At 49.0% G+C, this 141,196-nt stretch overlaps 5 protein-coding genes across 7 annotated transcripts in view; 2 read left to right on the plus strand and 3 right to left on the minus strand.

Annotated features, from left to right (window-relative positions):
* The first annotated feature begins 5,571 nt into the window (after nt 1-5,571).
* PARS2 (prolyl-tRNA synthetase 2, mitochondrial) lies at nt 5,572-21,076 on the plus strand. 2 transcript variants are annotated; one of them, XM_039239032.1, is made up of 2 exons: nt 5,572-5,653; nt 15,952-21,076. In XM_039239032.1, the coding sequence occupies exon 2, from the start codon at nt 16,145-16,147 to the stop codon at nt 17,570-17,572; it is 1,428 nt and encodes a 475-aa protein (XP_039094963.1). In that variant the 5' UTR covers nt 5,572-5,653; nt 15,952-16,144; the 3' UTR covers nt 17,573-21,076. The 2 variants fall into 2 exon arrangements, with proteins under 2 accessions (XP_039094963.1, XP_039094971.1); XM_039239040.1 differs by having other exon boundaries at nt 5,579-5,653; nt 16,117-21,076.
* A 4,082-nt stretch (nt 21,077-25,158) lies between these two features.
* Nucleotides 25,159-49,911, minus strand: TTC4 (tetratricopeptide repeat domain 4). The gene is made up of 11 exons (XM_039238733.1): nt 49,737-49,911; nt 49,021-49,138; nt 48,106-48,267; nt 42,900-42,977; nt 41,327-41,451; nt 32,638-32,724; nt 30,696-30,913; nt 29,810-29,891; nt 28,560-28,642; nt 26,098-26,243; nt 25,159-26,063 (listed from the first exon to the last, which is right to left on the minus strand). The coding sequence occupies exons 1-10, from the start codon at nt 49,863-49,865 to the stop codon at nt 26,138-26,140; spliced, it is 1,188 nt and encodes a 395-aa protein (XP_039094664.1). The 5' UTR covers nt 49,866-49,911; the 3' UTR covers nt 25,159-26,063; nt 26,098-26,137.
* A 4,507-nt stretch (nt 49,912-54,418) lies between these two features.
* MROH7 (maestro heat like repeat family member 7) lies at nt 54,419-114,795 on the minus strand. Of its 2 annotated transcripts, XM_039239208.1 has the most exons (24): nt 114,628-114,795; nt 105,362-105,396; nt 103,301-104,573; nt 90,171-90,253; nt 86,767-86,850; nt 85,761-85,840; nt 85,355-85,484; nt 83,346-83,441; nt 82,755-82,859; nt 82,409-82,544; nt 79,875-79,987; nt 79,362-79,538; nt 78,804-78,958; nt 76,654-76,792; nt 73,045-73,235; nt 69,062-69,199; nt 67,879-67,993; nt 63,672-63,812; nt 62,163-62,342; nt 61,434-61,589; nt 60,816-60,938; nt 57,356-57,458; nt 55,236-55,298; nt 54,419-54,738 (listed from the first exon to the last, which is right to left on the minus strand). In XM_039239208.1, the coding sequence occupies exons 3-24, from the start codon at nt 104,496-104,498 to the stop codon at nt 54,485-54,487; spliced, it is 3,960 nt and encodes a 1,319-aa protein (XP_039095139.1). In that variant the 5' UTR covers nt 104,499-104,573; nt 105,362-105,396; nt 114,628-114,795; the 3' UTR covers nt 54,419-54,484. The 2 variants fall into 2 exon arrangements, with proteins under 2 accessions (XP_039095139.1, XP_039095145.1); XM_039239214.1 differs by lacking the exon at nt 82,755-82,859.
* An 8,044-nt stretch (nt 114,796-122,839) lies between these two features.
* FAM151A (family with sequence similarity 151 member A) lies at nt 122,840-135,133 on the plus strand. Its single transcript, XM_039238943.1, has 8 exons — nt 122,840-122,966; nt 123,929-124,079; nt 129,378-129,526; nt 130,535-130,694; nt 132,002-132,226; nt 132,954-133,093; nt 133,861-134,004; nt 134,460-135,133. Exons 1-8 carry the CDS (start codon nt 122,840-122,842, stop codon nt 135,131-135,133), a joined length of 1,770 nt encoding a protein of 589 aa, XP_039094874.1.
* Nucleotides 131,233-141,196, minus strand: part of ACOT11 (acyl-CoA thioesterase 11) — a 76,843-nt gene continuing 66,879 nt past the window's right edge. Inside the window, exons 13-18 of the mRNA XM_039238112.1 lie at nt 140,410-140,476; nt 139,984-140,067; nt 139,193-139,326; nt 137,054-137,185; nt 136,269-136,395; nt 131,233-135,453 (exon numbers count right to left, since the gene is read on the minus strand). Of these exons, the coding sequence (XP_039094043.1) occupies nt 135,298-135,453; nt 136,269-136,395; nt 137,054-137,185; nt 139,193-139,326; nt 139,984-140,067; nt 140,410-140,476 (700 nt within the window). The 3' untranslated portion in view covers nt 131,233-135,297. The remainder of the gene's footprint in view (nt 135,454-136,268; nt 136,396-137,053; nt 137,186-139,192; nt 139,327-139,983; nt 140,068-140,409; nt 140,477-141,196) is intronic.

The raw sequence follows: 141,196 nt of genomic DNA on the forward strand, positions 1-141,196 counted from the left end.
TGTTACAACAGAGTTGAATGGTTGTGACAGAGACCATATGGCCTGCAAAGCATAAAATATTTACCGTCTGGGCCTTTCCCGAAGAAGTTTGGTGTCCACTGGTCTAGGCAAATAAAAAAACTAGGTAAGATATTTACTGTGTTAAATGGTGATAAATGCTATGAAGAAAAAAGCAGGGAGAGAGAGTATCAGGAGTGATGGGGGAAGGGGTGGGGATTGCACTGAAAATTCAGGGTGTCAGGAAGTCCTGGCTGTGAGCGTGACATTGGAGCAAAGCCCTGGAGGAGGTGAAGGAGTGAGCCACGTGGACGTGGCAGAGAAAGAGCTGCAGGGCTGGAGGACTGGCAGACGTGAGGCCCACACTGAGGGATTAACGATAGTTAATCCTGAATTGAGTACCATGTACCAGACACCCTTCCAGTGCTTTGCATACATAATCTCATTTAATTACCTGAAAGCCATCATCTCATTACACAGTTAATCTTACAAAAGAATGGTCTGAATATATTTCTATTGCTCGTATTCATACAGTACTTTCAGTTTGCTAAGTTGTTTTGCAATGTTGTCTGCTTGCTCTAACACAGCATTTTGAAGAGGTTACTGACCCCAGGGTCTTACAGCCAAAGACCAGAAAGGTCGAGTCTTTTGCCCCAGGTCACATAGCCGGCAAGTGTGGGAGCTAGAAAGCAAACCCAGGTCTGTTCGGATCCGGACGCCGCCTCCTTCCCTCTAAACCATCAGCTTCGGAAGGCACACGCTCTACCTCATCCCACTCACCCTTAACCCAAACAGTGCACCAGAGAGATTCGGCAAAGGCCTGTTGAAAGGAACCCAATTCCCTCATCCTCCCAGATGACAGTGACCGGATATACTGCTGAAATCATGCCCACGCTTGCAGCCGCGCCCGGTGCGCTACAGAGCCCATCCGAAGCAGGTGCTCGGAAATGACTTAACTGGTTGCCAGAGGAACTATTGCTGCGATTTTGTTTTGTTGCATCTTTAACAAGGCGTTCCTAGGAATTGAGGGAACTATTTAGAAAGACATTGATTTGGCAAATACGTATTGAGATTGACTATGTGCAGAAAAGAGCAAAACCTTTTTACATCGTGAACAGATTTCCCGCGGCAAGGCTGGAAACGAACAGGATGTGTGCCCTTCCCCTCCAGGAGTCCACAGTCTAGCCTGGGCGGAGAGATGGAGTTTTTGTAGGGGCTGCTGACCTACTGTGTGCCAGCCATCGCGTCAGCCACTTTCATCATCAATAAGAATAATAATAGCAAGCGCGACGGAACCCTGAGTCTCTACCAGGTGCTATGCTGAGCCCTGTACATCTTCATTGCAGCTCCACAGGAAAGATGTCACTGCTATTTTAAGGCTGCAGTGACATGGGAGGCTCAGGAAGGTAGCGTATCCCCTAAGGGCACGTGGTAAGTGGCCAAGAAAGTGAGGATTTGCACTCAGGTCTGTTTGTCCCACTGCACGTGGCACACTCAGCTGTCACCTCAAGAGAGGACAGGCGAGCTGAGAGACGCAGACACAATTTTGAGGGGTTTCAAGAGAGGGAGAGTCCTTGCCATTGGGGACTTGAAGGCAGAGTTCCTAACAGCATGCCCTTGACCCAGGCCCTGAAGAGTGAGCCTCCAGACAGAGGGGACCAGGCCAACCAGAAATGGTCTGTTTGGGTGATCACTCCCACAAATTTGGTTATGGGTCAAGATGCATTTGATAGGAATGCGTTGCCACTGGGGCCCCTGAGCAGCTCAGGTGGTTGAACGTCTGATTCTTGGTTTCAGCTCAGGTCATGATCTCACTGTTTTTGAGTTCAAGCCCATTTCCCATAGGCCGGGTCCTCACGCTGGCCAGCGTCTTCAGCAAAGGAAACAACCGTCTTCCTGGAGTGACAATCATACTTGTTTTTAAATTATAACAAATACATGCCATAGAGTGGAACATAAAATGCCCAGGGACTTTCTCAGAGGAGGAGTCGTCGGCACTGAGCCTCAAATAGGTGTATGTGTGTTGGGCCAAAGAATATCACTCTTCAGGAAAAAAATTCCACCAGCCTCAAAGATGACCAGAAACTCGCAACCTGTTGCAGCAGGCGCTGGTACACTGGCACCCACTGCCTTTTTGGTTGTGCTCTGTGGTGCCTGGGGGTTCTCTGGGCTCCTGCCAGACTATTTCAGCACTCTTCCTCACAGCCAGCGGTCACTTGCTTGCCCTCTGACTACGATATCTTTCCATCCTCACCCTGTCAGCTTGGGAAACGCCTAATTATCCTTCAAGATCTATTTTTGTGTCTCCTCTTCCAAGAAGCCCTCCCTGATCCCACTTCTGTCTCCTTGCAGTACAGGTCTTGAGCTCCCCTCCTCACAACTTCTGACTACAGGATGCGAGGACCAACACTTTGAGAGGCAGCCTCTTCCAGAGATTATGAGCAACTTGAGGTCAGGGAGCCTACTAGGAACTCTGACTTCACTTGTTTATTCAACACATACTTAGAGCCCCTCTGTACCAGGGCCATGGGCTCTGGATGAAGGAATGACTCAGTGTGTCCTTGGAAGAACTCCAACCTTAGGGAAAGACAAACCATTCATTCATTCATTCATATATTAAAACAACAGACAAAAAGAAAACACTTTGCCAATCCCCAACTTGGGCAGGCTCTCTGGTTAAGGATGAGGATGCAGCGGCACCTGGGTGGCTCAGTTGGTTAACCATCCAACTTTGGCTCAGGTTGTGATCTGGTGGTTCATGAGTTCAAGCCCCGTGTTGGGCTCTGTGCTGACACCTCAGAGCCTGGAGCCTGCTTTGGATTCTGTGTCTCCCCCTCTCTCTCTCCTCAAAAATAAATAAACTTTAAAAAAAAATAAAGGATACGAAAAGAGTATGTCTGACCACTGGCCAGTAGAAACAGACTTCTAAGTGTGTCCTCAGGTCTGTGGGGGCACCAAGGCAGGCGTGGGGTATGGAGTCCTTTAGCTCTCCTTTTGTTTTGTTTTTTAAAAAAAAATGTTTATAGTTTATTTTTGAGACAGAGAGAGACAGAAAATGAGTGGGGGAGGGGCAGAGAGAGAGGGACACACAGAATCTGAAACAAGTTCCAAGCTCTGAGCTGCCAACACAGAACCTGATGCAGGGCTCGAACCTGCAAACCGTGAGATCATGACCTGAGCCGAAGTCGGACACTTAACCGATTGAGCCACCCAGATGCCCCTCCTTTTGTTTTTGATGACAATGAATGAATGAATTTTTTTCTGTGAGTTCTTCTTTTCTGTTTTAGGGAACTTGTAGGGTTCTAATCATGAATGAATTCTGTAAATCAAGACACCTAGCAAATAGCTGATCAAATGATGGATTGAAATGTCACACTGGAAGTTGCCGTGGCGATAGGGCTAGATTCTGGGTCTCCACCACTCCTGGGCTTTCTCAGTGGGGAGCACATCTACTCTGTCCATGGCTGGCTCCAGGCTGCAGAGGCTCCTGCAAACCCACAGTAAAATGCAGCAGTTCTCCACTTGCCTCCCAAGGGGGTCGTGAGCATTAATTAGTTACCATTGGTAAAGTGCTCTGAAGATGTGGGGGTGTATAAACATGGCAAGTCATTAGGCCTCTCCACACCACCATGCTCTACAGCCTGGGAGCTGCTAATTGAGAAATAATTAACACCTCAGGGTGCAGGGGACGGATGCCTGGCTTTTCCAGGATTGGAAGAGATGTAATAACGTGCATGGGAGCAGGGAGAAATGTAAGGTTCCTGTGGATGCCGATACCGAAGGTGATTCATCTCCTGCTCCCAGAAAGGAGGCGTGGGGAATATTGCCTCAGTAAAACCTTTAGGACTGCACTCCTTGGGGAAAGCCTGGATTATAGCGCTGGGCTGGAGAGGCCCAGTGACATTCTTAGAGCACAGGAGCTCAGGTCCAGCCCGCCTCTGCCTGGTCTCTTGGCTGGGCGGCAGATGTCAGTCGGGGGATCCACCCAAGCTTTATTTTCCTCCACTGTAGGACCAAGGAGATGACATGCATTGACATCACCTCCTGCCACCCAATGGCCCAACAGACTGTCCAGTGCCTTTCCTCTAGACCAGCAGATCTAGCCCAGGCTGTACATTAGGAACATCTGGAGGGCTACTGATGCTCAGGCCCACCCCAGATTGATACCCGGCATTACAGGGTTGAGGGGCTGGGGCACATGGTGAGTCCAGTGCAGTGCAGGTGAGAACCACTGCTTTGACCTGTGTGTCAAGCACTATATTAGGAACAGAGAGAGAGAGAGATGGAAACCCTATGGCACTCCATGATTCCCTCACACCACCTCATCATTTCCTGCTTCCCTGCCCAAATGTCCTGCTGGTCTCTCGGCCCGGTCATTCCCACCACCATTCTTGTCCTGGTAAACCCCACTCATTCTTCAGGCTCAGCTCAAAGCTCACCTCCTCAATGAAGCCCTCCTTCCCTGCAGTCCCACAGGACTTTCTTCAGCCCCTGGTAAACCACTGATCATACGATGTTGTTCCTGGCAGCTGGGGGCTGAGAGCTTCTTGCATTGGGTCTGGTACATTTTAGGCACTCAGTAAGCTATAGCTGTTATTAGTTAGCTGGAGTTCCATAACATACAGACCCCTCCTCAGGATATGTCACTTATTCCCCATGTCTAGAACATTCTTCCCCCAGATAGCTCTAAGACCTTCAGGTCTTTGCCAAAATGTCATTTTCTAGATGAGGGTTTTCTTGATCATTCTATTTTAAAGTGCAACCACTCTTCCTCCAACGCATTCCCTTTTCATAGTTAATTATTCTTTTCTCTATGGGTGGATACAGGGGAATCCAGTCTTTATTTAAAACTTTGGTATTTTGTTCACCATGGATTTTTTTTGGCATTTATTTTTTTAATTAATTGCATAAAAACACTACTTTGGTTACTGAGTTCCTGCTCCCCTTCTAAATTTCACTGTCTTGACTCATTGACTCTTTTCACTGGAATGCAAGCTACACTGAGTGCCGGGAAATTTGTTTTGTTCGCTATTCCCCGTTTCTACCTACCCAGGTACATGGTAGTTTCTCAAAAAAAATATTTTGTGAATGAAAGTTTGATTTAGTGTCTTAAAGACTGTCTTGGGCTTTGTAATAAAGGTGGGGTTTTTTCTGTTCAAAAATTTTAAATGTATTTAAATTGAGAGCCTGTAAAATCCCACAGTAGAGCCCTAACGGCAAGTCCCACTGTTGCCATGGTTACAATTTCGCTAGCCTTTCAGAGTGGGGCGGCCCCTGACAGAGGGAGGGAATGCCATGCTCTAATCCCAGGGTTTTATCATAGAGTTACACCGCCCTAAATCCTAGAGGGCACTTCCGGGACAGTAATTTACTCAGCTGCCCAAACCAATCTATGATTGTGGAGGAGAGCCGGGTTCTTTCTCCTTGGCTAAACTTCCGGGAAACCTCCACGTGCTTCTGGGGAGGGTGGGGGGGGGGGTTGGGAAAGTTCCCGTGAGAGCGGCTTTGTGATTGGCAAGAAGGGCAGGAGGCGGGGCTTGGGCCGGACATGCCCCTGGCGCAGGCGCGTTGGGCCGGCGTGGCGGTAGGGCCCGCTGTGTCGGCTGGGACCTCAGTTGGTTCTAGGCGGTTCTGGTCTCGGCTGGGACTTCCGTTGGTGAGTGTGGGTGACAGCGAGGGATGGGGTTGGGCGGGGACGGGCTGGAGAGAGGGCTCGGTCTCGGTTCTAGGACCTTGGTGGCCGCGCTTCCACGTGCATCCCGTCCTTGGTTTGGGGCGGGGTCGCCATCACCTGAACTCCTGGATAATGTGTTTCCTCTGTTGTAAAATGAGGGCAGGACTTCCACCCTTGTTTGCCTCCGGTCTTGTGAGTGCCGTGATGTTCCTAGAAGTGCCAGCTCTGGAGAGACCCTCTGGGATCACCTGGCGGCCCAGCCAACCTTCCCATTTTACGTATGGGGTAACTGAGGCCCGGAGAGTGAAGTCGTTTGACCAGGGTCACCCAGCCAGTGAAGGGCGAGCCAGTTCGCAGACTAGGTCTGGGGTTCCATTGCTGTCTTATGCAGCAAGGTGCGAGACGGAAACTGGAAGTTGGAGGCGGGAACCTAGGCTTCAGGGGCGGAGGGGCGGGGCGCGGGGGGGCTGCACTCATCGGCTTTGTCGCTTGTCAGTTCGCCTCACATCTCTGACTTACTTCTTCTGTGAGTTGGGTATAACGATAATAACGGCAAAACTCTCATATACCAGGCACTGTTGGAAGCACTTTATGCACAGCTTTCCTCATTGGATTGAAGGGCCGTTGTGAGTTAACCTTAAACGAGGCCTGTGCTCTAAGGACTAAGCTGCGGCTCTAAAGATTTGTTGAATGACTGAAGGACTCAGAGGCTCTTTGCTAGAGTCTGAGGGACAGAACACATTAATTATGTACTGCTTCAGAGTTATTGTCGTAATCTTGAACGTTTGAAATAATAATTATTCTCTCGCCTGTGTAAGCTGAGGAGTCTGAGGACAAGCACGCAACGGGGGTGAGGGCAGAGGGTGTAAGGCTCTTATTTAAACTATCCAGATAATTGCCTTATTGCATGCCTTCACTTAGCTTTTCATTTACTAATATATTTGATTAGCAGACATTATTAATACTAGCCCAAATATTCGTTATGATGCTAGGTCCTGAAGTCTGACAATGTAGAAAACGCCTTGAACTCCTCTTTTAATGGAGGAATGGGACCTTAAATATTGCTCACTCTCGTGCCTGGCATGCAGCAGTTTCTCAGAAATCGTTTTGAAAATTATTCCGGTAAACTGTAAAGAGTTGTGTGCAGTGGGAGCACAGGGAGGGAAGTGGTCATCTCTGTTTGGAGGGGTTGGGGAAGCTTCTTGCAATAAGTGAACCTTGAATGATGGAGTTGCTGGGGTGAAGCTGGCCTCTTCCAGAAATGATGACCAGTTTGGGGCATGTTAGGGAAGTGGTATGATAAAAAGCCGGAAGAGGTGTGCTGGGACCAAAATATGAAGAGGCCTTATAAGGAAGTACCATTCCTAGAAAATGGTGATGAGGAGCCACTAATGAGTTTATAAACAGGAGTGTGATGGGATCAATTACGTTGTTAGCTATAATATAGGGACCAGACAGACAGGGGTCAAGGGCCGTTCAGTTCAGTCATTGGTGGACATTTATTGAGTATCCAGTATGTCCAGGCATCGTGCTGGATGCTACAGATACAACTTGGAATAAGATAGACTTGGTTGCCGCCCACATGGAGTTTATCATGCTTTTCCCAGTGTGGTCCCTGGTCTAACAGCATCAGCATCACCTGGAAACGTGTTGGAACTGCAGTCTCTCTGCCTACACACCAGGTCTACTGAATCAGAAAGTCTGGGGCTGAGGCCCAGGTCAGTGTTTCAACAAGCCCTCCAGGTGATTCTGATGCTCACCTTAAGTTTCACAACCACCTGGCTCCTGCAATGGACCAAGGGGTTTTGAGAGGCAGGTCAGAGACAGACTCATCTGCTTTAGGAGGAGTTAAGGTGAAGGAGTGCCTGGTGTGGGCCACTGGCCTGTGGTTCACCAGATGTGAACCATGTGTACTTGCCTCCAGAGCCCACACTTGTCCACTCAGTCACATTAGGGCCCTGTGGCAGTGCCTGCCAGCCTGTCTCAGGCCACAGGAGATGTAGGAGATGATAACATTTGTACTGTGCACCGGGGAAGTGGATGGGGCTGCTTGAGGTGGCAGGAGACCAGCTGGAGGACTTGAGGCACTAGGACCTGGAAAGAGCCACCCAGGGCTTCCAGGCTCCCAGAGCCCAGGGGAGTCAGCACCCCGATGTCAGCATGCTGCAGGGCAGCTCTGCTTCATGGGAGATGCCGAAAGGTAGAGGCGCTCCCTGGATTTGGCAACTGAAATCAAGAACCTTGAAAGAGTTCCTGTGTGTTGACCCAGTAATTCTGTTCCTGAGAATCTCTCCCAAATGTACAACAAACAAAAGCCTTCTGTTCATTGTAGATTGTATTTATTTATTTTTTAAAATTTATTTTTTAATTTACATCCAAGTTAGCATATAGTGCGACGGTGATTTCGGGAGCAGATTCCTTAATGCCTCTTACCCATCTAGCCCATCCCCCCACCCACAGCCCCTCCAGCAACCCTCTGTTTGTTCTCCATATTTAAGAGTTCCATGTTTTGTCCCCCTCCCTGTTTTTTATATTATTTTTCCTTCCCTTATGTTCATCTGTTTTGTATCTTAAAGTTCTCATGAGTGAAGTCAGATGATATTTGTCTTTCTTTAATTTCGCTCAGCATAATACCCTCTAGTTCCATCCACATAGTTGCAAATGGCAAGATTTCATTCTTTTTGACTGCTGAGTAGTACTTCATTGTATATATATATACCACATCTTCTTTATCCGTTGATGGACATTTGGGTCCTTTCTATACTTTGGCTATTGCTGATATTGCTGCTATAAACATTGGGGTGCGTATGCCCCTTCAAAACAGCATACCTGTATCCCTTGGGTAAATACCTTGTAGTGCAATTGCTGAGTCATAGGGTAGTTCTATTTTTAGTTTTTTGAGGAATCTCCCACTCTGTTTTCCAGAGTGGCTGCAACAGATTGCATTCCCACCAGCAGTGCAAAAGAGCTTCTCTTTTTTCTGCATCCTCGCCAACATCTGTTGTAGCCTGAGTTGTTAATGTTAGCCATTCTGACAGGTGTGAGGTGGTATCTCATTGTGGTTTTGATTTGTATTTCCCTGATGATGAGTGATGTTGAGCATTTTTTCATGTGTCATTTGGCCATCTGGGTGTCTTTTTTGGAAAAGTGTTCATGTCTTTTGCCCATTTCTTCACTAGATTAAATCTGTTTTTTGGGTGTTGGGTTTGATAAGTTCTTTGTAGATTTTAGATACTAACCCGTTGTCTGATATGTCGTTCGCAAATATCTTTTCCCATTCCGTCGGTTGCCTTTTAGTTTTGCTGATTGTTTTCTTGGCTGCACAGAAGCTTTTAATTTTGATGAGGTCTCAATAGTTCGTTTTTGCTTTGGTTTCCCTTGCCTGTGGAAATGTTGAGTAAGAAGTTGCTGCAGCCGAGGTCAGAGAGGTTTTTGCCTGCTTTCTCCTCAAGGATTTTGATGACTTCCTGTCTTACATTTAGGTCTTTCATCCATTTTGTGTTTATTTTTGTGTATGGTGTAAGAAAGCGGTCCAGCTTCATTTTTCTGCATGTCACTGTCCAGTTTTCCCAGAACCACTTGCTGAAGAGACTGTTTTTATTCCATTGGATATTCTTTCCTGCTTTTGTCAAAGATTAGTTGGCCATACTTTTGTGGGTCCATTTCTGGGTTCTCTATTCTTTTCAATTGATCTGACTGTTTTTGTGCCAGTACCATATTGTTTTGATTATTACAGCTTTACAATACAGCTTGAAGTCCCGGATTGTGATGCCTCCTGCTTTGGTTTTCTTTTTCAATATTCCTTTGGCTATTTGGGGTCTTTTCTGGTTCCATACAAATTTTAGGATTGTTCTAGCACTGTGAAGAATGCTGGTGTTATTTTGATAGGGATTGCATTGAATATGTAGATTGCTTGATTGCTTTGGGTAGTATTGACATTTTTCCTTTTTTTTTTTTTTTTTTTTTTGCATCTTCAGTTTCTTTCATAAGCTTTTTTATAGTTTTTGGTGTATAGATTTTTTCACTTCTGGTTAGGTTTATTCCTAGGTATTTTATGGCTTTTGGTGCAAAGTAAACGGAATCGATTCCTTCTCTTTCTGTTGCTTCATTGTTGGTGTATAGGAATGCAACCGACTTCTGTGCATTGACTTTATATCCTGCAACTTTGCTGAGTTCATGGATCATTTCTAGCAGTTTTTTGGTGGAATCTTTTGGGTTTTCTATATAGAGTATCATGTCATCTGCGAAGAGTGAAATTTGACATCTTTCTGACTGATTTGGATGACTTTTATTTCTTTGTGTTGTCTGATTGCTGAGGCTAAGACTTCTAATACTATGTTGAGTAACAGTGGTGAGAGTGGACATCCCTGTCTTGTTCCTGACTGTAGGGGGAAAACTCTCAGTTTTTCCCCATTGAGGATGATATTAGTGTTGGGTCTTTCATATATGGCTCTTAATGATTTCGAGGTATGATCCTTCTATCCTTATTTTCTTGAGTGTTTTTATCAAGAAAGGTTGCTGTAAAAAAAAAAAAAAGAAAAGAAAAAAAGAAAGGTTGCTGTATTTTGTCAAATGCTTTCTCTGCATCTATTGAGACGATCATGCGGTTCTTGTCCTTTCTTTTACTGATGTGATGGATCACATTGATTGTTTTGCAGATATTGAACCAGCCCTGTATCCTAGGTATAAATCCCACTTGGTCATGGTGAATACTTTTTTTAATGTAGTGTTGGATCTGGTTTCCTAATATCTTGTTGAGGATTTTTGCATGCATGTTCATCAGGGAAATTGGTCTATAGTTCTCCTTTTTTGTGGGGTCTTTGGTTTTGGAATGAAGGTACTGCTAGCTTCATAGGAAGAGTTTGGAAGCTTTCCTTCCATTTCTGTTTTTTGGAACAGCTTCAAGAGAATAGGTGTTAACTCTTCCTTAAATGTTTGGTAGAATTCCCCTGGAAAGCTATCCAGCCCTGGACTTTTGTTTTTTGGGAGATTTTTGATTACTAACTCAATTTCTTTACTGGTTATGGTGTGTTCAAAATTTCTATTTCTTCCTGTTTCAGTTTTGATAGTTTATATGTTTCTAGGAATTTGTTCATTTCTTCCAGATTGCCCATTTTATTTGGCATATAATTGCTCATAATATTCTCTCATTATTGTTTTTTTCCTGCTGTGTTGGTTGTGATCTCTCTTCTTTCATTCTTGATTTATTTGGGTCCTTTCCTTTTTCTTTTTGATCAGACTGACTAGTGGTTTATCAATTTCATTAATTGTTTCAGAGAACCAGCTTCTGGTTTCATTGATCTGTTCCACTGTTTTGTTGGTTTAGATAGCATTGATTTCTGCTCTAATCTTTATTATTTCCTGTCTTCTGCTGGTGTGGGGTTTTATTTGCCATTATTTTTCCAGCTCTTTGAGGTGTAAGATTAGGTTGTGTATCTGAGACTTTTCTTCCTTCTTTAGGAAGGCCTGGATTGCTATATACTTCCCTCCTATGACCGCCTCTGCTGCATTCCAGAGGTTTAGGGCTGTGGTGTTATCATTTTTGTTGGCTTCCATGTACTTTTTAATTTCCTCTTTAATTTCTTGATTAGCCCATTCATTCTTTAGTAGGATGTTCTTTAGTCTCCAAGTATTTGTTACCTTTCCAAATTTTTTCTTGTGGTTGATTTCGAGTTTCATAGTGATGTGGTCTGAAAATGTGCACAGTATGATCTTGATCTTTTTGTACTTGTTTAGGGCTGGTTTGTGTCCCAGTATGTGATCTATTCTGGGGTATGTTCCATGTGCACTGGGGAAGACTGTATATTCCTCTGCTTTAGGATGAAGTGTTGTGAATTTATCTGTTAAGTCCATCTGGTCTAGTGTGTCATTCAAAGCCATCGTCATCTTGTTGATTTTCTGTTTAGATGATCTGTCCATTGATGTAAGTGGGGTGTTGAAGTCCCCTAATATTATGGTGGTATTATTATTAATTAGTTTCTTTATGTTTAGGATTAATTGCTTTATATATATATATTTATATATATATGTATTTATATATTTATTATATATATAGGGTGCTGCCACATTTGGAGCATAAATGTTTATAATTGTTAGGTCTTCTGGTGGATAAACCCCTTAATTATGATAGAATGCCCTTCTTCATCTCTTGTTACAGGCTTTATTTTAAAGTCTAGAGGGGCGCCCGGGTGGCTTAGTCCGTTAAGCGTCCGACTTTCGCTCAGGTCATGGATCTCGCGGTTTGTGGGTTCAAGCCCCGCATCGGGCTCTGTGCTGACTGCCAGCTCAGAGCCTGGAGCCTGTTTCAGAGTCTGTGACTCTCTCTCTCTCTGACCCTCCCCTCCTCACGCTGTCTGTCTGTCTGTCTGTCTCTCTCTCTCTCTTTCTCTCTGCTAGAAATAAATAAAACATTAAAAAAATTAAAAAAAAATAAAGTCTAGAATGTCTGGTATAAGTATGGCTACTCCAGCTTTCTTTTGTCAACCATTAGCATGATAGATGGTCTCCATCCCCTTACTTTCAACCTGAAGATGTCTTTAGGTCTAAAGTGGGTCTCTTGCAAACAGAATATAGATGGATCTTGTTTTCTTATCCATTCTGTTACCCTGTGTCTTTTGATTGGACCATTTAGTCCGTTGATGTTTAGAGGGAGCACTGAAAGATATGAATATATTGCCATTATGTTTCTTGCAGAGTTAGAGTTTCTGGTGGGGTGTTCTCTGGTCCTTTATAGTCTTTGTTGCTTTTGGTCTCCCCCCGCCCCTCGTCTTTTCTCCCCTCAGAGAGTCTCCCTTAAAATTTCTTGCAGGGCTGGGTTAGTAGTCATGAACTCCTTTAATTTTTGTTTGTCTGGGAAACTTTTTTTTTTTTTTAACTTTTTTAACATTTTATTTATTTCTGAGAGAGACAGCATGAGCAGGGGAGGGCCAGAGAGAGAGGGAGACACAGATTCTGAAACAGGCTCCAGGCTCTGAGCTAGCTGTCAACACAGAGCCTGACATGGGGCTTGAACCTACGAACCGTGAGATCATGACCTGAACTGAAGTTGGCTGCCCAACCGACTGAGACACCCAGGCACCCCTGTCTGGGAAACTTTTTTTTTTTTTTTTTTAATATTTTTTTATTTATTTCTAGGAGAGAGAGAGAGAGAGAGACAGCGTGAGCAGGGGAGGGCCAGAGAGAGAGGGAGACACAGACTCTGAAATAGGCNTTTTAATATTTTTTTATTTATTTCTAGGAGAGAGAGAGAGAGAGAGACAGCGTGAGCAGGGGAGGGTCAGAGAGGGAGTCACAGACTGAAACAGGCTCCAGGCTCTGAGCTGGCAGTCAGCACAGAGCCTGATGCGGGGCTCCAACCCACGAACCGCGAGATCATGACCTAAGCGAAAGTCAGACGCTTAACCGACTAAGCCACCCAGGTGCCCCTGGGAAACTTTTAATCTGTCCTATTTTGAATGACAGCTTTGCTGGATAAAGAATTCTTGGCTGCATATTTTTTTGATTCAGCACATTGACTATATCCTGCCACCCCTTTCTGGCCTGCCAATTTTCTCTGGATAGGTCTGCTACAAACCTGATCTGTCTTCCCTTGTAGGTTAAGGACTTTTTTTCCCTTTCTGCTTTCATAATTCTTTCCTTTTGTGAATTTGACTATGATATGCCTTGTTGATGGTCGCTTTTTGTTGAATCTAATGTGAGTTGTCTGTGCTTCCTGGATATTTATGTCTGTGTCTTTTCCCAGGTTAGGAAAGTTTTCTGGTATGATTTGCTCTGCTTGCTTAACCCTTGTCCTCCTTTCCTCTCTCTCCATCTCCTGGGACCCCTATGATTCTGATGTTTTTCCTTTTTAATGAGTTACTGATTTCTCTAATTCTTAAATCGTCCTTTTTTGCCTTAGTCTCCCTCTTTTATTCTGCTCCATAAGTTTGTCCTCTGTATCGCTGATTGACTGCTCTGCTTCATCCATCCTTGCCGCTGTGCTATCTGTTGGAGATTGCAGCTTAGGTATAGCATTTTTTTATTTCACCCTAACTAGGTTTTTGCTTCTTTTTGTCTCCACAGAAGGGGATTTGAATCTGTTTCCAACCCCAGCTAATATTCTTATTATTGTGATTCTAAATTCTGGTTCAGACATCTTCCTTGTGTCTATGTTAAGTTCCTGGCTGTTGTTTTTTCCTGCTTTCTTTTGGGGTGAATTCCTTCAGTTTGTCATTTTGAAAGAAGAAAAGGAATTAATAAGGTAAAAAATTAAAATTAAAAAATTAAAAACAACACACACACACACACACACACACACGCAAATCAAATAAATGGTGCTAGATCCGAGGTGTGTTTTGGTCTGGGTGTTGAAGGGAGCTTGATAGATTAGAGGAAAAAAGGGGGTGGGGGAAGGAAAACATTTGAAAATTTGAAAAAGTGAATACAATAAATAGAATAAAATGAAATGACATAAATAAAATAGAATTTGAAATATTTACAAAAAAATAAAAATGTATTAGAAAAAAATTAAAACTGTTTTTAACAAAAATTGAAAATAATAAATTTTTTCTCTTTCTGCTGAGTTCTCTGGTTCAGGTTGTGCAGATTGTTGTGTTAATACTCAAATCAATTTTCTAGATATGCAGGATAGTTTAGTTTTGATCTGGCTGTATTTCATGGATTCAGATCACAAAAAAACTTCCATGCTGTTCTGCCATCTTGGCTCCTCCCCCATTGTAGAGTGTATATAAGAGAGAAGATGACCGCTACCTGGTAGCAAGAGAATCGTTTCTGATCTACTCAGTGGAATGTTATACTGCCATCAGGAATGTGAGTATTTTGTAAAATCATAGAGGAACACGTGTGCTCATTCAGTACACAGTGTCTGGTAAAACCCTGGTCCCTGCTGAATGGCAAGCCAGTTAGATTTGGTCCTTGGCTGCACAGAGCTGAGCGCCTGTGAGGAAGACAGCAGTCACTCTGAGAGCAATTGGTGATCAGTAGGGCTGCTGTGAGAGATGCTGGCCTTAGGGACATGGGAATGGGACACAGAAGGCATCCTAGAGGACAGGATGATGGCCCCGAGGCTGGAAGAATGAGTAGATGCTGGTAAGTGAAGGGCACAGTGTGTTTAAGAATGAGTGTGGTGCGGCTGGAACTCTCGGAGAGGGTAATTGGGGAAGCTAAGCCCCAGGGGGCTGGCAGTCAGCTCACAGGTGTGCCTAGAAGGTCAGAAGCTTAGACCTGATTCTGAGGGCAGCAGGAAGTCGTTGGAGGGCTTTCAGAAAAAAGGACTGTTACTGTATGTGCTGGGACATGTTCCTGAGCTGCAGCGCGGAGCATGGGTTGGAGGAAGGCGGAGATTGAAGCAGAGGGGCCCAGTGCAGAGGCTGCTGCGGTAGTCCAGGGGAGAGATGGTGGTGGCCTGGGTGGAAGCTGGGGAGGTGGGGAGAGGGGCAGATGGAACAGCAAGTGAAGAGGAAGGAATGACAACGCCAAGAGGGTTCGTGCATGTGGGCCCCGAGGGAACAGAGTGGATGAACCCAGGTTTCTGGTTTCAGCAAAGGGTGGCTTTTGGGCCATTGTGAGTGATAGGCTGCACTGGAGGGGGAGCGGGTTTGGGGTTGAGGGGGAGATGCTGAGTTCCTTCTGGGGTGCTGGGTTTAGAGTACTCATACGGCTCATTCTCCAGGACACTATTGGATAGGGAGGTCTGAAGTGTGAGAGAGAGAGAGACAGATGGAGCGCAGGTGTTGACTCAGAGTCATGAGCTTGAGGCCTGACCAGGGAGTGCTATGGGATGTGGGGAGAGGCACAAGACACCTAAGGCAGGAGCCGGGTGGGGACGTGGGCAAAAGAACGGGACTGGCAAAAGGGACGAAGGCTTGTCAGCAGCAGAGGTCTCCAGACTGAGGGATTAGACTCGATTTCCTTTTTTTTTGGTTTCTGTTTTTTTTCCCCTAGTTCATATAATAACAATAGCAAACATTGATTGCATTCATAGAATGTGCTAGATACTGTTCTAATAACTTTTTATAACTCTTCTAAATTTCCACAAGAAATCTACAAGATAGGTCTTACTGCATTACCGTTTTGCAGATGAAGTAACTGAGCACAGAGGGGTTAAGTCACGTGTCCCAAGCTACACAGGGTGCAGTCAGCAAGCAGCCTGCCTGGAGTCTAGGATCTGATTCCAGGGCTGTGCACTCCCCACGCAGCAGTGTCTCTCCACAGTACACTGTTAGGTTTTTTATAAATGGGGAAATACTGTTTGTTTGTTTGTTTGTTTTTTTAAATCGCAGTAGAGGTAAGAGAAGAAGGACTTGAACCTGCTAGAAAATTAGAGGGGAAAGGGTCTGCATCTGCAAAAGCAGCGGCTGTCTTACAAGTTTGCTGGACTGAGCTGGCCGCATCGTGGCATCGGCACACAGTTAACGCCTATTTCCGCATGGCTCGTTTTTCTCCAGGCACAAGTGCTTCCCTGTGCCGGGCATCATGGAAGGGCTGCTGTCGAGATGCAGAGCACTGCCCGCCCTGGCCACCTGCAGCCACCAGCTCTCTGGGTACATTCCTCACAGCTTTTACCACTGTGACCCAGAGAGAGGGAAGCGCTTGGTGCTGTCACGCATGTTCCAGCCCCAGAACCTTCGGGAAGACCAGGTGCTGTCTCCCGAGGGCAGATCTGGCGACCTGACCTGTAAGAGCCAGCGACTGATGCTGCAGGTGGGCCTGATCCACCCGGCAAGCCCTGGCTGTTACCACCTCCTGCCTTATACGGTGCGTGCCATGGAGAAGCTCGAGCGGCTGATAGACCAGGAGATGCAGGCCATCGGGGGGCAGAAGCTCGACATGCCCAGCCTCAGCCCAGCAGAGCCCTGGCGCGCCACCAAGCGGTGGGACTTGATGGGTAAGGAGCTGCTGCGACTGCGAGACAGACACGGCAAGGACTACTGCTTAGGACCAACTCACGAGGAAGCCGTCACAGCCCTGGTTGCCTCCCAGAAGACCCTGTCCTACAAGCAGCTTCCGTTCCTGCTGTACCAGGTGACGAGGAAGTTTCGGGACGAGCCCAGGCCCCGCTTTGGTCTTCTCCGCGGCCGGGAGTTTTACATGAAGGACATGTACACTTTTGACTCCTCTGCAGAGGCTGCGCTGCGGACCTACGACCTGGTGTGCGGGGCCTACGGCAGCCTGTTCCGCAGGCTGGGGCTGCAGTGCGTCAGGGTCCAGGCGGACGTGGGCAGCATCGGGGGCACCGCGTCTCATGAGTTCCAGCTCCCGGCCGACGTCGGGGAGGACATGTTTGCCGTCTGCCCCGGCTGCGGTTTCTCGGCCAACGTGGAGACTCTACGCTCGTCGCAGACCAGCTGCCCTGCTTGCCGGGGCCCACTGACCGAAAGCAGAGGCATCGAGGTGGGGCATACGTTTTACCTGGGCACCAAGTACTCCTCTGTTTTTGGTGCCCAGTTTACCAACGCCCACGGCAAACCATGCCTGGCTGAGATGGGCTGCTACGGCCTGGGTGTGACACGGATATTGGCTGCCGCCATTGAGGTGATGTCCACGGACGACTGCGTGCGCTGGCCTGGCCTCCTGGCGCCTTACCACGTGTGCCTCATCCCCCCAAAGAAGGGCAGTAAGGAGGCGGCGGCCGCGGAGCTTGCGGGTGGCCTGTATGACCTCCTCACAGAGGCAGTGCCACAGCTCCGCGGGGAGGTCCTGCTCGATGACAGGACCCATCTGACCATTGGGAACAGACTGAAAGATGCCAACAAGTTTGGGTACCCCTTTGTGGTCATCGCTGGCAAGAGGGCCCTGGAGGACCCTGCCCATTTTGAGGTCCACTGCCAGAACACCGGTGAGGTGGTCTTCCTCACCAGAGAAGGAGTCACAGAATTTCTGAGCCAAGTGCAGGTCGTCTGAACCCCCCTGACCACCCACCCCTACGTCCCCATCCTGCAGCCTTGGTGTTCGTTCTGATGCTGCCTTTTCCCACACTCCGTCCCCGGCGGCCTCTCCAGATACAGGGCAGCTTATGGAAGGGGGAAGCATGTTAGGGTAACCGACTTTTTATCCAGGCCTTTGTTCCTACTTTTCGTATTCGAAGGCGGTGATTCCATTCTCTGGGCTGGCAGTGCTGCCCCAAGGCATTCCTCTTACATTCCTTTGTGGAGGCTTTTGTGTTAGGAGGCAGAGGGGCAAGAAGGAGCCGCTGGGCTTGGCCCTCAGGCGAGTCACTTCCCTTCTCTGCCGGGTCCCATGTGGAGGATGCGAGCGGCTGGTTGCTGAGGCCTTCCTGGCTCTGGCAGTCTGACCCCGGTGCCTCTTGCTGCATTTAGTTTGGAGAGCGGGCCTACCAGCCCTCCTCCACTTGGACACATCCCCTCCCTTGCTGGGGGCCTCAGTTTCCCCATCTGTGACATGAGAAAATGGAACTATATCTGTAAAATTCATAAGCTGTCAGTGGGTGGTTCCATAAGAGGTTCATGACAGGCAAATCTGGGTCCTCTGCTCCCCTAGAGTCTAAGCTATACGGAAAGTTGATAGAATTAGCTAATGGCCCAAAACCACCTCCAGAGACCTGGCTCTATTGGGCTGGCTTAGCATGGAGATGGTGTTCAATTGATTGAATAAAGTAGGGCCACCAGGCTGAGCCTTGCATGGTTATTTGGAACAGTGGTAATGCCGCCATTTTAACTGCAGCGGCTTCCTACCTGACACTTTTTCCGTTTTTTCCCTATTATTTCTACAGTCCACTCACAAACAGACAAACACATAAAACCCACCTTCGGAGGCTGGGAATATGTTTTAAACCATTTCTCCCCCCAAATGTAGGGGTAGCAGGCTTCAGGCACCACAGTGAGCTTGTCTTGGGTCGAGGTGGATCCTAGTGCATATTAAGATCTCTGCCTGTAATCTTTGGAAAACTGGGAGCAGGCTTGAGCCACCACGGCAGTGCCACCTGGTTTCACTTCTCTTGTTCGTCACATTATGGTCTCCACACGTCCAAAGCTAACAAGATTCTGTCACATTCAAACTCAGGGCCACCACTTCCGGAAGTGTTGTGCCCTCTGCCTCCCGTATACTCTCCCATTCAGCACTGATGACATTGGTTCTTGTTTGTTCATTGTTCTGTGCACTCCCTCTCGTGGTTGATGGTCAGATCCCCAGGGTCATGGTCCTGGGCTGATTGCCAGTGTATCTCACTTCTTGTCTTGGCCAGTTGTCCCACCTGCCACACAGATCCCCCAGCAGCGTGTTCCCGCTGCCACTCGTCACTGCTCAAGTAACCCACTCCCCAGCACACACCATCAGGTTTCCTAAGTACTGTTCACGTCCAGCCCTGATGGCCCCTAGGCCAGGAGATGTGCATTCTGAGAGCAAACTTAGAAAGGCTAGATTAGAAGTCAGGGGATTCTACTCTTGGCTGCACTCTGGAACTGCCTGGGTCCCACCCAGAGGTTCTGGGTAGGGTCTGGGTTACGTTTTAAAGCTCCACAGATCATTCTGATGCATGCAGTCGGTTCAGAGCTCCCAGTGTACTTAAGGGCAGCCACCAGCTCTGAGCCACTTTGTAGCTGAGCATTTCTTAGAGTCATTTCCTTTGTACATTGTCAGCCCGATGTGAGCTCTCTGCTTTTAATGGTCTGGTTATTTATTTGCTAAGGGCCTGCCGTGCACCACTGTGCTGTGAGGCACTTGTATGTACCATTTTCACAACAAAAACTGTGCAGGGTAGACGCTGTTCTCCTTTAACAGATGACGAACCTGAAGTTTCGTCTCAGCAGCTTGCTCAGGGATGCACAACTGTTAAGGGTCAGAGCTAGAATTTGAGTATTGACTAAAGCCTATGCCCTCCCTGCTGTAACTGCATGGCCTCTGCATAGATAAAAGTGATTTCAGTAGATAAAACTGAATTGTTTATTTTTTTCTAATCAAGTTAGCCCAAAATGAGAAATTAGCATTTGTGAATTGGTGTTTAATTTTTTTAAAAGTTAACTCTTACTGAGGTATAGTTGATACACAATGTTTCGTTAGTTTTAAGTGTATGGCATAGTGACTCAGTAACTCTAGGTGCCCAACACAAGTGTTGCCATGCCTGTCAGCAAGCAACGCTGTGACAGCACCACCGACTGTTCCCCGTGCTGCACCTTTCATCCCCGGGTCTTACTCTGTAACTAGATGCCTGTGCCTCCCACTCCCCTTTTTTAAATTTTAAATTTGTTCTCCGTAGGCTGGCCTATGGAAGGCTAGCCTAATGTAAGCACTTTTGAAAACCAGAGTCCAGGAAGAGAGAAATCAGTTAACTTAAATTCTTCATAAATGTTGAAATCACAGAATAATTTGAGGACAATACAGAATCATGGAAGTTTAGAACGGGAGGACTTGGAGCCCCCCCGTCCACCCCTCATTTCACCGATGGGAAGCAGGCCCCAGCTGGGAATTAACCTGCCACACACCGTCTGACAGCAGAACACCCGCCTGCAGGCCAAGTGCCGTGGCCCCTAAATCGTGCTACCTCCAGTCAATCTTGTTGCATCAAGAGCGGTCTGGCTGGATCAGCCCGAGCTCTAGAAGCCTTGTAGGTGGGAAACAGGTACCGTCCTCTCTTTTCCAAGGGAGATGAATACAAGGAGAACAGTGATTTGCTCAAGGGCAAGCAGGACTGACACCTAGGCGTCTTGATTACTAAGCCAGCGTGTCTTCTGAGAAGCCAGGGACGGTAGGGTATGGGGGAGAGATCAGAACGCTGAAGAGACATAATCCTAGCCTACCACTTACCAGGGATGTGACCTTAAGACAAATTACTTGACCTTCATGCCTCTCAGCTTCTTCATCAAAGATGTGCTCATGTCCATGCCCCAGCCCCCCAGGGTGGTCCACGGTTGGCTGAGCTTACTTACGGGAAATGCTTAGTCCTGTGCTCTCAGCAAATGCTCCCATCACCCCAGACAGCTGAAGAAATGCCACCATTGGGAGCTCACGTTGTGCTCGCGTTAACTTGTCTCAAGACCTGGATCTTGTTTTCTTGATGTGATGCTTTACAACCTTCCTGGGGAGTGCCACGGGCAGGAATTAAGTGACGCCTGTGGTATGAGTCCATCTCCTTAGAGAAAAGACACATATTCTCAAACTGTGTACCTTACTCTCTCCTTTCCGAACTTGTCAGTGTTACTTCTTGCCACAGACTGATGAAATGGAGTTGCTGGCAAAGCAGCAGGCACAGGCGCATTGTCATTGCTCTCACTCCTTGGGGAGATCTAGAAGCAACTGGCTGGGAAATATTTAGCAGAATTAACCCTTGGGGACAAAAGCTGGTGTGTAACAAAACCATTGTGTAAAGCAAGCTTAGAATGTAAATCAAGGGCTCCATTAATACTCTGTGCTTTCACGGAAGAAACACCTGCTGGGCTATCAATAAAGGCACTTTGCAGAAATCTGTTGAAATTGTCATTTCTTTAACTACTTGAGTGCCAAGGAACTTCATGGAGTTCCCATCATCCCTTTCTACACCAAGATGCCAGAATCCTTTTCAGAATGGACTGTTATACATCCAAGGGCATATAAGGCTTTGTTTGAAAGTTGGGAAAAGTTTTATAATGTGGAAAATGGGAAACTTTTTTTGAAGTTTTTGCAAACTTAGGGTATACTTGAAAAAAATCAATTGTGACTTACATCATAGTAACCCACGCTAGGGACTGTGGAGTCAGCCCGCCGAGGCCACTTGATAGCAGCTGTATGACCATGTGCAAGGTGCTTCCTGTGCTTCCACAGTAAAACAGGGCCCACAGTGCCCAGCTCACCGCAGGTGCTGGCTACGTGGCAGCTGCCATTATACTGGGCCAGTTAGCCCTCTGCATGTAGTAGGCGGGTGGACGGTGTGTGTGGGCCAACAGAGTGGGGTTGCACCTTTAGGGTCCCCTTGATTGGGCACCGCTTTGGTGCCAGGATGGTGCCCACTCCTATTAAGCCAGCAGCTCTGAAGGGTGAGCAGCTTCCATAGTTAAAGCCTGATTGCCCTTGGCTAAATAAAACTCTAGGACTAGGAGAGGGAGGAGGGCACCTCTCTTGTTAATGGTCACTGAGGACACTGTTTGCCAGGGAAGAACTTGCTGCCGGACTCAAGCACTGACAGGAGCCCTCCTGGCGGGGTGTCGGGTGCTGTGGGGAGTCAGCTGTGGGCTCTGGTAGTCTGGCTACACAGACTGGACTCCTTCGCCCAGGCGGACAGGTTGGGGACTTTGCATAACAGTGAATGCCAAGACTTTGCGACAACATTGGAGCGAGCAGCAAGGGCTGCTGGGTCTAATGGCAACTCCTGGAAGGCAGAAGCCCAGTCTTATTGCTGCTGATACACCCTGGAGGGCTTAGGGGAGTCCTGAATTCAAGTTCTGGCTCTGCTTTCCGCCAGCTGGTTAATGCTGGGCAAGCTCCCTCTCTGTGCCAGTTTTGTAGTAAAATGGTTCTGTAAACTACTTGCCTCCTGGAGGTGCCAGGAGTGAGCCTGTCCCCAGGAAGCACCCTAGAACACTGTGGCATGTCCTAAGTGCTCAGTGGAGGGCCAATGTTAGTGAGCCAGGCTGTCTGCGCACTCCCCCTGGAGGATGCAAGGATTGCTCGAGGGGCCCTTCCAACTCACACTCCCCATCCTTCCCTGTCCCTCCCACAACCTCATGGCCCATACCTGTCTTGTGCGATGGCTTCCACCCCTCATCTGTTTAGAATTTATCACCCCTTCCTCTGCGCCATCAGTCAGTAATTATTTGTTGTGTACCTGCTATGTGCTGTGCTAGGTGCTGGCAGTACCAAAATGCATGGTTCAGGGCCCCGAACTCAGTTTACAAAGCAGTGGAAGGAACTACCCAGTAAGCAGGCAATTACAACGCAGTGTGTGACAAGTGTGGTAATGATACAGGAGCCGTGGGACATATGGGGGAGGAGGGGCAGGAGGGCTTCCTGGAGGAGGCAGCCAGACCTGATTAAAGATTAGAAAGGAAAGGGTGGAACAGTTGGGGGTGGAGGCAAGGGTGTAATGGAGAGTAAGAATTCTCTAGGCAGAGGGAGCAGAATGTGCAAAGGTCCAAAGCTAAGAGCATGGCACGATTAGAGAAGAAAAAAGTGTCGTACGTTAAGCACTTAGTTTGAGGCAGGCTTTGTTCATGTGCATCACATAGATTAATTCATATAATCCTCACAGCACCTGCATGAGGTAGGTGCTGTTACGCTGTTTGTGTTGGTGCCTGAGGCCATCCGCTAGGGAGTTGCAGGGCTGGAATTGAAGGCAGGCAGCCTGGGTCCAGAGGTGATACTTAAGCCACTGGCACCCTCCTGCCCCATAGCTGAACTGTGTCCAGGATGGTTGGGCTAAGGCAGCTGGAGAGAGGAAGCCACAGAGGTGGTTGGGGTCCAGACCCCGAAGGGCACTGAGTGCCATACCAAGAGTGTTGATGAGGGAATGGGGAGCCGTTGAGGGCTCTGAGCAGGGGGAGGACTTGTCTGTGTGGCTGTATTTCTCTTCCTTGGAGCAGTTTCTAGTCCAGGGTTAGATTTATGACATCTACTCAACAGGGTGACCTTGAGGGCAGAGGCTGCCTGATGCACTTGGACCTTGATGTCCTGTCCCTGGTTGGTGCCAGTTATGTTCAAAGTTTGTAAACAGAATAAAAGGAACAAGGAAGAAGAGCAGGTGGGCTCTGGAGAGATGCTTGGGTTCAAATTCTGGCTCTGATACCCAATAGTAGTGAGACTATGTGCCCCTACTGTCTTTATATCATTTATGAAATTGGGACCTGAGAGCGTGGCTGCCATAAGGAAGTGAAAGGAGGTTTGCACAGCGCCACAACGTTGTTGACAGCCACCATGATTTCTCCCCGCTCCCTGCCTGCCCTTGCGTCCCGGCTGTTTCAGGGGTGGTTCTCCAGCTGCCAACCCCGATTTACAGAGGTAACCACACAGATGTCTGGTGGTCCCACCTGTGTCCCTGGCCCTGGGAAGGCTACACTCTGGTCCTGTGAGGCAGAGGTGCCCCTGGGTGTTGGGAAAGGCTCTGCCTCAAATCAGGGATGTGAAGAATGCTGATACCGTGGCCTTGCCCCTCCTTCCCTTTGGGCCTCAATGTCCTCATCTGTAAAATAAGGTGGCCCCATGGTTGAGTCTTTGAGGGAGCTCTGACTGGGTTCTGGTGGAGTCCCAGGTAGGGGCAAGCAGCTGGGGAGGCAGAGAGTGTGAGGGCCAGCCCACATGCCCCATGGGCCCCACCCGCCATGGGGAGGGGGGCAGGGGCACGTGCCAGGCCAATGGGACCCCTGCTCCTAACCCTAGCCAAGCTCTAGTCGTAGCTGCCTCAGTCCGCTCCTAAGTTTGTGCTCTCTCCACTCCCTGGAGACCAAAGACGATGGCAGAGGTCAGAAGGGGCAGAGCCCATGGGCTGGGAAGGCCAGAAGGCTTCTTGCAGGGAGTGAGGCGGCTGCACGGGCTTGAGCCTGGAAACGCTGATGCTTCTGTATGTATAGATGGGGCTTTGGAACAGGACTCTGGTTTATTATATTATGTCTTTCACTCGTTTAAACATTTATCCATCCAGTTGACACACGCGGGGCTCTCAGTGTGTCACACTCACTGTGTCAGGCCTGGGCACTAAGACAAATCCCCATCTGGCCTCTGCCCATTAAGAGCGTGTCTTCTGGAGGCTTTAGTGCAGTGCTTCTCAGACTCGGCATTACTGACAGTTGGGCCAGCTAACGTTTTGTTGCGGGGGCTGGCCTGTGCACTGTACACTGCTTCAGCAGCTGCCCACCAAGTTGTGACAACCAAAAATGTCTCAAGACATTGGCAGGTGCCCCCAGGGTGCAGGTCACCCCTGTTGATAATCACTGGCCACAGAGGTGCCACAGATAAGGCTGGGGGTGGGGGTGGCGCACTGACTCACTTTACAGGTGGAGGCTCCAAGCAGTCCCACCCCCCCGCCCAGGCACAGCAAGCCAGCAGCCACCAGGATCCCAATGGCCGCCTGTCTGCCATGCTAAGTCGCTTTCCTCCCCTTTCTGCTTCTCCCGCTCACTCTAGCTGGATGGAGGGGCGGGGCCTAAAGGGAAGGCAGCCAGAAGCTGGCTGAGAACCGGGCCTACCAGGAGCCTAAAGAAAGGACTGGGTGGTGGGGATGACGGTCACAGAACTTTGTTTCTCAGGGGTGTCCAGGAGGGAGTGGGGTAAGCAGTCTGTTTTACAGATGAGTGAGGTCGCGTGCCGGGGCCTGCTGCTCCACAGAATGCTGCAGTGCCCGCTAGGGTTGCTATTGTCAGGCCTCTGACCCGGTGCTGAGTTCTTAGAGGGCCAGGTGGCAGGACAGAGGATGGCCTCAGTATGGCCTAAGGCAGGCCTTGGTGGAGGCTGGACTTCTCCCCGGGCGCAAGCAGGGACCAGCACTTGAGAGGAGAGCTGCATGGTTCTTTGTAAGTATTCCACAGCAAACTGCCCTTCAGAGACGAAGTACACAGCACAAGTCGATCTTGAGGACAGCAGCCATTTCTGTTTAATGATGTATTATTTAGCTTTGCTACAGGAACAAGCTCAGTGCTTAACTACTACAATGACATCTATTTCTCCATGTTACAGTCAACAGGCCAGCTGCTTCTGCTCCGCGTCTTGCCATTCTGGCTCCCAGGCTGATGGAAGAGCCCCTCTCTGGGAAGTATGTTCGTGGCAGAAGGAAGAGCGCATGAACTTACCAACCTTCTGTCCAGACACGTCCACCCACGTCCCTTTACACCCCCTGGTGGGTGGAGTAGGTACTGCAAGACACCACATGGCTGCAGGTGAGGCCCCATACTACCCTCTAGGAAGGAGGCAAATAGCAGCAGACATACATACGAACTAGGACAATGACTCCACTGCAAAGATTTTTAAAAGGCACAAAATCCTAAAATGTGAACACTGGGGAGGGACAAGTCTGTCACAATTTTCCCTACCATACAGATCAGGAAAAGTGGTCAATTTTGGGTTTTGTTTTTTAGTGGGGTCGGAGGGTCCCCACCTATACTTCTTTACAGGTACAGAAACAGGAGCTGACTTTTCTGAGCCCATCTCACTTGCAAGGGTCTCCTATCCCTATAGGGCAAGCCTCTCTACAGAGGTTCTCGTTCTCTGAGGCCACTACCACCACAGAAGTCCAAACCCTAGCACTGGGTCCTGAGCCTGTGTCCACATGTCAGTCTTCCTCAGGTCAGTTGTTGTGGGAAGTCAGGGATGGAGGCTGATGGTAACACAGCTCACAGGGACTCCAAGGATGTCATGACCATGCTATAGTTTTTGTATCAATGGAGGGGAGTGGTGACCAGCTGGAACTTGGCACTGACCAGACACGATGTACTTCAGGGAAGTCAGCAGCTCTTCCCCCACCATGATGCAAGGAAGGACCGTCCCCAGGGTGGCACAAATAAGGTGTTGGGTTCAGATGAGTGAGGGACGAGATCCAGGGGCCCAGCTCGGTCACCACTTTATCTCATGCAGCTTTTTCCCCCGGAGATAATTCTTACAAAAACTAGAGGCTCCTACACACAGCAAAAATGCTGGTATCAGGGCTTTTACAAAGTACCTGCAGTGAACACAACAGAAGAGGGAGGTTAATTGAACTGCAATCTTAATCATCCATGCACCTTCCCACCAACATTCAAGGTGAACCTCTGGATGTGAGTCAACATTAAAATGCAAGTTTAGCACATTTATTTGGCTGTTTACATATTTGGCAAATTAGCATGACTCGCTCCCTCTTACAACCTAGCCAGAACCTTTGGGCTGGTCCTCTAGCACCATGTGTGCATGGCTAAACACAAAACTGTAAGAACAAACATTCATTCACTCAATGATGCATGCCCAGGGTCAGCTGGGCTCTGTGCTGAAAACAAGGGGGTGCCTGCGTGGCTCAGTTGAGCATCTGACTCTTGATTTTGGCTGAGGTCTTGATCTCACACTTCGTGGGATCGAGCCCTGCATCAGGTTCTGCACTAACAGCACAGAGCCTGCTTGGGATTTTCTCTCTGCCTCAAAATAAACATTTAAAACAAACAAAACCATCCCTGCTCTCAAGTCCTGAGGAGAGACAGAGAGATAATTAACGACAGCAAGACAATCCCAGAAGCATTTGTGAGGTATGATGTTAGCCCAAAGGGCATGATTCCCCCCACCCCCCATAGGAAAGGGGACTCAGGAAAAGCTTCCTGGAAGATGCTATGTGCATGTGGACTCTAATGTAGAAAAGGGGTAGTTGTGATGGGGGAGCAAGCGTCAGGAGGTGCGGGTCACCTGAGCACTTGCCATTGCTGGAGCATGAAACATGCAGAGTGGGGCAGGTTAGAGAGTCAGGCAAGGTCTCGGCCTCCCAGACTGACGGGTGTTAGCATTACTCAATGTGCTTCATCTGGACAGAGGGATCTACATAGGTCTGAAATTGCCTGAAACCTATCCTGGGTAGCCCTTGCATATCTCGATCATCTAGAAAGTAAACATTTCCAAGAGCATTTATATTTTTGAGATTGGCTTTCCTCCACAAATCTGCTTTATTTAGATTTCTCCCCCATTTTTTTGGAGATGGGGAGAGAGCAAACCTCAGGCCTTTAAAGAATTGTGGTAATGGGGCACCTGGGTGGCTCAGTCAGTTAAGTATCCGACTCTCTATCTCAGCTCAGGTCTTCGTCTCAGGGTTGTGAGTTCAAGCCCTGCACTGTGCTCCATTTTAAGTGTGAAACCCACTTTAAAAAATTTGTGGTAATACTTTGCTAATAATGGAAAATAAGAATAGCTAAAAATTTATCTATGAACTAGAAGAGAGATTTAACACCCCCCCCCCCCCCCCCCCCCCCCCCCCCCGCCGTGTCCCTGCCAAAAAAAAAAAACCCACACTTGCCAAGAGAAGGCCTATCATTATCTGAAGAAATCTTCACCTCCTGCCTGCCAAGCAGAAGCATCCGGAACAGCTGGATCCCCACCTAATCTCTTTGCAGTCCTCCCTTACCTCATGCCTCACCATCAAAGAGGACACGTAATCTGTATACTACTTTGTAAATTTTCCCTCAACATCCTCTGTGGCTCCATACACCACTATCACAACAAAGTACGCTCCGGAAGGGGCCACTCGGGGCCTTCACGCATGGCCCTACCTCCACTCTCTAGCCTCTTTCTCGGCACACCCAGCCACCTCACGTCCAACAGCGCAGGCTGCTTTCGCCTAAATGCAAGACATTTGCTTTGCTTGGAGCTCTGGGAAGAACAGTCCAAGAGTCAACTCTTAAATCTGCCTGGGGGATTCTAGCACAGTCCAGGGACACCCCAAAGCTGAACAAACAGAAGCCAAATCCACCTGGCTGCCACAGCTACTCAAAAGATGCACTTCGAACAAGACTGCTCTTTACAGAAGCACTTTGACTCCTACTCTCTCACGGGCTCTCAAATACCTGAGAAAAACGCAGGCCAGAATTATTACTCCCAGTCTAAAGACAAGGAGACCTCCCCAGAGAGGAAGTATGTGCTTACAGTCCCACAGCCAGTCAGTGATGGTGTCGTGGCTTCAAGCAGCAACATCCTTTCCGTACAGAGCACCAGGGGACGCAGGCACAGTCACGACAGAAGCGCTGGCACTGCTGCTCCCAGGTACAAAAGCCGGGCAGCGGGCCCCTTCTCAGACCGGCCCCACAGGCTCTTCCCAGTCTGGGGGCGTCCCGGCTGCAGGGTAGGGAGCGCTATCTGGCCAATGACCTGGGCTGGTCCCTGTGGCTGCCGTCTCAATTTTGTGTCCAGGGTGGCAGGGAAGGGAGGACAAGGCAACTAGTCGGCAGCGGAACGCAAAGCTGGCTGTACCCCTGGGGCGCTGCCCGGGCACCTCCCCCCACCTCCCAGCCTCATGAAGGCAGCTCACCTGGGGTGCTGCAGCACCTGCAGCAGGGTGCTCTCGGGCGGCACCCGGTACAGTTCTGTCCCACCGTCATCCTCGAAGTAGATCTGCAAGAATAAAGGAGCAGGAATCAGACACAAAGGGCCTCAGCAGCACTACACAAGCTGAGGCCAAGTCCGGTGAAGAGCTAAAGACATAACTGTTCTGAGTGACCCCTCATAGAGCTGTGCGACGTGGGATGTGGCGCACGCAGTCTTCCCCTGTGGCTTCACTTTCCAAAGACAGGACCAGGGCTCAGAGAAGAGAAATAACTCCCCAACAACACTCAGCTGGTAAACAAATAAGTCAAGATTCAAGCCCAGGCCTGTGAGCCTTCGCTTCCCTAGCAGTTCAGTCCTAGACCTCTTAGATGTGGGGGAAGAAAGGCACAGTGGCCCAGCAGAAGAGCCCTAGGAGGATGAGAAGGCTGTCCATATGGGATGGCGCTGTGCAGGTGTCAAAGCCCACACAGGGTAAGGAAGATGTCTGCACAGGAGAGGGGCTGGTAGGGAGTGAGGGGTGTCAGAGCCAGGCCAGTGGAGGGCAGCCTTGCTGGGAATGGGCCAGCCTAACCCGGGTGCGAAGGGCTTCCTTACAGGACGGCTGTCCAAGACGAGGTGTCAGAGCCCATGTGGGGTGAGAAGGGTGTCCTTGTGTGGGGACTGCTGAGATGGGGTGTCATAACTAGTGTATCAAAGCTAACGTCCTGATACTGATGGTTGGTGGGGATTATGAAGGAAAACATCCTTGTTTGTAGGGTAATGATCCTGAAGTGTTCAGGGACAATGGGGCATCCATTGGCATCTTACTCTCAAATAGAAGACAAAGTCTTTGCACTGTAAGCTGTGAGTAAAAAAATAAATAAAAAGGTCCCAACAGTGGAATGTTATTCACCCTGAAATATGAAGAAATGATGCTAATGAAATGAGCCAGACACAAAAAGAAGAGTCTATGGTTCCACTAACAGAAGGTGCCTAGAGCAGGCACAGCTGCCAGGGGCTGGAGGGCGGGGAAATACACTGTGTGGTGGGTCCAGGGTCTGCAGTTTGGGGGGACGAGGGGGAGACAGATGGTGGGTGATGGTTGCACAACCACGTAAATGCACTTACTACTCGGGAAGTAGGTGCTGGTTCAAATAATGATTTTTATGTTCTGTATAATTTGACATAATTTTTTAAAAAACATTAAAGCCTCCCCCCAAATCCCATATAGGAACAAAGTAAAACATCTCTTACCTGTATATTAGCAGGGCAGTATTTTTCCTCTAAGTCCCAAGAGGGTATTTCACCAAACATCACCATCAGATGATCAATAAACCTAAGGATATAACATAATCTATTTTCCTACATCACAGTTCCTGGACACCCATTCATAGAGATATCATAGATGTATAAAACATGAAATACAGGCCTAAGCCATTCTGAGCCAAAGCCATCTGGTTTAAGCCAGAATGTGTATGTATATCACTTGTCCTATTTTTTTTTAAGTTTATTCATTCATTTTTGAGAAAGAATGAGGGAGGGAAAGAGGGAGAGAGAGAATCCCAAGCAAACTTCATGCTGTCAGCACAGAGGCTGACTTGGGGCTCGAACCCACAAACCAACTGTGAGATTATGACCTGAGCCAAAATCAAGAGTTGGCCACTGAACCAATTGAGCCACCCAAGCAAGCCCTCACTTGTCTTCTTATATGACATCATAATATTCTTTAAACTCGAGCTTCACAACATACCTTACATTTAGCCACATTCTAAGCATTAACCCTATGAAATCACATAGAAACTGCTACTTCTATTCTCTCTAATAAATACTTCGGTTACTATGCATATCCTGCCTACCATGACTTCCTGTCTCCCCTGAGATATGCCTGGCAAACCACACTGTGGTGCTCTACTTCTTAGCCCAGTCAGGACGACAGTGAGACCTGGGTCTGTCACTACAAACTAGCTCTAGTTAGTGAAGGGAGAAATCAGCTCCAGGACAGAGAGATTATTTCAAACCAGACTGTTAACCCTCTCAATTATACTCGGACCTTCTCAACCAACAGCGTCCTCAGCCGAGGCGGCAGGAGAGCATGCAAGCACGGACAGAGGGAGCTGGTTCCCTCTGGGCAAGTACGTACCTGGTGTCCTCGTGAAAAGCAGCGATGAAGTCCGACTGGGTGTGCTCTGGGTACAGAAAGAGCACAGGCCAGCTTAACCTGCCCCGCGCGTCTACACTCAGCCTGGCTCCATAGCGGTTCTCCGAGCTGATCCGATCCAGAAAAAGCTCACCTAGATCTTCTAAGTCTGAATCTTCATCCTCACTGGTAGCTTCAGAGACTAGCTTGATGTTCCTAGCCTGGATGAAAAACACACACACACACATCTTATCGTGTGGAAGGATGCAAGCCCATTTCAGTAACAGCTTCATTACCCCTGAGGCCTGGCACGGCAGGGAGAACTCCCCCTTCACCATGTGCTGGACCCCGTGTCACAGAGACAAGCTAGATGTGGTGCCTGCCCTCAAGCCCCTACTCATGGTCTAGTGGGCACAGAGCTATGGAAATGAGTACGGTATGAGGTAAGAAGTGGAGCTGCAGAACTGCAGACCATCAATAAGTAATTCAGCCTGGGCTGGAGATGACAGGAATGCTGGGGGCTGAGCAATGACTGTGAAAGGCAGAGAAGTTGGGGGGGGGGGGCGGGGGTGTGTGGAACAGAAGGTCATTCCACACCAAGGAACAGCATATCCGAAGGCACAGAAAAGATCAAGAGTGGGAATATACAAAAATGGTAAGTGTGTTGGTTTAGCTAGGACATGGAATAGTAAAAATAATGCACACTGACTTAATCTTGACTGTCTCATGGAAGTAAAGATAAATCAAAGTTCTGATTGTGTCTCGATGTATGTGTGTGGAGGCTAGCACACACAGGGACACTTACATGCAATCAAAGTTACTTTTAGTATCTCCTAAATCAGGGGTTGGCAAACTTTTCTTGAAGGATCAGACAGAAATATTTTAGGCTTTGTGAGCCAAATGGTCTCTGTTGAAATTAACTACTCAACTCTGCCACCGTAGTGTGAAAACAGCCATATGTGACACATAAACAAATAGGCAGGGATGTGATCCACTGGTTGTAAATCTACTGGTTTTAGACCATTGGTAAAATGCCATTCTGTGTATACAACTGTTAAAGCAGTTCTTATGTATGCTGAAGCTTAAGATGCAGGGTCAGACCAAACACAATCAGGGCTGTATGCAAATGTCTGGGCACTGCAACAGTCTCCATTTTGTTTTAGAATGTGACCAAATCTCTCACTATGCATGTTAACTGGAGAATCTGGAGTATTCCATTCTGTTAACAGGTGTTAACAGATTGCTTGCCGTGAGTAGGGACTAGTGGAGTGCATCTTAGCATGAGGTTCTCAAAATCAGTAAGTAACTTCAGTGGCGCATAACGTAACTCAACAACAAATGGAACTAAGAGCCTGCTCCACAGTTTCATGGTGGAGGTCCTCTCGTCCTCTCCCTTGTGAAGACCAAGCACGCCAAACCTCTACAGGTGACTTGCTAGGTATCCAGGTAAAAACAAGATTTGGCTCAGACTACATCCATTTAAAATGCAGGGAAGAAAAGGACAAGGTCAAATCTGCTTTTGTTACAAAGGAGCAACATCCTAAAAGTTCCCACTTTCTCAGGATGCAGTGGCTGAGAGCAAGGACCGGCTCTGAGACACATGAGCCGTGTGAGGTTTCTTTACCTCTCTGAGACCACATCATCATCATCCAGTAAAACAGGAGAGGGAAGATGTATCTCAGAAGGCTACTGTGAAGATTAAGTACTGCTTAACCCATAGCAACTATTCAGTGTAGGTTACCTGAGATCAACACATGTACACAGGCAGGAGAGCTGACTGAACTCGGGGGATGTGACTCCAGAGCCCCTTCACCACACTGCTTCACCAAAGCAGAAAGAAAATGAACAAATTCATTCAGGTAAAGCATCCCAAGAAAAGTTCCCAATAAGCTTGAGGATTAAGGGATTTAGCAAGACCGTATGTGCCTGAGGTTTGAGAACTCACCTTGATGGCCTGGAATAAAATCTTATTCTGATTCTGCTCCTTCTTTTCTTTCAGCTTTGCTTTCCTTATATTCCTCTGTTCAATTCTCTGAAAATGAAATTCAGATCCATCAACTTAGGGAACTTGCTTCCTCTTCCATTACCCCAGCCTGCTTCTTAGTTGTGATCTTTGGTATCTATCCAACCCAGACTCCTGTGTCAAGCAAGACCAGTGGCCTGATTCAGGTCAATAAACATTTTAAAAGCACACATCTGGGGTGCCTGGGTGGCTCAGTTAAGCGTCTGACTCCTTGATTTCAGCTCAGGTCGTATCACAGTTCATGAGTTCAAGCCCCACACTGGGCTCTGCACTATCAGGTTCTTAACCTTTGCTTAAGGTTCTCTCTCCCTCTCTGAATTAATTAAACAAACACACATACAAACTTGAAAAGCACACGTCTGGGTGCCAGGACTGGTGGTAACAAATTTTAACATCTATAGTGACTATACCCAAGGAGCTCGCAGTCTACTGAGGGCGACAAACAGGTGAAATGTCTGTTACGTGTTACCCAGGTGGTGTGCATCCAGAAACCCACCAGGGTATGCTATGAAACACAGACTGATCTATAGTGACCAATACCTCTTGATCATTCCTTCTCCAATCCAATCTACCAAGAGAGCTGCACAACTCCTTTCTGCCATTAGGAAGTGCAGTTACACTATTCAGAGTATCCCACCCACAGACACCATGAAAACCCATGTCTAGTCCAGTGCCTTCACACAACTGAGCTACACCCAATCACAACGTCTGGTCCACATTAGAGAATGATTAAGGATGATGTCGACTCTGTCCCCTGTTGATTTTACTCTGATTTACAGGATACAATGAAGTGTTGTGGCTTCCTGGTGTCTCAAATGAAGTTTGGGGTCTTGGCAGCCACATAAAGTAGAATAACCACCAGGTCAAAGGAGCCCCAACCTGTGGAGTCTGCTGTCCTTTAAAAACAAACAAGCAAACAAACAATCCTGGCACCTGGGTGGCTCAGTTGGTTAAGCATCCGACTTTGGATTCACAGGCTGTGAGTCCAAGCCCTGCATCGAGCTCTCCACTGTCAGCATAGGGCCTGCTTCAGATCCTCTGTCCCCCCTCTCTCTGCCCCCCCCCACTTACACACATGCTCGATCGCTGTCTCAAAAATAAACATTAAAAAAAAAATCAGCTTTGTGAGGTATACTTTAGAGATTTTAAGCGTATACTTAAGTAAATTTTGACAAGCTATACCTTTAGTATCCAACACTTCAATCAAAATGGGACATTTCTATCCCCTAGAAGGTTTCCTTGTGCGCCTTTGCAGTCAGTCTCTATCCCATCCCGTCACTGATGGGTTTGTTTTTATTACCAGATAATATTCCATTATAGGAGTATCACACTTCGCTACCTATTTCCTATTGTTGGACACAAGAGCTGTTTTTGAATTACTACGAATAAACCAGGCTGTGACCATTCTTATACAATCTTTTTATGAACATGTTTTCAGTGCTCTTAGGTAAACACCTAGGAGTGAAACTGCGGGGTCACATGATAGGTGTACGAAACTGCCAAAGTAAGGGTACCATTTTATATCCCACTGGCAGTGTATCAGGGTTTCAGTGCCTCTGCCTCCTCACCAACATTTGGTACTGTCAGTCTTGTGAGATGGGATCTCGCTGAGGTTTACTTTGCCTTCTCCAGATGCCTAATGACCCTGTGCAAAGTTTCGCATGCTTACTGTAAATCTTCTGGGAAGGGTCTGTTCGTTTCTTTTGCCACATTTAAAAATTTTTCATATTGAATATATTTCTTTTGTAGTCTGGATACAAATGCTTTGTTAGATGTATGCATTACAAACATTTTCTCCAATTCCATGGCTTGCCTTTTAACCTCCTTAATGACGTCTGTTTTTAGTTTTGATGAAGTCCTATTTACCAATAATTTTGCCTTTTACGGTTTATATTTTTTCATTTTTAAAAAATTGAGATAAAATTCACATGGCATATTAACCATTTTAAAGTACATAATTTATTGGCATTTAATACATTCACTGTACCGTGTAACCATCACCTCCATCTAGTTTCAAGGCTTTTCAATACCCTATAAGGAACCCACAAGCCTGTTAAGCAGTCACTCTGCGCTTTCCCTGTCCCCAACCCCTGGCAATCACTAATCTGCTGTCTCTATAGATTTACCTATCTTGGATATCTGATACATGTGGAATTATACAACATATGATCTTTTATATCTGGCTTCTTCACTTAACATAGTGTTTCTGAGGGTCTCTTTTATGGCTGAATAACATTCCACTTCATGAACGTAACCATATTTTATTTCTATCAGTTGATGGACATTTAGATTGTTTCTACTTTTTGGCCATTATGAATAGCATTGCTATGAACACTCATGTACAAGTATTTATTTTAATACTTGTTTCATATTCTTTGGGTATATACCTAGGAATGCAAATGCTGGTTCATATGTTAATTTTGTGGTTAATTTTTTTTTTTTTGTGGTTAATTTTCTGAGGAACTGTCAAGCTGTTTCCATAATGGCTGTCATTTTACATTCTCATCAGCAAAATATGAAGGTTTCAGTTTCTCCTCATCCTTCTCAACATTTATTTTCCTTTGAAAAAAATCCTAACCAGGGGCATCCGGGTGGCTCAGTGGGTTAACTGACTTCAGCCCAGGTCATGATCTTGTGGTTCGTGAATTCTCTCCCCCCAACCCCAACTTGTGCTCTGTCTCAAAATTAATTAAAAAAATGATAACCATCCTAGTGTGAAATAGAATCTCATTGTGGTTTTGATTTATATTTGCCTAATGACTAACAATGTCAAACATCTTTCATATGATTTTTTGGCCAGTATGTACCCTCTTTGGAGAAATGTCTACTCAGATCTTTTGCCCATTTAAAAAACTGGGCTGTCTTTTAATTATTGAGATGTTAAGAGCTCTTTATATATTCCATATATAAGTCCCTTAACAGGAAGTGCCTGGGTGACTCAGCTGGTTAAGGATCCAACTCTTCATTTCAGCTCAGGTCATGATCTCATGGTTCATGAGTTTGAGCCCAAATCGGGCTCTGGACTGACAGTGTGGAGCCTGCTTGGGATATTCTCTCTCTCCCGCCCACCTCTCTCAGCCCTTCCCCAGTTTTCTCTCTCAAAAATACAATAAATAGAACTTTATAAAAAGTTCCTTAACAGCTACATGATTTACAAATACTCTCCCATTCTGTGGTTTGTCTTTTCACTTTCTCAATGGTAGCCTTTGAAGCACAATAGTTTTTATCTTTGATGAAGTCCAGTTTATCTATTTTGTTGTTGTTGCTGTTTCTTGTGCTTTTTGTGTCACATCTAAGAAACCATTACCTAATCTAAGGTCATGAAGATTAATGCCGACATTTAAGAGTCTTATAGCTTTGGGGCACCTGGGTGGCTCAGTTGGTTAAGTGTCCGACTCCTGATTTCAGCTAGGTGGTGATGTCTCAGTTCATGAGACTGACCCCCACATCAGGCTCAGCGCTGACAGCTCCAAGCCTTGGGATTCTCTCCCATTCCCTCTCTCTGTCCCTCCCCCATACCCTCTCTCTCTCTCAAAAAACAAACAAACAAACAAAGAAAAAAAGGAGTTTCATAGCTCTGTTCTTCCGTTTAAGCCTTCATCTATGTTACATATGGAATGAGGTAGGGGTCCAACTTCATGCTTTGCATGTGGATATCCAGTTGTCCCAGCACTGTTTACTGAAAAGACTACTGAATAGTTTAGGTACCCTTGTTGAACATTAACTGTCCAGGAATGTGAGGGTTTATTTCTGAGCTCTCAATTCTGTTACACCTATAGGTCTATTCTTCTGCCAGTACCACAATATCTTGATTACTAAAGCTTTGTGGTAGAACTTGAAATTGGGAAGTGTCAGTGCTCTAACTTTATTTTTCTTAAGATTGTTTTGGGTATTCTGGGTGCCTTGAATTTACATGAGTATCAGACTCAGTCTGTCAATATTCTGCAAAGCAGCCAATTGGAAATCTGATATATACTGAGTTGAATCTATACACCAATTTGGGGAGCATTGTCATCTTAGCAATATTAAGATATGATTGAAGGGCACCTGCGTGGCTCAGTCGGTTAAGTGTCTTGACTTCTGCTCAGGTCATGATTTCACAGTTCATGAATTCGAACCCCATGTTGGGCTCTGTGCTGACAGCTCAGAGCCTGGAGCCTGCTTGGGATTCTGTGTCTCCCTCTCTCTCTGCCCTTCCCCCTCTCACACTCCCTCTCAAAAATAAACAAAAAAGCTCTGATTCATAAATGTCTTCCCATTTTCTTCGATTTAATTTCTTTTAACAAAATTTTATATTTTTAAATTATAAGTTTTATGCTACTTTTGTTAAACTTATCCCTAAATATTTTATTCTTTTTGATCCTATTGTAGATGGAATTGTTTTCTTAATTTCATATTTGGAATGTTCACCAACAGCTTGCTAAACCAATTTATTAGTTCTAATAGTTTTTTTTAGTGGATTCCTTAGGATTTTTTATACACAAGATTGTGTCATTTGTAGAGAATTTTCCTTCTCTCCTTTTCTGAAGGATAGGTTTGTTGGATATAGAATTCTTAGTTGAAAGTCTTTCTTTTTTAACTTAAATTTTTTATTTATTTCTGAGAGTCAGTGAGAGAACGAGAGCGAGCGAGCTAGCGTGAGCAGGGGAGGGTCAGAGAAAGGGAGTCACAGAATCTGCAGACAGGCTCCAGGCTCTGAGCTAGCTGTCAGCACAGAGCCCAACGCGGGGCTCAAACCCACGAACCGCGAGATCATGACCTGAGCCAAAGTTGGACGGTTAACCGACTGAGCCACCCAGGCGCCCCAGCTGACAGTCTTTCTTTCAGCACTTTGAAGGACAACCCATGACCCTTTGGCTCCCATGGCTTCTGATGAGAAGTCAGCTGTTACTTTTATTGAGGATCTCTTATAAATGAAGAATCACTTCTCTCTTGATGCTTTTAACATTCTTGTGTTTGACTTTCAATAGTCTGATTATGATATGTCCAGGTACAGAATTCTTCAAGTAAGTCCTACTTGGAGTTTGTTAAGCTTCTTGGAAGGGTGGATTACTGGTTTTTATCAAATCTGGGAAGTTTTGGCTTTATCTCTTCAAGTACTCTTTTGTCCCTTTTTCTTCCTGGTGTCCTGGGACTCCCATGTCTCTGATGATACACTTGATGGCATCCAACAGGTCTCTCAGTCTCTCTTCATGTTTCCTTATTCTTCTTTCTGTCCCTCATGCCAGGAAATCACAACTGACCTGTCTTCACAGTTCTGCTGTTGAGCCCTTTGGTGCCCTTTTCATTTCAGTTATACATTTCAACTACAGAATTTCTATGTGATTCTTTTTTTTCAATTTATTGATAGTCTCTATTTGGTAGGACATTGTTCTCTCTTTTTTTTAAGTTCTTTAGTTCTAGAACATACTGGAAAGAGCTGGTTTAAAGTCTTTGTAAGTCTCATGTCTGGGCTTCCGCAGGGACATTTTCTGTTGCTATTATTTTTCCTGTGTATGGGTCATACTTTCTTATTTCTTTGCATGTCTTGTAATTTTGTACTGAAAACCAGACATTTAAAATAATACAATATGGCACCTCTGGAAACTGGATTCTCCTCTCTTTCCTCTCCAATTTTTGATATTGCTGCTTCTATTGTTTAATTACTTTCCTGAACTAATTCTATAAAGTGTGTATTCTGTTTTATGTGACATAAAAGTCCCTAAATAGTTAGTTCAGTGGTCAGCTAATGATCAGACAGATTTCCCTAAATGCATGAAGCCAAAAAGTCTCCCGCTCTTTGCTGGGGGGCTCCCTGTGCATATTGTGGCACACCTTCCACACTTGCCCACCATTTACAATTCACCTTAGCCTTCCCTTACAGCTTCCACAGAGCCTCCAAGTCAGCCAGCAGTAAGAGCTTAGGGCCTTCTTAGATCTTTCCTGAGCACGTGCATAGCCCTGGACACACATGTGACCTTGCAGATCTCCAGGAATATGCTGGAGCTTTTTAAAGCCCCTGCAAAATCTCATTCCCCAGCTTTTCCTTTTAAGTATTCTGGTAAGCCTACTGTTTGCCCTGTTATCCACTATCTCGGGCAGCTGCAGTCTCAAATAATTGCTTCTAGTTGTTTCTGACACCCCTTCTTTCCACCCAGCTCTCCCAGAAGCTTTTCATACTGGGATAGCTCTAAGACGAATCAAATAAAATCAGCCTGGTGAGTGGCATCTTCTTGGAAACCACCCAGATGGTCAAACAATGGCAGTTCTTTGGGCACGGGGCTTTGAAAGGGCTCTGATCCATCTGCCCCCTCTGGTGGCTACCAGGCTGCTTTTTCACCATGATACTTCCAAGGCTACTATGGTACTAGGGAGGGGGAGATAGGAAGAGGGCAAATAAAAATGTCACAAAGCTTGCCCTGCTTAGAGAGGTTCAGACATTTTTCCCGAATAAACACTCCCTGATTGCTGCAAGCCTTTGGCTCATTTCAGAGTTCTGAAAAAAGTTGACCATTTTGCCAGTTTTCCATAGACTTTATGAAGTACAGAATTTTAGCAGGTCTTTATTTGGCCATTTTTGCTGATGTCACTTCTCTTTGCCAATTTATCTACCTTTTCTATCAATTACTGACAGAGAGTGTGCTGACATCTACACCTATTTGTAGATTTATCTCCTTCATCAGTTTTTTTGCTTCATGCATCTTGAAGTTCTCTTCTTACTCTACATGCATGTTTAGAATTGTTAAATCTTCTTCATATGCTTTTATCATTTAAAAACTGCCATGCTTTATTTCCAGTAATAAATACCAGATGCTACTGATGGCTGTTTTCTCTGATTTTAATATTGCCATATGAGGTCTGTTGCTTACACACTCACCAAGCACACAGGAATCCAGAATGGGTTTATACTCAGATATAGAATAATCCTGATACTCAGGAAGCAATGCCAGCTATACCCAGTATTGGGCCTTTGGAGCCCTGAAATCTTTCTTTAACTGTGCCTGTGCTACTGAAGCTACAGCTTTTGTTTCAGTCCACTATGGGATTTTAGCTTGGCTATGGCCTTACATGGTAGCCTGCGAGACATTCTCTCAGTTACCTAGACTTAGAATTCTGTCACTGAGCCAAATAAGTCAACAGATCTCTACTTTTTCTATCATTTTATATGACCAGAATGACCTCTAAAACGTACGCCTTTGTAGGGCCAGCTGAAGGCTCCCATAGCACTGAGAACTCCCCTTCCACAGTATAAGCATGAAGACAGACCCAGAACCACCATCAGGAGACCCGAAGTCCAGTTCTGACTTTGTATTACTAGACACGTGAGGCAGTAATGCACAGGGACTAAGCACGGGACTCTAGAGCCAGACTGCCTGACTTGGACACCCAGCTTCACCACAGCTAGGTGGCTTCCCGACCTCTCCGTGCTTTAACTGCCTATTCCTGAAAGGTGAATCAGAATAGTTCCTACCTTGTAGGGTTGTTGTGTGGTTTAAATGAATTCATGTAAGTAAAATATTTAAATAGCACCTGAAGGATAACAGAAAATGGTATCTAAATGCTGGACGTTGTTTAGCTGTCCTTTCCCCTCCTCTCTTTCAGGAGCTTTACACAGTGTACACACTACATTATGGAAGTTTTGTGCCACTTCTTACTTACTCAAGTCATAATAGCTACACATTTATCAACTCCTTGTTATAAGTCAAGAAATCTGCTCACACACACATAATCTCATTCAATCCTCATAAAAACCATATATTATGTCCACAATTTTCAAAGCAGGGATTGAGTTTCAGAATATTAAGAACCTGCCCATAGTTATGCTTTCTCTTGTCTGGAATGTTCTCCACTCCCCACTTCCACCCTCCAGTCGAGTACACTCTAAGTCTTCAAGAGATTAGACAGAGGCATCACCTCTTTCAGCCAATCTTCTCTGCCATCCCCATCTCTGCCCTGCTCTCATCCAGGGCAGAGTTAGACACACAACTATATATACTATATATTCTTGCTTGCCTCTGTCACATAACTGTAAACACATTTTAACTATAAACAAAAAAACTTACCTTGTTTATTTGTGTCCTCCAGAGTTCCAAAGATAGGAAACAGCTCTGGGTTTTTTTTAATGTTTATTTATGACAGGGAGAGTGCAAGCAGAGGAGGGGCAGAGAGAGGGAGACACACAATCCAAAGCAGGCTCCAGGCTCTGAGCTGTCAGCACAGAGCCCAATGTGGGGCTCAAACTCACAAACCACGAGACCTTGACATGAGCCAAAGTCAGAGGCCCAATTGACTGAGGCACCCAGGCACCCCTGGGTTTTGTTTTTAAAGAAGAAAAAGTTGGAGAGCCTGCACGGCTCAGTCAGTTAAGCATCCAACTCTTGATTTCGGCTCAGATCATGACGTTAAAGTTTGAGAGTTCAAGCCCCATGTTGGGCTCTACACTGACAACAAGGAGGCTACTTGGGATTCTCTCCCTACATCTCCCCTGCTCCTGCACACTCACATGCACACACACTCGCTCTCAAAAAAATAAACATTAAAAAAAAAAGTTTACAATGACCCAAAAGACGCAATCTGGGAAATACTAAATAATTAATGCAAAGTAACAAATGCCACTGATTCTGCCACCTACCTTCAGCTTGTCTGCTTTAGCCCTCATTTCCAGAAGCTTCTTCTCTTTGGAGTCTATCTGCAGCCCTTCATCACACCAGTTCACAGCCTCAGCAAAGTTTCTCAGTTCCAGATGGCATAAGGCACCTGTAGAACCCAGAACCCTTAATACAGGTGGACAATATGCACAGAAAGCGGCCTCCCTGAATGAGAACCCCCACCTCCACCAGCCAGCATTCTGAAGGGAAAACGTGATTAAAGCCCCTTGTACTGCATTCTCCAGACAAGGGAGAATATTTTTTGTATCTTAGATCAGAAAGCTCTCTAAGGCCCCTTCAGCTCAAAACTCCGATAAGCCCCTCTGGTATGGAGGGCTTTTAAAGCAGAGAATGCTACAGCTTAATGGCAGAGAGCACAGACTCTGGAAGCAGACAGATCTGGGCTAGGAATCTGGCTCCGTCATTTACCAACTAGACCCTGGACGAGTACTGAGCACCTCCAAGCTTTAGGTTCCTCATCTGCAAATCAGAATAAAGCCCATGTCAGATGGTGTTTTAAATGGAGACAGAAAGCAGAATGGACATCAGCCATTCATCAAAGCGGGGGCCAAGACCAAAGACACTGGTCTCTCCTAAAACGGTTCCCAGAGACGGCTGCCTCTCCTCTCACCATGTTTGTTGTTCTCCAGTTTGCCCCCTTAGACTTTCCACAGCATTTCAGTATAGCAGAACTGAAGGGCTTACATGTCCACAGAATCCAATCTCACCTCCCAGAGCTAAGTACACTGATACTCAGAGTGGGTGTCCTGCCAGTGTCACATGCTGAGGTAAAACTGACTTCAGTCGAGGATGAGACTCCAGTCTGTAGCCAGTTCCACAGGACCAGAGTGAATTTACTTGCCAATCTTTGAACGGTACCGTCTTCCCCTACAGCTGAGGAACACGGAGCTGCCTACCAACCCCTAACTATGCGTATCTAAAGGGGCATAACTCTGATAAAGCATTTGGCTTAGGATAAAGCAGTTGGTCCATGGGGGATACAGGGAAGATTAATACGTGATGAATAAATTAAAGTTTACAAAGCACCTTTGAGCTTCTCAAAGAAAACGTAAAATATAAAAGTAATTCAAGCACTATTATTACGTAGAAAGGTCAGACCACAAAAGAAAATACAGTCTGGGAACATCTCAGCATCAGAGTTATCAGCAAAGATCCAATAACTTATCTTTTAATTAACATGGCATTTGAAGTTCTTGCCTTTCAATCAGCTAATTTGGAAAAAAAAAAAAAATAGAATGTGGCTTCTGGAACTGCTTTATTTTAAATAATTTTATTATTAGTTTAAAATTAGGAGTTTCAATTTCTCTACAAATTCTTAAACCATAAAGGGTTATATTATTCTCTGGAAAATTCTTTTTAAAATGGCATGTTTTTATTGATAAGAACCAGGAACTTAATATAGAGACTGCAAAAATAAGGTGACTTCATTAGTGTATTAGCCCCTTAATGTTCAAAACTTAAAATGCCTCAACTCTTGGGGCAGTGAGTGCCAACTTTTCCATAATGACAATCATACTGTAAGTCTACAATACTTACCTCTTACTATTGCTTTGAGGTGGCAGGGTTTTAGCTTCCTGGCAGCTGTCACATCATTGAGAGCAGAACGAAAATTGCCTAATAGGGACCAATGAGTAAAAGAGAAAACAAGATTGATTTCAGGATTATTTGCAAAAATTTGTGTGTAGACACACAGATATTCTTGTATAATCCTGGAGGAATATAAATAAGAGCAATAGTTTTTAGGAAAAAATATAGTTGAGTTCATCAAGAATCTTAACAATATTTGTAACACCGGAAGCCCACAGAACAACTAATGGCTAGCAAGCCCATGAAAAGATGCTCAACATCACCAATGACTGAAGAAATTAAAATTAACATGGAACTGGTAAAAATTAAAGACAGGTAATATCCAGTATCAGTGAAGACACAGAAAAAGGGCACTCAGGTAAGCGTAAATTAGAGAGCAAATCAGCATGTACTCTGTGTGAATACTCTGACCCAACAACATTCTTCTAGGAATTTATCCTTAAAAATTCTTTGGCAGGGGCAGCTGGGTGGCTCAGTCAGTCAAGCATGCATCCAACTCTTGATTTTAGCTCAGGTCATGATCTCACAGTTTGAGGGATCAAGCCCCACAACGAGGTCTGCACTGAAGGCACAGAGCCTGCTTGAGATTCTGTCTCTGCCCCTCCCCTCCCTCTCAAAAATGAAAACACTTAAATAAATATTTGGACAAATGTGCAAGGATAAATGTAAAAGCATGTTAACTGCAGTATTACTTTTGATTGTGAAGTGCTGGGGATACCCTAAATATCCTGACTGTAGTAATGATTAAATAAACTATGGTTATGCCCACAATTATATGGTCAACTAATCTCTGACAAAGCAGGAAAGAGTATCCAATGGAAAAAAGACAAATCTCTTCAACAAATGGTGTTGGGAAAACAGGACAGCAACATGCAGAATGAAACTGGACCACTTTCTTACGCTGTACACAAAAATCAACTCGAAATGAATGAAAGACCTGAATATGAGACAGGAAACCATCAAAATCCTAGAGGAGAGAACAAGCAACAAGCTCTTTGACCCTTAGCTGGGGCAACTTCTGACTAGATAGGTCTCAAAAGCAAACATGAACTATTGGGACCTCATCAAGATAAAAAGCTTCTGCACAGCAAAAGAAACAGTCAACAAGACTAGAAGGCAGCCTATAGAGTAGGAGAAGATATCTTCAAATGACATATCAGATAAAGGGTTAGTATCCAAAATTCTATAAAGAACTTATCAAACTCAGCACCCAAGAAACAAAAAATACACTTAAAAAATGGGCAGAAGACATGAATAGACATTTTTTCTAAAAACATCCAGATGGTTAACAGACACATGAAAAGATGCTCAACATCACACATCATCAGGGAAACACAAATCAAAACCACCAGTCATCTCTCTCAGAATGGCTAACATTAACAACACAGGAAACAATGGATGTTGAAGATGCAGAGAAAGGGAACCCTCTTGCACTGCTGGTGAGAATGCCAACTGGTGCAGCCACTCTGGAAAACAGTATGGAGGTTCCTCAAAAAGTTAAAAATAGAACTACCCTATGACCTAGCAGTTGCACTACTAGCTATTTATCCAAAGAATACAGAAATACAGATTCGAAGGGAAACATGCACCCCCATGTTTATAAGAGCATTATCAATAACAGCCAAACTATGGAAAGAGCCCAACTGTCCAACGACTAATGGATAAAGACAGACAGACAGACACACACACACACACACACACACACACACAGGAATATTACTCAGCCGTCAAAAAGAATGAAATGTTGCCATTTGCAACAATGTGGATGGAGCTAGAATGTATTATGTTAAAGGAATTAAGTCTGGCAGACAAAGACAAATCCCTGATTTCATTCACACGTGGAATTTAAGAAACGGAACAGATGAACATAGGGGAAGGGGGAAAAAAAGAGAGGGAAACAAACCATGACAGACTCTTAACTATAAAGAACTGAGGGTTCCTGGAGGGAAAGTGGGTGGGGGGATGGGCTAAAGGGTGATGGGCATTAACAAGGGCACTGTTTAAAAGGGCTTCAAAGGGGGGGAAATGATAGGAAAAATCTGTTGTAAAATGGTTGACAGGACTAATAAAAAAACGCCTGTCCTTGATTAATGAGGAATGCGGAAATAACTGGCTATAAGTTACTCCCTCTGCTAATGCTCTGGGCTCAGACCTCTGAAGAATGATCTCCTCTGAGCCCACCGGTATAAAATAAACCTCCTGCCTTCCAAGATCTCCAAAGTGCCACTTGGTTCTTCCGCCGGTGATTCAGACCAGATTCTGGAACATTTGGTTACAGAACTGAGGGGTACTAGAGGGAAGATGGGTGGGGGATGGGCTAAAGGGTGACGGGCATTAAGAAGGGCACTTGTGTTAAGCACTGGATGTTACACGTAAGTGATGAATCAATAAATCCTACTCCTGAAACCAATATTACATTATATCTTAACTAACTAGAATTCAAATAAAAATTCGGGAAACAAACTATGGTTATTCCATACTATTACATGGTCTGCAGCCATTAAAAAAGAGTAAGATAGATCTGCATGTGACAGGCATGGTAGGATGCCTATGCTACATAGTTTTAACTGGTTGTTCTATGTGTATAATGTCAATGTGTAAAATACCAATATAATTTTGTAAAACAAACCAATCTAAACATACAGATGTGGACACACACATATACATTTGTAAATATATATTTAAAAAAAAAAAAAGGCCTGCAGTCATACACACTGGTTATCCAAACTAGAAGGGCATGAAGTAGATCCTCACTTTCTAGTTTATACTGTAAATATCACTGAACAGTTTGGTATTCACCTATATTTTCACTTCTAAAAATTCTAGCACAGGGGTCGGCAACAGTTTTCTGACCCTCTTCTGAAGGGCCATATAGTAAATACTTTAGGCTGCATATGATCTGTTACACATTCATCTTTGCTGGTTTTATAATTCTTTAAAATCTAAAAAACATTTTTAGCTTATAGGAGACCAAGGATCCAGCTGTGGCCTGGGAGCCAGTCAGCCAGATCCTGGTTCAGTCTTAAGATGAATCAGGATTAGTGGAAAACTTTACCACTGTGCTCATTACTGCATTATTTTAAAACACCTAAAAGCAGCTGCATATTCAATAATAGCAGAACAGTAAAGCCAATAGTGCAAACCCTGGAGTGTCCAAATCATGCAAGTTCATGTAGCTATTAAAACAGTATTCACAATTTTAATCACAGATAAACTTGTTTTTTATAAAATTAAGTGAAAAGAACGGAATGTTGGAATAACAGCATGATATTAACAATGGAAGAAAATATATATGTAAGAGATCCAAAGACTTCTGGTTAAAGGTAGTAGACTGAACCTTCAGATAAGGTAGATAAGGATTTAGCTCAACCTCCACTACTCCCCCCCTCCCCCCCAAAGTGCTATAAACCCACAGAGACGAGAAGAGTAAGAACACAGAACACATTTTTAAAGCTGGAAAACAGAGGGACAGGGCTAAATGACTAATCGGGCCTAAGAAAACGGAATTCTGAGCCAGCAAAAGGGAAGGCCCAAAGCTAGCTAGCAAGCTGTACTGCAGAACCTAAAAGTGCTCAGGACTCAGGAACTGGCAGCACCAGGTACTTCTGGAAGTGTGGGTAAAGGGGTCTTCCATTCAGTGCACTGCGAATCAAAGCCAACTCTGCATACTAACCCTAGCACTGGGCACCCTTACACAATCCATTCTACTACATTTACTGCATTTTACTACAGTTTCTTACTCTGCAGACTGGGGATAAAGAGGTTAACCTCACCGACCTTACAGAGCTGCTGTGAGGTCAAGAGGGATGACAAATGTGAAAGTGCTCTGTGAGCTGTACCAGTGAGGGACCATTTAAGGAACAGCAGGGATTATTATGCCTCTGCTCCTGTGGCATCACACACACGGTTTTCTTGCAAGGTGCCTCTTCTGGTCTTACTGGCCCTACGCATGACGGTCTTTTAAGTTCCCCCAAAGAAAGGACCTATGTAGTTTGTTGCTCACAGTGCAATGCATAGCACACAGTAGATGCTTTATATGTATTTACTGGCTGAATACGGGAATGAGGGAAATGCCTTCAGGGAAAGGCCAGGTGTTACCCATCTCTGCAACGCCAGTGCCTAGCACAGAACAAGAACTCAAGTTAGTCTGCTGACGGAAGAAAATGTATTCCTCCAGAAGTCAGAAGAATGGGTTTCCAGTCCTAGTTCTGGCACTAACCAGAGGGTCCCTCTGAGTCTATTTAAAATGAGGGGTTGGTTGGCCCAAATCATCTCTCAAGTTCTATACCACTTTTACTATGTAGGGCTGTACAATGAAATGCGCTACAGGAAGATAGCAGCTGGAGCAGCCTGTGGTAGGGAGGGACTGCTTAAGTGGGGACAGGTCCCGGCACACTCAGCCCAGCTGGACCGCAAGGCTTGTGTGCTACCAGCCCCTCAGAAATGCCCGAGACCCCCAGGGCCTCTTCCAGCCCTGTGGTAAGAAACAGGTCTAACATGACCAAGACTGGCCACCAGCAATAATGTTACCGAACAACCAGTGTTTCCCAAAGTCACGTCCACACCACAGTCTTGCACGGTAATAAGTGTTACCTGAAAAGGAGCTTATAAAGCCTAAGAATCCCAGTGTGGGGTTCTTTGCCGCGGGTCATTCCGGCATCATGGGCACACTAACGTGCACCACAGGTCTCCAACAAAGCGGCAGCACGCTCCACATCTCCTTGCCTAAAGAATATCTTTCACATCAAAGGTCCCACAGTCTTTGAAAAATTCTCCCTTTAATATACTTCTCTCACTTAAAAATCTCTATTGCTTGAATCCTTCTAGCATCCTTAAGGATAGGATAAAAGGCCAGAAACAAAAACATACTGTTTTCTGAGAAGCATTTGGGCTAAAAAAAAAAAAAATCTCAGATCATACCAACTGCTTTATGAACATAGCTCACCTGTTTGGTTCAGAGAGTAAGAATTATACAATCTATCTGGTTTCCCTCTTCACCAAGTCTACCTGGAAGAGGCAAGTTCAGTTAGAGTAAACTAGCCTAGCTTCCTGGGATGAGCAGCTCTTCTTCTGACACTCTCAAACTCCACACTAACCAGCAAAATCGTTTTCGCCGTAAAGTTAATTCTCTAGAAAGCACTAAATAATAAATTACCTAGATAGAACTGTGCTGCTGCCCGGTTGGTATAAAGAACAACATTCAAATCAGGGTCTGTGCACTTCTTCTTTAATCCTTCAGAGTACGAAATCACGGCTTTTTTATACTCTTTTTCTTTAAAGTAATCGTTGCCCTCATTCTTGTAGGTCTTGGCCTGTTCTGCAAAGAAGAGAATAAATAATCACTGTTTCCTGTTTTTTTTAAAGGCTCACTAAAAACAGATCCTAAATCATACCATAACATAACATATGATCAACCAAATAGAAGAAACCAACAGAGAAAGAAAACTCATAAACTAAGGCTATTGAACTAGGTATCAACATGGAGAAACAAATCATGAATACTTAACGCTATAATGAATTCCAAATTTCTTACAAGGCAGACTGTCAGGTACTTACAAAAAAAAGTATGCGTATCCGACGTCTTGAAGAAAGGAACTTCTAAAAAGTTACTTTAAATTATACTTGTGTTTTTGCTTACGTTTTATTCCCACGAAAGCAAATTCCCCTCCCCACCCTAGTAAGAGCCTACAAAATTGTAAAGAATCAGTTCAAATTTCCAATCCATTGTGAGCCCACTCCTACCTCCCCCTCCTCAGTGTTCCAGCAGCACCTACTACACAGCTACGTGTTGGCCCTTACCAGATACACCTAGGACAATCTGGCCATCCACGGGAGCATAACCCTTGAGGGCTGTCTTACTCATCCCTGTACTCCCCGACATGCCTAGCATTTAGTATGTCTCAAAAACCAAAAAAAAGTATAAAAAAAAGAACACAAAAAAGCATATGTGGAATAGTGACACCTTTGAGCAGGTTAACTACTTGTTATCAACCAGAACCTTTCTGACTCACTCTTTACCTCAATCCAATGGAGACACAAAACAAATATTAACTAGACTCATGTCAGATACCTTCTGGAGATCGCTCTTCATCAAAAATAATTGACTGGAGGCAAGCCAAGTCAGGATTTTCGTTGGGATCAATTTCGGAGGGCGCTTTCTTCATAAATAAGGGGACCTTTTCAAATTCCTGGAGATTAAGACAAGAATGGACCACAGGAATAAGATTTTCCACCGGATAGATCCAATTCCATGTCTCTACATCGGAGTTTTCCTCCTCATCATGATTTGCAAATCAGGATTAGCTCGCTCTCCCCCTATTCAGGCCTGTTTCCCATCTGTAACATGAGAGTGCAGGGTACCAATCTCTAAGGATTCTTTCGGCTCTCAAGCTTTAACAAGGGCCGAGGTAATCACCACTAATTGAGCGCTCTTGCGTCGCGTCCCTCCCCCCCTACCCCGCCCTCACCACCGTATTCGTCTACGCCGCAATCCTCCGAGACTGTGGCTACAGTTAAGGAAATTTTACAAATGAGGCCACGGGCTCGGAGAAATTAAGCAACTGAGTCAGTAAGTGGTGGGGTCACAGCTCGTACTCCTAAATGTACTCGCAGCTTAAGACGGCGCCCAAAACCCCGAGGCCGAGTTTCTAACACTCCCGAGGAGAAGCCACCTGTCCGCGGGCAGCGCCGGGGCCCCGGGGTGAGGCAGGAGCCTCCGCGCCCGGGAGCCCCAGGCGTCAGGACGACAACCCCCTCCCCCCACGTGCGGGGCCCCGGGCCGCCTACCTCCTCCCACTGATCCTCGTGGAAGCCGCCACTGTAAGACTGGTTCTGGAACTTGTCCAGGAACTCGTCCATGGCATCGTCAGCGTCCGCGTCGATGTCCGCGTCGGCGTCCAGCTCCCACTGCTCCATGGCGACTCTTCCACCCTCGCGCCACAGTCGCAGCTGCTAAAAAACCGCGGCAACTTCCGGCACTGCGGGTGCTCTTCCCTCAGTCCTCCGGGCCGCGCCTACCGGCGCGCCTCGGGTTCCGTCCTACCTGGGTTCCGGCCCGACCCGGGCTCCACCCCTCCACGACCAGCACCACCCCCGCCCGGCCCTCCCCTCAGCGGGCCTCAGCCCCGCCCCTCAGTGTTTGGGGTGGCGGATAAACCCAACGCCCCGCAGTGCTCCCTTATCACTTCTTTAGCTCGTTTGTCCAGCCAGTTAACACGTGTTCCCTAAGCTCCTTGTGTGTTCAGGCCTATTGCGGTCGCTGGGTATACAGTGGTGGGCAAAGCAGATAAAACCCCTGCTCTCCAGGCGTTGAGAGGGTAGTGAGGAGAGACAGCCGGTGAACGTAATTTATAAGAGGTTGTCAGGTGCTAGCAAGAGCTATCAGGGGAAAGTTCCAAACTGGGTGTACAGGCATCAAGCAAAGGAGGAGGCCTGGAGTGGCCAGGGCCTGTTGGGGGGTGGGGGCGCGGGGACAGCCCTCTCCATGGCGGGGACTGGCAGAGCCCAGCCCCAGCGAGTGGAGCTGGCGGGGAGGGGGTCCTGGAGCAGAATGAGAAGTAGGGTGAGTAAGTGAGGTGGGAGGGATGATGAGTAGTGATTCTGGCGACTTGGGTCTTCCTCAGCGTGCAGTGGAACCTTTTTTTTTTTAATTTTTAAAAAAATTTTGAGACAGAGAGAGACAGAATGAGCAAGGGAGGGTCAGAGAGAGAGGGAGATACAGAATCTGAAGACAGGCTCCACGTTCTGAGCTGTCAGCACATAGCCTGACGTAGGGCTCGAACCCACAAACTGTGAGATCATGGCCTGAGCCGAAGTTGGACGCTTAACCGACTGAGCCACCCAGGCGCCCCAGCGTTCAGTGGAACCTTATGGAGGGTTTTGAGAAAAGGGGCTATGTGATCAGACGTGCCTGTTCCTGAGGCGAACCACCTCCCCACTCACGCGATCTGGCATGGAAACAGGATCTCCAGGCGAGGCGTGCCTTCCTGCTGCCGCAGGGTTACCCAGCAGATGGCCAGCGCCGCCCTGCGGTGGCTGCTGCAGCCTCGGGAAGCCCACAGCCTGGAGATGGACAGGCAGCAGACCAAAAACCGGGGTCAGTCACAAGTCTGCACAGTGGAGGCCCGGAAGAGTGGGTGTTTCCTCGGGGGTTCGGCAAGGTTTCACAGAGGAGGCAATGCGGAGCTGAGCAGAGCAGAGATGAGGAGACAGACGAGCTCTGGAAGGGGGTTGAGCATCTTAGACAGCGGGAGCCCCTGGGCAGAGAGGCAGGGCGGTGTGTAAGAGCCTGGCCTGCCGGGCACCGCAAGAATCAGGGGGAAAGGCCAGCAAGGCGGATGGGGGCCGGAGGGCAGTCCGGCCTTTAACTTGCAGAGGATAATGAGCCAGCGATAGACCTGAGGACAGATTTGTCTTGGGGAGGCCTGGGTTGATGAAGGTGAAGGATTGATGGGAGGAGGCTGGGTTCAGAGCTGAGGTGCTGGTGAGAGACCAGGGAAGAGAAGGCATGGGAGGCGTGGCTGTGGGACGGGCAGGCTTGGGCGTGATCTGCTACGGGTGGGAGAGAGAGCAGGGCTCGGGCAGGCACGGAGGGCTGTGGCCCCCGGGGCCAGGCCTGCGGCTTTCCCCTTCCAGCTGCCCGCCAGTGCCCAGCAGAACACTTGGTCCAAGTGCCTCCTCCCCGCCAACTCGGCACCTCCTTTCCCCCCTTCATCCTCCAGCGGGCTCCCTAATGGGCCCCCTTCTGATTCTCCTCCTCACTATCTTTTCTCTTCTAGGGTACAGAACCTGCGGATCCTTTGGCTTCCCTTTTTATTTGATTCCTATAAAACTCTGTGAGGCAAGAATCCATTTTAAAGGTGATGTTGGGGGAGGCTCAGAAAAGGAAGTGATTGCCGAGCGCTCTCTGACTTGAGACTACTTGGGGGGCGCTGGCCAGTCACTGAGCTCGTCAGCCTCTGTTGTGCTGAGAAGCCACCCAGACCGGAATGTGGCAGCTGTCATTTGCCAAGGCCAGCCCAGACCTGGGTTCCAGCAATGTCTTTGGGTGGAAAGGGCTCAGACATGGGAGTTGGGAGACCTTCGAGACCCACACTTCTTTTCTCTTGTGTGACCTTGGACAAGCCCCACTCACCTTGGAGTCCTGTCGTCTGTAGAGTGAGGGCAGTGAAGCCAGCCTGACCTTCGCCATAACTCCACATGGCTACCGCAACACTCCAAGGAGGCCATGCTTGTGAACATTCTTGGCAATGGAAGACGTGATGCACAAGGACCACCCCCATTTCCCACTCTCTCTTAGCCCCAGAATCCTGATGGCCTTGGCCTACCATTTATTGGCAGAGGATTGTGTGGTCAACTTCCTGGGTTCCTCATCCCAGCAGGAGCTTACATGTACTCTACACTCTCGCCCTGGGGAATCTCACCTCAGCCCTGTCTGCGAGGAATCCCCAACGCACTTCCATCCCAGGTCCTTATGCCAAGGTCGCCACTGTGCAGCCAGCCACCTGGAAGACGTCCCTACTATCACGACACCAAGCCTCTCAAGCTCACCACCTCCAGCCTCAACTCCTCTCTCCACGAAGGTGCCTCTGATCCTAACGGGTCAACCAGTGCGGGGGACACCACTGACCCAGTCATCCGCCCAGAAAGGCAGGCACCACCCTCAGCGCCTTGCTCTCCCTCCCCCTCCTCCATTCTGTCAACCACCAGGTTTTGAAAACTCCCCTCCCTCTCTCTCCCCGGGGTCCAGTCTTCTTTCTCCGTCCTGCCCTGCTGTTCAGGCTTCCATTCCTCCCCCCCAACCCGGAGCCTCCAGCAGAGTCTCCCTGCCCATGCTCCTGGTCACCACCCCTCTTTCCTTCCGCCACAGCGTGAGCTTTCTTCCCCTCCCTTTTATCATTCATTCCCTTTTAGGCCCAGAGCCTTCCTCCTTACTCCCTCCCACTGGCCTGTGTTTTAATGTGTATTTTCAGCTTGTAAGTATTCTTGCAAACTGTGGCTTCTTTTGTGCATACATTTTTAATGTACTCTTTCCCTCAGCACTAGGTTTGAGGTCCCATCCAAGGTGCTACAGGTACCCCCACTGCCTGTGAAGTGCTACGTGGGACTCCCCGGCGCCCATTCACCCACGAGGATGGGTACCCAGCCCTCCTCCTCTCCCAGGCACCACAAATAACGCGCTGCAATGGACCTCATAACAGCTCTTTTTATGGATCTCTGGGGAGAGCTCCAAGATGTGTGCCCATGCGTGGAACTGCCGGGTCATGGCATGCCTGAACTCCGTATGAATGAATCATGACGGATTCGTGTCCCAGACGTCTGCTCCCATCCCCCCTCCCACCAGCAATGCCTGCGGGGTTCCTGTATCCTCCAGAGGAAGGAGCTTTCTAAAGCCGACATCTGCCCACATCTCTCCCCTGCTTAACACCGCACCATGCCTTCCCGCTGCTCCCTTAACCCAGCCTCCAAGGCCATGGTGAGCTGGCCCTGGCCCTGATCTACACACACACACACACACACACACATGCATGCACACACACTCTAGGATCCACTGAAGCTGCGTATCAGCAGTTGGTCCTCAGTCCCATGTGCCCTGCTCTCCTCCATTCATGCCCACCACGTATCCTCATTCCAAACCCCCTAGTGGGGGGTCTTGCCCCTGACACCCCTACTCCCAGCTGGCCTAGGTACATCCTCTGGGCTTCACAAGCTCCCATGAGCTCCTTCATCACAGCACCGCCCTGGTGGGCACGGATGTCTTTACATGTCTCTGATACTTCCATTAGACCAAAGTTTCTCAACCCCAGCACTTTTAACCATTTGGGATGGATAATTCTTCACTGGGGGCTGTGCTGTGCTTAGCAGCATCTTTGGGCTCTACCCACTAGATGACAACAGTATCCCCTTCCACAAGTTGTAACAATCAAAAGTGCCTCCAGATATTGTGAAATAGTCCCTGCATGTCAAAAATCACCCTGTTGAGAACCACTGCATCAGACTATGAGTTACCAGGGTTGGGGACTGGGCTTTGCTCTCCTTCAACACCCAGAACAGGCCTGGCCCAGGTTAGGTGCTCAGTAAATGTTAGACAAATGATAGACAACCGACCTCTGGGCAATGACCTGAGGGTGGGACTCAGAGGTCAGGGTTCCAGGAAGTGCATGAGGTCATGGGGTAGGGGCGTCTGTCCCTTTCCTTCCCCTAAAGCCACCCCAATCATCTTTTATGGTTCTTCTAACCACTCTATGGGAGAGGGGACACTGAGGCACAAAGTGGACTTTTTCTGTGGCCTTGAGGAAGGCACTTCACCTCGGCTTCTCCACCTATAAAGTGTGGACGAAGTAGCCCTTGTGCATCTGTAAATGTTGCCTGAGTCCACAACGAAGGCCACACTCATCTCACAGATGTGCCGCATGGAGCAATGGCTGCCCCGGGGCGTGGGGCGTCTCTCGTGAGGAAACAGTCAGGGGGAGAGGTAAGCCATGTGGCGTTTATCATGAGCATGGCCGTGGCCGCCCCTGGGGAGGGCTGGGGGCTCAGGCACATCGCTGCTTCAAGTTCATCTTCCAGGAGCCCAGGGCCTGCATGATCCAGGAGCGGCGCTGGTGGGAAGTGGGCAGGTTCTCACAGCTAGGGCTCCAGCGGTGCGTGGTGGCTGGGTCGCACACCCATGAGTCCCCGTGTGGCAGCGGCCAGGAGTTCCGCCAGCAGCTGGCCAGGATGTGGTCCTGGGCCTGGGCCGCGTAGATGCATACTGATGCTTCTGGGTCGTGTCTCAGGTTTTCCAGAGCTGGGTCGTGGGGAGGGAAAGGCCGCTCATTAAGGCCAGGGCCCCCCGCAAAGGTCCCACAGCAGATCCTCCCTTCTCACTGCCGTGTCTTGGCGCAGGCATTCTGTTTGGCATCCCTTCATCTCCTCTTCCTCCCAGCCCTTCAAACTGTTTCTGCCTTTTGAAGCCTAAGTTAAAACCTCATCAATTTCTCCAGTTACAAAACTAATCTGCCCCCATGAAGAGTCCGGACCACTTGCTCTGTACTAAATACTTTGGGGCTTGTTTTCTAGCCTGGGTTCCTAGATTGTAACCTCCCCTAGGGTGGGGCTGTGCGTTCTGTGTCTCGGTGACCCAGGGTACTTAACATTGCTCACCAGGGATGAAGACTAGCACAGCTGGACTGAGCCAATGCCCCCTGCGTTGGGACCTATCCCTTCTGTTTTCTGTCACCCACTGCGAGCCCACTCATCCTCTCATTGGCCCCTGAGATCTCAAAGACGCAGGGCAGGACTTACCCTCTTTAACTTCATTCAGCTGGTCTTCTGTCATTATGCTCTCCATGCAGGGGACCAGCGACCCTTGAGTGTAAGCCGAGAGGTGAGTGCATCCACCTCCCGACTCCGACCCCTGCCCCCAGACCAGACCTCCTGAGAGAAGCTCTCCCACCCTCCTTGAGACCCACGAATGAGGACATAAAGAGACTTCACTTTGACCCTGGGACAGATTCCCCAAGTGGAGTCCTAGGAGACATGGTGGGCCCAGAGGACAGAGATGGCACCAGGACAGGGACAGGATCTGGGCCAGAGCTGACTCTGACAGTGCGGCCCTCAGTGGCCCCTGCCCGGGCTGGCCCTTAGTGTCCTCGTCTGAGACTCGGGGAGGATGCTGCCTCAGCTGGCCCCTTTCCCGGGGAGTTTGAGCAGCAATAGTGGTAAGACACTGAGCGCCTTGCACACCTTTCCGGCAGGTGTTCGGTGGGGCCCTGGAGGGAATGAGACTCCGCTCCTCGGCCACGTGGGTCAGGCCTCCCCCGCTCCCAGCCTGCACGCCTGGGTCCCAGAGTGCCTGCAGGTCCTTGACTGGGTCAGGCCGTACCTCTCACCTCTCCTTAGGCCCATCCCGCGTCTCTCTGCCTGGCTCATTCCTATTCATCGTTGAATGTTCAGCTCAACATGGTTACTTCTCCAGGAAACCTTCCTGACCCCGCGCCCAGGTTTGGTTAGGTGTCTCTCTGGGTTTCCAGAGCATCTGAGTTTCTCTCATCTGTATATACTCGGATGTATTTTGTGACTTATATCTCCTGCCAGACCAGGGGTCTCAAGCTTAGACCCACTCGGGGTGGGGAAGTGGGAAGGGCAGTCTCTGAGGATCTTAAATCACACGTGCCATTGTACGCACACGTGCGTTTTTCTAGGGGAAAGTGTTCATAGCTTGTTTCAGGGTTTCACAAACCCACAGGAGGTTAGGAACGCCTGCATCAGGCCAGAGATTGCCTGTGGCAGACGCGGCCTTGACTCCACTTTGGTTCCCCGGCACAGAGAACACCCCCAAGGCTGTTGAACACCATCACTATTAGATGTGGCTAATTCAAAGCAAGATTTAGGGATGTGGGCATCTAGGAAATAATGGTGCTCTGGGTGAGAAGCCTCTTCTGGGCAGGCCCCCACATTCTGAGGGATGCCCCCAGTCCCGGGCATTGCTCCTTTGTCCCTGCGCGGGTCAGGTTCACGGCACAACCCCGACCCCTGCCATCCACATCACTTCCAGAAGGTTCTCTGTTTCTCTAGACTAAGCAGGTGCCTGATGCAGAGTGGAGCATCAAGCAACATTTGCTAAATGAGCCAGTGAATGGGTGCATGGGCGACTGACTAATGCAAACCACAAGTGAATTGGGGGAAAGAACTAAAAGAAATGTTGCAAAGTGAGGGCTGGGAACATCATCCTCTCCAAGCTCCTGTGCACCTGGTGAAGGCGTGTGTGGATATTTGAGGGAGAGGAGGGGAGTTGCTGGGAGGAGACATTTCCACCTGCCATCGGAAGGGTCTGGGGTGGGGTGGGGATTCCAAATGAGGTGAATCTAGTTGTTTTGGGGAAATGTGGAGTGAGCTGATGTTGAGGGAGCACCTTGAGTAGCCAGTCTTCACATTATTAAAAAGTATTCTCATCTAATCTGTAAAACCGGAGCTAACCCCCATTTTGTGGGCGAGGAAACCGAGGCTCAGTGGGCATAGAGGACTCAGCTGGGGTCACCCAGAAAGGGGATCATGGAGCTGAGATTCTACTTCACACTTTCTATGGCCCAGCTTGGCCCCTCTCACCACAGTCAATGGTAGGCTCCTGCTGGGCCTGGGGGACGGAGGGGGGAAAGAGCAGTTCCACTGTGCAGTTGCCAAGGTTGTGAACTGCACAAGGACTCCAGGCTGGATCCACCCTGTGGCCCACTTTCCAAGCAGGGATCTAAAGGAAGGAAGACCTTTCTAATTTGCACCACGACTGTCTGCTGGCCAAGCCTCGCACACAAAGGGAGGCATTTCCCAGGTGCCCGGAGGGCCGGCAGCCTCCTTCCAAGGGGGGCGGGGAAGCAAAATACAGGGCAGGCAGAGCCCCAGGTGCAAATCTAGTTCTACCAGGTTACCTATGAACATGACTGAGGCCTTCCGGAGGGAGGCCCGGGAATTCTTGGCATACTCCAGGCTCTGGCTGAGGAACGTGGGGGCGCTGTCTCGGTGGGTCGTCACCTGGGACAAAGAGAAAGCCCAAGAGTGCTGGGGTCTCAGAGGCACTAATTACCCATCCACCCCTCCCAAAGCTAGGGATGGTGACCCTGCCGGGCAGCCAAGCCCTGGCCCCTTGCCTCCTAAACTTCTCTGCCACCATCCTGGCCTCTGCCTGAGACCCCCAGAGGCCAGGCTGCATCTGTTCTCAGCAGATTGCGACAATCGTTTCCATGGTCTTCCTGCCTTGGGTGTATCCTCTTCTAATTCACCCCCTGCTACAGCTCAAAGGAAAGTTCTAAAGATCAAAGTCAGTCTAGTGAGAATGGACACGGCGTGCAAGGGAGACGATAGATAAAGAGATAGGTTTGTTCAGGGTGAAGGATTCAAGTTACAGAGCAGTGAGGAATAAATTGGAGAGTTGAATTGTACAAATAAAATGTGATCATAAGAAAAAAAATAAATAAATAAATTGGAGAGTTGGGAAGGTCTTAGAGCCAGACAGGAATAAGCCATACCTATGCATTAGAAAATAGGAAGCCAACATCTATTCTTGATAGAGCAATGACAAAGCAACGTTTTGGGCAAAATAATCTGACAGTGGTGTTCAGGATGAGTTCGATCAAGTAGAAACTAGGGGGCAAGCATCTTGCTAAGAGGCTATTGAGAGATGAAGAAAAATCTAATATGATTACTCTCCTATTGACAATCTGCTCTGGGCCTGGCATCAAAGCCTTCACAATCATGCCCCTCAGCCTCAGTTTCCACCACTGCCCCCACCTGCTGTGTGCACTGTGCTTCAGTGCCAGAATGTGGCCTCACTATCCCCAGATCTGTGCCTGGTCCTAGCAAGTGCTCCTGATTGGAATGCCCTTCCCTCTCCTCTTCATCTGATGAATCTTTCTCATCTCTTGAAGCTCATCGCAGAAGCCACTTCCTCCCTGAAGCCTTTCACGACCCTCAGACAGAGCTGCTCTCGCCACTTGTCATGTGTCTGGGACCTATGACAGTGTGCAATGATTACTCATATCTACGTCCCCCACTGGGTCCAGATTTCCCTCAAGAGAAGGGGCCAGCTCTCTCGGCTCAGAGACCTCAGCACCCTGGACAAAGGTTGGTGTGGCCTAGATCCCAGGAAGTGTTGGATGAATGAATGAATGAATGAATGAATGAATGAAAGGGTTACTGGTCCTTTCTTAAAGCTAAGGCTAGAAGTTGACCTTCACATCAGCAAACCTGTTGATGCTGTAAGAGCAAAAACAGAATCTCGAGGTACCCGGGTGACTCAGTTTGCTGAGCATCTGCCTCTTGATTTCAGCTTGGGTCATGATCCCAGGGTTGTGGGATGGAGCCCTGCTTTCAGGCTCTGTGCTAGGCATGGAGCCTGCTAAAGATTCTCTCTGTCCCTCTCTGTCTCTGCCCTTCCCCTCCCAAATTAGATACATAAGTAAATCTACAAACAAAACAAAACAGAATCCAGAGGGGTCTAACACAGAGGTCACAAGCTGGCCGCCATAAGCCACAAGTCGCTGGCAGAGCAGTGGCCAGCACAGCGCTTTAAATGAGCCAATTGATTGCTAACTAATGTCTTATAAAAATCTGGGTTTCTAGCTTTTCTAGTGAAACTGGAGGACCTGGCAAGAAGCCAGAGCACCCACTGGTGCTTTGAACAGCTCCCGGGCCCTCCAGGTTGCCGCCAGCCCCCACCGCTCCTGCTCACGATCATTCTCTGCCCGGGCACTGGTCGCGGTAGGTATCTGAACTAGCGCCCTGGCCAGACACCTCCTCCAGACCTCCTTCTTCCTCTGGTAAGTGATGGTAATAATAGTAGACACTGCATCGCAGAGGCTTTGAGCAGGATCAATAATGGTGGTGCCCAGCCCTTGTCGTAGTCCCAGGAGCAGTCTGTTACTCCGCATGGTTTCTCTAGATTGGCATGGAGGGTGCTGGCCTGCCCTGCCCAGACTGGTGTGAAGGATCTATTGCCCCAGCACTGCCTCCACTGAAGGGAACTGCTGGCCCAAGGTCATGTCCCTTCCCAGGGTGGCTGGCATCTGGTAACAAATGGGCACAGGGGTGTAAAACCCTGGCCCCTGGCCCCAGCTTGGGGAATCTCCCTGCAGTGTTGGCTGAGATCTCCCCCAAAGCTACACTCCAGCTTGACCCCTCCTCCTGCCCCCGCCCTCCCTTCCGCAGGAGTTGATCCCAAGGGCGCACCCGAATAAACCTCCCGCGTGCTAATCTCTGTCTCAGAGTCTGAGTCCTGGGGAGCCTGGCCTGTGACAAGGGGGGAGGTAGATGGGACCAGATGGCAAAGCTTCCCAAATGTTGTGCAGCAGGACAGGGCTGCATCCCGCAGGGCGCGTGTACCGCGTGTTCCTGGCCTGCTCCTACCTCAGGACGCCCTCAGCTGTTACCTAGAAAGGGGGTTCTGTGGTTAAATAAGTTTGGGAAGGGGTGCCTGGCAGGCTCAGTCAGTAGAGCATCTGACTCTTGATCTCAGGGTTGTGAGTTCAAGCTCCATGTGGGGCATGGAACCTACTTAAAATAAATAACTAAATATCTCAGGGAAACCATGGCTCCCACCACCATGAAAAACCTCAGCACAGAACATTCCAGAGCCTTTAATAACCTGATGGCATGGCAGCCCTCCAAGAGGAAGAGGAAGAGCAAGTGGAAGAGGCAGTGGTTCCCCCAACTTATTCACCTTAGAACCTCTTTTCTCCCCTCGGCGGTGTTTCTTGTCGGAATGGGTGTCACAGAGAATACACCCTGGCAATTGCTGATGCAGAAAAGGGAGCCAATGAAGCTCTTGAAGCAGGGGTATAATACAGACAGACTCATGTTTGAACCAGACTGCTCTGGGGGCCCAAGTAGGGATGGGATCGGGAGAGAAAAGATTCAAGACCGAAAGAGCCAGGCGACGGCTGGACCCACAGCCCAGCTGGGAGACATCCATGTCTTGAACTAAGGGCAAGGACAGTGGGGGTGGGGAGGGAAAAAAATGGCGATATTTAGGATATTAAAGGTCGATCCACTGTGGAAGGCAACAGACATGGAGTCGAGGATAATTCTAGGTTTCTACTCTGGGGATCGAGAGGGACAGAGCAGAACTGAAGTGGGAAGCAGGCCATGAGCTCAGGAGAGGCATGCTGAGCTTGAAGTGTCTGTGGTTCACCAGGGAGGTGTCTAGTAAGCCACCGGGGAGGGGCGCTAGAAGTGAGAAGCCAGAAATGCAGATGCACGTTCAGAAGCCAAAACGTGTGGGCCGTGGTGGAACTGGGAGTCAGGATGCTGGTGCGAAAAGAAGGGAGAGAAGAGGAAAGAATTGCCCCCTCCAGCATGCTCGTCTGAAAACCACGTAGCCTTGAAAGCACTCACAAGGTACTTGCAGATTTTGGCCACCGTCTGCTGCTGGCTGTCCCAGGACTTCCGGCTATATGCTCTCTTTGGCAATTCCCACGCCATGAAGCAAGAACAGTGGAACAGGGTCTTCACACATTTCTGGGGACCAAGAGGAAGACAATGCCAGCGCTGGGGGAATTCTAGGACAGCCAGAACATAGCTCAGAAAAAGTTTTGTGAAACGGACTTTTGGAAAATCAAATCCTATTTGAAACGCATGGTGCACGAGGTGCCTGGGTGGCTCAGCCATTTAAGCATCCAACTTTGGCTCAGGTCACGATCTCACGGTGTGTGGGTTCGAGCCCCGCATCTGTGTTGACCGCTCAGAGCCTAGAGCCCGGCTTGGATTTTGTGTCTCCCTCTCTCTCTTCCCCTCCCTCATTTATGCTCTCTCTCTTAAAAATAAACAAACTTTAAAGTGGTTTTTAAATAAATAAAAGAACGTAGAAAAACACTTTGAAATGCACAGTGCGGTGGTTCGTTTTGAGGACGAATTCTACCATGGTGCCTTTGGGAAATGGGCTGGTCCATGACAGACGGTTAGTGATTCTGGCTTGGTTTCCGGCCACAGGGCCCTGTGCCTACGCACACTCACCTGGCTCACCTTGGCGTTGCCCTCTTGCATGGTCAGCAGCAGGGGCACCAAGGTGCTGATCAGCTGCTCCTCTATGGCTGGGGTGTGGGGCGACCGCAGCCTCTGGACCACCTTGCCGTACAGGTTGATGCAGGAGGAACGCACCTCCTCTCGAAACTGGGGCAGATCCGGAGGCTCAGGCTGGCTCCCTCCTCCAAGAGGCTCCCTGGGCCTCAGCCCCACGTGAAGGCATCGGCCTTCCTTCCCCTCACTCTAGGGGGCGCTCCAGGCACAAGAGGCCCGCAGACGGAAGAAAAGCGGAGGCCACCTGGGGGGTGCTGATCCGGGTCCAGCACCCCCTCACTGGAGCTTAGGTCCAGAGTTCTGCCCTCTCTCCCCAGCCAGGGCCCCCCACTAACCTAAAGGGTGCCTTAGTGCCAAGTGGAAAAACGTCCCCTTCTGCGGGAACCAATCAAAAAATGTGTCCCCTCTAGGTGGGCCAGTTGCAACCAGGCAAATGTCTGGGGGGACTTGATTACAAAAGCGCTCTGTCCGTGAGAACCCATTAGAGAAGCGACTTTCTCCGTGCAAACCACTTACAATCAGCGGGCCAGCTGGAACGAGGCGCCCCGCCCCCTGGGCTGACTCCGCTCGGCCCTGCCCCAGCGGGCCACTGGCAGCTGTTACAGCCCCCAGAGTGGTAGAGAGCCCCCCAGCCCTCTCCCCCTCCGCCCCCGGGGGACCCCTTACATCACTGAAGTGCGGGAGCAGGACCTGCAGCGTCTCCACGTAGACAGAGCTGTCGGCCAGCTTCCGGCCCCGCCTCTTGAAGATGGTCTTGAGGCTGTGGACGGCCTCCACCACCAGCAGCCCGTCCATGCTCCTCAGGCCCTTCACCATCGAGGGCAGGAGGGCCTGGACCTTGGCAGTCTGTGGGGAGGACCACCTCGGATGGGGGCTCCTACCTGGGCTGACAGGTGAGAGCCCCAGCCTCTGAGCCACTGAGATAAACTTGGTGGAGCAAGTAACCCCTCCAGGTTTTTGGTTATGCCATGCTGCCTGCCTGGAATGCCCTCCCTCAAACTCTCACTATCCCCAAAGTCTTCTGCATCCTCGCTGACTCCTTCCTGGATACCTCAGGCCCTTTGATGTCACCGCCTTGTTGGCACTGCATTGTTAGTTAGCTTTTTTTTTTCTTTTTTAATATTTTTATTTATTTCTAGGAGAGAGAGAGAGAGAGAGAGAGAGACAGCATGAACAGGGGAGGGTCAGAGAGAGAGGGAGTCACAGACTGAAACAGGCTCCAGGCTCTGAGCTGGCAGTCAGCACAAGGCCGACGCAGGGCCCGAACCCACGAACCGCGAGATCATGACCTAAGCAAAAGTCGGACGCTTACCCGACTAAGCCACCCAGGCGCCCCTAGTTAGCTTTGAGTCTACATTCTGTCCCCTCAGTCTTCTAGACCATGAGCTGTAACAGGGCCGGGTAGAGGAAAACAAAGCACTTTTTAAAATGCCAAGATGGGGGCGCCTGGGTGGCTCAGTCGGCTGAGCATCTGACTTCTGGTCATGATCTCCTGGTTGGTGAGTTTGAGCCCCGCATGGGGCTCTGTGTTGACAGCTCAGAGCCTGGAGCCTGCTTTGGATTCTGTGTCTCCCTCTCTCTCTGCCCCTCCCACGCTCATGTGTGCACACTGTCTCTCTCCCCCAAAATAAATAAACATTTTATAAAAACGCTAAGATGCACCAACAATCTGGGACTCAGTTTCCTAATTTGTAAAATAGGAATAATTACTGCCAGCCCCAATCCCTCCTATACACAGGGCCTTCAGGGTCATTGAAAAATCTGGATTAGAAACTACTTCCGGGGCCCCTGGGTGGCTCAGTTGGTTAAGCATCCGACTCTTGAGTTCAGCTCTGGTCATGATCTCTAAGTTCAAGAAATCGAGCCCTCCATCAGGCTCTGTGCTGACAGTGAGGAACCTGCTCAGGGTTCTGTCTCTCCCTCTCGCTCTGCCCCCCACCTACTCATATGCCCTTGCTCTCAAAAATTAATAAACATTTTTTTAAAAAAGAAACTATTTCAAAAAGAATGAAGTGTACAGGGAATTTTTAAAAGCTATCGATCCACTTTACAGATGGGGCAACTGAGGCAGGGACATAAATGGGTTCCAGCATCCAAGCGTCCGTGATGGCCAAACTCCATTCTTCCTTGAGCTTGGGGCCTGGCTGGCCGAGCTCTCCCCTGACCCCTGCTCACCTTCTCAGTCCTGTGGGCCAGGATGATCAGGCCTCGGATGGACAGCACCTTCATGATCGGGTCCTGGTGGTTCAGGCCTTCAGCCATCCGCCCCAGAGAGTACTCCTCGGGGATCCGCCGCACTTGCTCCATCTGGAGGAGCTGCGGGAGTGACGGTGGTTACTCCCTGGGCCAAGGGGCAGGGCAGCCCCCCGTCTCCCCACGCACTGGAGTACACACTGGATGACCAGGGGTGGAGCGTGGGACGTGAACAATTGCTATCTGGTCAGCGCCGTCCAAAGCAAGCTACATGTGTCAGTTTAAATTTTCTAGGAGCCACATTAAAAAGGCGAAGAAGAAAGTGACGATGTTAATTTTAGTAATATATCTTATTCGACCCAATATATCCAAAGTATTATCATTTTGACATGTAATCAATATAAAAATTATTGATATATTTTAGTCTCTAAAATTTTTTTGGAACCAGGTCAGAAACATGGTATGAATTTTAAACTTACAATGCGTTTCGATTCAGACAGACACATTTCAGGGGCTGCCTCAGCCCCACGTGGCTGGTGGCTATCGTATTAGACAGTGCCAGTCTAGTTAGTACCAGCCAATGGCTCCTGTCCCCACCCAGCTGTCAGTGTTGGTGACGCTAAACTCTGTCCTCTCTGCCTGGCTTCCCTCTGCCCACTGTCCTCAGTGAGTCCCCCTGCTCAGGATTTTAACTGCTCTCCTTAGGCATAGAACACTCCAGGCACCATCTCTAGCCTGCGGCGCTATCCAGAGCTTCTGACTTGGAAAACCAACAGTTTGCCAGACCTCAGCATCCAGTGTCCATCAACACCTCATGGCCAGGCTGAACACGTCACTCTCCGGCTAAGAGCTGCCATGCCCCCCGCTGACTTTCACCAGCGGGCCCTGCTTGTTCTGGGGTCTCATTCACGCCATGCCCATCCTATAGCTCACACTCTCACCACCAACCAGCTAAGCTAGCTAAGCTGCCCATTGCCTGTGGAATGGCCCAGGCTGTTTGGTCCTTTCTGGGCTGGCAGGATGCCTTCTGCGAGCGTACCCACTTCCGCTCCAGCCCTTACTCACCTTGCACGTCTCCACCTAAAACTTGGCTAGCCCTTGAATCCATGTTTGACAATGTGCTCAGGTCGCGTCTGGGTAGATTGCCCCCTTCTCTGGGCCCCTGAACAGGGAAACCCTAGTGCCCGTGTCTATGTATGCATCTGTCTCCTGCACCCCTCTGCCCTCTGGGGCTTCCTTGAGAACACAGACTGAGAGCTTCTCCTTGGGTCCCTGTTACCTAGCACAAGCTCTGGGGTAGAGTATGTGCATAAGGAGCACTTGCAGTGCATGAGTTCATGTCCAACATGAAGTTCAGTTCTTCTCCTCCTTAGAACTACCCTTCCTCCTATGTTCCCATTGCTGCCTTTAGCACCCCCCCCCCATTCTCCATTCCTAAGCCGGGCATCGCCCTCATCTCCTTCCTCTCTCCACCACCCTCCCACCTACAGCAGTTCAGTCTTCAGTTCCTGCCTGGTCATCCTCAAGAACACTTCTCCCATCCGTTCCCTGGCCTTACCTACTGAGACTATTGAGACCCTGTGTCTGGATGATGAGAAGAGAGAGCTGGGGACAGAGGCGGGGCAGTGGACCAGAGCGGGAGGAGGCGAGAACGGAGGGGCTCCACCCACCACCCGGCCTCCACCCATCCATGCAACTGATGCTCAGGCCTGCTCTGTACCAGGCTCAGGGCTACACACTAGAGACGCAGAGGAGAGTATTGATGATGATGATGATGATGATGATAGCAGCAATATAGCTGACTCCTAGGTGCAAGCACTATTCTCAGAGCTTCACGTGAACTCATTTAATCCCCAGCAAAATCCTATGAGGTGGGCAACTTATTATCCCCATACTATAAGTGAGGAAACTGAGGCACAGGCGGGTCCTGGGACTTGCCAAGGTCACAGAGCTCCTCTGAGTTCACCTGCCATTGGGAGAAGCAAGCACACACATAGACAGTCACAGCATAGGTGGCTGGGGAAGCTGGGGAGGGACACATGAGCTACGTCAAGGTGCCACAGTGCACATGGTGGGCATGGCTCTGGCCAAGAGCAGCCACCTCTTCTGGGGAGGAGAAGGCCTGGGCTGAGGACATTGCCCCGGAGAGGAGGGCTGCTGCTCAGTGCTCCAGGGGAATGTTAAGGAAAGGGTAAGCCTAGCACCCCTGACCTTGTGGTGGACATGGGAGCATCCCCTGAGGTCTGGCAGGGTGTGACCCCCACCACATCCCCCAAGAACCACAAGTGGCAGCCACGAACAGACTTAGAGACGAGTGGCTGGCCAGAAAGGAGGAGCCAGTCGGACAAATCTCATCGGAATCCTCCGGACTCTTTGAGCTGTGTGACCTTGAAGCACGCACCCACCTCACCTAAATGTGAGCCCCCAGGTCCTTATTTGCGGTGCTGCTGTGCAGGTCTTTGGGCGACGCGTGAAAGAGGTCAGCACAGCACTGGGAACACCTCGGTCCTCCAGAAACAGCACCTGACCTTTCCCTCACCGGCTGCATGAGGGAAATTTGACTAGAACCCGGCAGAGCTGGGGCTCAACCGTAGGACTCCTGGCCGTAAGACCCAGGCTTGTTCTGTCGGTGCCTAGAGGGCCAGGCCAAGTGTTCATTTGTCCACCTGGCAAACTTCACTCACCCGTCAAAGCCCAGCTCAGATGGCACCTCCTCCAGGAAGCCTTCCTTAACTTTTCAAGCAGAAAGTGGACCTCCTGCCTCTGAACCCCACTGTACAGATCCTGATGATAGCACAGGCCCCAGCATGACAACCAGCAGGTCACAAGAGGCGGGAAGAGTGGCAGTAAGAGAGTGGACCTTTTACAAGTATCTGTCGACAGATGAGTGGACAAAGGGTATGTACATATAAGGGGGTATTATTCAGCCTTAAAAAAGAATGAGATTCTGAGCCGTGTTAACAACATGGATGAACCTCGAAGACATAAGTTTGAGTGAAATAAACCAGACACAGAGGACAAGTATTATATGATTCCACTTATGTGAAACGTACAATGGCAAGTGCATAGCACAAAGCAGGATGCTGGTTGCCAGGAGCCGGGGAGACAGAATGAGGGGGGGGTCATGTTTAATGAACATAGTTTCAGTTTGGGACAGAAGCTGCACTTGGGAAGGGTGATGACAGTTCTGCGGAAGGTGCTGAGGGCTGCACAAGAATGTGACTGCACCTAATGCCCTGGTATGTACATTAAACACGGCTAAAAGGGTAACTTTTATGTATATTTTATCACAATTTTTTTAAACTAAAGAGAAGAATGAAGGAAGGGAGGGAGAGAGCGGGTTTGTGTTTGGGTCTGAATCCTGGATCTGCCACTCACGAGCTGTGTGGCCTTGGAAAATTTACTTAAATCTGTGCCTCAGTTTCCCCCTCTAAAATGGGGGATGAAAATCCTGCACCAGAGGATTGTCATGAGGATTAAATATATGTGTAAAACACTAAGAACATGCCTGGAAGATATTAAGTGCTCAATAAATGTTAACTATTAAAAAAAGAAAGAAAGAAAACCATCTATCCTTTAATTAATTAATGTCAGCTATAATTGTTGGTGGGTGTCCTCTTCTGGGTCTGACCCTAACCAACCTGCTGATTCATCTCCCCCTAGTGCCCGCCACACATTCAATTCAGCTTAGATGTCACTTCCTCCAGGAAGTCCTCCCTGATCCTCCCCCCTACCACCACCTCAAGTCTCCTTTCTCCCACCACAGCCTAGATGGCCCCCATCATAGCACGGGTCACTCCATGGCACGCCATGTTATAATTACGGTGACCTCTGGCTTCCCTACCGTGCTGAAAAATCCTTGAGGGCTAGGCAGAGTCAATTTCATATTTGTACCTCCAACCTCATGGCTCTAGTCCGGTGCTGGGCACATGGCACTGCCCAGCAAAGGTTGGGGGTTGCCCGGGCATGAGGGGGGTCTGGGGAGAGTAGAATGGGGTGAAGGGGTGGAAAGAAGAGGACCAGAGGGAAACCCTATGAGGTCTTCGTATTCTAGAGCAATCATGCTCATGAAACTCCCGGTTGTTAAGTACTGTTTGCACAGGAGAGAAATGACTGGTGATGTGAATGGAGCTCTGTGCCCCCAGAGGCCGGGGAGGAGCCTCGCCTCGTGCCCACTGCCCCTAGGTACCTCCACGAAGAAGGCGGTGGCAGTGATCTTGTGCTTCTCGTCGCCTCGCTCCAGGAGCGGGATGAGCAGGTAGAGGATGCGGCAGAGCTCCTGGCAGGAGTAATGCACCATGGCCCTGGGGGTGAGGGGGGGCGAGCAGTCCCCTGAGGCTCTCCAGCCCGGGAGGCCTGCTGGGGGGGGGGGGTGTCTGGCCCTGACACTCCAAACCCTGGGCAAGTCAGGATTCCACCCCCCACAACACACAGGATCTCAGAGGCCACCTAGTTTAACTGCTTTGTTTTACAGAGGGGGAAACCAAGGCCCAGAGTGGGAAAGCTTGCCCAAGGCCACAGAGCACACAGCCCTTTGCACGATGCCTACAGCACAGGAGGTGCTCCATAAATGCAACTGTATCCCAAGAGCCCCGGGGACCGCACCATCCTGGGCTCTCAGGGTGCAGGCTTAAAGAACAGACCTTTGTTGTAGCAGCCACATGACTGAAATCGAGGGGCCCCTTCCCAGCCCCAGGAGAGGCTGTGCATGGTTGCCAGGGAAGATCCCTGGGCTGGGCCAGGAGATCATCTCCCAGCATTGCCACCCCCTAGCTGTGTGACCTTTGATGCATAACTGTCCCTCTGCACCGTGGCATCCCGCTGTGCAAAGTGTGCACTGATAATCCCTGCCCACTGGTCAGCATAATGATAGTGCCAGCTAACCTGTGTTGCATTCTTGCCGTATACCAGGGGCTGTTCAGAGTACTTTACTTAACCCTCATCCTGGACCCTGTAGATGGGTCCTATTACTTCCACACTGCTGATGGGCAAACTGAGACACGGAGAGGGGAAGGAACTTGCCCTGGGACACACAGCGGGGAGGGAGGGAGCTGGGATTCAGACGCAGGCAGACTGACTCCAGGGCCCCGCTCTGAACCACTGGCCATCCCACCAGTTCTGTATGAGTGTGGGCACCGAAGTCCCGAGGCCGTGAAAAGCGCACTAAGTGCTCCGCAACTGCCGGGCGCTGGCACGGCCGCAGATGGCCTCCGCGGAGGCTGCGCAATTTTCCCTGTGTGCACTAGGCTCAGAATCAGGTGAGGGACCGAGGGCAGGGACTCGCCCAGACAGGGATGCGAAGCCACGTGTGTGCAAAGATGCTGGGGTCTCTGCCTCCCTGCACCCCCTGCCCCAGGCAGCCCCGGACTCACCTTGCCAGCAGGGACACTCCGCGGTGGTGGTTCTCAGCCTGTCCCATGAGCTCCCAGCCACCCTGGTCCTCAAGGAAGGTGGCTTCGTACGAGCAGCCCACCCTCAGCAGCAGGGTTTTTACCACTTTGACCACCCAGCTGCCAAGACAAGGGGGCTGAGATCTCCCACACCCGCCCCCGCCCCCACAGGCTGGGCCTCCCGCCCTCTGCCTCTCCCACCATCAGCTCCCATCTGGCCAGACCCGCTTCTCCCAGTCATGCCGACTGATGGCAGTCATTGGTGTGTACCCACAAGGAGAGGCTTTTTAAACATTATTATTAGCTCTGAGAAAGAGAGTAAACAGAAGCAAAATTCCCTTCCTTTCAGAAATGCTGCTTTATCTTCCCTTTTCTCCTGAGCCTCTTCCCTGGAGGGAGAGGTGGGGGCCGGGCCCCCCCAGCTGCCCCCAGGGTCCTGCCTCACCCATCCCCTCCCCTTCGCGCCCATGACCCGGCAGCGGCCTGCAGGACAGTCCTCTGCTCACCCGTCCAGTCGCTGTGCCGCCAAGGCCTTCACCAGCTCAGGGCACGTAAGGAGTCGTTCCCCAACCTGGATGCGCTGGAGAGGCCCCCCACCCCCGGACACAGTGCCACCTCATTGCCCGTCGGGCCTCTCTACTCTTCCACCGTTTCCTCCATCAGGCTCCACATTTTAACAAAAAATGGCGCCACCCTCTTCCTTCCTCCCCACTCCGCTCCAGGAGCCCCAAAAAAGGTCTGTAACAAGGTGGAGGCGACTCTGCTAAGAGGAAGTCCGTGGATGGTGGCGCGGCCCCTTTGTCTCCCCCAAACGCCCACTCTACAATCTTCACCTCCCTAGAAGGTTCTCAGCTTCTCCCAGCAAAGCGGAGCAAGAGTGGCCCTGACCCTGCAGTGGGGCGGGGGAGCCAACCACCGACACGGAGCTGCGACAAAGTGCGGGGCTGCCGCAGGGCGCCACGTGGACTTCACCAGCGGACACGCCTCCTCCAGCTCAGGGAGGCCACACTCTGTCACTGGACAGGCAGTTGAGAGCTCCTCCACCATGTGCTCTTCTTCCCCCTCCTCCAGCGCCTCCCCTACTTTCCTGTGATTTTGTCTGGCCCGGAGCCCACGGGCTTTCTGAGTGGGGGGGTGCCAGCCTCACGAGTACAGGGGAGTCAGGATCGGTACCCCACCCTGGCAGGTGGTGTCACGCTGCGATGCATTCCTATTTGTCCTTATGACACACCTGCGGGGCAGGAATACTTGCCCCAGACTGTCAAGAGGTTGAAGTAGTTTGCCCACCGTACAAAGCCCAAGTGATGGAACCAGCACTCAAATCCAGGATGCTCTAACTTCAAGCCCAGCAACTCAACCGCTCTCCCTGGTCCCTCAACGTGTACCTCTCATTACACACGACAGAAACCAAAAAGGAAAGACTGATGGGGGGCTCAGTAAGGGTCAGCATCCAACTCTTGACTTCCACTCAGGTCATGATCTCACAGTTCATGAGATGGAGCCCTGTGTCGGGCTTGGCACTGACAGCATGGAGTCTGCTTGGGATTCTTTCTCTCCCTCTCTCTCTCTCTGCTACCCCTCAACCCTTCTCAAAATAAATAGATAAACATTAGGGAGCCTGGGTGGCTCAGTCTGTTAAGCATCTAACTTCAGCTCACATCATGAGCTCATAGTTCGTGAGTGCAAGCCCTGCTTTCAGGTAAGCCCCACTTCTCTTTCTCTCTCTCTCTTCCTCTTTCTCTCTCTCTCTCTGCCCCTCATTCACTTGCATCCTTTCTAGCTCTCAAAAAAAAATTTTTTTTTTAATTTCTGGGAGAGAGAGAGAGAGAGACAGCATGAGCAGGGGAGGGTCAGAGAGAGAGGGAGTGACAGACTCTGAAACAGGCTCCAGGCTCTGAGCTGGCAGTCAGCACAGAGCCCGACGCGGGGCTCGAACCCACGAACTGCGAGATCATGACCTAAGCGAAAGTCGGGCGCTTAACCGACTAAGCCACCCGGCGCCCCTCAAAAAAAATTTTTTTATAAATATAAAAAAAAGTGATAAACTCAACTACACACAAATGTAAACCTTCAGAATGGCAAACAACCAAGAAATAGTTGCAGGTCAAGTGACAAACTGAATACAAGTGACAAGGACTTAGTGTCCTTAGTATATAAAATGCTCTTACAAGAAAAATCCCCGGCAGTCCTATATAAAATTGTGTGAACACCACTCACAGAAGAGGAGACACAATGGCATTTCTCCCTCAACCTCATTCACAATAAGAGGAATGCAAATGAAAATCACAGCCCTTCCTCCAACTTTCAGATAGGCAGAGATAAAAACACCTGTTCCATTGTGCCAGCAAAGGCGTGGGAGACCGTCACTCTCCCACACTAGTGGACCTAGTGCGTTCTGCGGGGGGCCGTTTGGCAAACTGGGGGCCGCAGGGGGTGCTCCCATCTCCCCCTTCATCACTCACTGCCCGAGGACACTTTCCACCGGGTAGCCCTGTTCCAGCTCGAGATTTACAGGCAGAGACCCTTGGACAAGCCCATTCTGCCTGCAGGAATTCGTCCTATGTGTATAGTCACAAGTGTGCCTGAAGATGTGCACCCTAGCTCACCACAGCACTGTGTGTTAAGTGCAAAGGGCTGCAACGTACCTAAGTCAAGAGGATCCTGGTTGAATTATGGTACATTGAAATTGCACTCACAGGGATATTATGCAGCGGTTAAAAATAATGAGGCTCTAGGGGCGCCTGGGTGGCTCAGTCGGTTAAGCATCCGACTTTGGCTCAGGTCATGATCTCACAGCTCGTGGGATCGAGCCCCGCATCGGGCTCTGTGCTGACAGCCAGCTCAGAGCCTGGAGCCTGTTTCAGATTCTGTGTCTCCCTCTCTTTCTGACCCTCCCCTGCTCATGCTCTCTCTCTCTCCCTCTCTCAGAAATAAATAAAACACTAAAAAAAAAAAAAATGAGGCTCTAGATGTATGGTCGCCAAGATATAGAAGATACTCAAAGCAACAATGTCTAACTGTAAAGTATGCTACTGTTGGTATAAAAATAGAAATGTAAATGTGTGCTTATGAAAGGACCTGGTTTTCCTGGGAAGGGTCACTGGGTAAGGAGAGGAAAGGAGACTCACTTTCAATGTCTTTTGAGATTTTTACCCATGGGCATATATTACCTATACCGGTTAATAATTAAAAATAAGATGGTGGGGGTTCCTGAGGGGCTCAGTCGGTTAAGCATCTGACATCGGCTCCGTTCATGATCTTTTGGATCATGAGTTCAAGCCCCGCATCGGGCTCTCTGCTGTCAGCCCAGAGCCTGCTTGGGATCCTCTGTCCCCATTTCTCTCTGCCCCTCCCCTACTTGCACGTGGGCTTGCTCTATCAAAAATAAATAAACATTTTTAAAAGTACTAGATTGGGGCGCCTGGGTGGCTCAGTTGGTTAAGCGTCGACTTCAGCTCAGGTCATGATCTTATGGTTCATGGGTTCGAGCCCCGCGTCGGGCTCCGTGCTGAAAGCCAGCTCAGAGCCTGGAGCCTGTTTCAGATTCTGTATCTCCCTCTCTCTCTGACCCTCCCCTGCTCATGTTGTCTCTCTCTCCCTCTCTCAGAAACAAATAAAACATAAAAAAATAAATTAAAAAAGTACTAGATTAAAAAACAAAAAATAAAATGGTGGGCCATGGATACAAATCTAACACAGATAATATCTCTAGAGGGCGGGGAGGAAAAATGAAATCGTGAGCTCCCTGGGGTAAGGCCGATTCCTTGCTATCGTCCAGCACCAGGCAGAGCCTGACACACACGTCCCAGCAGGTGCTCCCAATAGTTGTTTGATAAATCGCTGGCGCCCATAAACGTGTGCTTCTGTTTTCTCTTTTAGTCCCAAAGCTAATTCCTATTGAGTGATTGCCCTGACGGTTCTCAAAAGGGCCCCAGCTGGGTGGCTCTCCCCGCCGTGGGACATACCGCACGGGTACGAAGACCGACGGCTGGACGTCCTTCTTGGCGTCCTTGCGCAAAGCCATGTGGTCAGGCAGGTTGAGGCCGATGTGGTAGTGGACTTGAATGAGCAGCGCCAGGAGCAGCTGGGGGTAGATGCGCCTCACGCGGCCCACGCAGCTGTTGACTGACAGGAGCTCGCACAGCCCGCTGGCTGCCTGGGGGTGGAGAGGAGGCTGGCTGCAGGCTCCTGGTAGGCGCCCCGGCCGCTTCTCTAGCAAGTTGGGGCTGGATCTCTGCTCTTCTCTGGCTCAAACTTGGAGAGCCCAGGGGCACCTGGGGGACTCAGTCAGTTAGGCTTCCGACTCTTGGTTTTGGCTCAGGTCATGATCTCACAGGTCGTGATCTCACAGTTCATGAGTTCTAGCCCCACATCGGGCTCTGCGCCGACAGTGTGGAGCCTGCTTGGGATTCTCTCTCTCCCTTTCTCTGCCCCTCCCCTGCTTGCTCTGTCTCTCTCTCAAAAAATAAGTTAGAAAAAAAATTTTTTTTTAATTGGGAGAGCCCAGCTCTCTATACCCACTACCGCATCCCAACTCCTGGCTCTCTGGGTGAGCTCTACGCTAGAACAATAGCCTGCCTCCTTGATGTTGACACAGCCCTGGAAGAATCAGGTAGAGGGATCCTCTCCCACCTTCATCAGGTGGAGTCTTTGTTTTAATGTTTATTTATTTTTGAGAGAGAGACAGACAGAGCATGAGCGGGGACGGGCAGAGAGAGAAGGTGACACACAATCCGAAGCAGGCTCCAGGCTCTGAGCTGTCAGCACAGAGCCCAACGCGGGGCTCAAACCCACAAACCGTGAGATCATGACCTGAGCGGAAGTCAGACGCTTAACTGACTGAGCCGCCCAGGCGCCCCTGTCAGGTGGAGTCTTAATCCTATTGTGCAGGTGAGGAGACAAACTCAGAGGGGAGAAGGCACTTACCCATGGTTACCCAGCAGCCCTTGGGAGCAGAGCTGGGACTGAAAACCAGGCTTTCAGACACCAGCTACAGCATGACCTGCCCCTTCCCCCTTCACAACACAGGCACAGAGACCGTGATGGGGCACCAATTGCCCTTCACTTTGGGCCATTAAACCAGGCCACTCTCACTGGCTCCCCTGGTGCCCAGCAACCAAGAGAAATAAATCCCAGCCTTGAGTGGGAGCCAGGGAAGCCCAGTCCTGGACTCTGTCACTCCATCCCTACTGACCAAGCCCTGGCCCCTTCCATCCACGACTCCCCACACCAGCCCTTCAAGGTCCCGGAAACTTGGCTTTGTTGGTATTTGGCCCACGATGCTCCCTGGGACCTGACAGGCGCTCACCTTCCAACTTCTCCACCTGCCATCCAGTCTGCTCCTGGCCTGGGCTCACCTCCCACTAAGCCCGCTAAGGCCTCTCTAACTGGCAGGAGACCAGTGCAGGGGTGAGGGGAGGTGGCAGGCTGGGGCCACACGATTGGCTGGCTCATTGTGGTCCCACCACTCCCTGGCCCTCTTTGGGCCTGAGGTTCACTCATCTGTGTGAAGATGAAGAAGTGAGGTCTCTGGTCCTCTTCCCGCCAGCCTCACAGGTGGTAGAGAGTGAATGAGGGGACAGGTGGGAAAGAAGACTTCTTTACGAAGACGTGGCCACGATCCGTGCCCCCATGCAGCCGGCCCAAGGGAAGAGCATTGGACTGTGAAGCGACAGAGCCCGTGGCGTGTCCCCAGGGAAATAAGTGACACAAGGAAGGCTGGGTGAAGACCATGAATGGCAGTTATCTGTACTTCACAGCTTAGGAAGCCCTTTCACACACACTATTTCACTCTTCTGAACAGGTAAGATAGACAAGGCAGGAGCTATCACTGCCCACTTTACAGATCTAAATACCAAGGCTAGAGAGGGTCATATAGTGAGGCAGCGGCAGAGCTAAGACAAGCCTCTTGGACCCAAACCCTTTCCATTTTTCAGTAGACTAAAGATCATGATTATCTCCAAAAACGTGGTCAGCAGCATGAGGAAAAGTCTCTATGACAGGCTATAGGGCTCTGCTCTGGGCTCGATCTTGCTCAAATTGTTTACCAGCACCATAAGATAAAAATTAGTCCTGACTGCATCTATGCTCAAACTGTGCTTGAACAAAAGGCACAGATGAGCGACTCAGGATTATGCTAACACACAATGATTGAGAGAGGAGAGGATGAATGACCAAACCAGGGACGGAATGGGTGTGTTTCTGCCTTATTCAGAGAACTCAGTGCTGGGGGAGAGAGGTGAAGAGACACAGGATTCAGAGGTAGGAGATCTGGATCTGAGCCCTGGCCCCACCACCCACTAGCTCTGTGACCTTGGCTAAGACCTGGGATGTAACTGGGCAAAAGTGTCCTCCTCTATTAAGGGTTAATGCCACCCACTCCTCCACCCAACCGTGTCTTTGCCTCTCTCCACCAGCATGTCTTGTTCTCTGCTGAATCCCCAAAATTTATGAGCATACCTGGCACATAGTAGGTGCTCAATTAATGTTGCTGAATAGCTAAATCAGTTCAACAAATCTTTTAAGTGTCTACTATGCACCAGTATACGTTAGACATTAGGGATATCACGGTGAGCAAAACAGATTCAGGCATTGAATTCATGCATCTCACATATTACTCAAATGACCCCACACACTATTGTCAAATCACAACAAGGGTAAACTCTCCCAAGATAAAGTATGTGAAGCAAAGTATAACATGCACAGATTTGATCATGTCAGGGAGATAAGAGAGGGCTTCCCTGAGGAGGTGATGCTAGAGTCTAGAGCTGGGGGATGAGTAGAAGTTAGGTTAGTGGAAAGAAGTTCAGGAGAGAGACAGCATGTGCAAAGGCCCTGTGACAGAGCTAGCATAGTGTGTATGAACTTCTGACATAGAACAAGGTTGGACTTGAGTAAGAGGGACCACAGAGTGCGGTAAGGCTGGCAAAGGGTGCAGGGCCTCAAGCACAGGTAGGAACACTGTGTTATTTTAAAGGGCAATGGGAAGCCGTTGAGGGGATGGAGAAGAGCAGGTGTGCATTTTCAAAGATTTTTTTGGCTGCAGTACAGATTGGAGGAGCTGGAGTGGAAGCAGGGAAATGAGCAGGGGTATTATCCGGCTGGCTAGGACCAAGGTGCCCGTGGTGGAGGCCGAGAGACATCTATCCTTTCACCCAGGCACCTCCCTGCCGTCACATTGCCCTCTGTGTTCCCAGGGCCGAGCTCTGAGCCTGGCAGCCACCTTCCCGGCCACCGCAGGGAGCAGACGTTATCATTTCCACTTACAGATGCAGAGACTGAGCCTCGGAGTGGTGAAGTGACTTGTGCAGGTCACAAACACTAACTCAGCAAAGCCGGAGCTCAGACTCAGGTCTGCATGTCCCGGATCACTGGGTTTCTTCCTCCCTGTCAGCAGCAGCATGGGGCCGTCCAGCGGGCCACAGACAAGAGCCTGGAGATGGGCTTGCCCGAGCCGCACAACTAGTTCCTGACCGAGGGGGGCCCTAGAAGCTGGGTGTGCTGAGCTGGGCAGGAGGGGAGAAGGGAAGAGCCCGGGACCTGGCAGTCATGGGGTGGGCGAGGTGCGCCCTCACCGCTAGCGGCACGATGGAGGCCCGGCCCTTCTTGGTGAAGGGCTTCTCCTTCAGGCTGGTCAGGAGCAGATCCAGCAGGTCTCGGACATCACAGCTGGGCTTGCGCAGTATCAGCTGCCTCCACATCTCCGCACCGTTGCTGGGGGTCAGGGGTTGGGAGATGGTCAGTGGGGGTCAGTGCCAGCACCCAGCCTCCCAGCAGTTTGGGGAAGAAGAGAAGACGCCTTCAAAATGGCATCTATGGGTGCACCAGTGAGGAATGGTCCAGAAAACACTCTCTAAGAGGCAGAGGGTCTAACAATTATTGCAAACCCTATTTCCCATATTGTGTCAGGTGCTTTATACACAATTTATTCAGCAAATGTGGAGTATCTGCTGTACGCCAGGCACTAAGCAAACCTCTGGGCCTATAGACGTGAACAGGATATTCCAGACGTTCAAGGTCACTGAATTCTCAAACAACCTTCAAGGTGGGTTGTTATTCTCCTTTTACGGAGGGGAATTGAGGCTCAGAGAGGTGAAATCACCAGCCCAAGACTACACAGCTAATGAGCTGCAGAGTCAAGAAGTGAACAGCCTTCAAAACCTGGGATCATTCCTCTTTGCCAGGGGGCCCCTTAGGGCCTGGACCTTGCACGTGTGTCACAGAATCTCAAGAAGTGCCGACTCCTGGCCATTAAAAGCCAGTACTCCCTGCAGAAGAGAGCATCTGGGCCAGCGGGCACCGGCCTGTGGGCGCTCCTATCGTGGGGTGCTGAAAGCACTGACCGGCCAGTGCAGTAACGGGTTAACAGAACCCTTTTCCCCTTCCACATGAGCATTTGAACCTTCCGTTAACTTTCCAGCTCTGTTCCCCTGGAAACGCGATAAAGATAGTATGTCAACTATGTTGCTAGGCAACATTGCTTATAGTAAAAATGACCCAACTGGTAAATTGCATCTGGGCTGGGAGGAACTGTAAATTAACTAAGAACCGATGAGGACGCTGTAGCATTGAGCTTCCCAGGGTGCGGTGACTCTTGGGACTGGGCTCGCCCTGGGGGGACCCGGCTCTTAAGCCCAGAGTGAAGACTAGAGAGAGAAATGTGAGGCCCCAGGGCACACGACGCAAGGAGGCCCTCTCTCTCGGGCTCCTGCAAGTGCAGGTGTGGCGCCGGAGAGCCAGGCTGCCCTGAATTTTGTCCCAATGCTGTCCGGCCTGCTGCAAGGACTCTTGGGAAGAGGAGCCCCTGACACTGCTCTGTACTATATCCTGAGCGACTCCGATGTCAGGCATGGCCCCACCGGTCATAGGAGTCTGAAGGTTTAGTGATTCCAAGAATCTGGAGGTGGGGGGTGGCCAAAAAGGGTTCAATTCTTCCAGGTGGGAGGAGGGGGCTGTGTCACCTTGGCCCTTACCTTCCCAACTGATCCCCTGGCCTCTGTGAGTGGCACCAACTGACCCTACTAGATACACCTCATCACACAGCCCTGCACAAGTCTGCCTCTGCGCTCAAACAAGCATCTTAAGGTGCAGGCCACACAACGTGCTGCCTTGCTTTGTTCACTCAAATGTGTGGGAGTGTTTCCTGGACTGGGAACATGTGGAGTTTGTCCCTGGCCACAGTCTCCTCTGCCCATCAGGCCACCTGCACTGTCCAGCCAGGGCAGGCACTTAGTTCAGCTGGCTGCATTGCTTGTCACAACCAGCCCTCCGGGGTGGGAATTCTGCAGGGAGTACTTCCCGCTTTCACATCTGGGGGAAAACTGAAGCCCAGAGTGGGCAAGTAAACCCCCCTAGACCACACAGCAGCTGGAGGCAGAGTCAGGACCCATACTCGAGCCTCCTTTCTACAGCACCCCGAGAGCACTGGGCTTGGAATGGGTCAAATCTGAGTTTAGGTCCTCAGCTTGTTGCTTGCTCAGTGGGTGCCGAGGATGAGAAACTTTCCCTTAGCTTGCTTATCTGTAGAATGGGGTTGTTGTACTAAGGAAAGAGGTGTAAGCATCCTGAGCCGAATGGTTGTCAGAAGTGCCACAGATCTTATGGAAAAGGGACGAGCTGGGAGGGTGAGGGCCTTCTCTGGGCAGAAGGACAGGTTCCCCGCCCAGAACGGGGCTGCTCCAACCCTCTGGGCTGTGGTGGCGGGAAGCCCTCGGTTGGTCAGTACCTGTCCAGCGGGAGGGGACACGTGAGCAGGGCCACAACCACCTCGGTCATGAAGGAGCTGGCCAGGAGGGAGACAGGCAGCAGGGCCACCTCGCGGGCCCGTGGCTCCTGGATGTGGTTCAGCTGCATGTAGATGCCCTGCATGATTTCTGGGATCTGGGGCACAGCCGGGGGCAGCCGTGAGCAGGCGGGTGGCCAGTTGGAGAAGCCCCAAGGCAGGAGTGGGTAGAGCAGGGAGACCGGAGGAGGAAGGAAGTCGAGGTGACAGGGGAGAGTGGCAGGGGAGAGGGAGAGAGAGAGATGGGGAGAGAGGAGGGAAGAGCACACCTCCTCCTTCCCTGGGAGACAGCCCTCCCCACCCCCACCAGATCAGTGAGTGAGTTCTTCCTCATCTGCAAGGGGAGGCACCTAGAACTCACCACCACCACCACCCCTCCCCTGCCCCGGTGCCTTGGGGTTCCAGCACCCCCCATCCTGCCACTGCCAGATGGCCGGTCCCAAGGGATGAGCGGGCCTGCGGGGTCTCCCTGCCCAGCCCCTGCCCGCAGGGGGGCCTTACCACCTCCAGCACCCGGTGGTGGTACCACTCCAGCACCGAGCTGAGCGTGACCTCCGAGGCCAGCTGCATCATCTCCCCCGAGTCCTTCCCCCGGGCTTCGGAGCTGCCTTTCAAGCCCTCCAGGGCTGCGAGCAGCAGGTCCTTCACCTGCTGGGGTCCCAGGAAGTCTCCAAACTCCTGAAACAGGCACAGAGATACTGACACCCATGGACAGGCCCCTAGCGAGGCACACAGAAGTCAGCAGGCAGGCCACGCATACTTCGCTCGTCTGTGGGTGCCCATCCCTTTGGGGAGGAGCTACCAAAGCAGGGGCGACGTGGCCCCTGCCCCCAGACCAGGGTAGCATGCTTCTGGGCACAGACCAGAGGGGTAGGGGCACTCAGGGTGGGCCCAGGTGGTTGGGGAAGGCCTCCTTAAAGGGGACTTGAGCCTGGAAAGCGGGAAGGTGGGGAGAAGGCACTGGGGCGGGCTGATCCCAGGAGGGCCCGGGGCTGATGGGCAGCAGGCAGTCACCGCAATCACACGCAGAATATTCTGGCATGGGCTGACAGGGTTGTAGGGCCCCAGGAATCGCTTGTTGCTCTCATACAGCTCCTTCTTATTGGTCTCTTCCTTATCTCTGGCTCCTGCAAGAAGAAGGCCTTCTCAGTGAGGCCCCACCACACTATTTTTTTAAAACATTTTATTAAACATAGACGTAAGAAGTACACAAATCACAGGTAATCAGCTTGGTTCATTTTTTTTTTTTTTTAAACCAAGAGTTGGATGCTTTTTTTTTTTTTTTAATGTTTTATTTATTTCTAGGAGAGAGAGACAGCATGAGCAGGGGAGGGTCAGAGAGAGAGGGAGTCACAGACTGAAACAGGCTCCAGGCTCTGAGGTGGCAGTCAGCACAGAGCCCGACGCAGGGCCCGAACCCACGAACTGTGAGATCATGACCTAAGCGAAAGTCGGACACTTAACCGACTAAGCCACCCAGGCGCCCCCAGCTTGGTACATTTTTATGTAGTGAATACATCCATGTAAGCCGGCACCCAGGTCAAGAATCAGATTGTGATCAGCATCCTAGAAGCACCTCTCTGCTCCCCTTTCGGTCCCCTGTCCCCTCCCCTAGCCAGGGTGACCACTATCCTGACTCCTAAACCCAGAGGTTAGATGTCTCGCTGTTGGATCTGATGCTGTATGTTCTCCTTTGTGTCTGGCTTTCACCAACATCATGTGGGTGAGATTCATCCACGCCGGTGCAGGTAGCATTTGCTCCTTGGTTCGTGGTGCTGTGTCATTTTCCGTGGTGTGAAGACGCTGCCATTTCTTTCTCTCTCCTACTTCTGGCGGACATTAGGGTTGCTTCCAGCTTTAGTGCTACCATGAACATTCTGGTATGTCTAGTCTGTGTCTTTTGGGGAATGCATGCACACGTGTGTTAGGCATACAGCTAGGGGTGGATTTGCTGGGTCCTAGGGTGGATCTGGATTCAGCTTCTGGGGGTGCTGACGAATGGTGTCCCAGCAGGGACCAAACACGTGCCCACAGGCAGCGCATGAGAGGCCCCGTGGCTCCACGTTCCCCTGTGGGCTGTGTGTCTCATGTTTGCTGCCCTGATGGGCGTGGAGTGGTACCCCTTCTAAACTGCGGACCTCCGACCCTGCTGTTCCCACTCTCCCTTTTCTGCTTTTTTCCCTTTAGCGCCCATCACTGTCTGACTTCACGCATTGCTTATTTATTTCATCCATTGTTTCCTGACAACAAGAAGGTATGTGCAGCAGGGAGAATCATTTATCCTCACTGCTGTTTTCAGTGTCTAGAATAGACCCCGCATGTGGTGTCTTCATATCTTTTGTTGAAGGAAATGTATTTCAGACTCATCTCCTAAGGCCTTACCATGGCCGGGCCTCAGTCCTACTTGGATTCCCCCAGGGTATGCAAGACATGGACAGTAGAAAGGGCCATCAAGGCAGAAAGATTACATGGACCAAATGTGTGGGTTGTCTGTAAAGGGAAGAAGCTTGACACCTGGAATCAGACAGACCTAGGTTCAAAGCCAAGCTTTGCTGCTTGCTACACTCAGTGGGCTTGGACAAACCACTTCACCCTTGAGAATCTAACAGTGTGGGTCTGGGGTCATCAGAGGAAATACAAGATACCCAGTTAAATGTGATTTCAGACTGCCCGGTCACTCTCCCTCCAGAGCCAGGAAAGTTGAAACAACATGCCAAAGTCCCTTGGCCAAGGTTGGGACTGCAGAGAAAGGGAGGAGGCAGGTAACAGCTGAGACTGCACGCCCCTAGGTTCGAGGCCAGCTGGGTACCTGTGTCAGCCCATTTCACATCACCAGCTCCCTAAAGCTGGACCCAGCGTTGTTCTCCCACCTACAGGTCTTAGCTACTCCGGACGCTAACGAGAGACCTGTCCTTTGTTCATTCATTCAATAAAAGACTCACCAAGCACCCACCCTGTGCCCAGTCCCAGGGCTGGATGTTTGGAATGCAGTGGTGAATTATGACACAGCCTTGCCTGCTTTCAGCACATTAGGGCTATCACACCCGTGGGTGCATGGTGCCATCATAGGGACGTGTGAATGAGAGTCACAAATTGCACTTGGGCGCCTGGGTGGCCCAGTCGGTTGAGTGCCAGACTCTTGATTTCAGCTCAGGTCATGATTCCAGAGTTTTGGGATGGAGCCCCGCATTGGGTTCTGGACGGAGAGTGGAGCCTCCTTAAGATTCTCTTTACTCCTTCTACCCCTCCCCCACTCATTTTCTCTCTCTCAAAAAATTTTTTAATAAAAATAATTGTTAAAAATTACACTGGAAGGGTGAGGAGGGGCTCAGATAGAAGGACTGCTTAAATCAAAATACGTTTGTTGGTAGCCTTTCTCCTCTGGTTCTGTGGGGACTGAGCCTTCATACCAGCTTCTGCAGACACCATCGGACCCTGTGTTGGTCTCCTCCATGCTCTACCAGTGCCTTGCTGCCAGGTCTCCCATAGATTCCCAGGCTGAGCACTTGCTCAGAAGCCTTGCCCCAGAGGCACGCCAAAGAGCTTACGTTTTTGGAGCTCCAGGATGGTGTAGAGGATGACGATGCCTTCCAGAGCTTTCCGGCCAATCTCCTCATCAGGATCTCCGATGCGAAGGATGAGCCTCCCCAGCAGAAGCCCCAGAGCCGGGAACCCCGAGGACATCTGTGTGTGTTATAACTTTAGAAACTGAGTCTTGTAGGTTCAATAATACTATACAGTAGATAGTGAACAGAGCTGGATGGTCTGGCCCTGAGAGCAGAGTCCTCTGAAGATGATAAGGGTCACCTGGGAATCTCTGGATGGATGCATCAGCTCCCTTAGGGCCAGGGAGATTCTCCCTATAAGGGTCCTCCCCTCCCAGGGGCCACTCACAAAGAAAGGCAGGGTCAGAAGCGTGTGGTTCAACACAGAGACATTGCTGTTCACAGCCCGTGCTCGCTCATGGGCCTTCCCGGAGTTCATCCAGGGCCCCAGGGGCTGTGAGGACAAGGGTGAGACTCAGAGCTACAGGCTGGAGGCCAGCCTCTGCTGCCTTGGTGGGCAGGTCAGCCTTCACCGCTCAGCAGGAAGCTTCCAGGAAGAGGCACAAAGGGAACTGTCCACTGCCCTCCTCCTCCTGGAGCGTAGGGAGACACGGGGCCCAGAAGCTGAGGACGAGACTGGAAGACCAGAGGGAGGACGAAGGCCAGTGGGGAGAGAGGTGAATGGTGGAGAGTCACGAGAGCAGAGAGACACAGGGATGAGGGTGGAGAAGGCAAAGCTTTAGGGGCAGCTAGAACATGAACACGGGGATAGGGAGAGAGTGACGGAGAAGGAGTTTGGAGAAGGGCCGGTACGAGGGACAGGGAGGCAGAACACTGGCCCAAGATGACACCCAGACCTCAAACCACTCCTTCTGGGCACAGCCCCTCCCCCCACCGCCTCCTTTCCCCTCGGTCCTCTCTCTCCTCCATGCCTTCACACCTCCAGGATGCTCTTCAGCCCAGCAGGAGTGGGGTCCTCCACAAAGAGGGCGTTGAGCAGAGTCTGCAGGGCATCCAGGGTCTGTCGGTAGAGTGTCTGTGGACAGGAAGAGCACAGAGCCACTAGGGGGCTCCTGGAGCAGACCCCGGCCCGTGGCAACCCCCCCATGGGTGAGGGGAGGAGGGGCATTTGGACCCATGAGAGCTGCTTTCCCGCCTGCGCCTGCGAGACTAACGTGAGGTGCGATATCAGAAGAATGGCTCCCCCCTGCATGGGTTACAGTTTCCTTATCAACAGAGTGGTAATTATTATCGAGTACTCCTACCTTGAAGGAGGAGGAAGAGGAGTCCCAACAATTACCGAGAATCTACCAGGGGCCAAGTCAGTGCCCTGCGATTTGAACAACCATATCACTTTGTCCTCAAAGTGGTTTTCTCATTTTACAAATGAGGAAACTCTTGTCCAAGGTCACACACCAAGGCGGTTTCAAGTTGTGAGGAACAATTGAGAGGCTGGGCAGGAAAATAGCGCTAGAACTCTAAGAGCCACATAACCGGGAGGGCCAGGCTTACTCTTCTTATGGTGTCTGGGAAGTGCTCTGATTCTTTCTTTACGTGCTACTCCTAGACCCAAATAGATTTTCCAAGCTGCCCCTTCAGGGAGCCATCTCTCCCCAGGTTCCTCTTCCCTTGGCCACACCACAGTCCCAGGATCATCTCAGGAAGGTGCAGGCATCACACATACACAAGGCAGAGCAGTGGATTTGAGCCCCTCTGGAAAGACCCTCTGTCCCCTGCCTCCTTTCCTTCTGCCAGCTCCTCACATCTGTCTCCCAGGTTGCCACTGTCCAGGCTTCCCCAGTCTGTGCACACCAGGGTTACACCACAACCACCAGGCCAGCCTCACTTGCCAACTACCTCCTCCTTCCCTCCCATCTGCAGCCCATCACTGTGCAGCACTGACCTCTGCTGTCTGGGCCTGGTACTGCAAGAGGGCTGCCCACTCTCTTCCCAGGCAGCAGGGATTCCCCACCTTTCCTTTGGGTCTTTTCTCAGTGCACCACCTCCCAGGACCCAGAGCCCTCATGCTGCCAGGATGGCTTGGTCCCCACCACTCTCTAGCCTCGCCTCCCAGCACTCTAGCCTCGACCTCTGTGGCTCTGGCCACACTGCCTCCTAGTCAACCTTGCAGTCACCATGTTCTTGCTGTCCTCAGGCCACCGCACAGGCTGTTCCCTCTGCCTGGCATGCCCTTCCTTCTGCCATCTCCCACAGCTAACCTGCTCTTCTTTAACCTCTCAGCTACAACACCATGACCGCTGACCCCCACGTAGGCCGGGACACCCCATTCCAGGCTCTTTATGGCAGCGATACGCCTTGCCTGTCACATTTACCACTGCCACTAGTTTGCTTTTATGCACATGCTTCTTTGACAATGACCATCTCCCCCCTGGCCTCCCTCCACTGCCTCCCCTGCCCCGTGGTGGTACTTCGGGCGTGGGCATCGTTGATATTTGCTGAATGAAAGGATGAATGGATGTGCCTCCCTCTGGGCTGAAACTCCTCCCCACTGAGCCCCACCCACTGACCGTACCGCCTACACCTTACCCACTCCTCCTGAAACAATCCTGCTGTGGTTGGAAGATGCTCACACGAGCCCCCTCGAGGTTCTACTTCTCTAGTTCTCACCCCCGCTCGCCTGGTCCTCAGTCCTCCTCGCAATCGTGGCCACCTCCTCTGGCCATGGCAACACAGACTCACTTAGGGCAGGGCCCAGAAGGGGACAGAGGACTCCCGAGGCACGATCCCTTATTCCCAAGATTATTTATTCACCAAATAGTTACGAAGTGCCTGCGCAGGCCAGGAGAGGAGAGGTACCCTGCCCAAGGTCAGGCAGCTTCAGTAGGAGTAGAAGATTCCCATCTACCTTCTGGAATGCCCTTTGTCTCCCCCACTGGGAGTTCAGAAATGCACCCCACTCTAAGGACACTGACAGCCCTGAGGACTCACCTGTATGGCCTCCGCCTTGGCCTCGTCTTTCTCCTGCATGGCCTGCACAGAGGGCAGTGAGAATACACTCTTCACGCATGTGTTCACCAGCTCTGACCTTTCTCGCACACCCAGAACGGGCTGGGTGTGACTGGGGGAGACAGAAAGCCAAGGCATGGAGTGAGGGAGGGGGCCCTGGGCTGGAGGCAGGAAGCTAAGGCTGCAGGGCTGGAGGAGGGGGCCTGGCTGGGGGCTTGGGCCTGGCCTCAGCAAGGTGAGGTGGGGAGGAGGGAAGTGGGTGGGACTCAAGGAGGCAGGAAGGAAAGTCCCAGGAGTGGGTGGGGCACCAAGAACAGGCCCCAGAAGAGACAGATTGAGCCCAGAGGAGTGGGGGAGGCCTGGAGGTCAGGGAGGGGGCTGTGGACACCTCAGCTGGGTCAGCGTCTCCATGGCTTGCCAGCGGACGGTGCTCGAGAGGGAATCCAGTGGCTCCTCCTGGATCTGCCGCTGGACAGGAGACCACAGAGGGGCCAGTGAAGGGCGAGGCCGCCGCAGACCCCCAGGACCAAGGCCGCTGCTCCTCCCAGGGCTCAGGACGCAGGAGCCCCTCAGCCTGGACAGAACTCCCCCCCACACACCATGCAGGGCCTCCAGTGGGGAGAGCCGGCTCACTGCTCCAACCCTGTCCTGAGCTGTCAGTTCAAGGCTACCAAAAACACCCCTCACCCTAACCAGCTGCATCTCACACGTGGCGCTCACCAAGAACTGCTTTGGCTGCCTCAAGGTGAGGAGGCGTATTTAAGCCACTGACTGGCTCAAAGCAAAAATTACCATGACAGGCTCCTACAGGGGGTCGACTGGAATTCCTTTAAAAATGTCCTAATTACTTCTCACTTTGGATCTAGCATCTACAGACAGTAGGTGCTCAATTAATGTTAGCTAAATGAAGTTATCAAGGGCAAGGATTTGATGCAAGGGACCCTAAGCTAAATATAATTTTGGGGACTTTGGTGGCGTAAACCATTCTGGTGGATAACCGAAAAGGGACTGTATTTAGCAAGATAAGAAAACACTTGGGAGTTTCCCACCAGGAGGAATTTCTGGGGAAGGAATGTATTAGATAATAATAACTGCTCCAGGGGCCCGAGGCTCTCCAGTGAACCAACCACTGGCTGTGTCCTCCCCACAAGCAAGCCAGTGAGGCAGGCATTAGCACAGGTATTATTGAGGTGAGAAGAGCCAGGGCTCAGAGAAGGGAAATGGCCTGTCAAGCTCCTTAGGGTGGTGGAGGGCAGTTAGAGGCAGACTGAGGCTCAAGGCCAAGTGTCCTGCCTCCTCCACTGTCCTCGCACCTCAAGCCATATCTCATCAATGGGTGGATGGGGACACCTCCTCCCCACCCAGCTCTGCAGACCCGCACGAGGTTCCCACACCATCATCTTCTTCATCATGGTCTTCTTCTCCGTGTCCACTTGCAGCGCCTCCTGGCTCTTCTGTAGGGTGATGACATTCTCCACCTCGGAGGCAGCACGGGGCAAAGCCACAGGGTGAGAGGCACACCGGTCCCACCCTCAGGGACCGCCAGTGCACTCCCACCAGCCACCGCCACCCTGTCCCCAGCTGCCAGCCCCCAAGCATGGGCTCCAGAGAAATGAGAAACAATGGGGACACTCGCAGTGGGGTGCAGATTTGAGGAGACCATGATAGCGAGGAGTAGGGGGTTGGATAATCCCTGAAGGGCAGCATTTAGAGGAGGACCAGAATACAGGCACCGCAAAACACCCCTCCTCCCTCCAGTCAACTGAGGGAGAAGAGGCAGGAGTTGATGGAACAGACGAGGTGCACACAACTTTGGCTGAAATCCTACAACTATTAAACCCTTCTAAGGGCTTTTTAGTATCCACTCTTTTTTAAAAATGTTTATTATTTTTGAAAGAGAAAGAGAGAGAGAGAGAGAGACAGAGCATGGGTGGGGGAGGGGGATAGAGAGGGAGACACAGAATCTGAAGCAGGCTCCAGGCTCTGACCTGTCAGCACAGAGCCTGATGTGGGATTTGAACTCACAAACCGTGAGATCATGACCTGAGCCAAAGTCTGATGCTTACCTGACTGAGCCACCCAGGCACCTCCTTTAGTATCCGCTCTTAAGGGCACGTCCTAGTAAGAGCAAGCCATTCTGCTACCCGAGAGAGGGAATAGCTTTACCAGTGTCCAATTAATCTGTTAGTTCTTATCTCTTCAGGTAGAAGAAGAAAAAACCCATGAAGTTGATAAAATACCTTCAAGTAGTGAAGAAAGCAAAACAAAGGAATGTGATGGATGGTGGGTGAAAAATGCCACAAGTTCTTCCCACTGCAATCAAGAGGACAGACAGCCCTTGAATCTGGACTCATCTTACCGCGTGCTTAGACCAATAGACTGCCATGGCAGTGAGGACGTGCCAGTTCCTGGCCTAGCACTTAAGGGAACTGGCAGACTTGTCCTTCCGGAAGCCAGCCGCCATGCTACAAGCAAGCCCGGCTAGATGTGGAATGATGACACTGTGTGGAGAGAGAGCCTGGAAGATGAGGGTCACCTTGGATGCTCTGGCCCCCGCTCCCAAGTGACCTGTCTGCACCACACAGAGCAGAAGTCTCACCTCGCTGAGCCCAGACAAGCTCAGGATTGTCATACAAGCCAGCAATTCCACTTCTGGTATTTGGCTGAAGAAATCAAAACACTAACTCTAAAAGATGTGCCACCACTGTGTTCATTGTATTTACAACAGCCAAGATACGGAAGCAGCCTGAGTGTCCATCAATAGATGAATGGATAAAGGAGATGTGTGAGATTTATACACACCAGCAGCAGAATATTACTCAACCACCAAAAAGAATGAGATCTTGCCATTTGCAACAACATGGATGGACCTAGGGGCCATTATGCTAAGTGAAATAAGTCAGAGAAAGACAGATACTGTACGATTTCACTTAGATGTGTAATCTAAAAGACAAAACAAATGAACCAATGAAAGAGAACAGTAACAGATTCATAGATACGGAAAACATTCTGATGGCCACCAGAGGGGAGGGAGCTGGAGGGATGGCCAGATAAGAGAAGGAGATTAAAGAGCACAAACTTCCCATTATAAAATAATTAAGACACAGCATAGGCAATATAGCTAATGATATGTAACAACGTTGTATGTAGCTAGGTTTATCATGATGATTACTTGATAATGTAATGTATTTAAGTGTTGAATCACTAGGTTGTACACCTGAAATTAATAGAATATTGTATTCACATATAATATTGTATAATATATACTGTATAATATTCACTAATAATATTGTATAGACTTCAATTTAAAAATAAATATTAAATTTTTAAAAATTTCAGAATCGTGAGCAATTGGGCCCCTTGATCTTCATTCCCCCAGCAGAGTGAACTTTTAAACCATTAAGTTTTGGGGTGGCTTGCTTAATAACAACAGATAATTGTAACTGTCAAAGTGATGATAGAGAGATAGCTAATAGACTGAATGGTCATGGAAGATTTCTCAGAAGAGTTGATATTTAGGCTGAGCCCTGAACGACAAGAAAGAGGTAACCATGTGAAGAACTAGGCGAAGGTCTGCCTGTCTCCCCAAACTAGAATGTTACTTCCCTGTAGTATCTCTAGCGCCTGAAACAATGCCTTACACATAGTAGGGACTCAAGAAAATTTGTTGAATGACTGCAATAATAAGCCCTATTGGTTGCAGGCACCGTGCTCAGTGCTGTGCATTCGTTTCAACTTTATTATGCCCATTTTGGGGCGCCTGCATGGCTCAATCAGTTAAGCGTCCTATTTCAGCTCTGATCATGATCTCACTGTTCATGTGTTTGAGCCCTGCATCAGGCTCTGTGCTGATAGCTTAGAGCCTGGAGCCTGTTTCAGATTCTGTGTCTTCCTCTCTCTCTGACCCTTCACCCCCCTCCCCTATGCACACTCTCTCTCTCTCTCTCTCTCTCTCTCTCTCAAAAAAAAAAAATTATTATAGCCATTTTGTAGATTAGAAGAAACTTCCTGGCAGCAGAAACAAGTGCAAACTTCCTGGGGCAGGATAGACTGTGGCAAGTATGAGAAAGAGAGAAGGGCCAGTGTGATAAGGTAGACAACTGGAAGAATGCCATGGGATGAAGACTGTTGCTCCAAAATGCAAGACCTCTTAGTCCTGTCCCCCTCTCTCCATCCCCTACCACATGCCCCACCCCCCCCCCAACACCCTGCCCCAGGGACTGGGCTTGCCTCTGAAGCAGCCTGAGGGCAGGGCCTCCCTCTTCCACGGCCTGGCCTGGGTGGATCCCCCACCTCCAGGCTCTGTCTGCCAGCCAGTCTCCCCTACACTGCATGTGATGACACTCATGTCCGCCAGCCTGGCTGGTGTGACCCCACTGGCGCTCACCAAGTCCTGTAGATGCTGGCTTTCTCTGGCCTCCCAAGGCCCAGACCTGGGTTGGGAATGTGTCCTGAAAATGGCTGTTTCCAGCCTTTCTTCCCCTTTGAGACCCCCTCTCACAATTGGTTCCGTTGTTCAAAAAGCATTTATTGAGCACCTATGATGTGCTAGGCACTGTTCTAGATGCTGGGGCTAGAGCTGTGACTGAGACAGACAAACACCCCTGTTTTATGGAGGATACATTCCAGTGTGCTAGGCTAACAAAAAATAAGAACTAGTAAAGCACATTGTACATCAGATGGCAATGAGTTCCATGGAGAAAAGAAGAGCCAGGCAGAGAAATACGGGCTGCTGGGGCTAGGGAGTGAGGGAGGGGTATCCCAGGAAAGTCATCTGGGGGGTGGGCGGGAAGCATACCAGAGCCATCTTGGTGTCATCGTCTCTCTTCCCTTCCATGTCCACCAGACATGAGGCCACTTCATCGAAGGCTCCTGAATGTCCTAGTTTCAATGAGGAGATAAGAGGGGGGGGTAAGGATATGGTGTAGCTCTGGTACCAGAGTCCTGTCCCCCCTCCCACACTGGGCCCCTCCAATCTTTATTCCCCCAGCAGCCAGACTGAGGTCCCTTCCCTGAACGCCTTCAGTGGCACCCCATTCCACTGAGCGTAAAGCTGCCATGCTTGTCAATGCCTCCAAGACCTTCCAGGTCAGTGTCCGCTGCTGCCTCCCCAGCCCCTCTCCTGCCGCTCTCCTCTTGCTCGCCGTGCTCTGGCCATACTGTCCTCCTTCCAGACCAGGGCGACCTTCCCCATCAGGGCCTCTGCCCAAGTAGTCACTCTACTACCACACCCCACGCGGTACCACTTGGCCACCACAACCCACTGCCCAGCTAGGGCTCTTCAAATCTCTGCTTGCCTGGCACTCTTCAGAGAGGCCTCCCAACCTTCAGGGTAAAGGAGGGCTCACTAAGATCCTCTTGTGTGTCATCCTATGCTCTTCTTTCAGCTGTTACCACTATGTGGAATTAAACTCTGATTTGTTATAGTAGATACCTGTTTTGTCAGACCTAGATTTCCTCATCTTTATTCTGGTGAAAGAGGCCCTTCGCCCCCATGTCTACCCCTTCCCATCACTAGGTGAAGATGAATTATGCGAGCCCACCCATCATCCCCTCTTCAAACAGGGGTGCACCTGGAACCCAAGCTTGGCCAGTAAAAGCATCCCATGCCCCCAGCCATGGTGATTGGCCAAGGGATGGGCTCTTAGCTGAACAGGACCATTAGAGACCTTTATTTAAGAACACTGAGGGGAGGGGCATCTGGATGGCTTAGTCAGTTAAGCGTCCGACTTTCGCTTAGGTCATGATCTCGCGGTACGTGGGTTCGGGCCCCGCGTCGGGCTCTGTGCTGACTGCCGGCTCAGAGCCTGGAGCCTGTTTCAGTCTGTGACTCCCTCTCTCTCTGACCCTCCCCTGCTCACTCTGTCTCTCTCTCCTAGAAATAAATAGAACATTAAAAAAAAAAAAAAGAACACTGAGGGGAACCCAAAAGAGAATGGTCTCTCTCTTTTTGAGGGCCTTTAAGTGCGTGGAACGTCGTTCAGGGCCACCTTGGCCACTAGAGGCTTCTGGAGGATGGAGCCAATAAGGAGAAGCAGAGTCACCAATAGTAGTGAACACATCTTGCTCAAAGATCTTGTCTTCTAGGTACCATTTTCCACGGGAAAGAACAAGGCTCCTTGGATAAATGGCTGAGTCTGGGACTTGGGCAGGAAAGTACAGAACAAACCCTGCCCCAGAAGAATGGGTATTGAATGGAAAAGATCACAAAGGAAGGTTCTGGGCTGCAAAAAAAAAAAAAAGATCTGTGTCTTGATCTGTGTGATAGTTACCAAGATGCATACAGATGTAACAATTCATCAAGCTGTACACTTTTAGAAGTGTGTGCTGGAAAATAAGGAAGAGAGCTCTAAGAATGATGGAGGCATGTCAGAGAGACACAAAAGCTTGCTTAAATAGGATCCCATTGACCAAAGTGGGGACAAGAGGAGTATCACAGTTCATAATGGTAGCAACAGATTATAGTTCACTGAAAAACCTAAGAAACCATGAGTCTATACTGATATAAGCAAGTACATGAATAAATGGAAAGTTTGATGAAGGATGGAATAGTTACATAGTTTTGAAGTCCCTCTACACATAACATTTATTATAAAAAGGTGGTAGTGTCACTAGCATCTCCTGGACAGAGACCAGGGATATATCTTACAACACATAGAGCAGACCCCCCACACCAACATCCACACAACAGAGAATCCTCTAACACAAAATGTTAATAACAGCAGAGTTGAGAAACCCTGCCCAAGAAGAATGGGTATTGAATGGAAAAGATCACAAAGGAAGGTTCTGGGCTGCAGAAAAAAAAGATCTGTGTCTTGGATCTGTGTGATAGTTACCAAGATGCATACAGATGTAACAATGCATCAAGCTGTACACTTTTAGAAGTACACTTTACATATTTTACTGATACATATAATATATCTTGGAAAAGTTTTTTTTAATGTTTATTTATTTTTGAGAGAAAGACAGAGTGTGAGGGAGGGAGGGGCAGAGAGAGAGGGAGACACGGAATCTGAGGCAGGCTCCAGGCCCTGAGCTGTCAGCACAGAGCCTGACATGGGGCTCGAACTCATGAACTGTGAGATCATGACCTGGTCTGATGCCCGACACTTAATTGCCTGAGCCACCCAAGTGCCCCATCTTGGAAAAATCTTTAAAAGGCTAATACAATTTGAAAATATGTTGTCTTTAAAATGCAAATGAACATGGGGCGCCTGGGTGGCTTAGTTGGTTAAGCATCTGACTTTCACTTAGGTCATGATCTCGCGGTTTGTGGGTTCGAGCCCCGCGTCGGGCTCTGTGCTGACTGCCGGCTCAGAGCCTGGAGCCTGTTTCAGTCTGTGACTCCCTCTCTCTCTGACCCTCCTCTGCTCATGCTGTCTCTCTCTCTCTCTCCTAGAAATAAATAAAACATTAAAAAAAAATTTTTTTTTATTTAAAAAAAATAAAATAAAATGCAAATGAACAAAATGTTCCTATTATAAAGCAAAGATTGACCCTAAATGGCCAAAACAATCTTGGAAACAAAGTTACTGGACTCATACTTTCCGATTTCAAAACTTACTACAAAGCTCTAGTAACCCAGACAGTGTGGTGTGGGCATAAGGACAGACATACAGACCAATGGAATAAAATAGAGATCCCAGAAATAAACCCTCATATATGTGGTCAATTGATTTTTGACAAAGGTGCCAAGAACTTTTGATGGGGTAAGGAACCTTTCAACAGACTAAGCTTAAAAGCATTTAAAACTACAAAACTTTTTGAAGAAGGCCTAGGAGGAAACCTTTATGACACCGGATATGGCAATAATTTCATAACTATGACACCAAAAGAACAGACAATAAAAGAAAAAGTAAACAAATTGGACTTCGTCAAAATTTAAAGTTTTTGTGCATCAAAGGGCACTACCAAGAAAGTGAAAAGGCATCGCACAGAATGGGAGAGAATATTTGCAAATGACATATCTGATAAGGAAGTAATAGCCACAAAATATATAAGAACTTCTAAAACTCAACAACAAAACACAACCAAATTTGAAAATGGGCAAAGGATTTGAATTGATGTTTTTCTCAAGAAGATATACAAATGGCCAATAAGCATGTGAAAAATGCTCAAAATCAGTAGTCATTAGGGAAATGCAAACCAAAATCATGATGAGATACCACTTTAGAGCCTTTAGGATGCCTATTATAAAAATGTTTCTAAAATATAACAAGTGTTGGCAAGGGGAGTGCAGAAATCGGAACCCTTGTACATCGTTGGTGGAAATGCAAAATAGTACAGCTGCTTTGGGAAATAGTTTAGCAGTTCCTCAAAAAGCTAAACATAGAACTATCATGTGATCCAGCAATTCCACTGCTAGGTATATATCTAAAGGAACTGAAAATAATGATTTAGGGGCACCTGGGTGGCTCAGTCGGTTGAGCATCCGACCTTGGCTCAGGTCATGATCTCACGGTTCATGGGTTCAAGCCCCATGTGAGCTCTGTGTTGACAGCTCAGAGCCTGGAGCCTGCTTCAGATTCGGTATCTCCCTCTCTCTCTGATCCTCTCCTGCTCATGCTGTATCTCTCTCTCTCTCTCTCTCTCTCTCTCTCAGAAGTAAATAAAACATTAAAAAAAATTTTTAAAGAATGATTCAAACATATTTGCACGCTGGTGTTTCTAACAGCCTTAGTCACAATAGTCAAGATGTGGAAACACCCAAGTGCCCATCCCTGGGTAAACATGGACAAATAAATGTAATACACATTTGAAATAGTATTCAACCATAAAAGGAAATGAAGTACTGATACATGCTACAGCATGGATGAACATTATGATAAGTGAAATACACCAGACACCAAAGGACAGATATTATATGATTCCACTTCCATGATATATCTAGAGTTGACAAATTCACAGAGAAAGAAAATAGATTAGAGTTCACTGGAGCCTAGGGAGAAAGGCAAGGGGGCTGTTGCTTTATAGTACGAGCTTCTGTTTGGAGTAACAAAAAGTTGTGGAACTAGATAGTGGTAGTTGTTGTACAATACTGTGAATGTGACTAATGCTGCCGAATTATACACTTAAACACAGAGTTACCATATGACCTAGCAATCCTACTTCTCGGTGTATACCAAAAGGAAATGAAAACATAGCCATATAAAAATTTATACATGAATGTTCAGAGCAGTATTATTCAAAACAGCCCAAAAGCAGAAACAACCCAAATAGCCATCAACTGATGAATAGATAAACAAAAGGTGGTATATATCCATACAGTGAAATATTATTCAGTCATAATGAGGAATGAAGTACTACTGATCCATGCTACAATATGAATGGGCTTTGAGGCCATTGGGCTTAGTGGGAGAAGCCAATAACAAAGGACTACACATTGTATGATTCCATTTATATGAAGTGTCCAAAATAGGCAAATCTACAGAGACAGAAAGTAGATTGGTGGTTCACTAGGGCTGGGGGTCATGGGTTGGGAATGACATCTAAGGGGCCTAGGGTTCCTTTGTGGGGTGATGAAAATGTTCTAAAATTGGTTGTGGTCATGGCTGCATAACACCATGTGTATTTTAAACCACTAAGTTGTATACTTTAAGTAGACACATTTTATGGTTATGTACATTATATCTCAATGAAGCTGGTTAAAGAAAAAAACAACCTGGGTAAATTTCCTCTGTATCATCAGCATCATCAATATTCAAAATAGGAATTACATTAGAAAATAAGATATGATGAAGGGAGTTAAGATAGCGGAGAAGGATTTTCCTCGTCTCTCAAACACAGCTATATTGAAGTCAGATCACTTGGAACACCCAGGAAATTGATCTGCAGAGTGGCAGAAGGATCTCCACAGTTGGAGGGAGACAGCTTGGCAGGATGGAGGTGCATGTATGTGAGTTGGGAGAGATATAAAGGTATAGGCATGGAGGGGAGGGAACCCTTTCTGCAGAGAGACAAAAGGGAAAAAAAAGAAAGAGGGGCTGTGAAAGTGCAGCATCGAGGTAGCACAAGAGGAAAACCTCTCTGTAACATGGACTGGGGAAATTGAAATATGGAGAATGCCATTTTTTGTTTGTTTTTGCAAACAGCCTTAGGAGCTGAAACTCAGAGGTTCAGAAGTGCAGGACTTTCTCTGAAGCAAAGCTGGGAGCCACAGTGCATGCCCCCGGGGAGGAGGGAGCGGGCCCTGGAGCACATAGCGTGGTGTAGGAATCGCAGGGGCACACTGGGAGAGAACAGTCCCTTCCTAGAGTACTTTGGGAACAGAGTTCATTGCCTCCGCACAGATTTAAAAAAACTCTGCAGGTGCCACCCAAAGGCCTTTATCAGAAGGGCGGGGTGGCTCTACTCTGGAACAAAGAGGAGGAGCTGCGCGGTGCAGGGCCCTTTAAGACTTGGGGTTTTGAATCTCAGCTGAGCGCCTGAGAAGTGGGGGAGAACCATGAAGCAGAGGCAAGCCATCTGCCCCAGTGAGGGCAGCCTGAGCAGCATGGTTCAGGCAGGAGAGATTAGGGTGTTACCATTTCCCCCTCAACACCCACATGGTGGGACTCCAGAAAGCAGCATGGGGGCCCCCAGTGGAGGCAGACCTGCTTGCACCAAACCCTGCCCTTCTGTGCCTGGTAAGTGTTTATCTACTGGAGCCAGACTCACTAACTCAAGGCAGCAAGAGTTTACTCCAGACCAGCACAGCCATGGGACCCAGGCACCAACAGACAACTGTTCTGTTTTCTTTTCTTCTTTTCTTTCTTCCCTCTTCATTTTTTCTTTGGGAATTAGACTCATAGTTTCTGATTTGTTTTTGGTCAAATTATAAATATATAATTTCTTTTGACCAGACATTTTTATTCTACTCTTTTTCCACCTATTCTCTTTGTTTCCACCTATTATTCTCCTGTCTCTTTCTCCATATTTAGCCTTATAGCTCTTTTAATTCTCTTTTTGGTTTTCTTTTCTCCCCTTTCGTTTTTCTCTTTTTTATGGAATCAGCCTCCCACCCCTTTCCTTTTTTCCCCCAGGGTTACTTCAATGAACAAATCAAAGCACACCTTGTTGAAGGTCAAAACACTGCAACTACATGCAAGGAGGGGCTCTGCTGAGGACTGACCAGTGGGGTAGAGCAGCCAAAATGCAACAAAAGAGTGCATGCAACATATACCAAAAACACTTTCTGAAGCACCAGGCCCTGGACAGTGTATGAACCCATTTGAATATAGTAGTATTCACAGGTGCAGAACACATAACAAGCTTTTTAAAACATGCAAAAGACAGAAACTTAGCCAAAATGACAAAACTGAGGAATTCTCCCCAAAAGAAAGTCAAGAAGGAATCACAGCCAGAAAATTGCTGAAAAAATAAACAAATAATATATCTGAAGAAGAATTTAGAGTAACAGTCAAAAAACTAATAGATGGGCTTGAATAAAGCATAGAAGACACCAGAGAAACCTTTGCTGCAAAGATCAAACACCTAAGATCTAGTCAGAATGAATTTTAAAATGCTATAACTGAGATGCAAAATAAACTAGATACAGTGACAGTGAGGATGGAAGAAGCAGAGGAGAAAATAGGTGAAATAGAAGATAAAAATTATAGAAAATAATGAAGCTGAAAAAAGAGGGAAAGGAAACTACCAGATCACAAGGGGAGAATTAGACAACTAAGTGATTCCCTGAAATGAAACAATATCCCTATCAGAGGAGTCCTAGAAGAAGAAGAGTGAGAGAAAGGGGCGGAAGGTTTATTTGAACAAATTATAGCTAAGAACTTCCCTACTCTGGGGAAGGAAACAGCATCCAGGTCCAAGAGGCACAGAGAACTCCCTTCAAAATCAACAAAAAAAACAAGTCAACACCACAACATATCATAGTGATACTGGCAAAATACAAAGACAAAGAGAGAATTCTGAAAGCAGCTAGGGACAAATTGGCCTTAACCTACAAGAGTAGACAGATAAGGTTAGTAGCAAACCTGTCCACTGAAATTTGGCTGGCCAGAGAGAGTGGCAGGAAATATCCAATGTGCCGAATGGAAAAAATATGCAGCCAAGAATTTTTTATCCAGCAAAGCTATCATTCAGAATAGAAGGAGAAATACTTTCCCAGACAAACAAAAACTAAAGGAGTTCATGACCACTAAACCAGCCCTGCAGGTGATCCTAAGGGGTACTCTGAGTGGAAAGCAGCAAAGACTACAAAGGACCAGAAACATCACCACAAATATGAAATCTACACATAACACAATAGCACTAAATTCATATCTTTCAATAATCACTCTGAATGTAAATGGACTAAATGCCCCAACCAAAGACATAGGGTATCAGAACAGATAAACATATATCTATATATCTATATAGATATATAGATATATATATGTTACATATACATATATACGTTACATATATACCTAATGTATACATATATATATATATATGTTACCTACAAGAGACTCATTTTAGACCTGAGGACACCTGCAGATTGAAAGTAAGGGGATGGAGAACAATCTATCATGCTAATGGATGTCAAAAGAAAGCAGGAGTAGCCATACTTACATCAGACAAACTAGATTTTAAGACAAAGACTATAACAAGAGATGAAGAGGGGCATTATATCATAATTAAGAGGTCTATCCATCAAGAAGAGCTAACAATTGTAAATATTTATGCCCCCAACATGAAACACTCAAATATATAAATCAATTAATCACAAACATAAGCAAACCTATTGATAATAATACCATAATTGTAGGAGACTTTAATACTCCACTTACAGCAATTGACAGATCATCTAGGCAGAAAATCAATAAGGAAACAATGGCTCTGAACGACACATTGGACCAGATGGACTTAACATATATTCTGAACATTTCATCCTAACGCAACAGAATACATCTCTGCTGTCCGCACAGAGCCTGCTTCAAATCCTCTGTCTGCCCCACCCACTCAAAAATAAATAAACATTCTAAAGCAGCAGAATATACATTCTTCTTCAGTGCACATGAACAGTCTTCAAAATGGATCACATAATGGGTCAGAAAACAGCTCCAACAGGTACAAAAAGCTTGAGGTCATACCATGCAGATTTTCAGATCACAACACTATGAAACTTGAAATCAATCACAAGAAAAACTTTGGAAAGCCTCCCAATACATGGAGGCTAAAGAACACTGTACTAAAGAATGAATGGATTAACCAAGAAATTAAAGAAGAAATTTAAAAAATACATGGAAGCAAATGAAAACACAATAGTCCAAACCCTTTGGGATGTAGCAAAGGTAGTCCTAAGAGGAAAACACATTGCAATTCAGGCCTCTCTCAAGAATCAAGGAAGGTCCCAAACCTCACACATAAAGGAGTTAGAAAAGGAACAGCAAATAAAGCCCAAAACCTGCAGAAGAAGAGAAATAATAAAGATTCGAGCAGAAATTGGGGTGCCTAGGTGGTTCAGTTGGTTAAGCATCTGACTTCAGCTCAGGTTGTGATCTCACAGCTTGTGAGTTCAAGCCCTGCATCAGGCTCTGTGCTGACAGCTCAGAGCCAGGAGTCCGCTTCAGATTCTGTGTCTCCCTCTCTCTCCGCCACCCTCCCCCCAACCCCCGCTCATGTTCTGCCTGCCTGTCTGTCTGTCTCTCAAAAATAAACATTAAAAAAATTTAAATAGCAAAAAAAAGATTAGAGCAGAAATAAGTGATATAGAATCCAAAACAAAACAAAACCAAAAAACCCAGAACAGAACAGACTAATGAAACTAAGAGAGCTGTTTTTTTGAAAGAATAAACAAAATTGATAAACCCATAGCCAGACTTCTCAAAAAGGAAAGAGGACTCAAATAGATAAAATAATGAATGAAAGAGGAGAGATCACAACCAACACCACAATACAAACAATTATATGAGAATACTATGAAAAATTATATGCCAACAAACTGGACAATCTGGAAGAAATGGACACATTTCTAGACACTCACATACTACCAAAACTCAAATGGGGAGAAATGGAACTTTTGAACACAGCCATAACCAGCAAAAAAAAAAAAAAAAAAAAAAAAAAAAAAAAAAAAAAAAAAAAAAAAAAAAAAAAAAAAAAAANAAAAAAAAAAAAAAAAAAAAAAAAAAAAAAAAAAAAAAAAAAAAAAAAAAAAAAAAAAAAAAAAAAAAAAAAAAAAAAAAAAAAAAAAAATTGAGTCAGTTATCAAAAATCTCCCAACAAATAAGAGTCCAGGGCTAGATGGCTTCCCAGGGGAATTCTACCAGACATTTAAAGTATAGTTAATATCTATTCCTCTCAAACTGTTCCAAAAAATAGAAATGGAAGGAAAGCTTCCAAACTCATTATATGAAGCCAGCATTACCTTGATTCTAAAATCAAAGACTCCACTAAAAAGAATTACAGGCCAATATCCCTGATGAACATGGATGCAAAATTTTTCAACAAGATACTAGCATATTAAATTCAACAGTACATTAAAAAAAATTATTCACCATAATCAAGTGGGATTCATTCCTGGGCTGCAGGGCTGGTTCAATATTCGCAAATCAGTCAATGTGATACATCACATTAACAGAAGGATAAGAACCATATGATCCTGTCAATGGATGCAGAAAAAGCATTTGACAAAATACAGCATTCTTTCTTAATAAAAATCCTCAAGAAAATAGAGATAGAAGGAATATACCTTAACATCATAAAAGTCATATATGAAAGACCCACAGCTAATACCATCCTCAATGGGGAAAACTGAGAGCTTTCCTTCTGAGATCAGGAATACAACAGAGATGTCCACTCTCACCAATGCTGTTTAACAGTGTTGGAAGTCTTAGCCTCAGCAATTAGACAACAAAATGAAAAAAAGGCAACCAAAATGGCAAAGAAGTCAAACTTTCACTCTTCGCAGATGATATGATACTCGACATGGAAAACTCAAAGACTCCACAAAAACAAACAAACAAACAAAAAACCCTGGTGGGGCTGATACATGAATTCAGCAAAGTTGCAGGATATAAAATCAGTTGCATTTCTATACACCAATAATGAAGCAACGGAAAGAGATATCAAGGAATCGGTCCTGTTTACAAGTGCGCCAAAAACCATAAAACACCTAGGAATAAACCTAACCAAAGAGGTTAAGCATCTGAAAACGATACATGCTGAAAACAATACAAAGCTTATGAGAGAAATTGAAGAAGACACAAAGAAATGGAAAAACATTCCATGCACATGGATAGAAAGAACAAATATTGTTAAAATATTGATACTACCCAAAGCAAACTACATATTTAATGTAATCCCTATCAAAATAACACCAGCATTCTTCATAGAGCTAGAACAAACAATTCTAAAATTTGTATGGAACCACAAAAGACTCCAAATAGCTAAAGGAATGTTGAAAAAGAAAACCAAAGCTGATGGCATCACAATTTGGGACTTCAAGCTGTATTACAAAGCTGTAATCATCAAGACAGTATGGTCCTGGCACAAAAACAGACACATAGATCTATGGAATAGAATAGAGAACCCAAAAATGGACCCACAAATACATGGCCAACTAATTTTCAACAAAGCAGGAAAGAGTATCCAATGGAAAAAAGACAGTCTCTTTAACAAATGGTGCAGGGAGAACTGGACAGCAGTATGCAGAAGAATGAATCTGGACCACTTTCTCACACCATACACAAAAATAAACTCAAAATGAATGAAAGACCTACATGTGAGACAAGACACCATCAAAATTCTACAGGAGAAAATAGGCAGCAACCTCTTTGGCCTCAGCCACAGCAACTTCTTAACTTGAGAAGTCTCCAGAGGCAGGGAAATAAAAGCAAAAATAAACTCTTGGGACCTCATCAAGATATGCTTCTGCACAGCAAAGGAATCAATCAACAAAACTGACAGACAATTGACACAGAGTGGGAGAAGATATTTGCAAATTACATATTGGATAAAGGGTTAGTATCTAAAATCTATAAAGAACTTAAATTTGGGGAGTCTGGGTAGCTCAGTTGGTTAAGTGTCTGACTCTTGGTTTTGGCTCAGGTCGTGACCTCGTGGTTTGTGAGTTTGAGCCCCACATCAGGCTCTGTGCTGACAGTGCAGAGCTTGCTTGAGATTCTCTCTCTTCTTTTCTCTCTGCCCCTCCCCCACTCATGTTGTCTCTGTCTCTCTCAAAATAAGTACAGAAAAAATGAACTTACCAAACTCAACACCCAAAGAACAAATAATCCAGTGAAGAAATGAGCAGAAGGCAAGAACAGACACTTTTCCAAAGAAGACATCCAGATGGCAAACAGACAAATGAAAAAGATGTTCAACATCACTCATCATCAGGAAAATATAAATCAAAACGACAATGAAATACCACCTCGCACTGGTCAGAATGGCTAAAATTAACAACACAGGAAACAACAGTGAGGATGTGGAGAAAGGCGAATCCTCTTGCACTGTTGGTGGGGATGCTAACTGGTGCAGCCACTCTGGAAAACAGTGTGCAGTTTCCTCAAAAATAAATAAATAAATAAATAAATAAATAAATAAATAAATAAAAATAGAGCTACCCTACAATCTAGCAATTGCACTACAAGGAATTTATACAAAGGATACAAAAATGCTGATTGGAAGGGTCACAGGCACCCCAATGTTTATAGCAGTGCTGTCAACAATAGCCAAATTACGGAAAGAGCCCAAATGTCCAACCATTGATGAATGGATTAAGAAGATGTGGTATCTGTAGGGGCGCCTGGGTGGTTCAGTTGGTTAAGCGCCCAACTTGAGTTCAGGTCATGATCTTGAGGTTCATGGGTTCGAGCCCCACATCAGGCTCTGTGCTGATAGCTCAGAGCCTGGAGCCTGCTTCAGATTCTGTGTCTCCCTCTCTCTCTGACCCTCCCCCACTCACACTCTGTCTCTCTTTCTCAAAAACAAGTAAACATTAATAGCCTTCAGGGAAGAGTGTGGATGCTATTGTCCTCAGAATAATTTTGAGAAGAACTTCAAAGAGGAATTCTCCCCCTACCAGATACATATTGTATCTTTATAAATATGTACTTACAAAGCTGTGGTATTTTTTAAAAAGTCGCAATATGGAATTGGTTCATGAACAAACAAAAATATTTGGAGATATAAATAAGTGGAAAAAGATCTTTACAACATTAAATTTTGATAAGGGATTAATTTCTAGAACTCCTGCATATCACACATGAGGCACAGGCTCCAGACAGGATTTCAAGGCTTTGCTCAAGTTGGAACATCACTCAACAGAGGTGAGCTGAGCCTAGAGCCTGCCTGCTCCACTGGTCAAACTTTTCGTTTTTTAATGTTATTTATTTTTGAAAGAGAGAGAGAGACAGCATGCAACCAGGGGAGGGGCAAAGTGGGAGGGAGACAGAGAATCTGAAGAAGGCTCCAGGCTTTGAGCTGTCAGCACAGAACCCAATGCAGGCCTCGAACTCACAAACCATGAAATCATGACCTGAGTTGAGGTCGGACCTTCAGCCAACTGAGCCATCCAGGCACCCCTCCACTGGTCAGACTTAGTAACCTGAGAAGCCAGGTCTGAAATTTAACTAGAAAGAAAAAGGCATACATTTCAAAAGAAATGTATGGTTAGTTATTTGACACATGGTTTGGACATAATAAAAATATCATGACATGGAGATATTACAGTTAAGGAAATAGACGCTCAGAGAAAGTAGTTTGTCCCAAGTCGCACAGCTAGCAAAGGCTGAGTACTGGATCCCTCGTGTGTAATTAATACAGTGCATGTTGTCCATTGTATGCTGTTCCCTGCCTCTCTCCTCTCCTCCCCCCAGTTCCCTGCCCTACAAGTCTGAATACAAAATTCTTCCAGGAGGGGCACCTGGGTGGCTGAGTCGGTTAAGCACAATTCTTCCAGGGAAGTGGCCTCTCTGGGGCCCTCCACCTTGCCATACTCACCCTCCAGGATGCTTTGGAAGGCTGTGGTGTTCCCCAGCGGGAACTGGCCCGTCTCAGTGTCAGCCATCTCGCTCCAGCTCCCCAGGTTCTTCTCCAAGGGTGCGGCATGGATGCTGTTGTCCTCAAAATAGTCCTGCTGGCTGCTCAGTGTCAGCGTAGAGGTGTCACTGAAAATGAGGCTGGAGCCCAGGCTGAGAGTCTCATTGGAGCCCAGGATCAGGGTCATACATGAAGGCGGAGAAAGGGTGGAGTTGGGTCCACGGATGCTGGAATGCAGGCTGAGACTGTCGCTGGAGCCAGGCATCAGGGTCAAGCATGAGGCTTGCGTGATGGTCATGTTCAGGTCAGACCTGGGGTTGCCGTGCGAAGGCACATTGATGATTCCCTTGGAACTTGTGTTCCAGGCTGTACCAAAGGCTCCTTTTGAGGCAGACCCAGAGATGTTATGTGAAACCACAGTGAAGGTCTCATTGGCGTCCGGGATCAGGATCCCACAGGAACCTGGAGCCACGTTCAGGTCCAGCTTGGAGGTGTCTCTTGAGCCCATGCTGTGTAGCTGGTTGGAGTCAGAGCCCAGAGAAGAATTTGAGGCTGGAATAAGGAGAGCTTTGGAGCCTGACCTGGAGACGCAGCGGCCCACCTCCAGGGCTTCTCTTGAACAGGGCCTTAGAAATGGGTTTGCTTCAGTCCCGGAAGGGTTGGAGTTGCTCTGACCCAAATTAAAACTCTTGCTTGAGAGAGAGTTGAAAGCCTTCTCAGAATTGAGCCCAGAGTTCCCTGAGTGCAGGCCCTGGGCCTCAGTAGAGCTGGGGCTCAGAGCAAGGTTTGAGGCTGGACCAAGGGCCTCTTGTGAGTCAAGTCTTGAGATGTGATTTGAATTCAGGCCCAGGGCTTCATCAGAGTGGGAAGTGGTGATCTGGAGGGAGACTAGGGGCACCATCTGGCTGTCCCCAGGCCTGAGGGTGTTACCAGACACCAGGCCAGGGGCCTCCTCTGAGACAGGACTCAGAGTTGAATTAAGGTCTGGAACAAGAGCTGAGCCAGGATCCAAGGGTGGGTTCAAAAGAGGAACAAGGCCCATGTCTGTGTGGGGCCCACAGGTAGTGCTGGAGCCTGAATCTGGAGCCTCAGCTAGGCTGAGACTGGACGTCTTCAAGCTTTCACAGAGGACCAGACCGGCCCCTGGACTCAGAGCCATGCCTAGTTTGAAGGTCTCTCAATGCCACTGCCCTCTTCTCTCTAAAGGCCAACTGTCGAGCTCCCTGCAGTGCTCCTGAGAGGCAGAAAAGCAAATTCAGCCAGGCTTCACCTTTTAAGCCATGCTTGAAATCTTCTTATGGCTCCCCCGTCCTTAGGATGAAGGCCCTTGTGTGACTTCCCAGGTCCTTCATGACCACGCCCACTCCACCTTTACAGTCCCAGTCCTGTCTACACAGCTCTCCTCCTCGTGCTCTCAGTGCCAGCCGTATCCTCTGGGTTTCTCTGACTGCACCCTGCTCCCTCTCAGCTATCGGCCCTTAACAAATACAGTTCCCTTGGCTTGGAACCTCGTCCCACTAGCCTTTGCCAAGCACACTCCTCCCAGCAAAATATTCATTCTACTTTATTCCAATGACCCATTTAGTGCTCTAGCCTCTGCTAGAGGCGGCAAGAACTGTGCTTCTCTTAGTCCCTGGGACGTCCCCAGTATCTAGCACAGGCCAGGTACACAGCAAGAGTCCACAAATACTAGACAAATAAGGCCTCACCCCGCAAAGGTAGGAAAGGGGAAGGAGGAGCCTCCTTACGGGTGACCCTACTTCCAGCCTAAATTTCTAGAACTACTCTGCAAATGGCTGTGACACTAGATTCTCACAGTGGTCCTGGTGGAGCTGCCCACTGCCTTTGACAGTTTGCCTGTTTTGGGTGAGGCAGGCCACATGGAGAAGCTGGGGCAATCCTCAAAACCAAGCCCGCCTCACCCCAGCAATCTGCCTGCCGGGTGAGCCCCCCGGTGCCCCTGCCCAACCCCACTTCCACACTTGGGCTCCTCTCCCTGTGGGACACACTGGGACGGCTCACCTGCATTCATGGTGTTCTTACGCAGAAGTGGATCCCTGGGAGGAGACACAGAAGACTGAATCAGGTGAAATATGTTTTCTCAATGCTTTCTGAGAAAAGTCTACGGGCCAGGCACACCTGCTAACCAAATCCCACTACACACACACACACACGCACACAGAGTCCTGGAAGTTAGATATTAAGGTTCCATTATATACTTAAGGAAGTGGAGGTCAAGGAGAGGAAGGTCACCAATCCTACCGACCCTCAGGGAAGCCAAGACCATAGCTTTATGCCACCCATCTACCCAACTCCTCTACGGCTTTCCATCGTCCTCAGGACAGCCTCTCCAATCCTCAGCAGGACCTAAAAGGCCCTTCTGTGTCCTCCCCTTTCACTTTTCTTGCCCCCCAAACTCCCTTCCCCATTCCACTCCACTACCCTTCGACTCTTCTGTGTTTCTCCAAAAAGCCAGGCTCCCAGGTTAGGTCTGGGACTTCCAAAGGTTGGGCATACCTTTCTCCAGGCTTCTTCCCCTGGCCAGTACCTATGTTTTCTCCCTTCACATTTCAGCCTAAGAGCCTTCCATATCCCCCAGACATGTAAGGTCCACCTGTAAGTTCCCATGGTATCTGCTCCACTTCACGCAGGTTTCCACACTAGGCAGCAAGATCTCTAAGCGTCTAACACAGCGCCTGGCACATAGTCACTGTTCAATGAATATGTTTGTTACTTCATCTCTTTATTTCTTCTTTACTCACTTATTTATTCTTTCACTTGCTCATTTTTTCACCCACTTATTTCTTATTCATTCATACACTAACTCATCATTTACTCACTCTACACATTTTGCTGTTCATCTTTATAGCTTGGCTTTGGAAAGACCAGAGATTTGGAGTCATAAAGTTTTGGGTTCAAATCCCACTTCATCTTCTTCTAGTCGGGGTGAACTTGGGCAAGAGACATCCCCGCCCCCCACCCCTCATCCTGCCATTGTCTAACATGGGAAGCATAAAGCCTGCCACCCTCAGTGGCTGCAGTTTCAGTGCCTGGCACAGAACATATGGACTACCTAAGGTCTTCTCTAAATGATGGCTACCCTTCTGTTACTCTTTGCCAGGCACTGTGGGCAGAGAGGAGTCAGGTGCTCAGAGCCCAGTGGGAGCTGCCTTCATTCCAAGCAAGCAGTTCATGTCCAGCTTTGCATCCTGCCTCAAAAGCAGGAAGTGTTCACTTACCATCAGCACCAGAGGGGATTTTACCTTGAAGCTAATGAAATTTAAAACTTCAGAGGTCCTTGCTTGCAGAGTCTCTTTCTAAGGGTCCTGCACTTAATTCCATGTTCACACTTTTCTCTTCTTTTACTTAAAGAAGAGCCTTACAAAATCTTCCCTTCACCACCCCTCCCACCTGCGTGCATGCTTGTGTGTGTGTGTGTGTGTGTGTGCATACACACACATACCATAGTTAATTAAAGAGGCATTTTCAATCTGGAAAAATATGCATCAAGTGTAGCCTATGAGGCTGAGAGTAGGATTTTGGAAGGCCTAAGTGGTTTGGGTTGTGGAAAAGAGTAACCTCTACCCCCCTGGCACAGGAGATATACAATATACAAATACCAGGTCACTGGGCAGAAAGCTACCAGTCTCAACCCTGGCTGACCATCCCTCTTCCATGAGAAAAGAACAGATCCCTCCCACTTTCTCCTGTGTCCTCATCTTTTTCCTTCATCCTGCAACAGACAGGTGAGTCTTCAGAGCTGCCTGCCAGTGACTGGGGCAAGCCCATGCCTCACCCTCCACCAAAGGGATGTTGTGCATTCAGAAGAGTGGGGTTTTTGTGGGGCTTGGGTGGGACATAGGGCAACCAAAGGAGCTCACTACTGACTCAACAGCCATAGGCTACCTATTGGCCTTTGCTTCCAAGCCCTGGGGTCCCAAGTAGGGAGGGCAGAAGACAGCCATAAAACAACTAGTGAATCCTGTCTAAGACAGAGAGAATCATTGGCTGATTCCCATCCTTTCTTATTGAACACTTCTAGAACTTGAAGGGTGGTTGGAACCCTCAGCAGGTATAACTACCAGTGGCTCTTCCAGTTCCTCACTGAGAACATGTTTATTAGATGCATGGGCCTGGAATATGTTAGACAATCATGAGTATGCACTCACACACATACATGTGCATACACACATCTGACACTGGGGCACCTCACACCTAGAGAATCAAAAACAGAGCTTGCTGTCTTTTCCCTAAATCAGACCTTCCTATTCTCTTCCAATTCCAGGAACTGGCACTGCTACAGCCAGAAATATCATCCTTGATTACTCTCACTTGCCACATCCAATTTTGGCCAAGTTCTGCCACTTCTGGCTCCAGAAAAGTTTCCAAATACCACCCCATATCTCCACCTCCATTGCCAGACCCTAGTGCAGCTTCCATTGCCTAAGGCTGGGTCTTGGAATTGCACTTGAAACAAGGGCTCCTGTATCCAAGGACTACCCCCAACAAACCATTTTCCAAATTGAGCTAAAATATCTTTTTTTTTTAATTTTTTTTTAATGTTTTATTTCTAGGAGAGAGAGAGAGACAGCGTGAGCAGGGGAGGGTCAGGGAGAGAGGGAGTGACAGACTCTGAAACAGGCTCCAGGCTCTGAGCTGGCTGTCAGCACAGAGCCCGACGCGGGGCTCGAACCCACGAACCGCGAGATCATGACCTAAGCGAAAGTCGGACGCTTAACCGACTAAGCCACCCAGGCGCCCCTAAAATATCTTTAAAACTGCACTCGAGAGAGGCCTGAGGTGATCTCTGAAAATGGTTCACTCTTCACTTGGCCCAGAAAACCCACAAAACCACATAAATCAAGAAGTTGAGGGGTGCCTGGGTGGCTCAGTCGGTAAAGCGGCCGACTTCAGCTCAGGTCATGATCTCACGGTCCATGGGTTCAAGCCCCGTGTCGGGCTCTGTGCTGACAGCTAGTTCAGAATCTGGAGCCTGCTTCAGATTCTGTGCTTCTTTCTCTCTCTCTGATCCTCCCCCACTCACACTCTGTGTCTCTCTCTCTCAAAAAAACTAAATAAACATTTAAAAAATTAAAAAAAAAGTTTAAATCTTTGTGTTCACTTTAAGAACATACATGAAACTACTCAGGCCATCAAGGGTATGCGTATCCAAAAAGCCACCAAGTATCTGAAAGATGTCACTTTGCAGAAGCAATGTGTGCCATTTGGTAGCTACAATAGTAGACTTGGGAGGTATGCCCAGGCCAAACAGTGGGGCTGGACACAGGGTCAGTGGCCCAAAACAAGTGCTGAATTTTTACTGCACATGCTTAAAAATGCAGAGTAATGCTGAACTTAAGGGTTTAGATGGAGATTCTCTCATCATCGAGCACATCCAGATGAACAAAGCCTCCAAGATGTGCCGTAGAACTTACAGGGCTCACAGTGGGATTAATCCATACATGAGCTCTCCCTGCTACACTGGGATAATCCTTATTGAAAAGGAGCAGATTGTTCCTAAACCAAAAGAGGAAGTTGCACAGAAGAAAGATATCTCAGAAGAAACTGAAGAAACAAAAACTTATGGCCTGGAAGTAAATTCTGCATAAAATAAATGGAAATAAAAGTAAAAAGAAAAAAAACAAAAAAACACTGCATTTAACGGTGTGGCACTGACATAAGGATAGACATACAGGCAAATGGAATAGACTTGAGAGTCTAGAAATAAACCCATGCATCTATGGTCAATTAATTTCCTTAAGTTTATTCATTTATTTTGAGAGACAGAGAGAGAGACAGAGACAGAGACAGCACAAGTGAGGGAGGGGCAGAGAGAGAGGAGGACAGAGGATCCAAAGCAGGCTCTGTGCTGACAGCAGAAAACCTGATGTGGGATTCAAACTCATGAACCTTGAGATCATGACCTGAGCTGAAGTTGGACGCTCAACTGACTGAGTCACCCAGGTGTCTCATATGGTCAATTAATTTTTGACAAGGATGCTAGTTCCATTCAATCAAAGTAGAATATAGTCTCCTCAACAAATGGGGGTGGGACAACTAAGCTCAACATGCAAAAGAATGAGGTTGGACCCTTACCTCACAACATATATGAAAATTAACTCAAAAAGGATTAAAGACCTAAATATAAACGCTAAAATAAGAAAACTCTTAGACAATATCATAGGGGTAAATCTTCATGACCTTGGATCTGGCAATGGTTTCTTAGATATGACACCAAAAGCACAAGCAACAAAAGAAAAATTAGACCTCATCAAAATAAAAAACTTGTGCATCAAAAGATACCTTTGGGGCACCTGGGTGGCTCAGTCAGTTAAGCATCTGACTCTTGGTTTAGGCTAGGGTCATGATCTCTTGGTTTGCTAGTTCAAGCCCCACATTGGGGTCCACAGTGACAGTGCAGAGAGCCTGCTTGGGATTCTCTCTCCTTCTCTCTGTCCTTCCCCTGCTTGTGCTCTCTTTCTCTCAAAATAATAAAATAAACCTTTAAAAAAAATGTTAAGGGGCACTTGGATGGCTCAGTACATTAGGCATCTGACTTGGGCTCAGGTCATGATCTTGCTGCTCACAGGTTTGAGCCCCACATCAGGCTCTGTGCTGACACCTTGGAGTCTGGAGCCTGCTTCAAATTCTGTGTCTCCCTCTTTCTCTGCCCCTCCCTGATTGTTCTCTGTCACTCTCTGTCTCTCAAAAATAAATAAACATTAAAAAATTTTTAATTAAGAAAATGTTAAAAGACACCATCAAGAAGTGAAAAGGAAACTTACAGAATGGGAGAAAATATTTTTGATGAGTCTATACAGAATACATAAAGAACTCTTACAAGTTAACAACAAAAAGACAAGCAATCCAATTTAAAAATGGGCAAAGAAGATATACAAATGTTTAACAACATATAAAAATATCACTAGCCATTAGGAAAATGCAAATCGAAACTATGATGAGATATCATTTTCTACCCATTATAATTTTTTTAAGTGGAAAATAACAAGTGGTGCCTGGCTGTCTCAGTCAGTGGAGCATGTGACTCTCAATCTCAGGGTTGTGAGGTCAAGCCTCACATTGGGCATAGAGATTACCTTTTTTTTTTTAAGTTTAAAATTTTTTTTTAAAGAAAATAACAAGTGTTGGCAAGGACATAGAAAATTGACACCCTCAGACACTGCTGATAGGAATGTAAAATGGTGCAGCCTTTGTAAAAACCAACTTGGTGGTAGTGCAAGAAGTTAAACAGAATTACCATCTGATCCAGCAATTCTCTCACTCCTACCACATACTCAAAAGAATTGACACGTGCTGTTCTAACGAAAACTTGTGGAAAAATGTTCATGATAGCACATCCACAAGAGCCAAAGGTGGAAACAACCCAACTGTCCATGAACTGGTGAATGGATACACAAAATGTGGTATATCTATACAATGGAATATTACTCAGCCATAAAAAACAGTCTCGTGCTAATACTTGCTAAACAAGGATAAACTGAAAATATTATGTGACGTGAAAGAGGTCAGAAACAAAAGCCACATATTATATGACTCCATTTACATGAAATATCTAGAATAATCAAATCTGGAGAGACTAAAAGCAGATTAAAGCAGACAGAAAGAGGTTGCCAGGGACTGAAGAAAGAGGAGAATGGAAAGTGACTGCTTACTGGCGACAGGCTTACCTTTTGGAGTGACAAAAATGTTCTGGAACTAGATAGTGATGGCTGTTGCACAACATTATGAAGGTATTCAATGTCACTAATAGTAAAAGTTATGCTACATATATTGTACCACAATTTTTTCTAATGCATGTCACCTGCAAGAGGGTATAGACTCATTGTTCCCTATTCCTCCTTTCCAAACACAACTAAATATCCCGGAAATGATTCAACTGAGAACCATAAGAAGACTCTGAAAGCTAGGAAGAAAGCAATGGACTAGCTATGAACCTCAGGACTTGAGGGATGACACCAGGTGTGTTCCCCAGGGTTTTCTTTTTATCTCCCATATATCCCAGACTGGGCACCAGAGAGGCCTGCAACACACGTGCAGAGGAAGAAAAGCTTGTTCTCTCTGGCCTAAAGGCTACGAAAAGGGAAACCCAACAGAGATGGGCCCCCAGTGGGGAGCCCTAATCCCCATTCTACATCCAGGGCAGTGGCAGGCCAATTCACCTGCAGGAGAAGTTTTGGCAGAGCCCTGTATCTCTGGGCTCTCCACCCAGTGGCAGAGACTATACCAGGTCCCACAGCTCCCGGCCTCTCAGGGACAGTAGGTGGCTGCCAAGAGAAGCACCTTCTTCCCCCTGTGGGCAGCATCACCAGGAATGAACAAGAGCCCCAGCAATGCCAGAACAACAAAGCATACCAAGGTTCTGAAAACTGTCAGTAGAACTACAGTCCATAAAAACAGGCCAGAAGCTACCTTCTAAACCCTAACAGGTTGATTGCCAGCTAAAATAAAAGGTTTGAGGAGGACCAAAAGTCTTTTAACAAAACATCCAAAATGTCAAAGACATAATCAAAAATTACTCATCATACCAAACATTAGGAAAATCTCATCTCGAGAAAAGATAACTAATGCCAACACTGAGATGAATCAGATGTTGGCATTTGTGATAACTGTAAAGCAGTTGTTATAAAAATGCTTCAGGGGCACCTGGGTGGCTCAGTCAGTTGAGCATCCAACTCTTGATTTGGGCTCCGGTCATGATATTGCTGTTCGTGAAATCGAGCCCCATGTTGGGCTCTATGCTGACAGCGTGGAGCCTGCTTGGGGATTCTCTCTCCCCTTCTCTCTTCTGCCCCTCTCCTACTCTCTCTCTTTCTCAAAATAAATAAACACTTAAAAATTCCATTTAAAATTGCTTCAACAGGCAATTACCAATCCTCCTGAAGCAAATTAAAAACTAGAAAATCTCAGCAAAGAAATAGAAGTTATGAAAATACAATAATTGAAATTAAAATAGAAGCTATTTTAAAGGTACAACTGAAAACATTTTAAGTTGCTGGATGAGCTCAATAAGAGAGTGAAGGTGACAAAGGATAGAATCAGTGAACTTGAGGACAGATCAGTAAAATTTACTTAACCTGAACAACATAGATAATGGACTAAGGAAAATGAACAGAGCCTCACGGACCTGGTACAAAACAAAATATCTAACATTATTGTCATCAGAGTTCCAGATGAAGAGAGAATTCTGAAAATATTCAATGAAGTAACAGCTGAAAACTTTCCAAACTCAGTGAAAGACATAAGCACACCAACTTAGAGAGCTGAGAAAGCCACAAACAGGATAAACCCAAAGAAATTCACATCAAACACCTCATGATTAAGCTCCTGAAAACTAAAAACAATGAAAAGCAATTTAAAAGCAACCAGAAAGCATTATCTATCAGAAAACACCAATTCGAATGACAGAGGATTTCTCATCTGAAACCATGGAGGCCAGAAAGAAGTTGCACACATTTTTCCCGTGCTGAAAGAAAAAACTGTCAACCACAAATTCTATATCTGGCAAAATTATCCTTCAGGAATGAGATAGATAGATATTCTCAGACAAAGGAAAAATGCATGCGAATCAAACCATCCCATTCCCCTGTTAAGTCCCTCTGTGACTTCTCACAGGTTTTCAGATGATGGGATGTATGTAAACTTATATTTTTTATAAGATAGATGTCTGGGCCCCCGCTTTGTACCTCTGAGGGGGCTGAGGAATTAGACTTTTATCAAGCTCTCCCCCATCATCTCTCCCCAGACTGATTATCACACAGCTGGTAGGCAGACCACTGGTGGAGATATCCTCATCTGTGTTTCTTTTACCAGGACGCTCAGCCCACAGGGCTGGCCCCTCCATCTCTCCAGATATATACATTCCCTTCCCCACCCCCTACTTGGACCACTCTCAACTTCTGCCAGTGCCTCAAATATGTTGACTTCTTTCTTGACTTAAGGCTTTGTAAATATTCTTTCCTCTTCCTGTCAGCTTCCCCAGGACTACCAAACTAAACCTCCATCACTTCCCCTGGCTAGAATCTAACATTAACAAAATTTTTTTTGTTTGATGTCTGTTTTTGAGAGAGAGAGAGAGAGAGAGAGAGAGAGAGCAGGTGAGGGGCAGAGAGAGAGGGAGACATAGAATCCAAAGCAGGCTCCAGGCTCTAAGCTGTCAGCACAGAGCCCACTGTGGGGCTCAAAGTTACGAACTGTGAGATCATGACCTGAGGTGAAGTTGGACACTTAACCGACTGAGCCCCCCAGGCATCCCTAACATCTAACATTTTAGATGCCAGCTTAGGAAGCCTTCCTGGGACTATCAAATATGGGTGAAGTGCCCTCCTCATATGATCACCCTGTTTACTCATATGTCTCTACTTTAAAATATGAGGGTGGTCAGTCTCTGGCTATCTTGTTATTCTTGTTTTCCCAGCATGTGGCACAGTGCCTAGCACACAGGGGAGGTTTAGAAACGCTCATGGAGTGAGGGAATGGAAGGATGGATGGATGGATGGGTGGGTGGGTGACAACTCTTCAAGATAGGTATCATTATCTTCACTTACTTGCGTGTTCAGTCAAGTTATTCAAGAATCTAAAGTAATATTTGGAAAGCCCCAGAAAATGGCAGCCAGAAGTCAAATCCAGGTCCTCTCCACTGACAGCTTGTTCTACAACACCCCAGAGATTTTTGAGGCATGAATCACTCCGTGAAGCCACATCTTCCTGTTTCCCATTCTCCATTCCCTCTGCCACTGAAGCCCCAACCCTAGAAGGAAAGTCCAATGAAAACAACACAACCCTCCTAATGCCCAGCTATCATACACAAATCCAGGGCTTCGTGGTCAGCTAAACCTGAACTTGAACCCCACTCTGTCTCTCACCAGTGGTGTGAGCGTGGGCAGTAGTCTGAACACGCTGAGTATCGATCTAAATATTCAATCCACAAGATTAGTGGAGGGAATAAAATGGATAATGTACGTAGTGACAATCACAGCACCTGGTCCCCAATAGTACCTCAATAAATGCTCGTCTTCATCATCTCTTCCTCCCCCTGGGTGAGGATAAGCTAGGGGGACTTGAGATAAAGACCAAGTCTGGCTTCCAGGTTCTCTGCATTCTTCCCCCGCCACCCCCCACCCCACCACCCCACCTATGGCATTTCTTCCTGGGTCTTCTCATTATTTTCCCTCTCACCTCCCCCAACTCCCACCTGCCACGCTCTGAGAACAGGCCTAAACTCTTTCTCCAGGAGACTTGAGCTGCTGATGTAAAGTTCAATGTGTTACCTCCACTTGGGGCATCCACATGGTAACAGAAAATTCAGCTTTAAGCCAAAGATAGGAAGTTCAAACTGTGGAATTACAGCCAGAGGGGAAAGACCTTTACTGGGGGGTGGGGTCAAGGTGGTAACTGCCTTGTGCAGGCTGTGGAGGATGCCCCCACCCCTGGGACTTTCCCAGAGCCAGCCCTCAGCTTACCTAGTCTCCCCCCAGCCCAGGCCCATGTTATGGTCTTTGTGAGGTCACCATGACTCAGGAGTTCCCAGCCAATGAGGCCCCTGCTCATGCTACACAGTAGATAGAAGCAGGGAGCTATCCTTTCAAAGAATGACCTTCAACCACTGCCTAGAAATGACCTTACTCAAATGAAGACCAAGTTCCTTGCCCAGGATTCAAGCCTCCCCATAAAAACCCCTCACCATACGATCTTACACCTTTGTTTATCTTGGGGTGACAGCCTGGTTCTGAGGAACATCGCAGGTCTGGGGCACAGCAGGCCTGAGAGGGAAGCCTGTGGGTAGCAGGGTGTATGCAAAGGGCTTTGGAACCAGGCAGTCCATGTGGAGGAAACAGACCCACAGAGGAAAAATCCTGGCCCAAGGTTAAGAGCTAGGACACTGTGCAAGTCCCTTATCTTTTCCCTACTCCACCCTGCCTCCTCACCCAACGCACAGATAACAGTGTGGACAGGGCAGGGATAAGGGCTGGGCCTGGAGACCCAGACCATGAAACTTAGATTCCAGGATAAGAAAATAGAGAAACTATTGTCTTGCTAAAGAAAACTAAGCTGATTAAGATTAAGATTACCTGTGACTACATAGAAAAACTTCACTGGGTACCACTTAAAAAGCTGTAGTAGAGCTATCCACTAAGCTGTATTCCCATCTACCTGGGGCCATTAAATCTGACCTGGAAATCCACCTCATCACCTGAAGTCCCCACCTCGGGTGCCTCAGCGCTCTGCGGAGAATTCCCTCCTGTCCACTTCAGATCTCCCTCTTCTGCCCCCACCCTGCTGCCTTCCACCCCGATGTCCTACCTTCTCCTGGCCCTGAACACCCACCTGCTGCCGCAGAGGCCTGTGCCGTCTAAAGCTCCCACCCACCTGCCTCTTCCACGTGGCCTACCTACCAACACAGCCAAGTTTTCCTCCTCAGCAGAGTCTTCCTCCGGCAGTAACTCTCATCTTGTCCCAGGAGCCCCCCACCCGATCTCCAGCTGCCAAGTATCACCTCTGATTCCCTCTTTCCTCCCCTGGCCTCAGGCACTCAATTAACCAAATTGTCCTTCCAACTTTGTCTCCAAAACCAACTCCGCACCCAATCCCACTCTGGCTCAGGTCCTCGTCATTGGAAGCCCAGGTTTTGGCCAGACTTGTAAATCATGTCACATAGGGCCAGCTCTCCCGTGGGCTAAAGCCACCACCATCCTGCAGCCTCCCTGACAACTCATTCCCACACCTTCAATGTCTCCTACTGCCCCCAAGGTCACGTCCAAGCTCTTGGGTGTCTGGCGCGGAGGTCCCTTCTCAGTCTGCTCTTGCCTAAGTGTTTCTGCCCCCTTTTGATTTTTGTTAATCCATACTGGAACACAATATTCATACAGGAAACCGCACGTATCATGCCCATTCTGAATTTTTGTCCAGCGAGGGAACGCATGTAATCAGCACCCCATCCAGGACATTACCAGGACCCCAGAAACCTACCAGTCACTATCCTCCCCCCCACCCCACCCCCACCACCAAGGGCAACCACTATCCCATCTCCTAACACCATCATTTACAGCTGCCTGTGTTTGTGCTTCATTAAGTAGAATTATACAGCGCATATTCTTTTGTTTCTAACTTCTATCCTGTCGAATACTATTTGTGAGATTTCACATTATTTTTGCATGTGCTAGCTTCTCCTTTCAAATGTTGGCTCCCCTCTCGTCTCTTCCTGCTTTTTATCTCTTTCCAGAATCTTCGGGCAGTTGTATTTGCTTTTCTTTTTATGATTTTTTCTTTTTTCTTTTCTTTTAATTAAGTAATCTCTGCACCCAATGTGGGGCTTGAACTCACAACCCCAAGATGAAGAGTTGCATGTTCTGCTGAGCCCGCCAGGCACCCCCAGGTAGCTGTTTTTCATATTTTGTCCGGAGTTCACAGTTGTTATCTCTAGGAGGGTTGGCCCAATAGGAGCGTTTTGCCATTACTGAAGGTAGAATCTCTCCTTTTACATTTTTTTTCTTTTTTCTTACTCGCTTTAGGATTACTGAATTTGCCTTCTTTCTCTTACTCTGCTGTTCTCTCTCCTGCTTGTGTGGAAGCTCCCTCTCCCGGGGTTACTCTAGCCTTGTGAATATGCGTACTTCCCTGGCAAAGTCTAAAATCAAGTAATAGCATTATCTGCCTTCAGAAAAACCGACAAATGAAAACTGAAATTTTCCGTCCAACCAGCCGCCTACCAACTTCTATGCTAGTGTCATCCTTTATTTTAATCTGGTCTGTCTTTTCAGCGCTGCCAATTAGACATTACCGTTTTATGTGACCCATGTTTGTTTAGGCTTAACCAGTACCTTGGCAGACCAATTTTTAAATAGAATCTCAGAGGCACCATCTGGGATCAATTTCCTTCTGCCTGAAGAACAGCCTTTACCATTTCCGTAGGAAGAGTTTGTTAGTGGTAAGCTCTTTTTTGTTTGTGTTTGAAAGAAAAAAAAACACCTTGGGGCGCCTGGGTGGCTCAGTCAGTTGAGCGTCTGACTTCAGCTCAGGTCTTGATTTCACGGTTTGTGGGTTCAAGCCCCACATTGGGCTCTGTGCTGACCGCTCAGAGCCTGGAACTTACTTTGGATTCTGTGTCTCCTTCTCTCTCTCCCTCCCCTACTCGCATGCTCTCTCTCTTTCTCACTCAAAAATAAATAAGCATTTAAAAATTTTTAAGAAAAAAAAACACCTTTATTTTATCCTCTTTCTTGAAACTATTTTCACTGTATGTAGAATTCTAGGGTGTCCGTTATTTTATTTGAGCACATCAGTCCACTGTCTCCTGTATCCCATCAAAGCTCTGAGAAGTCAGTTTGCCAGCTTTGGATGAATGACCTATTTCCAACTGCTTCTGAGATCTGTGACTTTGGTGTTCTGCAATTTTTCTATGACATATGTAGTTATGGATTGCTTTTGATTTTATTTTTTCCTACTTTTAGGGATTCGTTGTGATTCCTAAATCTGTGAGTTGGTGTTCAATCATTTGGAGGGTTTTCCACAAATAACAATAGCCTTTCTCTTATTCTTCCTTGATTCTTCTACAACTCTGATTACATGCATGCTAGTCCTTTCTCTCTGTCTTAATCTCTTATACTTCCCATCTCTTTGATTCTTCTATGCTGACTTCTGGACAGATCTTATCTAATTCTCTAATCAACTGTGTCTAAGCTATGTTAAGTCTTCCCATTAAGTTTTTTTTTTTTAATTTTAATTGTATTTTTCATTTCTGGAATTTCTGTTTGGCTCCCTCTCATATCTGCTTGGTCATTCTATACTGTCTACTATTGTCCATATTTTCAAGCTAGTTTTAATTTCTTCCAACATTATTTTATCCCTTGTCTGGTCGTTTTGACTTCTAAAGACTTTGTGGGTCTGATTCTGTTGTTTGGTTTTCTGTCAATTTTCACTCATGGAGTCTCAGTTTCTTATGAGTTTTGGGGGTTGTAGACCATGAGCTGTTCATTTTCCTTGACCCTTTGCCTGGGAATGCCTGGTTGAAGCTATGTTCCCCTCGAGAAGACTTGTTTTTTTTCTTCTGCTATTTGCCTTGGGGTATCACCGACTACCTTAAACTAAATTCCACCATTTAGAATTTTTGGACCACTTAGGCAGTCTGAATTTGGACCAAGGACCAGTGTGAGGGACAGCCTGTGGTTAATAATTTTCAGAGGAGTTTATTTTTCTTAAGTAGGTTCCACACCCAACGTGGGACTTGAACTCATGACCCCAAGATCAAGAGTCCTATGCTCTGAAGACTGAGCCAGCCAGATGCCCCAGAGGAATTTTTTTAACCCACCCAATGCCAATTCCAAAACCTGACAGTTTGGGCGCACCCTTTGGATTCCAATACCAAGGGTGCAGCCTTTGGATTCCATTTTCACAGATCTTACTAAAATCCCCACTTTGGAGGGGTCCTAGGCTTTATTGCTGGTCACCTCCATCTGTACAGCCATCAGAGTGGAAACTCAGGGCCACCAGGGTTTGGCCAAATTCTTCAGGACAAAAGTCAGCCTTGACAGTTGCTTACCTCTCAGAGCTCCTGCTTACGTGTCATTTTTCATCAGCTCAGAGATACGCTTGAAAAATTATTCAATTTTATGCAGCATTTCAGTTATTTTCATGGCAGGTTTGTCTACCCGTGTGTCTAGCTCATTACACTGCTTGGATTGCTCCCCGGTCTCGTCTCCCACCATCTCCTCCTACGTAATTTCTGCTTTAGCAACACACTGGTATCTCCAAACTCACGGTAATGGTCCTTGCCTCTGTGCCTTCTCTCATGATGTTCCCTCCCTCTAGAGTCTTCTTTCTCTCCCATTCTGTTGCCCCAAACTGGGTTCCCCTCTCAGTGTTGAGCCAAAAGATGCAGCCAAGGCAAAGGATAGGAAAAGGAAGGGTTTTACCTGCAACAAAGAAAGGAGGCCACTGGGGACCTTTCCCAAAGCAGTGTCTCCTCAAACAACAAAATCGGGGAGGCCTTCGGCTAAGGATGCATACGTGTTCATGAAAGGGGTTGTGTAAGGGGGAATATGGCATGGAATTGGGCCTAAGGTCATCTGATGGCGACTGAGTCCAGGGCAAAATCTCGAGACCTGCAGGGGTCAGCATCATCGGTTCTTTGGCCCCAGCGGGTCTGGTATCTCAGTGTTCAGAGGGGTTTAGATCCTTCAGAGATAACTCAGAACGAGCATCAGATCCGTCTTCACTTCTGAATATGATGATCCCAGGTCTTGACCTGATGGTGGCTGCTCACTCTCACATTCCTTCATAAGATGGCTAAGGGCCTAAAATGACTTTTCTTAAGTCAAGAAAGCTATGTTTGTCTTTCTTTTTCTAGGCGCCCCAACTGTTTCTGTTACAGTTCCTCCCCACTTCACCTGTATAACCGCTACCTGTCTGTCAAAATGCAATAGGCATCATCTCCAGGATCTCCAGGGCATCCTCCATGATGCCCTCCCCCCAGCTGGGTGAAGGCTTTCTCCTCTGCTCTTGCAGAATAGCTCACAAAACCTGACAGCAAGCTGTAAACTTCTAGTCACTTGCTTATTTCTCTTGCTTCCCTTATTTCCCTTATTATACTGAGGATGTTTTCAGGACTGAGATGATGTCTTTTCATCTTTGCTTGCCTGCTACCCAAATCCTGGCCCAGAGCTGGTACCCAAGGTCTTCGCAGAAGAAGGTGTTTGCCGCAGAAATGAGTCTTATTCTTCCTCTGGCCTCTCTTGCCTCACTCCCCGCCCCATGCTGTTATAGCAGCAATAGAAAACTAATACACCCACTGAACAGGCGAAACAATGCAAAAATACTAAGTGTGCATTGAAATGATTGGAAAGATCTTCAACAAAATGAAACCAAATTATAACTGGTCTGTGGATCTCATTGTTCGTGTTAAAATAAAAATAATTTCCTCCTTCCATGTTTCCAAATTTTCCAATATCTTTCTTCTATCACTTTTATAAGGGGGAAATAATAAGCTTTAATTTTGTCTCTAAGAGATCCTACCCACCCTTTAAAGTCAAGATCAAACACTGGCTTCCCCAGGAAGCTTCCGAGTCAGCTTTGTCTTGACCAGGGGCCTTTTCCCTGGTCCTCAGGTCCTTAACACAGCAACTGGATTCTAAAGGCCTCAGAAGCAGCGGGTGCGTTGCTCTCCCCAAGGTTCAGCGGACCCCAGCTAGTGCGAGCTGAACATTCATGAGCGGGATTCAGGCACACTCTGCCCTGCTTCCTAGGGGAGGGAACTCAAGCTTTTCCCCACATTCTGATGAGCTTCCCTGGGGGAGGGGAGGAGGGGGCTGCAGCCTCAGGAAAGCTGGAGGGGGTGTCTCAGGGCCCAGGGCGGAGCCCCCTGCTGTACCAGCTCTAGGGACAGCGGCTCCCCTTCTGAAATGTTGCTGCTTCCTAACACCCTCTTGCTTCTTGTCCATAATATAATAAAGTGACCCAGGTAACAAAGCCTGAGGTTCAAACCTTAGTGAGCCTTTTGTCCTTCCGAGTGGCACGGGGTGGGGGTGAGTCATGTGACTGGGGGAGGAGGTGCTAAGAACAGCCGGCCCAGGTGTTAGGCATGGTTGGAACTCCCCCAACTAGCTCAATACCAACTTCCCCATTTCTCAATAGCAGCTTCCAAAATCACCCTCCAAAATGCAAAGCTAAGCAGGTCTCTCCTGCTTATCCCATAGGTGAAGGTTTCCCACCCTGTCCAGGTTGGGGCCAAGCTCTTTGTCAGGGTGCCCCAGGCCTCTCACCCCCTAGACCTATCTCCCCGAGCACCCCCACTCCCACCTGCTGATCCAGTCACATTGTCCTGCCCACGTCCCCAAGCAAGCCCTCTCCCACACGACTTTGCACACTGCCCCACACACCACTGCCTTTGTCAGGAACATCCTTCTGTAGGCCCTGTCCCCATGCTTCTCCAGGTCAGCTCAGGCCATGCCTCTTCTGAAGGCCACCTGCCCTGCCCAGGAGACTGGGGCACCTCCTCTGTGCTCCAAATCTCCTGCATCTCCCTGACCCACCATGCTCCCCTTGGGGGCCCTGCCGATGGCACTGGCCGGGTCTGACATCCTTACAGGCTTGAACCCCCTCCTTCAGCACCAGCCCTAGAATGGCCACTCCACATCTGAGATGCTAGAGCCTCCTGACACCCCCTTGGTTTCTTCTCTCCTACAATATATTATGCACAGTGCTGCACGCAGAGCGGAGAAGTGTCATGGCCGGGGTGGGGGGTGGGGAGGAGGCGGTCCTTGGCAGCATAGTGTCCATTTCAGAGCGGTTCCACCTACTAGGAGCCACAGCTGGACGAGGTCCCTCTTCCTCCAAGGTGCAGCCTGCAGAAACCTCAGAGCCAAGAGAGGCAGGGAAGTTCACAGCTCACTGGCATCTTTCCTAAGAATAACGAGCAGCACACGGGATGCTGGTTGGAAAGACCCTTTTCTCTTTGCCGTTGGGCAGGAAACGATGCTCTCACCTTCATCTTTGGTCTCAAGCCCCAGGCTTCTATATCCAGTGTCCTCCTGGGTAGTGACCCACAGCCGCCGTGACTCCACGAGATCTGAGCCAAACTCCCTCCTGACCTGCTCCCCACCACCCAGACTCCCTCCATCTGCCCACCTGGGCATCATTCATCATTCTAGATGGTCTTAACATGCACACACACACGTGCGTGCACTTTTGAATCAGTCAGTCTATCAGTTACCCTGATAGATTTCTCCGTGAGCCTCTGTAAACCAAAGTCCCTGTAACCTTACAGGTGATTCTTGGACTCATTTAAACGCCAGAGTCCCTGAAGCGGGGACAGTCTCTAACTTACTTCACACAGCGGGGCTCCCAGGACACCCTCAGAGTGAGGTGGTGACTCAGCCCCTACCCTATGGACTCACTGCCCCCGGAGTGGCTTGTGTAACCCAGGGCAGCATGCCAAACCCATTGGCTTCAATCTCAGGTAGATAATCTATCAACCACAACCTGAGATGGAAGGAAAGTTCATATGCCTCGAGGCACATCTCATTTGTCCTTGTCATCAACCCTTGCCTGACCTTGGTGACTTCCAGGGGCAGGGCAGCAGAAGAAAAGAACAATCCAGCTGCTACTTTTTTGCACAGGGGAAGCCCCAGGTCCGGGGGTGGGGGGAACACTCCTGTTCCAGGTCTCCAGGAAAGCAAGGTCAAGTCTGGAGTTTCCCAGCTCCCAGGCAGGAACAGAAAGGCAGGCCATGGGAGCTTGGTCCAAATGCTCAAAGGTTGTTGTGGAGGTGTTAGGACTTTCTGCTTGATTTGTTAAGATCCTGGGAGGGTGTGGAAAGAGGAGGAGGGTGGGGAGGGAGGAGGAGCCTCAGGGGCTGTCTCTGCACAAAGACATTCCTGACAGGGCTGGATGCCACATGGGGCTCCGGCTTCCCCTGGGATCCTAGCTACAGGGAGCCTCCGGGGTCCCTGGGCCTGAGGAGCTGGGAGACACTCCACAGAGAAGATCATGGCCTGCAAGAAGCAATGCTCCGGCAGCCGGACCAAGTGGGTCCTCATTGGCAGTGCCAGTGTGGTTCTGGTTTTCGCCTTTGGGTTGATCCTGAGCTTCGTGCTGCAGCAGCGCACCCAGCCAGGTAGGGGCTGCTCTGAAAGCCTCGTGTCCCATCCCACGTCCCCACAGAGACTCTGTCCCCAGAGGAAGGCCACGTCAATCTTCCCCTCTTCCTCCACCAGGCTTCACTTGCCTTCAGCCCAGATCTTGGGCCTGAATGGGGGGCCTTTTTGAAGATGACGGGGGCATCTTGGACGCAGCAGACTGAGCTCAGCTCATATCTCCCCCATGCCTGCTTCCCTCGGTGAAGGGCCCTTCCCTTCCCGCGGAAACGGGGAGGACAGCCTCCACTCTCCCTTCTGCTCATGTCTGTAGCCTCAATGTCTTGAGGCTTCTGCCTTCCTACCTTCTACCTTCCCTGCCAGCTGAGCACCCAGGCCTCCAGTGTCCTTGACCCCTGCTTTGGCTTCTCTGCCACCCGGTCTCTGTCTGCAGCCTGCTGTCTCCAGCCAGGGCTCACTCCGTAGCCCGTGAGATCTTGCTAAATACAAGCACCCCTCGCTGCCCTCAGCACACAGACAGACACTTTGCTGGCATTCAAGGCCATTTACAACCTGATCACGATGCCCTTTGCAATCCTGCCCGCTCCATGTCCCTACTGCCATTTGTACCACACCAGTGGCTGTTCCTCTAGGTGACCACCCTCTTTCCTTCGGCCCAGCCTTTGCTTGTACCGTTCTCCCCATCAGGAATAACCCAGTCCGCCTTTTCTATCACATTCGCACCAGTCCTCAGGGCCCCCTTGCATGTCCCCTCCTCTGTAAATGTCCTGACTGCCTAGGCTGGCCTGGGGTCTCCTTGTGCCCAGGAGCCCACATATTTCACATGCGCGGAGCCCTGAGGGCTCCAAGTCCCCCTGTCTGTCTGCCAGATGGAGAGCTGGACACACGCTGGGAGCCCAGGGAGGGTCAGTGGGATGAATGGACAGGAGTCTTAAGCAGAGGCGAGAACTGATGCTAACAGCCCCCTTGGGCTCCATTCCAGGCTGTGAGCAGGAGGCGGTCTGCCGCCCCGACGCAGACATGCTGGACTACCTTCAGAGCCTGGGCCACATCAGCCACCGAGATGGCCTGCTGGTCACCTGGTACCACGCTGCCAACAGCCAGAAGGAGATGGAGGCTGCTCTAAGCAGTAAGTCTGGATGCCAGGACGGGGACAGGCCAGGGCAGGGGTGGAGGAGATGGGGGAAGAGCGGAGGTGGGGGTGAGACAGCGCTACCTATGAGGCAGCACTATGGTTAGAACCAGATGTCTGATTCCAAAGTCACCATGTCCTGACCTCCGTCCTGCTGTCCCTTCCACAACCTGGCAGCGACAGCTGTCCCTGCCTAGCCTGTGGAAGCCACAAGGTAGATGAGTTTGAGGCCCAGTGCTATCAAAAACAAGCTACGGAATGCCTCCGAGTCTCCAATTCAGACCGATTATGGTAAGCAGTCAGCGGCCCTGGGGTAGCAGACAAGCGATCTGCCCCCACCGTACCAGGACTTGGGCCAAGAAGGAAGCCAATGGCTCCAGCCAGGCAGTGTCAATTGCGAGGGCCATGGAGAGGTCCCCCCAGCACAGCATCAGGGCTCTGGAGAGAGCCCCGGGCCCAGTGTTCTCCCTGAGGGTCCTGCCAGATCCCTGGATAGGCTTCTAGGAGAAGGGTGGTGCCACAACTGGGGTGGGGACCCTGGGTGGGACCCAGGGGCAAGGTTAGGCTGGGGAAATCTTGGACATGAACTGACTTCCATGCGGAGAGGAGGGGCCAGAGCCAAGATCTGGGAGGCAGACACAGCCAGGTTCAAACCTTACCTTGGCCCTCTCTCTACTGGCAGAGTGGTTCCGGACAGGTGACTTCCCCTGTCTGCCCTTCGGTTGTTCCCTCTGCAGAATATGGATTGGTAGGATTTCCGTATCATTTATCATCCAAACCAGGGCACTTGCGATAGTGAGAGAAATCATCACTGAAAATTATGTGGCACCAACAGGGGTGCGTGGGCGGCGCAGTCAGTTAAGCGTCTGACTCTTGACCTCAGCTCAGGTCATGATCTCACGGTTTGTGAGTTTGAGCCCTGCGTCAGGCTCTGCACTAATGACGCGGAGCCACTTGGGGGTCTGTCTCTCTTCTCTGCCCCTCCCCCCCAATTGTGCACGTGCTCTCTCGCTCCTCTCTCTCAAAATAAATAATAAAAACAAACTTAAAAGAATTATGCAGAGACACTAGAAATACACTAGACTCTCCCAGGCAAAAGGGGAGGCGTGGTCACTCTAGTTAAGTGAGTTCCTCCATGTAAATAATGATTAACACTTAGTGAATGCCTAACCAGGGATATCTTAATTAAATAATTCTTGTAAATGAGGAAAAGGAGGCCCAGAGAGGTCAAGTAACCTGTCCGAGGTAACAGATTGCAAACAGGAGCGCTGGGGCCAGTAGGTAGTCATCGGTTCAGAGCCTGCCCATGGGCCAGGGTGATGTCCCACCTGGCTGTGACGGGTAAAGGTCCTGGCGTGTGGGGTGGGACGGGGGAGGCCTCCATAACCTCTTCCTGTCCCCTCAGGAGACAGCCCTCTTTCCCTCCTCACTTGTTCCTGCCTCACACCCCACCCAAACACGTCAGCCTCCAGATTCCGCATCTAGAAGGCAAGTAACCACTTTTCCTGACAAGAGAGGACTGTTTTGAGAAAGCTGGGTCTAGGTGGCAATCGCAAAGAGGCAGGTCAGGTCCAGAATGCACTTTCTGCGGGCCTTCAGTCCAACTCACTGAGTGTGTGCTGAGCCCTTGCTCTGGGTCAATCTCAAGAGGAAGGTTGAGAAATGAGTAAGATGTGACCTTGTCTCCACAGGGCTCACAGTGCCTTAAGGGAGGCAGCTAGTGCGAATCAAGCCAGGCGGCAGCATCAGAAGGTCACTGGGGCTCAGAGATGGCTCTTGATGCACCCTGTCTCCCCCAGACTGGAGCTGGCCCCCACTGGCTGGGGAAGGAGACAGCTGCACATCCATTCTCATGAGCTACCTCTCACCTGCACCCCCACCTGCTTCCGTCCTAGCTTCTCTGGGCCTCACTGGGGCCCAAGCCTTTTGGACCCCTCTCTCTTCATCTTTTTTTTTTAAATGCTTATTTGCTTTTGTTTTTTTTTTAATGTTTTATTTATTTCTGAGAGAGAGAGAGACAGTGTGAACAGGAGAGGGTCAGAGAGAGAGGGAGACACAAAATCCAAAACAGGCTCCAGGCTCTGAGCTGGATGTCAGCACAGAGCCCGATGCGGGGCTCAAACCCACAAACTGTGAGATCATGACCTGAGCCGAAGTCGGACACTTAACCGACTGAGCCACCCAGGTGCCCCAGTGATTATTTGTTTTTGAAAAAGAGAGAGACAGAGAGACAGAGTGTGTGCAGGGGAGGGCCAGAGAGAGAGGGAAACACAGAATCTGAAGCAGGCTCGAGGCTCTCAGCTGATAGCACCGAGCCCAACACATGGCTCACAAACCACAAGGTCAGATCTGAGCTAAAGTAGGACACTTAACCGACTGAGCCACCTAGGTGCACTCCTCCCGTCCCTCCCACCCCCCACCCTACTCTCTGCATCTTAACCAAAAGTTAAGATGAGAAAGAAATTTGTGCTCAAGTCATCAAAATGAAGGCTGCCTTCATCAAGCCCTTTACAGTTTGACAATGTGCTTGAACATCCGCGTCCTATTTTCATGGCCTGGGGAGGCTCATCCCCATCTTGCCAATGACAAGCCCAGGGAGTCCCACACTCTGGAAGTAGGATCTATAATAGGATGAGATGGGATGATGTGGAATCCCCAGCTGACTGCTACAGACAGCATGGCACTCACCTTCCTCTCCTGGGAATCCAGGCACCTAAATTGTAGAGAAATCTGCAAAAGTTGTCTTAACTTTGGCCAAGTTTTCTTTTCTTTCAAGTTTTCTGTTTTCTTTTACCTTTCTGGACCTGGGCTTATTGATCTTGACTTTTCTATCATTAATTCATTCAGTTGTTCATCATTCAACAACTATTTTTGAAGCCCTTTTTTTTGAGGCCTGATACCATCTAGGCACCGGAAATTCATGCAATGGTCAATCCAGACCTGGCCCCTCCTCCCTGGTGCCTATAATGAGGAAGGTTGACGCTAATTGAGCAGTTACATGGGGCCAAGCACAGAGAAGAGTAGAACAAAAGCAGGTGACTAAGTCGGACTGGGCATGGGGCTCAGGCACAGCCTCCCTGGGGAAGTGATATATTAAGCCAACACTAACAGGAGCAGAAGGTGGCTGAGTAAAGCTGCAGAGGAAAGAGTGTTGCCAAGGTGACAACCATGAGTAAGAGGCCAGAGAAGGGCGGACACAAGTTCAAGCCTCACTATTCCAAGTGAGGTCCATGGACCAAGGGCACGGGCGTGGCTAGGGAGCTGGTTAGATATCAGAATTTGAATTTTTTAAATATATTTTTTAAATGTTTATTTCTTAATTTTGTGAGAGAGAGAGCACACACGCAGGGGAGGGGCGGAGAGAGAATCCCAAGCATGATCCTCACTGTCTGTGAAGAGCCCCATGCGGGGCTCCATCTCACACGCTGTGGGACCAAGACCTGAGCTGAAAGCAAAAGTCAGATGCCTAACTGACTGAGCCACCCAGGCTCCCCCACAACTTGAATATTAACAGTTCTGAGTGCTTCATGCACACATTAATGTTGCAGAAGCTAGAGGGGCCGGAACCTAGAGATCAGGGGAGAGGGGGACTCAAGGTGAGATTGGAAATTTTGTCAGGGCCTAAGCCTGGCCATGCAGGACCACAAGGGCTATGGTAAGGAGTTTAGATTTGATTCCAAGGGCAATGGGTGGGGCTGTTTGGTTGGTTTTTTTGTTTGTTTGTTTTTTAATATTTTTTTATTTATTTCTAGGAGAGAGAGAGAGACAGCGTGAGCAGGGGAGGGTCAGAGAGAGAGGGAGTCACAGACTGAAACAGGCTCCAGGCTCCAAGCTGGCAGTCAGCACAGAGCCTGACGCGGGGCTCGAACCCACGAACCGCGAGATCATGACCTAAGCGAAAGTCGGACGCTTAACCGACTAAGCCACCCAGGCGCCCAGCTGTTTGGTTGTTTTTATAGGAAGTGACAGGATCAGGTATGCGTTTAGAAAACTCACTCTAGTTGCTATGTGTAGAGAATGGACTTTAAGGGGAACCAGGCTAGAGGTGAGAGGTCAGGAGAAAAGGCCCCTTCTGATGCCAAGTGCCTGTGATGGTGCAGAGATGAACTTGACCCCTCCCTCCCTCCACTGCGCACCCCAAATGCAGAGTGACCCTGGCAGGGTCTTCCAGGTCTGCTCCCATGGGGAAGGCCTTAGCTCTCTCCTAGATCAAACCCTAGAAGACAGGGTTTTAAAAATTGAAATTTAAAAATTAAAATAACAATGCTCAGTGCTGGAAGGGTGCAGGGAGATGGGCAAGCTTATGTGCTTCAGGTGAGAATATGAATCAGAACACTTTTTCTAGACAGTGACTTGATAATATGGACTTTTTTTTTTTAATGTTTACTTGTTTGCTTTTTGAGAGAGAGCATGAGTTGGGCAGGGACAGAGAGAGAGGGAGAGAGAGAATCCCAAGCAGGCTCCTCGCCGACAGCACAGAGCCCGATGCAGGGCTCAATCCCACAAACCTTGAGATTATGACCTGAGCCAAAATCAAGAGTTGGATGCTTAACCGACTGAGCCACCCAGGCACCTCCAATAACATAGACTTTAAAAATGACCCTTCATGGGGCACCTGGGTGGCTTAGTCGGTTAAGCATCCGACTTTCGCTTAGGTCATGATCTCGCGGTTCGTGGGTTCGAGCCCCACGTCGGGCTCTGTGCTGACGGCCAGCTCAGAGCCTGGGTCTATTTCAGAGTCTGTATCTCCCTCTCTCTCTGACCCTCCCCTGCTCACGCTGTCTCTCTCTCTCTCTCTCTCCTAGAAATAAATAAAAATAATTTTTTAAAAAAAAGACCCTTCATGGCCCTAACTCAATTCCACAAGTAGGTATTTGAAATAATTCAAAAAGCAGGATAAAAATATGTATCACTTGTTAGCAAAAAATTAAAAACTACCAAAATATCTCAGGAATAGAGGTGGTTAACTAAATCATGGTGAGCAACCTCAACCAGAGTCTTTGTAGCCTTTTTTCTTTTTTAATAAGACATAGAGGATTGTGAAGATGTCATCATACTGAAAGAAAAAGATTAAAAAATTATGAATGTAGTGTGGTCTCAATTGTGTAAAAACCATAAGTAAACAAACATAGAAGAAAATAAATCAAAACATGAACCATGATGGAAATGTAGAGGAATTGCTTTTTTCCTGCTTTTCTGTACTTCCCAAATGTTCTTTGATACATGTATAATACTTTGGTGATGAGGCAAAAAGGGTTTTAAAGGAACTGATTGAGTTGTATGCTTCTTGCCCAGGCAGCGCCATGGTCCTGGAGGCAGATGTCACTGTAGAAGGACTCAACACGGTCAATGAGACAGGAGTCCCCATCATGGCACACCCCCCAGCCATCTACAGCGATAACACCCTGCAGCAGTGGCTAGAGGCTGTGCTGGCTTCTTCACAGAAGGGTGAGGACTCTCTCAGCCCCTTTCCAGCTCCCCTGGGAGCCAGGCCGGTCCCAGTCTCATGGCTCATTGTCTGAGCTTTCGGGGCGGGAGGGGAGGGGGCCTGTTCCAGTGACCCAGGGAATTCCAAGTGAGGTGGGGGGTGGGAAAGTGCCAATGTGTTCAGGCTGTTCCCTCCCGAATCCTCCACACTGGGGATGGCCTGTTCAAAGCCCAGCTCTGCCCTTCCCTCCCAGGTCCCTTTGCCAATTTCCATCTGAATCTAGGCATCAAGATGTCCCCCTCACGCCTCCCCCCATGTCCTTCACCCCTTCACCACGTGCCGACCCCAAACTCAGCCACTCTGGTCTTCCCTCCACCACAGCCACCAGGCACATCTGCGTGAGATTCCCAAAATGCCAGTTTTGTCATGGCACCCCCCTCTTTAGCCCTGCATGGTTCCCCACTGTCCTCGAACAAAGTGTCATCGCCTTGGCCTGGCTTTCAACACCCCTCTCCCAGTCCCCAGCCTCGCCCCTGCAGCTCTCTTCATCACCAGCCCCTGGCTGCCTGAATGGACAGGGCTTTGTTCACGGGGGCCCTTCCTCTACCTTGATAGCCCTCCTCCACTCAAACATGCCTCCCTGCAGGCTGAGTGACCTCCACACAGGCTTAGGCGGCTTAGGAGCCTCTAAGCCTGCCCTTTCCAAGAACCGTGGTCTCTTTTCATCAGATGCTTGACGACCCCCACACCAGCCCAAGTCCAAGCCCTTAGCCTCCCCACTCCCCTGGGGGTGGGGGCAGAAGCTCATTCCAGTAGAGGCAGGTCCTTCCTCTGTGGGTTAGCTCTGCCTCTTTGAAAGCCCTCTTCTCACCCAGCAGGAATCTGGTGTCTGGCTTCCCTCCTCTTCCCCTCCCAGCCCCAAAAACACACACACCATACCTGCTCACCGCTCTAGGAAGTCAAGTCTGCTGGTGCCTCCTGCCCTGAGAAAGGCCATTTCCCCAAGTTCTTGGCCCCCTCCCCCACAGGCATCAAACTGGACTTCAAGAGCCTCAAGGCTGTGGGCCCCTCCCTGGCCCTCCTGCGGCAGCTCACAGAGGATGGGAGAGTCAGAAGACCTGTGTGGATCAATGCGGACATCCTGAGGGGCCCCAATGTGCCCATCTCAATTGAGGTCAACGCCACACAGTGAGTGTTCGCCTCTCTGTCCCAGCTGCGTCTGGCCCTCTTCCTCCAACATCTGGCACAGAAGGTGCTCAGGGCCCTTTTATTGAGTTTACCTCCAGATGCACCCTGTCATCTGACCTCTGAGTCTTTGCACATGCTGTTCCCTCTGCCTTGAATGCCTTTCCCCCATTCCCTGATGAAGCTTTGCCTAGTCATTACCTCCTCCAAAAACTATCCTGACATCCCAGGCTGCTGAGAACCTTCATCCACACTTGCCTCCTAACACAGCCGTGATTTCATTGGGCTGTCACTGCCAGATGACAGGTTTGTACCCCTACTACACTGGATTCCTGGCGGGCAGATGGGGCCCAGTCCTTTCTGTATCCCCAATGACCAAGGCAGTTCTTGGCCTGCTAGAAAAAAGCCTAAAAGTGCTAACCCCTTCCCAAGCCCCCCTGAAATCCTGGCAGTGTGTCCAATCTGACCTTGACCTAGCAACACCAGGTTAGGACTATCTCCTCCCATTCTGCAGAAAAGAAAGCTGACCAGTAATCAAGGCTCAATTTATTGAATGTTTATTATGTGCCTAGTCACTGTTTCAAAAGGTACTTGTGTTATCAAGAGAATGAGGTAGGTACTATTATTTTCACTTTATGAACAGAAGAATGATCTCATTGAAGTTATACTACTGGCCTAACTCTCATCATTGCAAAACAAAGGTCCAAAGCCAGGCCTTTCTGATTCTAACATCCATCTCTCCATCTGTCCAGCCAGCCGGCCAACAACCCATCCATCCTGTATTCATTTGAGGTCCATTTGGAAAGCAGCAGTTGGGAAAATGCAGTCAGTGGCCCCAAGAGAAATATGGCTGTTTGGAGTGTTGATGTTACTCAATAGGTTGGGGAAAGGACGGGGTAACATTGTTTCTCTATTAAAATTTCTATCAGGGCAAAATTTAAATGAAATTTAAAAATAAAATCTGAAGCTTTGGAGACTCACAGTTGGCAGAGTCCAAATCCCCACATCCAGGGGCCCTGGCTTGCATCCCCTGCCCTACCAGAAGGGACGCCACCTTTGAAATCAAAGATGTCGAATGAGCTGCACAAGGTTACAGAGTCGGGACCTAAACCTAGACCGCCCTGACTCCAAAGTCCATGCCTTATTTATAGGACGTAAATATGTCACTTCTGTTCTTTAGGACTCTGCTCCTGTCCTTATAGTCTATATTCACCAGGCCTTGCCATTTCGTAGCACGGTGATGGGATCCCAGGAGATGGGGAAGGGGCCAGCAAGGCTCTCAAAGACCTGTGTCTCTGATTTCTCTGCAGGTTCCTGGCCTTGGTCCAGGAGAACTATCCTGAGGCCACCCTGTCTCCGGGCTGGACCACCCTCTATGTGCCCCTGTTCCCGAACAGAACGTACACCCGAGCCATGGTGGAGAAGATGCAGGGGCTGGTGGGAGCACTGCCACAGAAGGTCACCTTCCCTGTGCGGGCTGTCATGGTGCGGGCTGCCTGGCCCCACTTCAGCTGGCTGCTGGGCCAATCCCAGAGGTGAAAACTCCCAGGCCTTAGCCCCTGAGCCACCAAACCCACCCCCAGGCACGGATGCCTCCAGACGCTTAAACATACTTGTCTAATATCCGCTGGTGCTCAAATCCCCTACTACCTCCCTGATTTCTGCTTGTATACCTCTGGTGACAGGCTGCTCACTACCACTTGAGGCAGCTAGTCCATTGGTAGATAACATCCACCTGATGGAAAGTCTTCTGCCCATGGGAGCCAGGGGTGCCCCGGGCCCACACAGCCTGCACCTTCAACCTCTGCCCAGGATCGTCCTGCAGGAGTTAAGGGACTCCCCATGTGCACTCCTGCAGTCTGTTCCTAGCTGCCCAGCCCCACTTCCTCAGCTACTTCCCGTGGGAGTCCCAAGGCTGTCGCCTCCCCCCTCCACACCTAACTCTCCCTCGCTGCCCTGTATCCATGCCTTTCTGTCCTTGTTCATTTCCTAAGACCAGGAACAGAAATTCTGAGTGAGGAGGCAGGGCAAGCCGTCCGCGCCATCCTTCTCAGCCTCTGCTGTCACTCTTCATTCCTGAAGGCCCCTGTGGCTTTTTCTGCCCCTGAGAAGCAGGTCCTTCTCAGGGAGAAGGGGCTGGTGGGAAGCTGGAGGTCACATGCTCTATTCCTGCCTCGCCTAGGGTCCAGTTCTGAGCACAGGGGTGGGGCTGAGGACCCTGCTGGGCCCAGGCAGGTACTGAGCTGGCTCTCTGGGCTCCAGGTACAGCCTGACGCTGTGGCAGGGCGCCTTGGACCCCGTGTCGGTGGACGATCTCCTCTATGTCCGAGACAACAGTGCCTCTCACCAAATCTACTATGATCTCTTCGAACCTGTCCTGTCGCAGTTCAAGCAGCTGGCTGGTAGGGAGGGGTGTGGGCAGGCGGGAAGGGGGTGGGCCTGGATTCTGCACAGAGCAGCATTTGGTGGACAACGAGGCAGAGCTGGAGGGGGTGAGGCATCGGAAGGGGAAAATCCTGGGTCTAACTGGGTCAAGGAATCCTTTTAAGCACCTATTGTGTGCCAGACCTCAGTATGGTTTGCTATGCAAGCCTCCTATCCAGGGAGCCGTGATTCTGTTTTATAGATGGAGAAACTGATGTGCAGGGCAGTTAAGTAATCTACACAGTCATTTGCCTGTGCATAGCACAGCTTAGACTGGAACCCAGCAAATCCCAAACCCCAGGTACTTTTCCCTTACAGCATAGTTCCTCAGAGACTGCCCCACCCCACTGTACCCACTAATCAGTGACCCAGATGCTACCGTTCCCTTGTCCAAACCCTTCACTCCCTTGACCCTGAACCTAGGAGGGCCTGCAGTTAAGCCATCCCCAAGGGAACCCATCAGACTCAACATTCCTGCACAGGTGCCATCTAGGTGACGGGAGGGGGAGCTCCAGCTTGGGGGCCAGGCACACATGGCTCCATGGGGTTCCAACCCCAGCAATCTGCTCGTTGGCTGCGGGACCTTGGGCCACAAGGTCCAATAATCTTATAATCTCCAATGGAGTCCATTGGAGTGAGCAAGCCTGGGGGGTTGCTGTGAGGCTTAGAACGTATGCAGACACAGGGTGCACAGAAGGCACTCTGTGAGTGGTGGCCACTTCATCTTGAAATTTGGGCCCCACAGCAAATGCCACACGGAAGCAGATTTACTACACGGGAGGCAGCCTGATCCCACTTCTCCAGTCCCCTGGGGGGGACGGCCTGAGCGTGGAGTGGCTGGTTCCTGACATCCAGGGCAACGGAAGAGCAGCAACAGTTAGCCTCCCAGGTAAGGTCTGCCTTTAGCTCTGTGCTCCTAGATAAACTGGGGCAGGGTGGGGGGGTTCCTTTGCTTGGGGTAGGAACATAGGGTCTCTGGTACCATGGCAACGTGCTGGCTGCCCTGGTGGTGGAGTACAATGATATCAAGAGCACAGGATTCCTAGCCTTCAGTGCCCTTGAGCCCTGAGCTATATCTGATGCAGGAGAAGCCAGCCCAGGCCCCAGGGCTGAGCCCCAGTCAAAGGCCAAGAGCTGAGTTAGCAGCTGATCATGTCATTCTCATGCGCCCCGGGCACATTTACAAAGCAACCCTTCCTCCTAGAGCCTGGACCAACCAACAAATCTCAGCAGATGGAGAGCCAGCTTCTCCTTTCCCACCCCGTTCAGCAGGGCCTCTGTCACCCCCTGACACCCCACCATAACCCAAACTCCTGACACGACTGCCTGCATTGCCTTTTCCAGACAGAGAAGCCATGATCCTGCTGAACGTTAGCCTTCAGGAGCCTGTGGCCAAGGACCCGGTGCCCATCGTACACGTCCCAGGAGCTCCCGCCCTGACGCTGGAGTCCTGCCTGCAGCAGCTCGCTGGGTGTCCTGGCCACTGGGGTGTCCATCTGCACATAGCAGAGCCCTCTGCCCTCCGGCCCTCCCTGGCCACGCTGGCCCACCTCTCCGCCCTCGGCCAGCTGCCTCGGCCCGTGTGGATCGGGGCCACAGTCTCCCATGGCAGTTTTGCGGTGCCGGGTCACCTGGCCGGCAAGGAGTTGCTTACAGCTGTGGCTGAGATTTTCCCCCACGTGACGGTGGCACCAGGTTGGCCTGAGGAGAAGCTGGGCAGCGGCTACAGCGAACAGCTGCTTGAAGATATGCTGGAGCTGTGCCGGGGCCTCTGGCAACCCGTGTCCTTCCAGCTGCGGGCTGGGCTGCTGGGCCAAAACACGACCGGCGTTGTGGCCAGACTGCTGGCCGCCTCCCCTAGGGCCACGGTCACGGTGGCGCACGGCCCGTTGGGGGACAGCTATGCATCCGTGCGGGCGGCGCTGCTGGCAGCCAGGGCCGTGGACAAGACCCGGAGCTACTACAGACTGCCCCACAGCTTCCGCGAAGCCTTGCTGGAGGATGTTGGCAGGAACTGAGCGCCCGGTGGCACTGGGCAGGTGGACATCTGAGTTAAGGCTTCCCACGGGGGAGGCGGAAAGGAATAAATGCCCCTGCCTTCCTTGGTGCACTGCACATGTATCCCTGGGGACCAGATGGCGGGGTGGGGGGAGAGTGGGCAGGGGGTGGCCACTGAGGGTGCCTAGAGGGTCTGGAGGCTGGGGGCCAGATCGTTCCTGTTGTCCAAGAGGAACTGCTCGCAAGCCTTGAAGGTGGTATAGAACTCAGAAGAGAGACCAGCCACGTTGGTGGTCACGTAGTTGAGAAAGCCTGGAGTCGCCTGGTTGTAGTAGGACACCTGCAGGACAGGAAGCCACATTCAGGGAGGCGGGGCGGGGGGCAGGGCAGGGAGAGAGACGGGTGGGCACGAGGTGGGCAGGAAAGGCAGCAAGTACAAGGGTCTAGAAGATGACTGGTGTGACCTCCTCCAGCAGGCTTTCCTGACCTCTCTTCTGGGGACTGAAAAACACGGTACCGTCACATGCCTCTATCAGGTTGGGGAGGTTCTGGAGGACAGGGACTGGGTCTCCAGAGCCCGGCACCGATAAATGGCGGTATTCTAGGGCCATAGAAACAAGTTAGAAATAAGCCCAGGGATCGTGCTGAGAAGCTCATCAGGTCAAGTGTATTAAGTCAGCAGACACCAACCCAGTCCCTACCTGGACGGGTCTTGGGGGCCTGAAGCAGAGGTGCCCCGAGGATGCAGAGCTGTGATACCCACCCCCTTGCTTGCTTTTAGCCTCCTCCCCAACATTTTCAATTAGCACTGGCTGCCCTGATGAGTTTTATGGGCCCTGAGAGCCATATAAAACCTTCCCAGACGAGAGAGGTATAGAAGTAAATAAATAATGAGATGAATTTTAGAACAGAACCCAGGCCTCGGCCCTCAGCATCCAGAGCTTTCTCCAAGACCCTGGAGTCTTTTCTCTCTCAGATTAGATCTCAGTGAAGGCTTGTTTTTAGCCCCTGACCCTCTTAGGCTGCCCCAAGCCAGCAGACAGGCTGCAGATGGGTGGGGCCCGGGTATAGGACTGACTGAGCCCTGAGCACTGAGCTCTGGATGTGTGTGTGGCTTTGAGGGGGATGGTTGGGGGCGGGGACACCGGGCCTCACCTTGGTCAGCTGGTCCCCCTCTCGCCAGAAGCAGAAGCCTGAGCAGACGGTCTCCCCGCGCCTGTATGTTGGTGTCTCGGGATGTGTGGGGAGCGTTACTGACCTCAGCGCAACGACATAGGGGTCCCTGGAGCCGAGAAAGGGCAGAGGGAACAGGAGAAGGTGAGGCCTGCTCAGGCTCTAGGGCCCCCCCGACTCACATTTTCACCAGAGTCTAAGGCGCATAAACTCTTACAGGCCCAAGGCCTAGCTCTGGGCCAGGCCTCAGAGAGAAGGCGCCTGAGGGGCAGCAGCCCTGGATCTGCCCGGAGCCAGCCTGGCTTCACTGCAGAGCTTCTGGAAAAGCCCCTCCGCTACAGAAACTCAAGGGAGTCACATGCTTTGGGGTTCGTGCTTCATTTCTCTGCACCTGTCTCCGGCTGTCCTTTCGCACTGGCAGCCTTCCCACTTCTCAGCCCACGTGGTGCCTTCAGGGGGTGAGGCCAGGGAGGCGGCCACGTGAGCTAGGGGCCTGTCCTAGGGGCCCGTCTGTGCCCTGGGTGAAGAAGCTTCACCAGCCGGGGACAAGGACCACCCTGCCTTAGAGCACAAGGGGCCAGAGGGGAGATGTGTAACCTCGTCCTCCACTCTACCCATAGAAGGCCGCAGCAGCTAGAAAAGCCGAGTGGTGCCCGACGCCCCCAGCAGGCAGAAAGCGGAGCTCTGAGTCTAAGCTGACACCCCCTCTGGAGTGGGGGGTGGGGGGTGAGCCCTGCCTGCATCCTACCTCAGTAATGGGTACCCACCCATTATCGCAAGGCTTCCTCCGAGAGGCCAGGATCACGAAGTCCTGGGGCTTGGCGTCACCACCAAGGGCAGGGCTGATGACATGGTAGATGGCGTCGTCCTCATCCACCTGCTGCACCAGCTGCACGCTCCTGTAGGGAGGCCCAGAGGTCAGGGTTCAAGGTCACACGGGCCCAGGCTTTCCCATGCTGCAGACTTCTTGAGCGAATGTCTGGGGGGCACTTAACAACCTGCATTGCTCAGCAGGGACCACAGAGGGACAGAAAGGCTAGGCCAAGATGCACACACACACACACACACAAGATGCACACAAACACACACACACACACACAGGAGCTCACAGAGACGCGTACACAGGCTAATACGCACACATACAGACATGGGAATAAAGACATGCACAGACATCACACCTGTGCGTGTATGCACAAGCACAGACACCCACCAGTGCACACACATGCCTGCAGGCATACACGCCCCACGCCAATGTGCAGCAGTTTAGTGGTTATGAGCACCCGCCACGTGCCAGGAGCTGCTCTGAGAGCTTTCCATGCACTGTCTCCTTGAACCCCACAGCGGCCCAGGCCGTAAGTGCTCTCGGCATTCCCCTACGTAATGGGCTGACTCAGAAAATAACCTGCTCATGGCCACAAAGCCATTAAGGCTGGGATGTGCTGGGACTCACAGGTGCCAGAGTTCTGCCCCTCGGGCCCAGGCATGCTGCACATATGTGGCCCAGTATACACGCTGAGGCTTACACCAATACATGTGCACACACACAAGGACATCCACACAGAAACACGCACGACCATTTCCCAACCCGCCACTTCCTCCCCTGCTCTCCCAACCACCCTCAGAGGCTGCCTTACGAACAGGGTGCTGTTGGCAGGATTGGGGGGAAGCAGCTAGGGGCTCCCTTTCCCCTTGGGACACTCCCTTCACCAATCCCACCAAGTGTCAAGATCTGACCACACCAGCCTGCCTCCTCCAAGAAGCCTTCCTACCATAGGCCCAACACCCCCATATCCATCACCAAATCACCTCCCAGTTCTGCAGAATGTCACTGCCAACAGGCCTGGGGTCACCTAGACCAGAGCTTTTTTTAAAAACAACAGCCTTTTTTGCACCGAAACCTTAAACAGAAAGCCTGTGTAGAAACAGCCATGAGGAGGCCCACGCTGGTGAGTTAGATGGGGGTGGGAAGGGGAAGGCAATGTGTCAAAAACCAGTTTGCCAGACAACCTGCTCACTGAATGTCCACACGCACAGACCCTCCTTATGGATACGCAGGGGTGCAGGCGCCTCGTAAGCTGCCAATTGGAGAAGTGATCAAAGAACTCCCCAAAGAAAGGTGTTGGCACAACAGAAAGGGACTTTAAAAGCATTTGAAAAAATACCAGTTTCAACTTTAACATTCTCCTATTAAACACTGAAATGTTGGCTATTTTCCTAAGAACAGATTTCTCTTTCTTGGTTAAATTCAGGAAGAAAATATTCGTGTGAAGAATCAGTAAATTCAGGGAACAAATGTATTCATAGGAATAACATTTATATTCAGCAACTCACTACAGTCAAAAATAACATATGCACGCACGTACCCATAAGAAGAACTGGCAAAGTGGGTGGCTTCGTCAAATTGGCCATTCCATTCGTTACCCTGAGTCTGGGAGGGGCCTCTCCTGTTCCCTCAGTGTTCTAACCTCCACCCCAAGTGGTCCCTGAGCCTCCTTCGGGGACTCAGAACTCCACAGAACACAGTTTGAAAATCACTGATCTATCCAGAGTGCAAATGCATGACCTACACATCAAGTACCCATTTTAAGAAGGGGGAAACTGAGGCCTAGAAAGGAAGTGACTTGCCTGAGGTCACACAGCAGGTTGATCCAGAAGCAGGATTTAAACCCAGGCCTCCAACTCCAATTCCAGGCTCCATCCCTTCCCTGAGGGCTCAGAATGCCCTTGACTCTGACACCCACCCAGCGTATAACTGTAATCCCCCGACCCTGCGCACCCCCTCCCCCCATGCCCAGCAGGGGCCAAGCATAATGGGGGGATGGCTCAACAGGGGACACACCTGAAGGCCCAGCTGCCCTTCCAGGCCTGAGAAAAGGCCCCTGCCCCACTGGCACCATGGCCCTCACCGGTAGTGCTTGTCCCACTCGGGCCTCCGAAGCAGGTCTGAGAGCAGCATGAAGGCCTGGGTTGTTTCCACCTGCACCAACATCTCCATGTGGAAGGACAGGAATTTGTCATCCTCCAGGGTGTACAGGCGGACCTGCGTGGGACAGAGGGCGGCTCGTTCCTGCACACCTGCCCCAGCCTACGCCAGGTGGTGGAGTGGGCTGGCTCCGATGCCGGAGGCCGGGGCTGGAAGCTCAGGGCTGCCGCTGACTTGCTGTGTGACTGTCAAAGAGTGACTCAACCTCTCTGAACCTCAGGCCCGTCCCAATGAAAACGGGCTGTTGAGAGAATCCAGGAGGGTATTTAATCTTGGTAGACAGGAGGGTATTTAAGAAACAGACTGAGGCAACAGTGGAATGGACCCTAAAAGCCACGCACCCATTGAACCCCCTAATGTCACAGGTGGGGGAGTGACTCTCTCCAGGGCACAGGCAAAGCTCATGGCTTCCTCAACCCATGCTTGTCCACTGTCCCTATCACTACAGGGAAGAAGGAGCAGAGAGAGGAAGGAAGCAGCCGGGCGGAGAGCAGCAGAGATGAGACATGGGGGCAAGATGGCTGGTGGGCAGGAGAGGAAGAGGTGTGCGTTCTCCACTCCAGGTGCTGTGGGAGCAGCACTGTTTCTAGAACCGGGCTGGCTTCATGGTCTCATCCAATTCCTTTAAGAAACCCCCTTCGGACATGAGTGGTTTGAGGGAATTTCTATTGCTTGCCATCAGCCGCCTCTGCGGGGTGTGGGGGGCTCAGCTACCTGGTTGATCTCCGATGACAGCACCCAGTTGTCCTTGGCCACGAGCATCTTCAGGGAGGAGACATTGTTGTAGCTCAGGTACACCTGCACGGGGCACACAGAGAAGCCTCATGTTGTCTCCGTCCTTGGGGGGCTCTGGGCCGAGACTGTGCTGGACTGAAGGTGGGTGGGTGCCAGGCCCTGGGGCAGGAAGCCCGGCCTGGGGCAGACTCCCTGAGCGACTGCCTTCTCAGGGCCTCAGCTCCCTCAGCCAAACAGAGGGACAAGGGAAAGCCCTTTGCTAACCGCACCAGTCCTGAGGCATGACATGCTACCCTGTCCCCTTCCGGACTACTTCCAAAGCCACTCTGACGAGGAGGGAGAGTCAGGGTCCCCCCGCCCCCAGCATGGGCCTGAGGACTGCCCAATCAGAGCAGAAAGCCTTACCTGGTTGCTAGGGTCCCAGGGGACAGAGAGGGGCATTTCTGTCTGTTTACAGGACACGATGTACTTCCTGGGGGAGGGAAGAAGACAACCATGGTCCCTTGGGCGCCCAGGCCTTCCGGAAGACTTGGCTGCCTGTGCTCAGCCCAGCGGGGCGGGAGGGACTCCTATCTGGCCAGGAGGACTAGCAGCGGAGACCATACAGACTTGGTCAGAAGCAGAGCTGGACCGGGCAGGGGGGAAGGGTGCCGGGTGAAGGCTCGGCGCCCCCACCCTTACTGAGCAGTCGGCTCTGCCTAGGGCAACGTCACCCTTGTGGCTCTGTGTCCTCCTCTGTACAGGGGACTGGGAGTCACATCTGCCTTATAGGGTCATGGCAAGGACACTGGTGAGTGCTTCACAGATGCGCCTTTTCCTATCAACGCAGAGGGTGACCCCAGTGTATTTCCAGCACTTTCAGGTCTGTAAAGCGCTCTGACGGCAGAGTCATTCACACCTGGCTGTGCATCGTGAGCATCTGCATGTCCCCTCAGGACCTTTCTTTTTGTAAAAAAAATTTTTTTGATGTTTATTTATTTATTTTGAGAGACAGAGACAGAGCAATTGGGGGATGGGCAGAGAGAGAAGGAGAGAGACAGAGAATCCCAAGCAGGCTCCACACTGGCAGCGCTGAGCACAATGCGGGGCTTAAATTCCTGAACTGTGAGATCCTGACCTGAGCCGAAATCAAGAGCCAGACGCTGTAACTGCCTGAGCCGCTCCGGTGCCCCAGGACCTTCCTTTCTTCATC

This window comes from Hyaena hyaena, unplaced genomic scaffold (genome assembly GCF_003009895.1).
Source record: "Hyaena hyaena isolate Hyena2069 unplaced genomic scaffold, ASM300989v1 scaffold_5, whole genome shotgun sequence".
Taxonomy (NCBI): Eukaryota; Metazoa; Chordata; class Mammalia; order Carnivora; family Hyaenidae; genus Hyaena; species Hyaena hyaena.

Coding starts and splice junctions, on each gene's coding strand:
- PARS2 (XM_039239032.1), top strand. CDS start 16,145: ATGGAAGGGCTGCTGTCGAGATGCAGAGCACTGCCCGCCCTGGCCACC.
- TTC4 (XM_039238733.1), bottom strand. CDS start 49,865: ATGGAGCAGTGGGAGCTGGACGCCGACGCGGACATCGACGCGGACGCT. Junction 29,892..30,695: donor GCTTTTCACGAGGACACCAG/GTACGTACTTGC, acceptor TTATATCCTTAG/GTTTATTGATCATCTGATGG. Junction 26,244..28,559: donor CAGGTGCTGCAGCACCCCAG/GTGAGCTGCCTT, acceptor TGTTCACTGCAG/GTACTTTGTAAAAGCCCTGA.
- MROH7 (XM_039239208.1), bottom strand. CDS start 104,498: ATGGCTCTGAGTCCAGGGGCCGGTCTGGTCCTCTGTGAAAGCTTGAAG. Junction 61,590..62,162: donor TGCTCCCGCACTTCAGTGAT/GTAAGGGGTCCC, acceptor GATCTGCCCCAG/TTTCGAGAGGAGGTGCGTTC. Junction 54,739..55,235: donor GCTGAATGAAGTTAAAGAGG/GTAAGTCCTGCC, acceptor CCCACGACCCAG/CTCTGGAAAACCTGAGACAC.
- FAM151A (XM_039238943.1), top strand. CDS start 122,840: ATGGCCTGCAAGAAGCAATGCTCCGGCAGCCGGACCAAGTGGGTCCTC. Junction 124,080..129,377: donor GAGGCTGCTCTAAGCAGTAA/GTCTGGATGCCA, acceptor TTGCCCAGGCAG/CGCCATGGTCCTGGAGGCAG. Junction 130,695..132,001: donor ATTGAGGTCAACGCCACACA/GTGAGTGTTCGC, acceptor ATTTCTCTGCAG/GTTCCTGGCCTTGGTCCAGG.